Genomic DNA, 144,179 nt, shown 5'->3' with positions numbered 1-144,179 from the left:
CTCACAACTGTGCACTGAGGTAAGTTAAACTGAGAGACGGTGACTGGCCCAAGGTCACCCAGCAACCTGGGGAACTAAACTTTGGTCTCCCGGATCTGAGTCTGTCACTTGAAGGGCCACAGGTTCCCCACCTCTGATCTAACCAATTAATTAACCTTTGTAGTGCTCATTTAAAATACAACAAGGTCCATTCCAAGCAGCTGAACCTTAGCAACCTAATCCCAGTCCCTGTCCCCACCCCCCAAAAACAGCTGACTAGAACAGCATCATCTGAGGTCTTATTGCACCAGATGTGATTCTCAAAAGGAAGCATAAATTGTGATAGCGGAGGATGACATCGTAGATGCCAATTCATCAGAAACTTCATTCCAGGTTGTGGACAAACTTTGCTGGCAGCACACAGCCTGGAGAGCAGAAAAGGGAGGAGATAGAGTTACGTCTCCCCACATGGTGGTCTCATGGAATTTCACAGTATGGAGATCATCCCATGAGATCTCACTAGAGGCCTCGCCCACAAGAATGTGGGGCCATTTTGCCCTGTGAGCTTCCCACGCACCTGCCCTGGGTGTTATAGCCTCACTGGGCTTTTTGGTCACTGACTGACAGGGCCAGAATGGATTCCCCCCCTCCCAATTTAATTGGCTCCATGGCTGTGTCCTTTCCTGCTGCCTTACCTTCAGAGAAGTGACTCTTATCTATGCCAGACATCTGGCAGAACTTTGTACATGGCATTGGGCGGAAATGGCATTGGGCAGGATCAGTCTAGCAGGCCCACCCTACGCTTGGGTTAAGGCCTTGGCCTGACTGCAATCTCTCCTTGGTCAAGCAGTGAGACCTTGGATGCTTGGCTTGCAGCACAACAGGGTTCAATATTGGGTGATTGCCATTGAGGGAAGTTGGACACTTTCCACACCCTATGGCTGAGTGGAATGAGGAAAGGATCCTTGCCCTACTGCCATGCCAACCCGACTTCCCATTGTAATCAATAAAGATTTCACCCAACACTTGTGGTGTATCTGTTATTTCATTGCTCTCACAGGGCTGAAGAAGGAGCCTGCCTGGGCAACCAAACCCTCCAGTTTAGAGATCCCATTGATAGACTACAGTGACTCCTTTAGCTATACTAGCCAGTTTATGATTTTTGTGTGTGTGCATTTGAAAATTTAGGAAACATTTCATATGCCCCCAGAGGTTTCCTTTAATTAAAACTCAATGTTCTGTAGAATTGCTTCCTTTAAAAAAACTAAAGCAGCAGCAATCCTATTTTGTCTTGCTTGTGCTAGGTACTACTCTTTCATTTTTGTTTTTGATTAAAAAAACATTTCTAAACACCAGAAAATGCTGATGACTTCATTATTTGCATTCTGTTGAAAGTCAGTTAAAGAAGTGAATTGGTTTCAGCTATTCTGACAGCATAATTACATCTGTCAACAAAGCATTGGGAGCATAAAAGAAAGGGAAGGGGAGAAAAGGAAGAAAGTTCAACATGTTTGCTTTTTCTTATCTTTATTTAGCATTTTCCAAGACATTTTATACATAACTTACAAAGAAAAGAACAACAACAAACACCCAGCCTTCATACTTCAAGAATCTTGCCTTTTAAAAGGCATTTGTTTCTTATCGCTCAATTTCATATTAAAATTGGCAACAATTAAATTAGAGGGTAAGGTCAGACTGGCAGATACTTAGGTTGTGGAGGCGGAATTCCTACTGATTTCTGTCAATCATATTTCACAGCACATAAGTGATAAGCAACTTGAAACCTGCTAATTAAATTGTAGGCAGATTTTATTATTTATTTTATTATTATTATTATTATTTTAAAAAAACCCTTCCAAACATGCAAAATTTATGAAAGTTTCCCTTAAGTTTGCTGGCAGATATTGATAGAAACAATTCTATATTTTGTTTTGTTTTACTCAGAAGTAAGCCCTATGAATGAATGCTGCCACACTAAACAATCAAGTGATTACAAATGCCGAACAGGCATTACATGGTAGCTGTAGCAGTGCCAATCCACCCATCAAAGCAGCCAAGTGAGCACAAATGAGGTAAGGCGATCTCGTAGGTAAGCTGGCCCCAAGTTGTGAAGGGCTGAATATACTAATATACCTTGATCTGGCAACCAGAGCAGATCTCTGAGTACAGGTCCTCATTCCTGTCAGCAACCACGCTGCAGCATTTACTCCAGAGAAACCTATAACAGCTCTTTGTTCTTGTTGGGGTACAGTAAGTACTGAAAGATGGGCTTCAGACAGGGGCTTTTGGTGCTTTCTTGCTTCTTCGCTGTGGTCCATTTCTCTCTCCCGCCCCCCATGCATACTGTGAGTTTCTATTTCTGTCTCCCACTGTTGACCTCCTCTTCCTCTCCTGCCTTTCCCCTTCTAGGTCTATTGCTTTCCTCCATCTCCATGTCCTCTTTTCTCTCCCTTTTGTCTCTCCTTCCCACTCTTGTGCCCTTGTAGTGCTCAATCGGAGCAAATGGCAATTTAGGTTATCCATGTGTTGCCATTTATTCTGATTTAGAGCTTAAAGAGCTGGCTTTCCCAGGGAAAGGAGTGGGGCAAGGGGGAAACCGCTCAGACCCATGCCTAGAAAGGGCTAGTCAAGTGGAAAGCTGCTCAGAAGTGTGGATGAGCCCTGAGTGAGATGGGCATCTCAGAAGAGAAGATGTGAGACAGTGTCCCCAGCCTGAGGGACCAGAGGAAGCAAGGATTGAACCATGGATCTTCTCATTGCAAAACATCTGCTCTGGCATTAAGCTATGATTACCCACAACTGTTAAATGAGAACTTGAGCATGTCCATTCAGCATCCAACAGACTCTGTTGGATCCAAGCTCATCTGTTATAGGCATGCATTCATGCAGATACTCTTTGCTGTTAACTGGTGCTAGACCAAAGTATCTGCCCCAAATCTTTGTTTGTTTAAGTTTGGTGGATGGGAGTCGCTGCTTGTTGATCTATTTTTTTTTACCTGAGTGTGTTATATTTTATATCCAAGATGGGGAACCTGTGAGCCTCCAGATGCTATTTGACTTCAGCCCCCATATTGGTCATGCTGGCTGGGGCTTATGGGAGTTGGCGTCCCTCAAAACCTGAAGGGCCACAGGTTCACCATACCAGTTTTAGAGGTTTGCTTTACATTGTGTTTCACATTTCATGCTATGAGCTACCTTGGGCACCATTGTGGGGAAAGTCAAGATACCAATTTAAATAATAAATATGAATTAAAAGGCAAGGCAAGGCAATATGCCTCTGAGGAAGCTACTAAGTGTGAAAGGTTTCAGGATGAGTCTTTGGAATTTTCTAAGAAGGCTGATGACAGGTGTGGTTTTTTTTAAGGCTGGGTAACTGAAATTAAATTGAATTACAATTTTTATTAGGTATAAACAGTGTGCTTAATGAGTAAGGTTTTACAATGGAATTTATTAATACCTTACTGAGCAATTAGTGACGCAAAAGTGCTTCCCTCCAACCTGTTTAACTGTGTTGGTTCTCAGGCAGACGGACAGAAACAGAAGGAAAAAGTGGATGTCTAATTCCCTTCAGAAAATAAAAACCCAAAGTAATGGCTTCAGCTATTTGTGTCAGACATAAAAATTGATATAATGTAGGTGGTAAACCTCCTATTGGGTATTATTATAAGTGATTGATTTTGCACTCTCTCTACAGTTTGATGGCACAGTGTTTGCTGTACAAACAGCTCATGAAAAGTCAACATGTTTTAGCAGTAAATAATTTACAACTGCTGTGTGGAACCCGGAACAATATTTTATGTTAAGTGACATTAATTAGGGCGGAAATATTCAAATGGAGACGAGCTTAGAGAGAACTGTGTTGTGACAAATTTATATTTAATCTGATGACTAAATGCAAATGAGAAACTGTGAGAGGCAATGGAACATCATTCTTGTGCCTCTGTGTAAGTTTGTGTAAGGGATGGAGAGCTTCTAAGCCAAGCATTCTAGCAGAGCAGTCCAGCCCCGTGGAACCTTCAATGTGGGGTTCCGCAGGGCTCAATCCTATCCCCTACATTGTTTAACATCTATACGAAACCGCTGGGTGAGGTTATTTGGAGGTTTGGAGTACATTGTTAGCAGTATGCTGATGGCACCCAGCTCTATTTTTCCTTCAGATCTGCAGGTGAGGCAGTGGAAGTGCTGGACCAGTGTCTTGCCTCGGTAATGGACTGGATGAGAGCCAACAAACTGAAACTCAATCACTATAAGTCTGAGGCACTGTTAGTGGGTGGTTCCTTAGACCGGATAGGTAGAAGATCGCCTGCTCTTGATGGGGTTACACTTCCTCTGAAGGAGCAGATACATAGCTTGGGGGTCCTCCTGGTTCCTGTGCTGTCGCTCGAGGCTCAGGTGGCCTCTGTGGCCCAGAGTGCCTTCCATCAGCTTTGGCTGGTGGCCCGCTACGGCTCTATCTGGACAGGGATAGCCTAACTACTGTTGTCTATGCTCTGGTAACCTCAAAGTTAGATTACTGCAATGAGTTATACGTAGGGCTGCCTCTGAAGGAAACTTCAGCTAGTGCAGAATTCAGTGGCCAGGATGCTCACAGTTGCAAGACGGTTTGAGCATATTACACCAATCCTGGTCCGACTGCACTAGCTACCAATTAGTTTCCAGGCCCAATTCAAAGTGCTGGTTTTGACGTATAAAGCCTTAAACGGCTCAGGACTGCAATACCTCAAGGACCACCTCTTTCCATATGAACATACCCGAACCCTGAGAACATCTTCTGAGGCCCTCTTTTGTGTGCCTCCTCCTTGTGAGGTCTGGAGGGTGGCAGAACAAGAACGGGCCTTCTCTGCAGTAGCTCCTGGTCTGTGAAATGCTCTCTCCAGGGAAGTTCTCCTGCCGCTTTCATTATACATCTTTAGGAACCAGGCAAAAATGTTCCTTTTTAACCAGGCCTTCGGTTGAACTGATCGACATCCTATGCCCTTTCAAAATGTGGTTGGTTTTTTTTTAAGGGGGGTGTTATTGGGTTGTTTTTATTTTGATTATATATATTGTGGTTTTATATCTTGATTTTGTTCTTTGAACCGCCCTGAGACCTCCAGGTATAGGGCAGTATATAAATTTAATAAATAAATAAATAAAATAAAATAAATAAGAGGGTGAAGGGAGAAGGGGAGAATCTGTGGCAGTAGAATCACCAAATCCCAGCCTTTGATGGTCTTCTGGATAAAGGAGTGGGTCACTAGCCAAAAGGGCAAGGAGATAACATGTGCTTGTCTACTTCCCCCATCTTGGTAGAACATGATGATTTTGAATACAGAAGATTGAAATCCCCCCCCTGATCTTCTTCTAACATTCCTGCAGAATGAACACCTATTTCCTATTTATTACTTATGTATCATAGAATCATGGAAATGTACAGTTGGAATGGGCCAAAAGGGTAATCTAGTCCAATCCCCATACAATTCTGGAATCGCAGCTAAAAAATCCCCAAGAGGTGGACATCTAACCTCTCCACCTTCCAAGGGAGTCCATTCCATTACCAACAGCTCTTAATATCAGAAAGTTCTCCCTAATGTTTAGTGGGAATCTCCTTGCCTGTAATTTGACACCAATGGTTTGGGTCCTACCCTCTGGAGCAGCAGAAAACAAGCTTGCTCCATCTTCCATGTGAAATATAAGGTTGAGAAGAAAAGAAGGGGAGGGTGGGTTGGTTGGGGTATCAATGCTTCTATTTTTCTACTTAGTGTATGTGTGGGGTTTTGCGTCAGCATCACTTGTGTGGGTTCTCTTTCTATTCACTTGTTATATTTCCTTGGCGGTGAGAGAGGTTGGTGGGAATAGTTTGCCTGCTTCTTCCTTCCATGCTTTAAGCCTGGTCCATGTGAACCTGTTTGATGTTGTGGGGGTTTTCCTTTGTTTGGGAGGAATGGGTATGCTGTGGTGGGGATATTTTCGATTATGTCTCTCTCCAGGTATGCCCATTATTTTGTCTCGTCTTCTAGAATGTATGGGATTATCTGGCACACTTGGTTTGCAATGTAGTATAGTTCTATATTGGGGAGGTGTAGGTATTTGGGGTTTATTCTTGTTTTTTGTGTGTGAGAAGATCAACGGAAATCTCTAAGCAGTTTACAAATCCAAATGAAAAGGATATTAGAAATACAACATCAATTCCACATTAAAAATCAAACAATACTAATATTACCAAGAATAAAAAGAACTCCATTGTTACAGTAAGATTATTAAATAAATATGTCTATGCAATGTAAAAAATAATAATAAAGGAACTGGGTTGTTGTTTTCAGCCGGAACTCACCAGAACTCACGTTTCGGCACCTCTCAAGTGGGTGCCATTGCCATTAAAAGAGAACATGGGATACTTTCATAAGTTCTGGCACCTCTTTTTCTAGAAAAATGGCACTGCATAAGAATGTAACATACCGGTAATTATAATATTAAAATCTCATTACACACACTACTGCAACAACTATATCACCAAAATCATTCACCCATGCTAAAGAAAATCAATTGAAATAGGCAACCATCACATACACAAGCAATCAACACTCTCTTCTTACTCCCACCACATCAGCAATTCAGTTTTAACTCAAGCATTAAGCTAACCAATATGTAACCAAGAATAATAAAAAGCAATAGCAGCACCAGGAGGAGGAAAACACACAAACACCCCTTTCTACCATCAGACAGAGGGCACGTTGCAGAACCCGTAGAAGAGACGATGAAAATGACGGATGAGGAAGTGGGAGAGACGGGGAGGTGGAGATTCACTTGGGACAATGCCATTATCCAAGAGGCTGGGTTCTATGGGCTCTTTCTGTAAAGTTTGAAATAAAAAAGGATTGTAAGAAACGTTTCCTTGTCTTTATACCTTCCTGGGCAACCAGTCTGGAGATGCTGACAGCATCCTGACAGGAGAGGGCTTCTGAGGGCAGACGTCCCTACCTGCCCTATGAGGGTCTTCCAGGGACCATTGGATTGTGTCCTTAGGCTGCCTTTTAAACTGAAATAACATCCACTAATATGAATGAGATATACTTCCAAGTAAGTAATGTATTAGGGACGCGGGTGGCGCTGTGGGTTAAACCACAGAGCCTGGGGCTTGCTGATCGGAAGGTTGGTGGTTCGAATCCCCGCGATGTGGTGAGCTCCCATTGCTCAGTCCCTGCTCCTGCCCACCTAGCAGTTCGAAAGCATGTCAAACTGCAAGTAGATAAATAGGTACTGCTCCAGCGGGAAGGTAAACGGTGTTTCCGTGTGCTGCTCTGGTTCGCCAGAAGCTGCTTTGTCATGCTGGCCACATGACCCGGAAGCTGTATGCTGGCTCCCTCAGCCAGTAACGCGAGATGAGCGCCACAACCCCAGAGTCGGACACAACTGGACCTAATGGTCAGGGGTCCCTTTACCTTTACCTTAATTAATGTATTAATCTGCTTAGCATTGCAGTTCCAAATAAAGCCCTCAAGGCAGGGCATAAATATAATGAAGTTGCTGGAGAAAGCAAAGTCTATTAATTTTCTTTGAAGGTAGTGGAATATCCTTCCATGGTGTTAAGGATGGAAGGAAGAACCTGGATCCTACTAGCTCAAAGGGGGAAGGAAGACAAGATACCAACAATCAAAGAATGGAAACTGAAAAAGATGGACTATGCAGAAATGGCAAAACTTACCAAAAAGCTCAGAGACAATGACACTGAGAAATTTAAAAAAGAATGGGAAGCATTTATTGTATATGTACAAAAATATTGTAAACAAGTAGAAACAGTAGCAGGCTTTGACTAAACATTTGCAAGTACAGTAGTGAAATTGAGATAAAATTTATGGAAGGAAATTTGATTTGAAATAGCAAAATTTGATGGCATGTAATTAGGATAAAACAATAAGGGTAAGAAAAAGAGGTTTTAGTAAATATGCAGAAAAGGTATATATTCAATGAACCAGGAAAGGAAATGGAGGGAAGTCAGAAAGTTAAAGAGAACCTCCTAAAATATATTTTCTTTTCTTTTCTTTTCTTTTCTTTCTCTTTCTCCTCTTCTTTCTCTTTCTGTGCTTCTCTTTACTGTTATTTCACTTTTTTATTTTTTATGTTGGATATTTTGTATCTTTAATTTTACTAGATGGAAAATAATTGTTGAAGTTGAAATTGTAAAACCAATAAAATTTATTTACAGGAAGGAAGAGTTTGAACTGTACCTAGCAGTAGCCTTCATTGAAGACTAGAGCAGGGGTGGCAGGTGTATCTCTCCTGATGTTGGACTTCAGCTCTCATAATCCTTTGAAACTCACCATCCTAGCTGATGGGACTTGGAGTCCAATGACATCTCTAGACCCAAACTATGCTCACATTCCTTGGAGTACGGGGGATGCGAAGGTGGGGAAAGGAACATAAGTTTAGTTAACAGATCAAAATATGGAAATTATAGTATTGCAGAACTAGATGTTTCAGTAGATGTCCTTGGATAAATAGAAGACAAATAATTGGTATATTTCTGGTGGAAAATGATTAGTTCATTATTAGAACTAGAAGAAAGATAGGTTAGAACTAAGGCAGATTTTTGATTACAATCAAGATATGTAATCAAACATGAAAAGACTTAAGTACATTTTAATCAGATTCTGTGACAATGGATTCTGGAGATTAATTTAACAAGCTTTATGGCAAAACCCCTTGCTTTCTATTAATCAGGCAGGGTGAAGTCCTAGGAGACCTTACACTAGAATTTTTTTAAATAGTAAAATATATGTTCAGTTTTATCAGAAAGCAAAGTAAGTTATCAGTGGGGTTTCAGATTTAAATTAATTATTTACCAAGTTTATCAGACAACATTTAACAATTTCCAGAAGAAAATAGCATCTTTTCAAAACAGCTTAATAAATTTGGGCCTGGTGAAAGCCACACTGAGACCTGCATACATTAATATAATTAGATATATTGCCAATGAGGAAAACTGATGCAATTTTAAAAATAACAATACTGCTCAATGTACTGTACAAAATACATTTAACCTGACAGTGACATATTCAAAATTAATTTTATTTTTCATTTCTTAACTGTCTGGGTTTTTTGGGGTGTGTGTGTGTGTGTTTTGTTCCAACATGTCTCATATGTTATATTTGATCTCCCTTTCCTTTTTTTGTTGGACTTCTTAAAAAAAAAGATTGCATATTTAATTTTCATTCTAAAAAAAGGGATGAATTGTGGCTATTTTTCTCCAGATAGAAACAGTCACAGGCAATAACTATGCAGAAGCTGCATATTGTGTGCACGTTATTATTTTCTCTGAAAGATGGATAAGAAGTTTGAAATCGCCTTTGTTTAGCACTGATTTTCAACTGCATGCTTGGATATACACCAGAATGTACATTGGCATCTATGTTGTTGTTGTTCAGTCATTCAGTCGTGTCCGACTCTTCGTGACCCCATGGACCAGAGTATGCCAGGCACGCCTATCCTTCACTGCCTCCCGCAGTTTAGCCAAACTCATGCTAGTCGGTTCGAGAACACTGTCCAAGCATCTCATCCTCTGTTGTCCCCTTCTCTTTGTGCCCTCCATCTTTCCCAACATCAGGGGCTTTTCCAGGGAGTCTTCTCTTCTCATGAGGTGGCTGAAGTACTGGAGCCTCAACTTCAGGGATCTGTCCTTCCAGTGAGCATCCAGGGCTGATTTCTTTAAGGATGGATAAGCTTGATCTTTTTGCAGTCCATGGGACTCTCAAGAGTCTCCTCCAGCACCATAATTCAAAAGCATCAATTCTTTGGCGATCAGTCTTCTTTATGGTCCAGCTCTCACTTCCATACATTACTACTGGGAAAACCATAGCTTGAACTATACGGACCTTTGTCGGCAAGGTGATGTCTCTGCTTTTTTAGATGCTGTCTAGGTTTGTCATTGCTTTCCTCCCAAAAAGCAGGTGTCTTTTAATTTCGTGTCTGCTGTCACCATCTGCAGTGATCATGGAGCCCAAGAAAGTAAAAACTCTCACTGCCTCCATTTCTTCCACTTCTATTTGCCAGGAGGTGATTGGACCATATCTCAAAATCTATTAGATTGATCGATCGATCACAGGGTGGATTACAGTTTTAAAACAAAATACATAACCTAGTAAAAACAAAACAAAATACACCCAACACCTTTCAAAGGCTAGAGATTGTTTAATCAAAGGCCTGAGTGAAGAGGAATGTTTTTGCCTGGCACCTAAAGGTTTATAATGAAGGAGCCAGGTGAGCCTCTCTGGGGAGAACATTCCATCAATGTGGAGCCACTGCAGAAAAAGGCTCATTCTCATGTTGCCACCCTCTGGACCTGTTGAAGAGGAGGCACACAGAGATGATGATCGCAGGGCCCAGGTCAGTTCATATGGGGAGAGACAGTTATTGAAGTATTGCAGTCCTGAGCCTTCTAAGACTTTATAGCTCAAAACCAGCATTTTGGATTTAGCCCAGAAATTCATTTGCAGCCAGTGCAGTCAGACCAGAATCGGTGTAATATGTCTTGCCCTGGTGAGCAACCTGGTCGCCGAATTCTGCCCCAGCTGAAGTTTCCATACCACCTTCAGAGGCAGACCCGTGTATAGAACGTTGTAATAATATAACCTAGAAGTTACCAGAGCATAGATGACAAGTTACGCTATCCCTGAAAATTAGTGCCATGCCAAACCTTTTTTCAGAATGTGACGATAGCCTGAGCCTGTGGCAAAGTGGCCTGTGAAGAGGGTGGCAGGCAAGGGGGGGGGGGGGAGATTTTGGTAATTTTAGAAAATCAGACATTTCTTTCAAAACACTCAAATCACCGGAGTGCCTCCTTGATAGTGTACTTAACAAAAATCAATGAAGGCAATGAAGCATTAATGATCCCAAATCTCTGGCTGATCAACAGACATAGTGATAATCCACCTAGCAAAGAAGTCAATTGACCTTGGCTCTGGGATTAGTCTGTATCACCCACATTTTAACAAGATGTGGGAGAGGAAGAGAGCAGGTAGGTATTTAAACGCCTCTATCTCCTTTTGGATTTGCTTTTTTACCAATGCCCCAAACTGAATTCTGGTTATGGGACTCAATAGCCTGGTGTGGATGAGCAGATGGGATTCTTAAACCTTCCAAGAATAAAAACCAAAAGTCCTTATCTGGATAACAAAAATAGAATAGAATAGAATAGAATAGAATAGAGTAATAATTTATTGGCCAAGTACATTTTTCAATATACTCGGAATTTGCTTTGGCTACATTACAATGTAAAATACATTATACAAACAATAGTAATTTACAGAGCAAGAGCCGAGGCTGCCCTTCTCGGCGCCTCTTAAGCTGTGTTGGTGAGTGTAGGCCTGCCTCCTAGGCCCGATGGAGTTGGCCAGAGGAGGGAGCGGTCTTCCCAGACACTCACAGCAGCAGCAACAGCAGCAGCGATTGATTCCAACCTAAAAAGCGACCTAAGCTAATGGAGCTGTGTCATATTACTTGAGTTTGCAACACTTTTTTTTTTTGGAGTGTGGTCATCCCTTGGTTTAAATTGGCTGCTTTGGAAGCAGGGAGCAATGAGGTGGGGGCCCCCTGCCCCACAAATGGCATACTTATGGAGACATCTCCTCCAATGAACTAGGTGAAGATGAATCCAACGCATGCTCTGACAAATTTGGTCCCCCACCCCCAGAGCAGATGTCACTTGGGAAGGGCCACAGCTCACATGCAGAGCACCTGCTTTGCATGGAAATAGGTCCAAGATGCAATCCCTGGCCTTTACAGCTGCCAGTGTCCCCTGTCTGAAACCCCGAGGAGCCGTTGCCTGTCAGTGTAGACAGTACTGAACTAGATGGACCAGTGCTCTGACTTGGTAGGAGGCACCTCTTTATGTTTCTATGTGCAAAGGAGATTGGTCCATTAGGAAAATTGGGGCATTATGCCCTAGGCAACCTCAATATGTCTCTGGGCAGTCCGCACCTACCTATTTTCTTATTTACAACCAGCCCAGGGTTGGCATGGCTTTTCTGCTTCCTGCTGCTTACTATGAGTTGCCCTTGCAGAATTCAGCAGGGAAGAGAATGGGGACAAAACTAGAATTAGTTGGCTCTGCCTAAACCGACAGTTTGGGCTCCCTGGCTTCTTTCCTACCATTCCCAAAGGGTACCAGCCACCACTGCATATGTGTTATTCCTGCATCACTGGGGGTTGGACTAGATGACCCTCAGGGTCTCTTCCAATGCTACAGTTCTATGATTCTTTGTCACCTTACATAGGCCTGGAAGGCATTATTCATTGAAACCACAGACCTTGATGTCATACCCTCCAACATTTTGAGAGAGCAAATTTAAACATACAAAATCCAAGCTGCTTTAGAGGGGGTTATCAGTTTAAACATTTGGTGACAGCCACGCCAGGGGTGAGCTTTGGCAGGTTGAGATAAGAATCAATTTTTGGGTTGCTGTTCCTACCTCTACAAAGTGGCATGCCTGGCTTTGTTCGCACGTACAGATTTTCCTGTGATAAACAGGTTTTGTGGCATTCGTATGAGTTGCCATCTGTCTCTTTCCAGATCCATCTTCAACACATTTTCCGCATCCCCCGTTTGCCACTCCTGGTGTACATATATCATCCACTTCTCTGCACGGCAACCGAGCAAAGTGTCTAACAAGCTGAGCTCTTGAAATAGCACCTGGAATTGTGGAAACGAAAGCAAACATTGCCAATTAATGGCAAAAGCACTCCTGCTAATTCATCTTCTTCTAACTCCCCATTCCATGTTTTTTTATTATTATTCAATAACAACGGCAACCCAAAAGATGAAATGTACAGGATCTTGTTTACATAGCCAATACCATTTAAAAGAAAGTGGAAACCGCACAATTTGCAGCGAGCCTATACATCTCATTTCCCTGAGATTTATTGAAATGCTCCTGCCCATTTTCACTCCTAGGTGCCAGGTTAGCCAATTTATTTTCACACCGTCTGTAACATCTCCACTCTTGCAAAGGCTGGAGTCAATTTACCCTGTTATTGAAATGTACCATGTGCTTCACTGTTTGTTTGTTAAAATTCATTTGCTTTACCCACTTCCTCACTCTGTTTTTAATCTTTCTATTATATTGGGCACTATCCACTAGAAATATCTCCCACATAAACAGCAGAGTAATAAGCGAGATTCACATCTTAAAATAAATATGCTTTGGCACAAGCTTAAGGCTGCATATACACCATATATTTAAAGCATGTGACTGGAGACAATGAGCCAGTATGGCTTATGCAGCTGTTTGCCCTGCCCCTACTACCCTTGGCACAAGCAATGGTGGGTGGTGCTCATTGGTACTCATAGGGCAGAAGGGAGGGAGGCCCACAGGAAGTGAAGCCAGACGAATGATAGCCAGAGGAATTCTTATTCTTGCTTCTGCCCTCCTCCTCCCTGTTGAGATCTACAAGGGCAACCCGTAGACTTAAGGAAGAAGCAGACAGCCAATGTCATCTCTGCACTAATTTCAAATAAGAAGGCAGGGAGGTGGGGGCTGGCTGAGGTTGGCAGCACCCCATTTGCCCTAATGGACCAACCTCCACCAAACATTGGACAAGCGCATTCACAGTCAGAGGGCATGCTGTGGCCACAGGCCATGGAGACCCTACAAGTGTCCCTATTTTTCAGGGACAGTCCCAGATTTACAGAAGCTTTCCCAGTTTCTGATTTGATCCTGGAATGTCCCGCTTTTCCTTAGGATGTCTCTATTTTCATCGGAGAAACATTGGAGGGTATGAAGTTTTGCGACTCACAAGGCAAGGAGATAAATAAGTATACAACCTTTAGAAGACATCTGAAGGCAGCCCTGTATAGGAAAGTTTTTTAATGTTTGATGTTTTATTATGTTTTTATATATATTGGAAGCTGCCCAGAGTGGTTGGAGCAACCCAGTAAGGGTTATTATTATTATTATTATTATTATTATTATTATTATTATTATTATTATTATTAAATAGGATGTGGTTCCCCCGTGTGAAGGCAGTAAGATCTCTGGCCCACTATCTGAGTGACCTGATGAATCCTATGCAAAGAAGAGCCTTCACACTTGCCCGCTTCCACTCCATTCCTACAGCATTCCTACAGGGTATATTTTCCAACACTCCTCCTGATCTTCGCCTTTGCCCGTGCTGGAAACAAGACACTGGACTTGATGGACCAGAATTCCGAACCAACAGGACTCTATGTTTTTATTAAGCTCTTCCTGGACCTATTTTGGCAGCTGGTGGATTTGTGGGTTCCATTTTGAAAAGGCACGTTGGGGTTAGAATACTGGTCATCCCATTTACCTCTGAAAAGAGGCAGTGAGATTCTATTGTATTTGGGGTACTTTTAAGTATCCATTGGATGCAGAACTGACATGACTTCTATTTTTAATGCAACCTGGCTTTTTTGTAGTTGCTGAGAATCTAGATTGCATATTGGAGGTATGTTATCGTTCCATGCTGGTATGTGCCTGGGATGCTTATTGGATAACGCTTATTGCATATCGGCTAATTCTTATTGGGCATTTATTTATTACTGTTAATTTTGCTTCTGCTTCTGTATATTCTTATTTCATGATAATATTGAATGAGACTTGTTGAATTTGCCTCATTTGGATTTGTGATGTTTTGTAATGCATTGTCTTTACACCGGCACACACACACACACACACACACACACACACACTTTCTGTCTCTTTCCTCTCTCTTTCGAATGTCTTTTGGGAAAACAGATAATGGATAGATTCAGTTCAGTTTGCATTTTAATACAAACTCTTATTTACACTTCCCAAAACAATACACAACCTAAAACACAGCAAAAATCCAAACCCTGATTTTTCCAAACTTTGCAGTGCAGTTTTACAGCCAAGTAATATGTGCAAAAATGTAGAGTTTGAAGGGACCCTGAGGATCATCTAGTCCAACCCCCTGCAATGCAGGAATATGCTGTGGGACTCATGGCGCAAACTGAATTTAAGACTGCAAAAACGAGAGACACTGACAGGTTTTTCTGTCCTTGTGAGTTGTTTTGAGCATCATCCACTGTGGAAAAGTTGCATATAAATTAAGCTACACCCCTCCCACAGCTCCCTGTTAGAAAACCAGCTTCAGGTTGCTAATCAGAATAGCATATTTTCTCAGTGTAGAAGCTGAGCCTTCCACCTTCGCAAGCCCCCATGCGACAACTGCAGCATTAGCAGAGGAATCATTTCAAGCAATCTGCTGCTCCTAATTTATTTGTTTTCACATGAATTCATTTGGCATTTAATCAGGGACTTTGTTTGCAGTGATGATGTTTACAAGCTCCAAATAGCAAGAAGGAAGGGTGGGGAACAATAATGGGAAAGTGGGTTTTAACCTTTTAGTACATGGTAAATTTTGATTTCAAGTAGATAATTGTGCCCACACCTGGAAGAAAGAGACAAAACACTGGTAATTGGATAAACAGTGGTATAACCTTTATTTAAAGTGGGTTGGGGGATCTTTGTGCACCCACAGGTCATATGCCCTTACAGGGAACCTTCCAGAGACCCACATGCCAGAAGTGGGCAGGGCCAGAAGCAAACGTAGGTGGTGTAAAGAATGCTAATTTTTACCTTTCTGCAGTAGGCTAGTTTCTACACACTTGCACACCCTTCTCTGTTCTCCATTCGGGTAAGCAAGATGCATGATCATAGTTCAAGGACACATTCCAGCTAGGCTTAAAACACTTCAGGCCAGTGAGGACTATAGTTCTAGGCGGCGGAGGAGAAGAGTTTGGATTTGATATCCTGCTTTATCACTATCCAAAGGAGTCTCAAAGCGGCTAACATTCTCCTTTCCCTTCCTCCCCCACAACAAACACTCTGTGAGGTGAGTGGGGCTGAGAGACTTCAAAGAAGTGTGACTAGCCCAGGGTCACCCAGCAGCTGCATGTGGAGGAGCGGGGATGCAAACCTGGTTCACCAGATTATGAGTCCACTGCTCTTAACCACTACACCACACTGGCTCTCAGTGCCGAGACCTACAGTGTGAGTACTGAAGGGCCACATTCAGCTCCCCATCCCTGATTTAAACATAAAGGGGGGTCTGTAGTGGTCTGAATGTGCAGAAATGGCTAACAGAGGCGGGATCAATATCTACCATTTCTGTTAATGCAGGGGTGGGGAACCTCAGGAATGGACTCCTCTAGGCTTCATTATTTGGGCCCTTGGATTGTCTCCAGGCTACATCCTTTCTCTCCCGTCAAACACCCCTCACATTCTCTGTTTTGCACCTTCCTTGGGTGCTTTTGCCTGGCAGGAATGTCCTTGAATTAAGACAGTGACACATCCTGTGTGGATGGAGAACAAACGTGTGTGTGTGTGTGGGGGGGGAATTGTCATGTGACTGTTATGTACTGAGTTGAATAGGATCCAAAATACAGCAGTCTGACTGGTCCCAGAACAATAGGATTGAGATTGCAGCAGTCTGATTGGTCCCAGAACAATAGGATTGAGATTGCAGCAGTCTGATTGGTCCGCAGGAGCCACCCAATCCAGCTCCAGGTGGAAGTGAATCCGCACTCCGATTGGCATACAGGATATCCCGGAATTAGCCAATCACGTGGGGCCCATTGTGTAAATAGTGTATATAAAGCAAATGTTTTGGGGGAACTGCATTCCTCACTACTATGAGCTGAATAAAGAGCATGAAAATCACACTTGACTCCGAGTATATTTCAGTGACAAAGACACATGAGACCAGAAGCAGTAAAGCAGGCTGGGAAGTGCTGGGACTGCACAATCTTTCGGGCCTACTAATGTTATTCAGGCCTAACTACTAACTGCTGAGTCACTCTGACATGCGACTCATTCTCCTTATAAGTAGCAGCCATTTTCTCTCTGTGTTCTCAGTAAGATTTCAGGCAGAGTTACTCAGTCTGCCTCAGTTGCGTGTCAAGGTCCCCAAACCACCCCTCAAGTAAAACACACATCACACCAGATATAAGTTTTAGGTTTTTGGCATTAATTTTGGCCACAACTTTATTGAATACAAAATAAGTGAGTGGTTGCTTAGACATTGGTTAAGACTATCTGTCCCGCTGGGGACAGAACTGACATCCACCCGCCTGTGGAGTCAGTATAGGGGAAAACGCTTTGGGGAGAGAATGTGCGCCCGTTCTCCCCAAATGCTCCCAGGGGCTCTTACGTGGGCCCTGTCCCCCGACCGGAGGAAACGGACAAGCATGGTGAGCCCCTGGATTCCTGTAACGGAATTCCCCTCGCAGCAGCAGCTTTGAAGGGGCAACCACAGCCAACTCTGCCCCTCCTAAACCAATTAATAACCAGTGCCTAACCGCCAACCTTACAAGTTGTGACTAATTGCTACGCAGTAGGCGAAAACCAGATGGCACCAGCCAATCAGCTAAATGGAAAAATTCCTACCAGGCCCCTGCAGACGACCATATGACAGGCATAGCAAGGTCAATGCAGAGGCCTAATAACAGGGCGGGAGGGCGGGCGATCCGATGCACGAAGCCAGGAGGGCTCTGACGCTGAGTGCAGGGTCATTTATAGGCTCTGGGATGTCCATCAACAAATTGCAACATATGAATCTCCCCAACTACAGCCAGAGCCCAATCACAGTAGTGGCCATCCAAACAAACCCACCCAGTGACTTGCTAGACCCCACCACAACACGTGCTCTCCATGAAGGAGAACACGCTTTGTGAGCAGAGTCAGTATGTAATCTCAGTCAAACTCTTTGGAACCATGTTATTTATGAAGTTTACTTTAACTCAATAAAGCTTTTATCTTAAGGCTTTTATCTTAAGACATCTTAAGGCAGCCCTGTTTAGCGAAGCTTTTAATATCTGATGAATTACTGTATTTTAATATTGTGTTGGAAGCCGCCCAGAGTGGCTGGGGAGGCCCAGCCAGATGGGTGGGGTATAAATAATATATTATTATTATTATTATTATTATTATTATTATTATTATTATTACCACTGAAAAACTCTGCATTATTAATTTACACTGCGTGACAGGGATATCTAACCTACAGTACAAAGCTAACATTTTGGGCTCAAAGCTCAGTGGAACAGTATCTGTTTTGCACAAAGAAGGTCTCTGGATCAACCCCTGGGGTTTCCAGGTTTGCCTGGAAGAGACCACTGCCTTAAATCATGGAGATCTTTTGTACTGACTGAAACAGAGCGGAAAGGACTGACTCAGTATAAAGCCTCTTCCCATGTTCCTATTGATTGCTTCACCCACTTCAATGTGACAGCACCCGTACAATGGAACTCCCTGCCTCTTGACATTAGGAAAGGGCCATAATTGTACTATTTTAAATGCTTGTTGACAAAAAGGCAGCAGCTACCGTGACCCAGTGCAGCCATGGATGAGCTGGGGTGTGTGTGTGTGAATGCTTTAATTCTGTGCGGTCAACTGACATCATTAGCATGCCAGGCAACCATGGGGGAGGCTACATGGGAATTACCCTTCAAATCATTGTTAGCCCAATTAACAGGGTAGTGTGGAGGCAGGAACTGCAGAGGCGGATCTCCTTGCCTGGCCACCTGGCTTCAACCAGGTCCACCCCAATCTCATTTAAGCCTTCATCACAGTCAACATTAGGTGTCCCACCCTCCCACCCAGGGTGAGTGAGCAGGATGTACCTAAGACCTTGCTATGGAACATTTCAGTCGCTGTATTCGGGGCAAGGGGGGAATTCACATGCATACAAAATTAGGCCTGTTTTTTTTTAATGAAGAATTTATTGGTATTTTTCATAACAAAGAATAATCCCACACCCACACCTACATCTACCCAAACAATCACCCACCCACAATTATACAAAACAAATACAAACATAACCAAGATTCTTCTTCTTGTTTACATACACACACAAAAAAATTCTTGTTTCGAATCTTTACAATTGACTTCCCCTGCCTTCTCTCCTTCGGTTTCAAATCCAGATTCTACTTTAATAACTTCACCTCTCTAAAAATTTAATTCATTTAAACAAAAAAATTCAAATCTAAACAAACCTCTTAAAATCTTATTTTCAATTTACAATTATATCTCACTTCTATCTTGGATAAAATCAAATCATATTGTAACTTCATGACAATTAATAACAAAACTTTCTATCTTAACATATTATTCTTGTATCACATCATAACAAACTTCTTCTTTCCCTTAAACTGCTGCTAATAACAAAAAAAAATTCAAAATATCCCCTTTCTTATTTAAAAAGACTTATATCTTGACACACCGATTTCAGGTTACCATAACAGACCATTTATATTTACGCTTAATACAGTTCACCCTATCCCCCCTCTAACCATTGTCCTTTTCCACCTTACACCGGAACCACTCCTCGAATTGTCCTCTTTTCTTATAAGTCCACAGATCCAGACATAGTCCATAACAGTCCTTGCCTCGAGCATCAGGGTACACAATTGATCTTCTTCCAGCTTCTCCGGTTCAGTGCTGCATTCTTCTTCTATTTGTAGACATCTCAATTTTTTGCCCATCGCTCCCGAGCTCTCACCTCGAGGGCTGGATATAACAATCTTCACCGTCCCGGGCCTGCCACCCCCAAAGGACGTTTCTTTTCCCCGGAGTCGCCAAGCCATCTCTCTCTGTTCTTCTATCATCCCCTTCAGCTCTTTGCCAAGGCTCTCTTCCATAGAATCAATCACCTGAAAGGTCTCCTCTGTGGGAAGCACATTTTTCTTCATGCCCCAGTTCAAGACCATCAGTTTCTGATTAAGCAGTTCCAGTTCCAGAAAAGTAATCCTTTGTTCATCGGTTAATCCAGAGTTCAAAACAAGTTCGAAAACAAAGCCCAACATGGTAGAAGCGGGCATAGGTGTCAAATTTCAGTTTCTATTTCAATGTTTCTCCATCTTAGTGCCAGTAATTTTCCACTCCAACTCAAGCTTTCGCAGCCATTTTTCCCGAAACCGGGGCGTAAAGACCACAACTTTAAAAAGGGATATTTTCCATCATCTTTCTCCCCAAAGGGAAATCTCAATAGTCTCACTTATCAAAAAGGCAAAACAATGTAACCATCATTGTAGCAGCAGTCTATCAAAGACCGTTATTTTCTTGCCACCGAAGGGAGGGAGGCAGGCTTCCTTTCCCTGAAACCTCCCGGATCGTTAAGTCCACAAATTAATCCAATCAAGTACTCACAACCACCGGGCTTCATTTCCTTTCATCTTCTGCAGGGAGAACGTTATCGCTCGTCACGGCCAGCGCTCGCCGCTTTTCCGCCCGGTTGGGGCATGTCCCCTAATGGCCCAGCTCCGCGCTCCCTTCACCCCCACTCCCCCTTTACAGGGGGAACGAGGGAAGGGTACGGAGCTTAGCGGGCCCGCCGGGGAGCCCGAGGCACGGGACGCTCTTCCCGCGCCTCACCGGAGCCCCGCTTAGCGGTAGCGGGGCTCCAACCCCCGGGCTGGACTGGGTCGCCTCGCTGCCGAGGCAACCCACGACCGCCCGTGATGGCGACCTCGCTGGAAGTCCCAAAATTGGCCCTGTTTGGAGGTTTCACCTACCTCGTAGAGACCGTCAAAACTTGTTGGTGGAAAAGGCATTGGGTTGGATCCTTAGTCCAGTAAAAGGGGGCAGGTAGGAGACTAGCCCCCCCTCACCACTCTGGTCAGGATACCCCAGTACAGGTGCCAGGGGGACGTTTCTGTACGAATACCCAGAAAGGGGCTAAAAGGCCATAGACCTTCCCCAGTGGTGTCCTGGAGGGAACCTACTGACACCTGTAATCAATAAAGTTGTGGCCATTTTTACCCCAAGATGCTGTCTTGTCTTCATTTTGACCTATCAAACCCCTGCCCAGAAACCTCAGTTTCTGTTTCCATGGACCTATTCAGACACCTGATGGGTTGCATGTGTTTCATTGTCTTTGTTTAGCTTTGAATGGTTTTTTTAATTTTTATTTAATCTTTACAAAATAAAAAATTCTTTCCAGTAGCACCTTAGAGACCAACTAAGTTTGTTCTTGGTATGAGCTTTCGTGTGCATGCACACTTCTTCAGATACCAAATCTTTGTTACAGATATGTTTGCTACTCTGAGCTCCTTTGGGAAGACGGGCAGGATATAAATTTGATTTCAGAAAAAAAAGTTCCTATGCAAATTTGAGACACCGCATTAATGCACATGAATATTGCATTATTTGATGGAAGCAGTGTTTGTTCTTGCCCATTTCCTGCTATGCTGCATTCTCCAGATAGACTACCCATCACATCTTTCTAACAGCTGCACTATATCTAATAACTCATAAGATGCAACAGTGTTATTTGGGTTTTTTATTATCCCATATGTGCAGTGAATACCAAGAGACACTTCTGTTTCCAACCAGGCTTTCCCCTTCTTTGGGTGCTGTAGTCATGCATTCCAGAAGTTCCACATCCATCACCTTGTGTCAGTCCTGCACACTCTTCCTTGCCTTGCTGTTTCCATGAACATATGGCCAAAGCTGTGAGTCTGCTTGCTGGTAGGATAATTTATACCAGCACCTGGTAGGAATGGAGCTTGCAACAGCTTGCTAATCTTTTGTTACAACAGCAAGTTATAGATGATGTTGGGTACCCTGATGAGGAATGAAGAAGCAATTGATTGCCAAATGGTGTGTCGGGGCACACTTATCTTCTGTGAATGGGAACTTGAAAAATTAAGTGTCTTCCATTCATTGAGGATGAAGCCTCAAGCACAATTGATGCCCCTTCTCCTCACCTGTATATTATGGGCAGGGATATTCTCCCCACAGAGGGAATCTGGGTGCACTGGAAATCCTTCATGGAGCATGTGTTAGATGTCGGGGTTTGGGTGCTGGAGCTCCTCGTGCACGGCCTTGGATTGGTTATGCACGAGGTACCAGTTGCGGGGAAAGTGGCCAGCGTTCCGCGTGCTTTTGAGCACGGTCGCCGGCCAAGCCTCACAGTCTGAAGGATGATGAGTAAGCCAATTGACGACTCCGAAAGTTTGTGAGTTCCTAGTTGCCTTCTTAGTGAAAAGTTGCCTCGTGAAATAAAATATATACCCTGACTCTGAATAGACGGACCAGTTTAAAGAAATAAAAATTTTTTACTTTACTCCCCCCTTTTAACCCCAAAGGAAGACAGACACCGGTTGTATCTTTAGTGGCTTCGGCAGAACCCGCGTAGGCTCGTCCCCTAAGCTAAGTTCTCCTAAGCTTAAAGACCCTGCGCGCCCAATCTTCCGCGAGGCTAACTAAATAAACTAAAACCGAAATATCTTCCGCAATTCTAGCCCTAAGCTAAACCTAAAGAAAACCTAACTAAGGCTGAACCGAATGATCTTCCGCGATCTAACTCTAACTAAAGAAAAACCCATCCAACCCATCCAGCCCGCTCCTAGTCCCTTAAACTAAACTTGACTTCAACTAAAACCCAACTAAAAGAACATAAACGAACTTCTCCTAAAAGAACGTGCGGTCTCGTGCCTAAGCGGGGTGCCTCTGCCTTTTATTAGGGAACAAACGTGACATCATCATTAGTACTTTAACCAATAAAATCACTGTTGCTGCCCTCCAAAAGGGCGGGAAGCAAGTTTAACGCTCATTAACAACTTTGAACATGACCGGATCTACAAAATAAAGGCGGATTAATCTTGTAAGTGAATCGCTTTCACTTTCACTTTTGCGCGCAATTATACCAAAAGTAGACCTTGAAAAACCCATAAAATAACCAATTAATTATGAATCCATGGCGGATCCGTGAAACGTATTCCGACATATCATCTTTCTTTTTTTGTTTTAAATTAAATTATTTTTGATTTAGTTATATAAAAAAAGAAGGTTAGAGATATCATAAGCATTTATCTAACACAAACATTACCATTTGTTTTGATATAAGCCTTGACATGAAAAAGCAAACGCTGACAATGCCGACAGTGTCCACGCCAAAGTCTACATCAAGACTGCGATATAAACACTAGCGATACCATCAACATACATCCTTCTCATAAGAGGAAATACTTGTACAATAATGTAGCAATAAAGTCATGAAAATAACAAACCACTAGCCGAACATAAAAAGTGATCGATCCGATACACTGTAAACCTTTAAGGCATATATAAATACTTCAATATGTAGTGTAATACAACAAATTACCTTATAAGCATGTATACTTTCGCGTGCAGCGTAAAACAACAAATTACTCCCCAAACACAAGAGAGGACCTGATACAGGTCCAAAATTAAAAATAACGGATAATGACTGCCCAAACATAAGAGAGGTCCCGATCCGGGACCCAAAATTAAAGTATAACTAGAGCTGGGGCTACATGGCCTACCCAGACCCCTCCCCCATTTTTTTTAATTTTTATTTGTAAAACCAAGGAAAATGGATAAGGAAACATAAAAGGTGTGTGGCTCTGAGGCTACAGAATCGAGGGAACTTTAGATTCTGGACTTACCACAGCGACCACAGGTAACGGGGAACTAGGGTCCGATTCCAGAGAGGGGATTTAAGCCACCTATGTACAAGTGGTTTTTCGCCACAAGAGGGGATTTAAGCTACCTACATAAAGGTGTCCCAGCCAGGATGAGGATTTAAACCATCTACGCAAGGGTTTCCAGCGAAACGAGATGGGAATTAAACCAACTACATAAAGGTCTCCCATGAACAGCAGGAAACAAGGTGAAGGGAAAAGCTGGGAACCTGGTTTACTGCCAAAGGTAGCATATAGAGGGGTATTCTTCAAAGAAAATAGGGATACCAAAAGGGTAGGACGCCACCAGACTTGACATATATATCTTGAACAAATCCGAGAATGACCAATTCTTTGACCAAAGGAAATATTTCAAATAAAGCATATAAGTGTTACCACATTATAAACTACAACTTTTGCAAGCACAACGAGGAGATTTAGGATTACTGAAATAAAACATATATGCATGAATATGTCTATGACTAGAACTGCACAAAGACGATGCTTTGACCTTACATCATCAAAATTGTGACACTCTAAATGGAAACCATTTCAGAAAAGTTTCATATATATAAACACCCATATCATTAATTACCAAGCTATATGGAAAACACATGTAATATGCGAGGCGGATATTTCAAGAAGCATACAAAGGTAAATATGCAATTTTTACAAGTACAATATAAAGTACAAGACAGGTTTAGAACTGCAAAATGGTGTTGGAGAGGAGGATGAAGACGATGAATGAGTTGCCGGTCGTCTTCTTCTCCGACTACACACGACCATGTAGAAGAAATAGTCCTGGAACTCAGGAAAAATTCATGGAGCTCAGGAAAGTACTGAAACATCGAGCTCTGAAGAAACAACGATACCTGTAGAAGAAAGGAGGTTAAGCAAGCAAATCAAGGTGATCTGCTAGTGAATGCAAGTATGGGAGTAACTGGAACAAATCTAGGCAGCCAGGAACCAAGGGGCTGCCCAGAGGCAAACAAAAGGCCTAGGCAGTAGGAGGGTAAGGCAAACTGCCCAGAACTCAACTGGTGCTATTTGTTGAGCACTTTTGAAGAATTGCTGCATTTGACAGGAAGTTGAGAAGTTAGCGAATAGCTAACAACCAGAGTTAGACATCACGGCTTGTGATGAAAAGGGAGTATCGAATTTCACGCAAAGTTTGTCCAGCGTGTTTCTTGAGTGAAGAATGGAGTTGAGCACACAAACAGGTGTGGGAAATAGGGGTTCTTTCCGCAGAAGTAGGGACAGTCCTTCGCTGAGAGGATTAAGCAACAAGGGGTTGTCGTTGAAGATGCAGGCTGGCAAGTACCACGCAGGGTTACATGACTTGATCTTCAGGTGAAGAGTTCCTTGCGGAAGACAGTACTTCTGAGCACAAGGAGGAACCGCCTGAAGAGCCTGTAGTAGAGTTTTTGGTTGATGCAGGAAAAGATGCTCCAAAAGAATACCTGGGGAGATGCGGAGCATATTTGCAATCAGGTAGAGAGCAACAGAAAGCAGGTGAAAAGGGTTTGCGGTTTTGGTTGGAAACAGGTATGCTGCAAGAAGTGATGGCAGCAATCTGTAGGCACGGTAAGTACCATTCAAAATCAGCCAACAGAATGCCCATGCAAAAGACAGCACGGAACATAGCAAGGAGCGTCCCATGGTTGGCGACTGGATCACTGAGACAAAGGAAAGTTTCAACGGCGTGAGAGCGCTTGAAGATGCTGCTGAACAGAACTTGTAGACAGGAGAATTCACCTTACCAAGCAGTGAAACTTTCCAGGGGGACTTTGCAATAGGCTTTCTGCAAAGGACAGTTTTAAGACTATCAAGGGAACGCTCTAAGATCAATGACTGTGGAGCTTTATCCATGAGGTACTGACGGAGAGTAAAGGGTTGCATGCGATCCTGGTGTAGTAGCTCTTTGATTAGGGCCTCTGCTGCAGCGAGCTTTTCTGACGTCAGCGCCCATTGGTCGACCCATACAGGGGGTCCTTCCTTCCATGTGAGTGGAAGAGCATGTACTGGCGCTGATGCAAAGGCCCACATCAAAAATGTGTATGGACAACAGTTCTTGCTTTAGACAATAAGTCTCTACCCCAAAGGGTGATAGGTACATCCATAACAAGTGGACGGAGCTGCACCATGGAGCCTGAGTCTGACTGGAAGGTAATCGGATGCACGCTCTGGTGGGCGGGTTCGAAACCTCCGACTCCGAAGACTTCCTGGGTGACAGTCGTTGCCCACTGGTCAGGCCAATCTTTTCTGGCGATCACTGTAACATCTGCGCCTGTATCAAGAAGACCCTTGATCTTTCGTCCACCCATTTCTAAGACGAGATGAGGGCGTTCTTCTGTAATCTTGATTAGCGCCATTGCTGTCTGAGGAGGCAAAGAGTCTACAGGAGCTGTAGGCGTAGAAGTAAGCAAATAGAGTCTGGCAATTTCCAAACCTTTTGTTAGGACACAAGGAACAGTTGAAAATCCTGGAATCAGCAACTGCGATGAATCTGTGATTCGAACTAGGCCTGCAGTCAATGTGACTGTGGCAGGGAGGCGATCCATCCTAGGCAGGATAAGGCAAATTGAAGTGTCTGGGAATGGACCACGAATGGATGTTGGCAATTGCTGAGCAAACCATGGATTTGAAAAGTAACAGTCCTCTGTTAAGAAGAGTGGTATACCTGGGACAGAAGATTCTTCTTGTTCTTCGTTGGCAGTGTTTGAAGATATCTTTTTGGCTTCGGGTTTTTTGCACTGCTGAAGTTGGCAACTCTGGAGCTGCTTGGCGTTGAGTTGGCAAACTTGAGGTTCTTCCGTTGGTAAGAGTTGCTGATGCTGTTGAACCTGCTGGCATTCAGTCAGTTGTGCATCAAACTGACAGGATGGAGCTTCTTCTTTGACACGAGGCAGTTGAAGTTGTTGTTCCTGATAATTGCTTGATTGTGGCGGGCTGAGCTTAAAAGCTGGAGGTGACACAAAGGTGTGGACATTGTTAACTGGAGTGATGTTGAAGCTTCCACAAGAGGGAGCTGGCTCACTCACTTGCATTCTTTGGCCACATGGAAAGTGATCATCAGCTAGGCTGCTACCTGGATATTGCTGTTTCACCAAGGGCAAATGTCCTTCAATGACAGATTGACCTTGACTCAAAGGTGAGTAAAGCTCAGGTGCTGCGAGGTTGACCTCAGTAGGATGTTTTCTCAACGTTGAAGGCAATTCTGCGATCAGAGACTTGACTGTGATTGCTTGCTGTGAAGCAGGATCAACATCAGCAGGAACTGAAGGGCGGTCAGCAGAAGGTGAACTGGATGCTGTGTTCTCTACTGGAACCCTTTGAATAGGTAAGGCAGATGATGAAACCTCTGGAACCTGAATGCTTGATGAGGTCACATCTTTTCTCTGGACATCTGGAGAGTAGATATCTCTTTGGATCACTCTTTTTTCCTGATGACCTGGATAAGGAGTAGCGTTGTTCACCTTTCTGGGACGATTGACCTTCATGATGTTCTTGAACTTGCACCCTATTGTTTTACCGGGGCCGGGGCGCGGCCCGCAGAACCGTTTCCCTGAACTGGAGATGAGGTAGGTGATGTATTTTGTGGATTCAAACGACAATCGTTCGCCCAATGAAATCCTTTCTGACAGATGGGACATCTCTCTGGCGGCTTGGCAGAAGGCCTTGGCGTTGTTGTGCACTGCGACCGGAAATGCCCATCGCCTCCACACCCATAGCACTTCTTGACTGGCGTAGAGCTGTCTTGACGTGGCATCTGTACCGCAGCTGCCAAGAGCTGTGCTTTGTAGGAGTGGGTACCGACATTCTGGCAGACGCGTAGCATCTCAGTCAATGTGGCATCTGGACGAGCTGCAACTGCTGTTAGGGCATTCTTGCAGTCATCATTGGCATTTTCAAAGGCAAGTTGTTTTGTCAGCATGTTTCTGGCATGACGATCTTCTATCTGGCGTTCCACTGCAACAATCAGGCGATCCACGAAGTCCCCATAAGGTTCTTTTGGACCTTGCCTAACTGCAGCGAATCCTGATACTGAGCTAGCATCTGTGCGATTGGGTAGTCTGCGCCAAGCTTTGACCACAATGTCTGCTATGGTGACAAGTGCAGCATCAGGTATGGCTAGCTGTTGATTGAGATTGGAGTAATGTCCTGATCCTGTGAGCATATCTTCTGTGGCAAGTGGCGTTGCACGTCTGGCTGCTACTTCTTTCCACTCTTGCAGGCACAGAAGAGCATCTGTAGGCGACAGAAAGGTGCGAAGTATCAACTTCCAATCAGATGGCAGAAGTCTACTAGTGGACAGTCCTTCAAGTAAACTTCTAGTATAAGGAGCTTGAAGTCCATTTTCGCGTATGGCTTTTCGCAGTTCACGTAGTGTTTCAAAAGGAATGGCTTGATATCTTGCAGGTTGTCCTCCATTAGCACGAATCACTGGAAAGATGTGCATTGGATCAGCACTAAAGTCTATTTGTCCCAAAGCTGCTTCCAAAGCTTGGGTTCTGCAAATGGGCTGCATTGCTGTTGGATCTGTAGGTGGCATCAGTGAGTTTAAATCTTCTTGATGCTTTCCAAATGATGAGCCACTAGATGGTGCTAAAGAGTCTTTGACATCTGGATGCCTTGAAGATGGCTGACTATGAAGACAAGATGGCTGACTTGAAGTTGGATGAAGACAAGATGGCTGACTTGAAGTTGGAGCATAAGGTTGTTGGCTCTGTACTGCAAGTCCTGGCATCTGGATCATCATTGTTTGGCTTTGCTCTTGTCTTGGAATCTGCATTGGCATTGGAGGTGCTAAAGGGTTGGTAAATTGCTGTTGTGCTGCTTGCATTGAAGCTTGGATTGCTGTTGATTGGAAATCAGCTTGCTGCAAAACTGGAGCTGCTGGCTTGAGCGCGGCCTGCAGGGCAGCAGGGTTTGCTGGCAAAAAGGCTGCTTGCTGCTGCTGCTGCTGGATCGCTGGCAAAAGCGCGGCTTGCGATGGAGGAAGCGGGACCGTTGCTTGGAGCGAGGTCCGCGGCTGCTGCTGACTTGAAATCGCTGGCTGGTAAAAGGCCTGCGATGACTGCTGAGCGACTGGCGGTGGGGCAGTCCGCGGCGGGGCTTGAAAGGCCGACGGCGTCTGCTGCACCGGCACAGGCGGCAATGAATCTGGCAACGACAAATTGGACAAGGGCGAGTGCGTGTACGACAACGGGGCCTGAACTGGCTGCTGCGAGGGGGCCGAAAATGGCACAACCGCAAGCGGCAGCACAGGGGCACTATCAAAAGCAGTATTTCCTAAATTCACTGTTCCATTAAGCAAAACATTTCTTGGAGCGATTTGTTGAAAGCAGTTTCTTACTTTGCTCCATACTAATTGTACAGGAATTCCGATTTTCGGGTTGGCCATAAATTCTAACCCGATCCTTTCCCATGAGGCTAAATCTTTCGTTCCTTCCTTAGGGACCCAGGGACAAATTTCCCCAATGGTTTTAACTAAAAGCTCTACTTCTGATTCAGAGACAGGGTGACCATTTCTTTTCAAAAGGTACAATAAATCTTCACAAAATTTTACTTGAGCAGTTGAGAGTGAGGAGCCCATTTTTTAAACACTTTTCCAAAACTTTTCCTCCCCCACCCGTAGGCTTCTACTAGGGGACACCGGTTCTACCCGTAGGCTTTAACCGAAAAACCTGGCACCCGTAGGCTTTAGCCAGAAAACCTCCGCCCCCACCCGTGGGCTTCTACTAGGGGCTACCGGCCCTACCCGTAGGCTTTGACCGAAAAACCTGGCACCCGTAGGCTTTTGCCAGAAAACCTTTCCCTCCCACCCGTAGGCTTTTTCGGGAGACACCGGCCCTACCCGTAGGCTTTGACCGAAAACCCTGGCACCCGTAGGCTTTAGCCAGACCCTGGCACCCGTAGGCTTTTGCCAGAACCCTTCCCACCCGTAGGCTTTAGGGAAGACCTTACTCTGCCCGTAGGCTTACACTAAACTCCTTGCCGCTCTACCCGGGGACCCCTTGGGGCAAAATACACGCGCGCGACTTCTATTTACACTACTTTGGGCAAGCGGTGGATTCGCGCTACTGCAACGAAATCCTGGATAAACCGGGCCGTTATACCTCACCTCTCAATGTCTGTTTCCGAGCCACTTCCGATATGTTGCCTTCAACCGGAGTCTTCGTGGAAGCGATTTTTGACTACGCTTTGCCTCAGAGAGGGCACCACTTGTCGGGGTTTGGGTGCTGGAGCTCCTCGTGCACGGCCTTGGATTGGTTATGCACGAGGTACCAGTTGCGGGGAAAGTGGCCAGCGTTCCGCGTGCTTTTGAGCACGGTCGCCGGCCAAGCCTCACAGTCTGAAGGATGATGAGTAAGCCAATTGACGACTCCGAAAGTTTGTGAGTTCCTAGTTGCCTTCTTAGTGAAAAGTTGCCTCGTGAAATAAAATATATACCCTGACTCTGAATAGACGGACCAGTTTAAAGAAATAAAAATTTTTTACTTTACTCCCCCCTTTTAACCCCAAAGGAAGACAGACACCGGTTGTATCTTTAGTGGCTTCGGCAGAACCCGCGTAGGCTCGTCCCCTAAGCTAAGTTCTCCTAAGCTTAAAGACCCTGCGCGCCCAATCTTCCGCGAGGCTAACTAAATAAACTAAAACCGAAATATCTTCCGCAATTCTAGCCCTAAGCTAAACCTAAAGAAAACCTAACTAAGGCTGAACCGAATGATCTTCCGCGATCTAACTCTAACTAAAGAAAAACCCATCCAACCCATCCAGCCCGCTCCTAGTCCCTTAAACTAAACTTGACTTCAACTAAAACCCAACTAAAAGAACATAAACGAACTTCTCCTAAAAGAACGTGCGGTCTCGTGCCTAAGCGGGGTGCCTCTGCCTTTTATTAGGGAACAAACGTGACATCATCATTAGTACTTTAACCAATAAAATCACTGTTGCTGCCCTCCAAAAGGGCGGGAAGCAAGTTTAACGCTCATTAACAACTTTGAACATGACCGGATCTACAAAATAAAGGCGGATTAATCTTGTAAGTGAATCGCTTTCACTTTCACTTTTGCGCGCAATTATACCAAAAGTAGACCTTGAAAAACCCATAAAATAACCAATTAATTATGAATCCATGGCGGATCCGTGAAACGTATTCCGACAGTTAGACATGATGGACATGGAGGAATCTCTGAAGTACTATCATTACCGAGAAACCATGGTCTCATTTCATTGACCCCTGACTGGCTAAACAAAGGAGAAGGCAAAATGTTCACTACTGATGAACCAAAACAAAGAGGGAGGTTTGCAAACACATTTCTCTCTTGAAAAACACATCTTTTTGAAAAGAACAAAATTTGACAATTTGCTGTTGATAGGTAAAAGGTAAGGTAAAGGACCCCTGGACGGTTAAGTCCAGTCAAAGGCGACTATGGGATTGCAGCACTCATCTCGCTTTGAGGCCGAGGGAGCCGGCGTTTGTCCACAGACAGCTTTCCAGGTCATGTGGCCAACAGGACTAAACCGCTTCTGGAGCAATGGAACACTGTGACGTAAGCTAGAGTGCACGGAAAAGCCGTTTACTGTGGGAATACACTCCGTGGGTTCCTTTGAACCCGCGATTATTTGTTTAAGTTAAATGTTATTTATGCACTATTTTATGTATTCTTCCATGCAAAAGCGAAAGCAGGGCTCAGTAGGCATCTTGCCACTGAGATCCCTCCGCCTAGACTTTTAGTTCCAGAGGTTTTTGAAGTTATCAATGGTCGTTTATTCTGCTTCCCGCCTTTTTTGGGGGCAGCAACAGCGTTCCTATTGGTAAATATATCGATCATGACATTGCACTTGGTTGTCAATAAAAGGCTGCGGCTCCCCGTTCTGGGCATTCAGAATGTAGATAGTCAGGATTCATCAGTTGTACAGGTAGTCGGGGTTTTTGGGGAACGGGTTGGTTGGGTTGGAAGCGCGTGCAGGAGGTAGATAGGTCTAGCTTGTGGAAGATTTGGCGGTAAAGGTTTAGCTAGCTTTAGTGTTAGTCTAGGTTTAGCTTGCGGAAGATTTGGCGGTAAAGACTTAGTTAGCCTTAGCATTGTGGAAGATTTGGCGGTGCAGGGTTTGTTAGCTTAGGAAAGCTTAGAATAGTGAAAGGTATAGGGAAATCTAGAAGCCTATGCGGGTCAGCCAAAGCCATTCAAAGAACTGTTTAGCCTTTATGCTTGGTCGTAACTTTGGCCATCATTTGCTTGGGTATGTAACTTAAAGAAACAGCTTAGGAGGTCGCAAGTGCTTGTAGGTACTTTCACGAGGCATTTTTCATCCGAACCACTCGCACACCTTCAGATTTAGCCTGGCGGACAACGGCACGGTGTGAGTTTATGCTCCGGAATTATCGGCCGTTCCGTTTGCAGGCTTGGCCGGCGCCCGTGCGGATACGCATGTGAGGTGCAGGCCGCAGATCCCCGGCAACTGGAATCCCATGTGCAGGTGGCCTAGACCTGCACGTGGGAAGCTCCAGCGAAGAATCCCCGCAGTTTACCTTCCCTCCATAGCAGTACCTATTTATCTACTCACGCTGATATGCTTTCAAACTGCTAGGTAGGCAGGAGCTGGGACAGAGCAACAGGAGCTCACCCCGTTGCGGGGATTCAAACCGCCAACCTTCTGATCAGCAAGCCCAAGAGGCTCAGTGGTTTAGATCACAGCGCCACCTGGGCCCCTATTTGCTGTTGATATATGCAGTTCATCATCCCCACCACCCAGTGGCGGAGGAAGGGGGGGTGCGGTCCGCCCCGGGTGTCATCACTGAGGGTGTGTGTGACAAAATGAGATTTTTAAATAGGAAAAAAAAATGGGCTCATGAAACTTTTTAGGATTAACGTGGTAGCTTAGGCGGCTGCAGGTTCTGCACTGCCTGAAACGGACGTGTGGGACTTGCATCTGCCTGCTGCCTCTCCCTCAGCTGCCCTACACCTGAGGGGGGGGGCAGCAGAGAGGCTCCAAGCATCGGAGAGGCTTGCCCAGCCTCCGGCTGCAGGACATGCCCCTGTACAAGGCACCAGAGCGGCTAGCTACGCCGCTGCTGCCGCCACCACCACCATCATTTGAATTTATCTCCCACCCTTCTTCCCAATGGAGTTCAGGATAGCAAACAAGAAATGCAACAGCTGGTTCTGACCTTTAAAGCCCTATGCGGCCTAGGACCCTCATACTTATGGAACCGCCTCTCCTGGTATGCCCCACAGAGGACCTTAAGGTCCACAAATAACAATAGTTTAAGGGTCCCGGGGCCAAAAGAAGCCAGATTATCCTCCACAAGGGCCAGGGCTTTTTCAGTGTTGGCTCCGACCTGGTGGAATACTCTGTCCCACAAGACTAGGGCCCTGCGGGACCTGACCTCCTTCTGCAGGGCCTGTAAGACAGAGTTATTCCACCTGGCCTTTAATCTAGCCTGATCCCCTATTCCTTTCCCCCTTCCCTTTTTTCTGAAGAAACCCTTCTGGGTCCCTACATTAAAATTCCTCCCTGGTCCCCCTACTGGCCTAGCATGACTAACCTGGCCAGTTAGCCCTGGGGATCCCACTGATGTTTGTTTTTATGCTGTTTTTAAAGTTGTTTTAATCATTGTCTTATATTTGTTGTTAGCCGCCCTGAGCCCGGTCTTTGGATTGGGAAGGGCAGGGTAGAAATAAATAAATAAATTGTTATTATTATTATAAAACATCTTTAAAAATTTAATATAAAATATAGATTGGAAATAAATTCCTGCTCCTTGCACAGAAGCCTCAGCACTCTTTGCAGTTCCCAGAATTCACAGAGGGAAAAATCATGACAGGTAAAATGGCTTTCTTTTTTCACACAAGACGTGGCCAATCTGCGACTTCCTGGGGTTACTCTATTGTTTATATACTGTACGATTTAATTTTAGTCATTTAATTTTTATGCTATGTTTTCTTTTTGCCTAATCCGCTTTGAGCGATGCTGAAAAGCAGCATTTTTGTATTTTAAATAAGGGAATGAAATAGATAAACACATTCAAAACAGTTTAAATTGTGGGTGTGGGTGTGCCAGATGTTTCGACAGAGATTTTATGCCAAGCAACAAATGAGGAATATATGCAACATTTACTATGATTAAAAATCAGGGGTTTGTAATATTTATTTTCATAAGCAGGAGGACTGACAAAAATACATCTGTGAACATGAGTGGCAGTAAAAAGAAAGCTCTCTTCATGTATCCATAGGAATGCATAAGGGTGCAAAGTGTATAGAGGGAGAGCCTGAGAGACGGCCCCCTCCCTAGTGACTTGTATCCAATTATAGATAGAAGTAGTTCACATTAGAAGTGCTTGACTTCTAGCAACCACCCCCCCCCCGAGCTTCCCTTTCACAGCTGAAGATGTAAAGAGGCAGCAATTTCCATCCCATCCTATAGTCACTGCAATGAATGCCAGCTCAATTCCACTAAAATTCAGCCTCGTCTACGATCATTCATCTCACAATCCTCTATGGGCAAAAGCAACGTGTTTATTTATGTAAATAATTTCAGTGCATTTGAAGTGGAAAGGAAGCATCAAGAACAATGCAGAAAACAATGCAATTGTTTAGGTAACTATTGTGGACTTAATAATAATAAATCTTTATTGCGGTCCGGAGACCCATAGAACAATTTCAGAACAAAATACTGTTAAGACAGCTAACCACAAAAGAGAGAGAAACAGAGGTGGTCGTTTTGTTTTGTCTCGAGCTTGATTATCTTTGTTTCTTTTGACTTGTGGACTTAAATTTCCCCCCATCCCATCAAAATGAATGCCACTAGTATTCCCAGTGTGGTGTAGTGGTTAAGAGTGGTGAACCGGGTTCGTGTCTCCGCTCCTCCACATGCAGCTGGTGGGTGACCTTGGGCTAGTCACACTTCTTTGAAGTCTCTCAGCCCCACTCACCTCACAGAGTGTTTGTTGTGGGGGAGGAAGGGAAAGGAGAATGTTAGCCGCTTTGAGACTCCTTCGGGTAGTGATAAAGTGGGATATCAAATCCAAACTCCTCCTCTTCTTCTTCTTCTTCTTCTTCTTCTTCTTCTTCTTCTTCTTCTTCTTCTTCTCTTGCAGGATTTCCTTTCCTGACTTTGGGCAAACATGCAAATTCTGGCAATTGCTCCTCCTGCCTCTGTCTCCATTGGAATTCTCCAACATCCCTACATCCAACGAAATCATTGCACAAGCAGAACAACTTTCTCCCTTGCAATAGAACTTACCCCCTCCCTCCCCCTCACAAATCCCCTAAATCTGCTTTGGAGATGCAGGGATGGCTGGGAGAAGAGAGGGAAATGAATTTCCATTGCACAAGTTGTGGTTCACCCTGGGCTGCCCACATGCACTGGGTGTACTTGCTTCACCTCATGCATTGGACGGGGAGGTTTGTAGGGGGCTTCTAACCCCATTCAGTGGGACATGTTTCGAAGCCACCACCTGACTGGGAACCTCGAGAACATAAAGTTTGTGATTACGAAGCTTCTAAGTTCATGCATCCAAAAGAATTTAGAAGTCTCCACATCCTCAATGTGGAAAAACCGTGGGTGGATTTGGCAGGGATGAAGATTCTGCTGGCAGAGTGGCACATGCATTCCTCCCTCTGCACATATTTAGGCTTGCTCATGTTCAAAAAGCGCATGAATGGGGCTAGTGTCAGCTTCCACTCATATGATACATGACACTTTTGCACCATGATTCTGCCTTTTTAAGTCGATAGCGCTTGGTAAGCAGATGGCATAGAATTGTTTACATGAGTTTTCCCAGTTCTATTTAAAGTTGAAATGTATTAAAGTTGTGCAGATGATCTGAGAAATGACAATGTTTCCCTTGAGGTTGGAGAGGAATGAAAGACCAGGAAATGATCCAAGGCGACTGCAACCTCCAAGGAAAAGCATTAACACCCAACACAGCATTGTAGTCAACCCTTAATTCTCTTTATGCACAAAATTGCTAAGAGGAAGCATGTGCTCATTTGATAACACAATTAAGGAAATAATAGTGATTATAGGTGGAAACCTACTAGCATTTCTTGAACGATTTTGATCTTTGCTATGAGGGAATAAGGGTTTTAAAGCCACTCTAATTGAGGTTTTAAAAAAGCACTTGGCTTTGAAGAATGTAGAATTTCAATTGTAGTATGAATAGATTTTTCTGCAGAAGATTAACTGTAAATGTGAAAGAAAATAGAGAGGAAGGGAACTGCTACCTCAGAAAATTGGAAAACTTATTATGTTTTTTAAAATCTTCTATGTTCTGATGAAGCAATACAAATCTTGATTAAATCTTCAAAACAGGCAAACTCATAGGTGTGCTTATGGGACATGGGTGGGATTTCCCCCCCACCTGACAGCTGCATTGCTTTATGGGTAATCTTTCAGGGGCCACATGCCAGGGGTTAACAGGGCCAGAGGCACAAGTGGCAAATCATTGAATATAACACTTGCCTTGGTATGGTAGGCTACTTTCTAGCCATGCAAAAGACAGAGGTTTGCACACATCTAGTCAAGCAAGAGTCACTATCATATTCAAGGCCGTGCAAAAGCACTCAAGAAGAATATAGAGAAGGACGGGTGATGGATGGGGCATGGGATCAAGGGGTGTTGCCAGGGGAGCGGGCTTTGCTTGGGGAGGGTACTGAGGGCCACATAAAGATGAGTGGAGGGCCATCTTTGGTCTTCATGGCTAAAGCTCTCCACCACCTCTGAGCAAGGAAAATCTTGCCTCCACCAGGGAATGAGATCTAACTGCTCTCCTTCACTTCCTTGTCTCAGGTTACCTTGGCAGGAGCTGCTGCCTCATAAGACCCCAGGGCAAGAAATACCCTTGTGCAAGGAGTGCAAGGAGCAAGGTTACTGCTGGCCTCCACACTGTGCCATGGCCTGCCTAAAAATGAGCATAGGGACTAGGGATGGGCACATCTGTCACTTGTGGTTTCTCATTTTCTTAGTCTTAAAGTTTCGTTCTCCACATTTCCATTCATGAAAATTGTGTTCCTACTCAACTACAACAAACTTTATTTATTTGCATAGCCTACAGGCCATTGCATCAAAAAGACACATATTACAGATACTGATACTGATACAAACCATATATACCGGTAACCAATAAAATGAGCTGAATTGGGATTCGGCACAATTAAAACAAGAATAAATGAGATCTTAATTATGAGGGGGCGCTGTTATCATTCAGCTGGCAGCCCTCAATTTCATGGCCCTCTCAGGGGCGAACAAAGGCTAACTGACACCCAGGGCGGGGCAAACCGCCGGCTGTGCATGCGTGGCACCACTATGTACGACACATTGCACCGTATGTAGTGACGCCGCATACACGCCATACATAGCGGTTTGCCGCCAGCGCTGCTCGAGAGCCGTACGGCTGTGGTGGGATCCTCTTCTTGTGGCTGCAGCAGCGGTGGAGGGATCCTCCTCTTGCGGCGGGATCCCACCGCCATCCGTACAGCGCTTGAGCGGTGCCGGCGGTTATATACAGCGCATGTGCGGTGTCGCTACGTACAGTGCATGTGTGCGACACTATGCATGTGTTGCACGTAGCGGTTTGCTGCCCGCACTGCTGGAGCGCCATACGTACGGTGGTGGGATCCTCTGCTCACTGCTGCAGCTGCGAACGGAGGATCCTCCACATGCGGCTGCGGTGATGCGATGGCTGCTTGTGCCGCTGTGCTCGGGGGTGGCGAGGCAAGCTTCCCGCGGGGTGCCTTCTTGTCACTCCCCTCAGACATGGCACCCAGGGCGCCCCCCACCCACCCACTCTTCACAGGTGGGTTCCCCCTCCAGGGGAAAAGGTGGTCACTTCTTCTGGGTGGGGGCATGAAACCATGTAGGTCTGAGTTTCCAAAGGGCAGAGCTAAGAGCTAGCTTGGTATCTAAGGCTGCTCTGCCTCCTCTTCTGCCCTTTGCAGTGCCTTCTCCCTCTATCACATGGACTTTAGCAAGTTGCCTTTTATGAGGCTGAGTAAGAATTTGGGGGAAGCCCCTCATTGACATGCGGGACTCCATGTTTTCACCTGCTTTGCACTGTAGAGCATTTGGTGCCAATTTGGAAAGGCAGGACTTTCACTCGCTGCCACCCTGGCGGCTTGGAGGTAAAAAGAGCTTGGCCTGCATACCATGGTGAACACTGAGCAGTGAGGTCCAAATGTGCAGGTCAGGCTTCAATTACCCAAGACTCACTTTTCCAGTCCTTGGCTGGGGAGCAAATAATGTAGTGGCTTACATTCTAAAGGGGGTGCAGGATGCTTACTAGTTATGTAACCATTGATTCTTCCTGCCCACACTTCACTATTTAGCTCAGTGTTTTTCAACCTTTTTTGGGCAAAGGCACACTTGTTTCATGAAAAAAATCACGAGGCACACCACCATTAGAAAATGTTAAAAAATTAAACTCTGTACCTATATTGACTATATATAAAGTAATTTTTCAATTTTTCCCACGGCACACCAGGCAACATCTCGCGGCACACTAGTGTGCCGCGTAACAGTGGTTGAAAAACACTGATTTAGCTAATTGGCAGACGTTCTAATTCATCATTTTTAAATAAATATAACATTATATTTTCTAAATCTTCTTTGTGGGTGTGAGGGGAATTCTTCATCACTTTAGTATGGATTTCACGTAACATACATTCTTTTTCAATGCCATGTTGCCTAGTAAAGGTAAAGGTAAAGGGACCCCTGACCATTAGGTCCTCTCTGGGGTTGCGGCACTCATCTCGCGTTACTGGCTGAGGGAGCCAGCATACAACTTCTGGGTCATGTGGCCAGCATGACTAAGCCACTTCTGGTGAACCAGAGCAGCGCACGGAAACACAGTTTCCCTTCCCGCCAGAGCGGTACCTATTTATCTACTTGCACTTTTGAAGTGCTTTCAAACTGCTAGGTTGGCAGGAGCAGGGACCGAGCAACGGGAGCTCACCCCGTCGCGGGGATTCGAACCGCCAACCTTCTGATCGGCAAGCCCTAGGCTCTGTGGTTTAACCCACAGCGCCACCCGCGTCCCTATGTTGCCTAGTAGACACATGTTTACCGAGAATTTCCCCCAAATAGCAATTTTTGTACTTTACTTTCACAAATATATGCCTTTTAGGCACACTTTAGTACATGCATTTTTGTACCCATTACTTGGCTGGATAACTGCATTGCAAAGTCAGAGCAGTGTGCATTTCAGAATGTCTCTGCCATTTAAGCGTGAACTGAATCACATTTCTCTCCCATCCCTACCTGTAGTACATGTGACTTGCAAGTGACCTATGGATTTGCAATACCGCAAGGGCTCTTCTCATTCTTTTTGCTTCTTTAGCTTTTTCCATTAAGTATATTTTACTTTTACCCTACTTGACAGATTTCTAACATGCGACCACAACATTTACTCCCCTTTTTCTCCATAATGTACTTACAGCTGAAGAGTTTTCTTCCCAGTAACATCCAACAGGGGCAGCCAACTCTGTAGATATAAACAATCCCCAATACTTTCTCAAGAAATGTTTCCTGCCTGAATAAATCGCTCTGAAATTTGCTGGTTTCCCTTTATATCGAAGGCTGAAGTTGATGTTGAGGCAAGAGGAACTTTCCCAGAGACATTTGCAACAATGCCGAAGAGTAATCTATTTATCCTTGTGCTCGTAAAAGTTCGTTCCCGGCTCTTCCTTGTTTTCTAGGCAAAGCATGTATCCTTGGCTACTGTCAACATTAAATTCAGTAGTCTCACATCCCCACTTGCTGACTAATAAATAATGTATTGTACTTTGGCTAGACACATTCCCAGTTGAGATTCAAGGAGATGAAAAGATTGAGAGAGAGAAACTTCACACTTTAGGGGCACAAATGGAAGAGAAATATATCCTGCATGTAACCAGTAGAAGCCTATGTACAACAAAGTGTCCTTGCAAGAAGGGAAGCTGAAGCCTTTGTAGATGGGTAGGGAAAAGAGCATTTGGGTTAAAAATGGGGCAGAAGGGTCCTTGTATCTTCAGTTAGAGAACAGCAGACTTCTCTTCAAGCACAGGCTTTGCACATATTCTGGAACCCTGCATGATCAGTTTTCCAAAACAGGAGTAAAACTTACATACAGTTATAGCTGTATAGATTTTCCCTAGCACAGTGTTTTTCAACCTTGGGTCCACAGATGGTGCTGGACTTCAACTCCCATAATCCCCAGACAGCTTAGCCAATGGTCAGAAATTATGGGAGTTGTAGTTCACTGGATTTGGCTGAAGACTGAGTCCCTATTGAGATTATTAATATTGTGCATATAGAAGTAATTGGAAAAAGAAAAACTGATTCTTGTATTTAAATAAGAATTACCCAGTCCAAAAATATGGTTCAGAATCTTTACTTACAGAACTTAACTTCACAACAACTTAAAACAATAAAAGTTACATTCACTTAGTTGAATAATTTCTTATACTGATCTGAGCATGCCATAAGGCATGATAATTTAAGATTACAGATGTCTTGCATTCTGAGCTAAAAAAAATGAAAGCTCTGTCTCTTATCCCTTGCAGCTTCCATTAGCCTGAGGCTGTTTGCTGGAGACAGAGATTCACACATCCATTCTCTTCAGTAGCTTGGAACAAAAAGCAAAACACCCCACCCAAGATAGATGCCTACAGATTAGCATATTCATAGACATGTAATACAATCCTTTTCATGTGACTCTGAGCTAAGCACCTTGTAACTGAGGCACAGTAATACAGCCTCACTTAGTGATTAACTTGATAGGCTCTTATGCAGCTTCGTGGAAATTTCCAACCATGCCTCACAGTACAATACAGGCACATTATATATTTCCATTTCAATGTACATTAAACAGTTATACTTTGCAGTCCCAAGCCAAACTAGGCATATTTGAACTCTGGCTTTGGACAAGTCACGGCCAGCCAGTCACAGATCACTACTGGTTGGGTGGGTGACATGGTCCAGAGTGATCCAAGGCTGTTGGGGGGTGGGGGAGAGGGACACCAGACAAGGTGTCAGGCTTGGAAACCTCACAAAAAGGCCAAGACCTACAGGTACCTTGGCTGCCAGCTGCATCTTTCCAGGAGAAGGTAGAGATTTAACACCTGACTCTCTTTCCTCCCTGAAGCAGCGTGATGCAAAATTGATGGCTCCATCAGTGGAGGCACTGGTCCTGCATGGTGCAGGGTAGTCCTTTACAAGTATATTCTATGCAGAGAAGCTGCTTGCAAAGAAGCACATTGCAGGATCAATGCCTCCATGCAACAGAGGTGCTGAACATACATGGTGCAGGATTCTCCTTTGCAGGTTTCCTTGCAGCAATTGACCCCCCCCCCCATTTTTGCCTGGGAGTGGGTGAGAAGGAAATGCAACATTTCCTTTCCCTACCCAGCCACAAGTTTAATTGGGTTTTAATGAATAAACAAACAAACAAAGAAAGAAACAATAAACATTAGCCTCACCTTCAAACTAACTTGGAACAGGATCCAGAATGGGGCAGATGGTTCCTATGTTGGCCGAGGGTGGATAAACCTGATTGGGGACCCCCGGATTGGGGGCCATAGGGCTAATAAGGTAGCTGTTCACAGACTTATCACACACACACACACACACACACAGCAGAGGCCTACCAATTTGTTTTCAGCTAGCAGTGTAGAAATACAACCAAGCCCATGCAACCAGGTTTAAAGCTTTACAAAATTGAATTATTATATATATAAACTGCACCCCTGCCAGTTGCTCAGAAACTACACAGAAATCAAAAGCCCAGACAAAATAAGAATGGAATGGATAGGAAAGCATGGGACTCTAATGGGCTGGAGGGATGCAGCAGCTTGAGAAACTTCAGGGGTTTAGGATTATCTGCATCTCTAAGTACTTGTTGGTGTTTGTTGTTGTTGTTGTTGTTCAGTCGTTCAGTCGTGTCCGACTCTTCGTGACCCCATGGACCAGAGCACACCAGGCAGGCCTATCCTTCACTGCCTCTCGCAGTTTGGCCAAACTCATGTTTGTTGGTGTTAGAACACAGAATTATGTTGATGTCCTTGAGATGTCCCTGTGAGTGCAGCAGTTCCCTGATATGGATGTCAGCATATGGGGTTTCTGAATGTGGGTCTTCTTTGGAATATACCATTTGAAGCCCTAGCACAGGCACCCCCCAGATGTTTTTGCCTACAACTCCCACGATCCCTAGCTAACAGGACCAGTGGTCAGAGATGATGGGAATTGTAGTCCAAAACATCTGGAGGGCTGAAGGTTGGGGATGTCTGCCCTAGCAGCTCCACTTCCCCTGCCATTAGAAAATGTAACAAGAATATTATCATCTGCCTTCGTTAAATTGTCATCCGGCCGGTGTACCAATTCACTCAGCACCTCGCACTTTCTTCTCTCAAATGCACGGCCTTTCTTCCATTACCAGCTTCAAGATCCTGACAGCTCACCCTGAATCAGAAGATGCTTTGCATGATCAGAGTGCTAATTTTCAAGTCACTTTCTCTTCATCTAACAGTAAGTTGGGGAGCATTATTTATTCAAATTGCTAACATGAAGGACCACCTAGGAGACTTGGAAAATTATTTCCTGGGGGGGGGGGGAATGATCGATTGGGAGGAGCTGCAATTGTAGGAAGCAGCTGGCTCCCAAAAGCATGCTATTTGCTAAAGAGCAATCACAAATAACACCCAGCTTTAAAGTGGCATCATTATGTACATTGCGAGTGCAGTTTCCAGTACCCTTAAAATTCAATCTTTAAAAGTGATGTTTTTCTTCCCAGTGTTTTATTATCTGGGAATTTATTATTATGTAGTCCTATCCTGCCACAACCCAGTTAAGTACCATTTCAACAACCACCACTGCAAGGAATGAAATCGTTTGCTCATATGGCCTGGAAGGACCAGAAAGAAAGATTATATCATGAATTGGGATCAAACTATCAAAGATCTTTACACCCACTCCTCACCCTGTGAGCCAACTTTGACACGTGGCTGAGGTCCTGGGCCACTTTGGGCTTCTTTGCAACAAAGGGCAGGGTATTAATCCAAACAAAAGAACAAATAAATAAATGACCACCTGATATCACAATGATACCAGGTGACCCATTGTTCTTTGCCCTCAGGATCTGAAATCCCCCATGATAGACAAACCTGTCCATTTCAGTCTCTCTCTTTTTTCCAAGATGAAGTTCAGTTCTTCCCATTCCCATATTATTTTGTGATTTATTTATTTGTTGTTGTTGTTTTAAAGTGAATATTCACCAGCAATTTAGAGCAAATTCCTCATAACAAACACAATTTTGCTAAGCAAATTCTCCTAATAGAATGCATTTTGGTCTGTTATTGGTAAGTTGCTAGCTACATTCCTTTTTTTCACTGGTCACCTATTTTAAAAGAATCTATGAGACAATTAACCTCAATTGAACACTTTTTATTGGTTCCTCAGGTTCCATGAAAAGGTTGAGACAATCTAATGGTATGTGGTAGGAGTGTGGATTCCAGAGCAGACAACACTATAATCTGCACATTACTTTTGAAGCTGTAGATCAGGTGAGCTTGCTCCAGAATGCCAATGCAGGTTGTATTACCCACCAACCAACCCACCCCATTTTGTCTTCTAACCTTGCTTCTGTCTCTGGACAGCTCTTCCCCTCTCTCTTCAGCCGTCATCCTCAACACTCTACCCCTGTCATTTATTCTAACTCTATGCAACATTCCACCACCCTCCCCTACTGACAATCTTCCATCTGACAGCTTTTGGTTTGCAGTTATTACAATCTGTAGAACAATCATTATCTCTCAGGTTATAGTTTAAGCATTGGGAATATGCGCATTGGGAATATGAGGGAAGACCTTTGGCTGCAAATGAAAATCGCAATAGTCTGAACCCCCAAATACCTCCTGAAACTCACCTGAACCCCCAAATATTTACTTATATACAGTATATATTTCACATTTTTCATAACATCAATTTTTCACATCATTTTTACTGCTTCAATTTGACCCTCTGGCTTCCTTCCGCCCCTCCATGGGTTTCTACTGTGATACAGATTGACTGCATATTGTACTTATAAACCAATACTTAATTAAATCTAAAAGAGAAACCTTTGATTAACATTTCCCATTGCAAGCTCTTTACATTCCTGCCAGTAATTTTAAGTGTTTACAATGGTCATTTAAATAATTCAAATATTTGCTCCAGTCTTTTTCGAATACTTGATCTTCTTGGTTTCTGATCTTCCCTGCCATTTTCACCATCTCCACATAGTCCATCCGTTTCACCTGCCCCAAACATGTACATGCCCACAATGCTACAGTGTAACTTTTCTACTGGTGTCAGATGATTAATTTTCTGATGAAATGTATAAAAAGTGACTCAATCTATATAAATACTTGTAACCAATTACTCACACTATATTCCCCCAATGTTAACACTAAGTTAAAGACTCAGTAAACAGATGACTAAATATTTTGATGGATTAGGTGGCCAGGATGATTTTTTTTCCATTCTGTTTTTAATTAGCCTTGGGAAACATTTCAGATGTGATCTTTTCCAAACTTTGATTAAGTAGTTTTTGTGGCATACATCTCTGGTAGATTGTCATTCAACATTGGTCAAATTTTGTATGATGGAAATAAATTATTACGTTTGGCCCAAATATGGTCCTTTTATCTTACCACGGGTGATGTTATCCCACCCATTCAAGGTACAATGTCCAACATCCATTCATGAGTTAGTGTTGTCAGCATCATAGGATAGTGACTTCTTCAGAAATTCTTCCCAATATGACCATGCAAGAGGTGATGTGATGACCTGGCTTCCAATCAAGGACTAAAATTTAGGCAATACCTTATGTTGTAGTGACCACAACTGAAAGTCAAATGTTAGGCTGATTTCCCCCCTTTCTCCTTTCTTGTTGTCTCTTTTGTATCAGCCCTAGGTGGAAGATTTCTATACAGGGGCAGCTGATTGTTTGCGTTTCTTTGGCAGCTTCTGTTTTGAGGTAGCCTTCTGTTCAGAGGGGCTAGGCATCCTTTTGGCGACTTCCACAGAAGCCTCTTCCTTCTCTTTGGTCTTCCTGATACCTGGGGTCATGGAGCCCTGTGACAAGGACTGCTCCAAGGCAGCTACCAGAACTTCACGGCTAATGGTGGATTCACTTTTTTCCTTCCTCAAGCGATCCGCCTCAGCAGTTACTACTTTGCAAAGTCCTTCTACATAGGAAATCAGGTCCTGTCTAGCCTTTTTTGTTAATTGGCATTCCTTGTCTCTGCCGGGCCCCTTCTTTTGAGAGAGTTTCTTCACATGTTTTGTGACTTCCTTAGTTCTTGTCTTTCTCGCTTGTTTGGCCTGTGGCTTACCCTGTCTGGTCTGGTTTCTTTGGGTCTTTCTTTGGCAGAAGCCTTGGTTCCTCCTGCTCTGTTTGATGATAGCACCCATGGCGCTTATGTTGTACTCAGCGCTTATGTTGTACTCAGCTCAGCCACCCAGCTGCAAGTGTAAATAGCCTCCCTCGAGCATTGCTCTTATATGGCCCTAGGCATTTAAATGAAGGGCCCTCTCCAAGAACCTGATTGGCTGGCTGGGACAATGCTCTAATTGTTGCTTCATGGAGCACTATTGTGAGAAGGAATTGGGGGTGGGGAGTCCAGGAAAGATTTTGATTAGCATCCTATACTTGTGTCCATAGCATGTTCCTATTTATTTATTTAAAAAAAACAAACATCCTGCAACATTTTTAGCAGACAACAACACCCTAAGCCAGTGTGGTGTAGTGGTTAAGAGTGGTAGACTCGTAATCTGGTGAACTGGGTTCGCGTCTCCGCTCCTCCACATGCAGCTGCTGGGTGACCTTGGGCTAGTCACACGTCTCTGAAGTCTCTCAGCTCCACTCACCTCACAGAGTGTTTGTTGTGGGGGAGGAAGGGAAAGGAGAAAGTTAGCCGCTTTGAGACTCCTTCGGGTAGTGATAAAGCGGGATATCAAATCCAAACTCTTCTTCTTCTTCTTCTTCTTCTTCTTCTTCTTCTTCTTCTTCTTCTTCTTCTTCTTCCTAAGTGGGCAATGACAACAACAATGACAACAATTTTATTATTTGTTCCCACCCATCTGTCTGGGTTGCCCCAACCACTCAGGGTGGTTTCCAACATATATAAAAACATAATAAAACATTAAACATAAAAAAGTCCCTGTACAGGGCTGACTTCAGATGTCTTGTAAACGTTATATAGTTACTTGTGTCCTTGACATCTGATATGAGGGCATCCCATAAGGACGGGTGCCCTCTGCCTGGTTCCCTGTTATTTCACTTCTCTCAATGAGGGAAGTGCCAGAAAGCCCTCAGAGCTGGATCTCAGTGTCCGCGCTGAATGTCAGAATTTGAGATGCCCCTTCAGTCTCACACAGGACAGAAACACTTGGCATATAAGAAAGCATTTCAAGATCAGGATTAAAAGGTCTGATTAAAAAGGACTCCTAAAATTTAGGTAGCATTTTGTTGGATGGTGGATATCACCCACATCTAATTTTCAGGAGAATTTCAGAGAAATAATAGCTTGGATAATAGTGAAACAAATAACAATAACTAATGATAAGAATAATGTTGATTGATGTCAAACCCATTGAATCATTCTCTAATATACAAGCATTACAGTGGTACCTTGGGTTAAGTACTTAATTCGTTCCAGAGGTCCGTTCTTAACCTGAAGCGTACTTAACCTGAAGCACCACTTTAGCTAATGGGACCTCCTGCTGCTGCTGCACTGCTAGAGCACGATTTCTGTCCTTAGCGGAGTTCTTAACCTGAAGCGTACTTAACCTGAAGCATACTTAACCCGAGGTACCACTGTAATTGGGTTAGATCAGGCTTCCTCAACCTTGGCCCTCCAGATGTTTTGAGAGTACAATTCCCATCATACCTGACCACTGGTCCTGCTAGCTAGGGTTCATGGAAGTTGTAGGCCAAAAACATCTGGAAGGCCGAGGTTGAGGAAGCCTGGGTTAGATCCACTGCTGCACCCAAAATCCTGCCTTCGCTGCTTGTTACCCCATCCCCAAGGGTAAAAAAAATCATCTGGGAGGTAGGGTGGGGTAGCAGGTGTGCAAAATGCAGAGCACACGGCCATAATATGAGACCAGCACTCCCACCTCTGTTTGAGATCAAGGTAGTTGTAAGAAAATAAATGGGAATAGCTTTAAGGAGAAATGAAAGACGTGCATATGATTGCAAACCTATGGGAAAATATCTGTTGACTTCAGTGTCCATATTCAGCTTTCAAAGTTTATAGATTAAACTCAGTTGAAGGGGGAAATAATGTATTTTTTAAAATAAGTGGCAGAAGCTCACATGCAGTTGCAAAAGCATAAAAATGTTTTCTCATAACACAAAGAAAAGGTGTGAGCATTAATCAAAAGCATAGATAAGGGAGGGAAAGGAAGGTTCAATTGAAGTCAAATTCACTAACAGTCCAAAATATAAAGACTCAAAGGTGAGTGAAAATAAAGAAGTCTCAGAAGAAAATCATGAATGTTTCAAACATTGACCAAAGAAATGTTTGAAACTAAACTGTCAAAGTGACAAAGAGAGAGAGAGTGCAATCCAAAAAGTTGTTAACAGTAAAATGAAGGACGGCTGAAGGAAAACTATAGATAATGAATAAGATGGGGAAGATTCACAAGCATCTGGAAAATTCTTAAAGCATTAAAGGATGGGGGAGCCTTTCAGCCTGAGGGCCCCTTTGCCTTCTAGGCAACCTCTCCGGGGGCACATTCAAGTGGTGGGCAGGGCCAGAGGCAAATGTGGCAAAATTTGTACAGTGGGCAACTTTTTACACACCCTTCTCTGTCCTCCCACTGGGCAAAAAGACTCAAGGAAGGTGGGAGCAGGGCATATATTCAGGGGCAGAGGAAGGGGGTGTGGTGGGTGTGGTCAGCCCCATGTGTCACCACTGAGGGGGGTGACAGAATGCCGGGCAGCGCTCACCGCGGGGCCTGCACTGCGCCCGAGCCACGCGTCTCTCCTGGGAGTGATGCGGTGGCTTGGGTGCCTGCAGGCTCCGCCCGCCCAAATGGTCTGCCCATTGCCTCCCCTCCCCAGCTGTAGGGTGGCTGAGTGGGAGGAGGCAGGCAGACTTCAGAGGCCCCGTGATGCACCCCGCCCCTATGGGCTGCTCGCCCTACCCCTGGGCGCACCGCCCTAGCTGCCGGAGCGGCTTCCTCCACCGCTTCATGTATTGTGTTTGGCTTGGGGAGGGGCTATGGCCTGGATGGAGTCTTGAGGCTCAGGTAGAGAGGCTTGGACAGCCCCATTTGGCCCATGAGCACGAGTTTCCCAACCCCTGTATTAAAAAAAAAATGGTTTCCACATACAAAAAATAATAATCAAATCTATATATATATATATAAATGTTCCCATTGCTTGAGCGCCTTGCTCCGTAACCACAGGACCAAATCTCATCAAATTAGGACAAAGCGTAACTTGACCATCAAGGAAGGATCTGGCGTAATAAAAATTAAAACAAACCACACATGTAATGCCTAAAATAAAGGATAAAGGGGGAAAAGTGGCGCGCCTATTATACCTCACCAGAAAAAGGAATGAAGACTCCAACAGCATCCAATAGAAAGGCGGATCGCCCGTCAACATCATCAGACCTGGCCAGAGCAACAATGCCTGTGCCCTCACCTAAAATGGCTGCCGCAGCTTCGCATGCGCCGAGAAAAACAAAACAAAACATGGAGCAGGAGGCATGCCTGAGAGGTCGCACTGAGTAAGACCGGCTCTGAGGGGATTGTGTTGCTGGGGTGCATGATTTTGGGACTGGGTAATGTTGGGACTGGGGTGGGGGAGAATGTTCTTTAAGGTCGCCAGTGCCCTCACCTAAAATGGCCACCGCAGCTTCGCATGTAAAATGCATCTCTGGGTTATTTGTGGGGCATAGGAATTAGTTCATCTCCCCCCCCCAAAAAAAAAAATAGTCCGGCCTACCACATGGTCTGAGGGAAAGTGGACCGGCCCACGGCTGAAAAAGGTTGCTGACCCTTGCTCTAAAGGGACAGGGAAGAATGAAAACAGGAGCTTCCAGAATACTCTCGGGGTCAGGAGAATTTTAAAAAGCAAAAAAATAAAAAATAAAAAATAAAAACTACAGCAATGCGTGGCCGGGCCAGCTAGTCAATAAAAAAAAGGCTAAGTGGGAATATTAAGGACAGCGGGAGAGGGAGGGTGTTCAGTTCAACTCACATTACTTGCCATGTATCAAACTTTTTGGGGGAATGACCACTCCCCACATCAAATGGGGGGGTGACTTTTGCAGGGTCGCGCGCAGCCCCTTGGATCCCAGTGCGGCTCCTGGTAGTTTGGGCTGACTTCACCCTCTCCAGACTGGATACCTGGGGTCTCTGCCGACATCAGTCAACTGCCCAATCCTGCCTGGGGAGGCATTGCCAGGGGATTGGCCAGGTAAGGGGAGGGGCTACCTAGCCCACACAATAGAAGGTGTGACTTACCTGTGAAGCGGCAGTCGGTTCTAGAGCTTCTCCCACCCTCCACTCCCTCAATTAAGTCTTATTTTGCAGGTTAACCTCTTCTCCACAGGTACGCAGGCGCTTCTACATCAAGGCCGCTGTTGAATGGTCAGAAAGGAATTTTCCTGCATTGTCAGGTTTCACCTTTCCCGTAGCAAAACGTCACAACTTTGGTAGTTTCAGGCCTTGGGCGGAATTCTTTAGTATATCTTCCTAAATGGGTGTGTGTGTGTGTGAGAGAGAGGTGGTGACCCTCACCCCCTTTGCGGCGGCGATACGAGGGTTCCCCATTAAAGAGGTCTTGGGGGGAGGCATTGGCCATATGCCGAGAGGTTGTCATTGCTCTCCCCCTCCAGCGGTGGCAAATGGGGGGCGGGCGCTCTGCTTGAACATATGTTCTCCAGAGTCAGCCCAATCCCCACACATTCTGGATAACCCTGAAGTTTCCCAGATCCCTGGCTGGGGACTGGGAAGGATAAACACCCAATGCCTGAGCCAAGGTCTCCTTACATCTGAATCTTAATAAAGTTGTGGCCAATTTTAACCCCATAACACTTTGTCTTGGGTCATTATTCAACTCAGGGGTCGCCTGGGGTTTGGGGGACTCCACCTGTCCACGCAAATAAAAATCTGAGGAAGAAAAGGCACAAATGCAGACAATTCCAAAAAGAAAGAAAAGTGGGGGGCATTAAAAGAAACCAGTGTGGCTGCATAAGGAGCTTACAGACGTAAGAAGGGGATGTATAAGAAATGGAAGAAAAGAGAAATCACAAAGAAAGAGTACACACAAGGAGTCAACAGTTGCAGGGAGCATTAACTATCGACCATTTTTCCTCCTACTGTTCGATGCATCCCCCCCCCCCCGTAAAATCAGCTTCCATCAGATTTGAACATCTAAGCAATAGTTAAGCTGCAGTGTGTAATGTTCAGGGTGGCCTTTGCGCATGTGCCGATTACAGATTCCTTGGGAGGTGCAGATGCAAGGAAACAAATCAAGTACCTTGGTTCTCGAATGCCTTGGCTCCCGAACGCCGCAAACCCGGAAGCAAGTGTTCCGGGTTGCAAATGTTCTTTGGAAGCCGAACGTCTGACGCGGCTTCCATGGCTTACGATTGAGTGTAGGAAGCTCCTGCAGCCAATTGGAAACCACGCCTTAGTTTTTGAACGTTTTCGGAACTCAAACAGACTTCTGGAACGGATTCTGTTTGAGAACCAAAGGTATGACTGTAATGTGTATCTGGACATCCCCAGCCCCTCTCTGGTCTGTACAGCAGTGTAAAAATGGTGCCATGAAATGCAGTGGAAGAAAGCAACCTTAAGCTGCTAATGTGCTCCAAGCCTCAATATGGATGTTTATAGCTGGGAAGTGAACAACTGTAGAGAGTTATGACAGCTGGGAGCCTCTAAAAAGGCTGGATTAAATGAAATATTTTTGTGGCATCAAAACTTCTCTACAGTAAGTATGACAATATCAAACTTGTTCCCACAATTTATCCATTTGTCATTTTTCATAATTATAGCCTTAATACATTTTTGTTTGTTTTTAATTTAAAAAAAGACCACTGTTTAGGAAAGCTGAGATGAAAGTCAAATGTGGTAACATTTTTCTTTCACTTTGTTCACAAGGCCTCTGGAAAATAATGAGATTTATTCTGAGAATTAGTTTATAATTGTGCTTTAACTGCACTGTGACATTTAATAATGTCAGAAGGATTTTGCTTTAGGCCAAATGATTTCAGTCACTCTAGAAAATTAATTACTGCTTTCTGAATAAACCATGGGTGTGTTCCCCACCCCCACCCCAGTGAGCTAAGCAATATCTTCAAGGTTAAGCTGAAACACTGAGGAAATGTTTAAATGACGCATAAATTTAGAGATTGAGAAATGGAATATTCGTTTAACCACACTGTTAGAAAACAAACAGATTGTGTTAGGCAATGACCGCATGGCAACATTTATCATCAATGATTACTTGTGTTTGTGTAATAAGTTATTTTCCCCTCATTTTTTTCATGTAAAAAAACTTTTAGCAACTTGAACGATAAGACTGGAATCTGAATGGGCTTTTAAAAGGCTTCAATAAAAATGCAGAAGGAGGTACAATCTATGTAATAATTCACCACCTGCAAAATTTGCCTCCCACATCAGTGAAAATACAGGGAAGGGTCCTGCAAAAATGTTCTCCCATTCAGAGTGAGGGCTGAAAACACCATTCTGCCTCTGAGCTGGCTTTGTGATGTCACCGTGCAGCCAAATTCGATTGGTCACAGCATGCCGTGATGCCTTTATGCTGGCTGCATTTTCCTTGAATGGCTTTGATCATGTACCTGTGAAAACATCTATTCAGGTCTACTTCAATTTATTACCATAACTTCAATTTATTACCACTCATTACTGTGTTATGGTTATAATTAACAAGTACTACCAGCTTTGGTAAAAGGTAAAGGTACCCCTGACCGTTAGGTCCAGTTGCGGACGACTCTGGGGTTGCGCACTCATCTCGCTCTATAGGCCGAGGGAGCCAGCGTTTGTCCGCAGACAGCTTCCGGGTCACGTGGCCAGCATGACTAAGCCACTTCTGGCGAACCAGAGCAGTGCACGGAAACGCCGTTTACCTTCCCGCCAGAGCGGTACCTATTTATCTACTTGCACTTTGATGTGCTTTCGAACTGCTAGGTGGGCAGGAGCAGGGAACGAACAGAGATGGAGGAAGCCGCTTGGCCGCCAGGGGTGGCCAACACGGAGGCACCCCCCGGGGGCAGGGCATTGCTCTGCAGCATGCATGCGTCCTGATGTCACGACGCATGACGCACGTGTCAGGACAAATGTGCCGCGGAGGCAAGGGGCGGGCCAGCGAGGCGCCATCACACTTGTGACGCCGCCTCACTGGCCTGCCCCTCCCCTCTGCGGCTCCGCCCAGGGCCCAGCAGCAGGAAGGGAGAGCACACGCTGGCTTGCTCGAGCCCCGTTTGCCGGGCAGCGGGGCTTGAGCAAGCCGGCACGCGCTCTCCCTTCGTGCTGAAAAAAACCAAAATAATAAAATAAAGGGAAATGTGAGCCGGCAGAGCGAGAGACCACCCCCATTGCCCCGCCCTCGCTACGCCACTGGGAACGAACAACGGAAGCTCACCCCATTGCGGGGATTCGAACCGCCAACCTTCTGATTGGCAAGCCCTATGCTCTGTGATTTATACCACAGCGCCACCCGTGTCCTGCTACCAGCTTTGGAGTGGTCCAAATTTCTAGGTTCTGAATTGCCCAGTTCAAGCTTCAATTGAATAGTTTGTGGTGATGGCAACTTCTTTTTCCCTTCCACATAGTCAAGGCCAGTCCAGTATGATTTCTATCTTATAACCGGATACTGATTCAATTTCTGTGTTCTAATTATATCCCCAAAGCCTTCTCTTGCATCAAGCAACACTTATGCATAGTAGAAGTGAGGAACTGTTCTCCCCTTCTCCTCATGGCCCAAGCTTGATAGGTGGGCAAGGACACAGCAGTGAGGAAGTTAGACAAGAACTTTACTGTCCTTTTTAAGAAGAGAACAGAAACATGATGCTCTTGTTACAATTAATGTCAGTGCCAGCTAGTGACTAATCTGTATAATGGCACTATCCCTACACAAATGATTGGCGGATCATCAGAAGGATCCTTCCATTCCCCTGTGTTAAATTCTATCACCAAGCACCAACAGACTCCCAACCCATCAAGGGCAACATTTTAAAAACAACCAGGTAACACTGGCTGTATATTTCCCCTCTAACCCTCTATCTTTCCTGGGTTGCGTTGGAATTGAGTTAATAAGCTGTTGCAGTGAAGTTGCTGCTCTAATGAAGAACGAACAAAACATAGTCCTTTCCAGTGGCAATTACTTCATGACATGCCAGTGTTAATAATTTTTGAACAGCTGGCACCCAAACACTGCAGAATAATCAGCTTAGTTGTTGCCTAAGTAATTCATTCAATCCTGACTGATTCATATTTTGTTTCAGGATGTAAATGCTGAATAAACAGCTCTTATGCTAATGCATCGCCTGCTCTGATAACATGACATCCTACATCAGTTTTCAAGGACCACCTGAAGTCATGCAAATAAATTATTTGGCCTTAATGAAGACAACAGCTTGCTCATTTGACTAGGAATAATTTGGGGATTTACAAATTGCTAAGAAAAAAAAGAAAGAAAAAGAAGAGTGAAAACAAAGCATGATTTTTTCAGTAAATAAATGTTATTTTAATCTATTTCTGAAACATCAAAAGCATGCTTGATACTATACAAATACAGTGCTAAAGATCAGTTTTGTTCCCTGAGGGCCAAATAAGATGAGACGCTGGAAGCTGGTGATTGGGTCTCTCAATTTCTCCCCCTTAAAGCTTCTTTTTAAAGTGTGGAAAGTGGGGCTCCTACTATGATAAGAGCACCACATGTGAGGAATTGGGTGTTTTCTTCTTCTTCTTCTTCTTCTTCTTCTTCTTCTTCTTCTTCTTCTTCTTCTTCTTCTTCTTCTTCTTCTTCTTCTCCTCCTCCTCCTCCTCCTCCTCCTCCTCCTCCTCCTCCTCCTCCTTGCTGTTTGCCTATAGAAATAAAGCTGCTATTAGCACAGGAAGTAGTTTGGGAAAACATGATATAGATACCTGTACAGCCCTATGCAGGTTGAACCTTGGGTGTCTTACCATTTGCCTCTAAGCAACTAGTACATGTTGACGTTAAGACTCTACTGGCTGATGAAGAATCTCCGAAACAGGGCCTTGTCCTGGCATATTAACTCCATCTGGCATATAAACTTCAAGAAACAAATCTATCCATAAGAGACTTGAAAAGCTTGAATCATTTAAATCACTAGTTCTACATGATATGGATGACTGATGTCTGCTTTCGTTATTTGTAATACATAATAAAAGTTCTGGTTCAAGCGCCTTATTGTGACCTTGTTTCAATGTACCATTGCTTTCACTTTGTTGTTTTTAGCAAACATTTAAATACAGAAATTATATAGCCTAATAACTAGATCAATGACAACTTTGTATTATTTTCCCTGACGTTTGGTAACAACAATTAAAAAACATAGGATATACACAATCAAGTTTAGAAAACTAATCAAAATACAATAAAATAGATACAGCAGGTCTGCCATTTTGAAATCATGATTTCTCTGTGTTCCTGTCATTTAATTGTCTAATTTTTTATATTGCTATTCTACACCCAATTCTCAGAAAAATGCCATTAATAGCATTTATGTTGCAATTTTGAGGCAGAGGATAAAATGTACACCTTCTCAGGATTTTTTAAAGATGACTACAGTGGAACCCCGGGATACTCACACCCCGGGTTGTGGACGTTCGAGTTAAGAACGCCTGCAACCTGGAAGCATTTCCGGAGCGCATGCGACCTGCACGCAACTCCCAGATACGCAGAACTCTTCTGCGCACTTTGCGCATGCGCAGAAGCGCTCAAATGTGCTACTTCCAGTTTTTCGGTTTTTCATGCATCCGGGATACGTACGCACACCTTACACACGGCGACCCGGAACGGATCGCGTGCGTAACCCGGGGTTCCACTGTACATTGGTGGTGGGGCAGGAGACCTCAGGCCCAGGGTCTAAGTGAGCACTCTCTGGCCATCCCCCAGGACTCTCCACACACCACAACTTTTCCCAAGGCCACATCCTCACAGACCCTGATCTGCAAGCCTCCTCAAGGGCATTCCTTGAACTGTGACAATGCCTCTTGCTTTTCTGATGGAGAGAAGTTGTGTGGGTGTGGGTGATTTCTGTGTAGCTGGAATATAGCCTCCTATAGAAAGACAAGAGTCACATTCATTCCTCCACCCATTTTTGCCTGTTGCCCCACCTACCATTGGCATGCAGCCCCTGGAAAGTTGCACATGAGGGAGGCTGCGCGTGAAGTAATGTGGCTTGTGGAATGAAAAGGTTTGCCAAACCCAGACCTACACAATACATGTGAAGTTAGCTGAATGTTTAGAAAACTGCAGAAACATTAACTCTTTGCTAGATGCACTCAAAGTGGCTTGCAATGCCTTTTATGGACTTGGGCATGACCTCTTCACTGACTTTCAGCAGCACATGTGTGCCAGAAGAACTTAGTTGCTTCTGCCACTTCCACACTTCTGGATTGGTTCCAATTAGTTTTTGTCCCCCCACATCTAACAGCTGTCAATGAACAGAGAATAGAATCTTTCATCCATATGCCTAAACTTTACAAAACAGTCATTTAGATCCATAGAGCTTCAAATCATGACACAGGAAGAGTACCATCCATCCTAAAAAGCTCTTTCAACTTTAATCAAATTGAACAAAGTAATGTTTTGGAGCTTGGGGGAAATATATTCTGAGTCTAATAAATATCTGCACCCATTCCGCCCAGAAGCAGAAGCACAACTGTAAGCCGCAATGTATTATCCCATTAATTACTTACAAAATCTCATCATAGTAGCTTGGGCACATTTCAGAAATATTAATAGATGTGCTATTCCATTTCCAACACCTGTTAGCTAGGAAGTATGAGCCACACTTGACAGAGCAGACATTGAGATGCAGCGATGTCATTCCGAAGGCAACAAATATTATGTATTTATTACGCAGCACCATGAGTGTGTGCATGGCACTTTATTGAGCAGATGAGGACAGGTCTCTGCCCTGGGGAGCTTACAAGCTAAAGTTCAGCTCAGGGACATCAGAGAAATGAAAGCGGGGGAAGGAGAAGTAAAGCAGTAAACAGGGAAAAGATATGCATTGAATTATGGATTTAGGCATGGAGACAGATAGGCATGCCAGAGAATTTCCACAAAAGTGGAAACAGGAACAGCAATTGCCAATGTTTGCTTCTTTGTTCTATGTCCAGAACAGAAATAAATCCAGCAGATATGATGGCTATTCTCTATCGCTGCTGCTTTCAGTCCAAAAATGTTATGATTTCCCACTCCCCCAGTTTTCATTGTGTTTCCTTTGCACTGGAATGAATTGAGTGGAATGATGTAATGACAACGTAATTACATAATCTGCATAGTTAATTACATAGGTTATGCAGTTTTGCCACAGCAGGTGAGAGGAATTGGAACAGTGTTGCATGCAATAATCACAGGGAGGCACAGAAAATGATGCCTTCTTACATCCTGAGCGACAGGTAGGAATGGATGGGTCTGTCCCTGTGTGCTGGCCCCAAGGGTTTGTCTGTGAAGCAAGTTCCAAGTCCAGTCCTGGGTCTAGGGGTCCAAAGGAGGTCAGTCCGGCGGGGAGCAAGGCAGGGAGCAGGTCAAGGTCCAAGGCAGGTTCAGGCACAAGGTTGCAGGTTGAGCACACGCTTGCAACTAAGTTGCTCACGCAACTTGGGCTGGGTCTGGCTGGCTTTTATCTGGCCCTATGCTTAGGGTGGCCCCGATCCTCCAGAGACTCGCCTCTCCTCCGGGCCTGGAGGCGAGCACTCCTCCTGTAGGCACTTAACTCCCTTCGCCTCTCTGCCCTGAGCCTCTGTAGCTCAGGAGAGGCTGGTGGGTTACTGGACCCAGGGGCTGCCTCAGCTTCCCCTGAAGAGGCTGGGAGTGGAGCACCTGCAGGCAATGGGTCCTCCCTCCCATCAGGAGCCAGAGCAGACTCTGCTGATGCCTGCACCTGGGGATCCAGCACAGGTGGGGATCCTTCAGGCTCAAGCCCTGGCCCCGGCTCAGCTGGTTCTGGAGGCGGGGAATCCTGTGCAGGCTGGGATCCCTCAGGTTCAGCATCAGAGTCTGACTCCCAGGCCATCACACCCTGCCTGTTCCATCCTGTTTCCACGTGTTGCTGCCTTAAAACATGTCTGACCCCATCTCTGCAGATTTTTAAAGAATAAATCTGTAGAAATCCCAGAAGAAGAAAAAATGGCACATACACAAAATTTAAGAGTATTCATGAGGTGCACAGAGCCCTGTTCTGCATCTCCCTGCCCCTGCTTTGAACAATGAAAAACTGCTTGGTGCAGCTTCAAAGGGTGGCACCTCTGCTGAGCTGGGTTAATTTTTTTAAAAATGTTTTTCAAGACAATCCCCACACCATGAAATGAGAAGTGCACGATCCCAAAAAGGATAATGACATTTTAATTTGTCTAGGAGGTGCAAGTTAGGTCAGTTTGGTCAAAAATGCTGACTGAACATACTGTATATTCTGGCGTATAAGACTACTTTTTAATCCAGGAAAATCTTCTCAAAAGTTGGGGGTCGTCTTATACGCCGGGTGGAGAATCTGTGGTCGAGTATATCTCAAACTCTATATTTTAACTAGAAAAGTTGGGGGTCGTCTTATACGCCGAAAAATACGGTAATTCTCTTCCTTCTCTGGTTTTTATGTATACTAAGGTGAAAGGAGATACTTTCCCCTCCTCCCTAGTTTTCCACTCCCTTCAGCTATTTGGCCTTATAAAAAATGGAACTGTTCTCTCTGGATTACATACATGTGGTTAAACATATCAGAACTTTAGACTAGGGGTTACCAACCTTTTCGAGCTAATGGGCAGCACATTTTGGATTTTGAGAATGTGCCATGTGTAGCATAACACAAAATGGCTGCCTTGAGGGTTTGGCATAACACAACATGGCTGCCATCGGAGCATGGCATAATGGCTTCAGTGTAGGAGGGCCTGAGCCAGTGCTTACAAAAAGTGAGCAGGAAGAGCAAACAACCTCTCATGCCTTGTGGGTTTCTGAGGGAATATTCAGTGAGGCCTTTCATTGACATCATAGGAGGTACTGGCAGGTACATTGGTGCTCAGTGACTGAGGTGTTTTGCCTGATATTTTTGTCGAGGCAAAGCTATCAGCAAAAACACCTCAGTGACTGGACAGCTGGAGTATTTTGCTAGAAGCTCTGTTACAAACAAAAGACCCTTGCTTTCAGCACGCAATAAGATGCCGCTATAAATATAATAGCATTAAGGGGTCAATTGTCTTAATTTGAGCCTCCTTCATAGCATGGCAGGAACACCATATTCTTTTTAAGTAGTCCTACTGGCCTCATTTTTGTAGTACCTTATTGCCTCTAACTTTACAATACTGGTCATTCCTGGATAATAAGGCAATAACCCAAAAAGCCTTTCTTTCCTCCCCCTGACATTGCCATGTTCAGAACAAAGTCAGTCAGTCATCACACATCTTAAGCACCATCTGTCCACATTGAGTATCCGTTCCTAAAATTTGCTGAGTGTTATGATGTATGTCCCTTGCTAAAAGTTAAAAAAAAAAAAGCTGCAAAGAAGATGATAAATTGGACAATATGCCGGCTTTAAAGCTCCAAACTGCCTTTGGAGTGTATAGTAGTGCCAAGCAATTATTGTACACCTCTGTAATTCTTACCCAATGATATTTCTCATTTTTCTTTCTTCTCTTTGGAAAGGAGAGAATCTCTTTCCCACCCCATGTTCTACTCAAAGAGCTTTTCACAATTCAATACACTATGGAGAAAGAGAGAAGTGAGCATCATTTTTCTTCCTTCCCAGGCACTTTGTTTGTATCTCCCTCTTGAATCAGCTTGCAAAACGACCAAATCAATGTACAAATTTGATTCTTAGGCCACATCTGCACCACACATTTAAAGCACTCTGATACCACTTTAGCAGTCATGGCCTCCACCAATGAATCCTGAAAACTGTGATTTGTTTAAAGTGCTGAGAGATATTAGGACACCCTTAGTCCCTTCTTAGAGCTACAATAGAAGGGGAAGAAATGGAGGCAGTGAGAGATTTCACTTTCTTGGGTTCCATGATCACTGCAGATGGTGACATCAGTCACGAAATTAGAAGACGCCTGCTTCTCGGGAGAAAGGCAATGACAAACCTAGACAGTATCTTAAAAAGCAAAGACATCACCTTGCCGACAAAGGTCCATATAGTTAAAGCTATGGTTTTCCCAGTAGTAATGTACGGAAGTGAGAGCTGGACCATCAAGAAGGCTGATCGCCGAAGAATTGATGCTTTTGAATTATGATGCTGGAGGAGACTCTTGAGAGTCCCATGGACTGCAAGAAGATCAAACCTATCCATTCTCAAAGAAATCAGCCCCGAGTGCTCACTAGAAGGACAGATCCTGAAGTTGAGGCTCCAGTACTTTGGCCACCTCATGAGAAGAGAAGACTCCCTAGAAAAGACCCTGATGTTGGGAAAGATGGAGGGCACAAGGAGAAGGGGACGACAGAGGATGAGATGGTTGGACAGTGTTCTCGAAGCTACTAACATGAGTTTGGCCAAACTACGAGAGGCAGTGAAGGATAGGCGTGCCTGGCGTGCTCTGGTCCATGGGGTCACGAAGAGTCGGACACGGCTGAACGACTGAACAACAACAACAGAGCTACAATCCTCGGAGTTCCCTGGGATTATGGATTGATTGTTAAGTCACTCTGAAAGTGTGGTTAATTCCACCCAATTTCCTCTCACACTGTAGCTTCCACCCCACATCCCAGACCTTTTTTGAGGGGGATTTTATAATTTCACCTGATAGTGTATTTTTTAATTTAAGTATTTGTTTGCATATGTGTATACACACAAACAACCATATGTATAGAGTATTTGTTATCTTTTTTAATAAACAGTTTAGAGGCTAGTCTGGTATTAAGCTGTATATAAGTATATTAAATAATTGTTTCATTAAAAAGTAAAAAAAAAAAAACCCTGAAAATATGCCACAGTTGAAAAATCTCTTGCCATGTGCTCGGTCCAGGTGCAATTCCATGAAGGTTAGACAAAGTCATTGTTTCCATGGCAACCACAGATTCTGTGACACACAAAAAATGTTAGCTTGGAACAAAAGGTGCTTATGTTCATTGAAACTTGAAGTATGCATAAACTGTGCTTGCAGGGCCTGCTGCATTGGGGCTGGCAGGATGCTATGTGTGGTCATAGTTTCGGTGGCCATCAGTGAAAGGCAGCATTTTAAGCACTTGCAACAAGAGCAAGAACCATAAGGTTGCAGAAGATAGAAAGCTCATTGAATAGCCTTGGTGTGCACAACCAAGCATTTATACTGATGCTGCTTGCAAAACTCTCCCCACCCCATCAATATGCTAGATCCATTTCAACCTAGTAAAAAGGCAGGGGGAGTGCAACCCTGCTGAATCTCTGGAACTTTATTGATTACAGCAAGTGATTGGTTGCATAGGCTCTGGTTCGAATAGCTCCCTGCTCCGCAGGAAGCGCTGACCCAGGGTTCCAGCATAGGTCAGCCAAGGGTGAACACCTGGATAAGTGGAAAGCCTGGAACAGACTATCTCCGCCACCCAAATGTCCCCCTGGACTCAGGCACGGGCACAACCCCCTCTCAGGGGTTGACCAAAACCTGGAATCCTTTAACAGAATACCCTTCACATAGGGATGGCGAGAGCGTTCTTCCATCCCCATCCCCATCACCTGAACCAGAACCTATCCGCAACCTTACAAGTTGTGACGATTTGCTACGTGCCAGGCGAAACCCAAATGGCAACGGCCAATCAGCCAAGTGGGGAAAATTTCTGCCATGCCCCTGTCCCAATGACAGACAACACATGACCGCATAGCAAGGTCAAGCACAAAAGCCCTAAAAGTAGGGAGAGGTGGGCGGGTGTTCCGATGCACGCACCGAAAGAGGAGTCTCTGGGTCACGTGCATGGGTATTTGTAGGTCCCTCAATCCGTTTAGCTTGTGTCCTATTGGCCAGATTGATTCCTGCATTGAGGGACTTACCAATTGGGTGTTGTGGCTGTCAATCAAACCCACCCACAACACAGGGTTTGGTTGCCAGGTCTCACCGCAATATGTGCCCTCTTTAAGGGAGGACCCGATTTGTATGCCACTTTTCCACAAGGGGAATCATGCTGGCAGCAGCTTACAGCAAAGGAAACAGGAATGCATTTCAAACAAACACTACAAAAGCAATTGCATAGAATCATAGGATTGTAGAGTTGGACGGGACCTCAAGGGTCATCCATAGGAATCTCAACATGCAGTCCTACTTCCAATATGAAACCATACTGGACCCTGCTTATTTAATAATAACTTAGGAAAACAATAGGAAATATAATAATATACAAAATACCACATTTCAATACTGTAACTACAGCAAAATTACTTAAACCACATCCAGCATCCAATAGCAAAAATAACAAGGGAGCTTAACAGTTTAACCTGAGTGCTATGTTGCTCACAGTCCTTCCTGCGGCAGCTTCTTATGTCTTTTTTTGGATATAGGCTTTTATCCATCAGTGTTTGAACATTTCCTCTGAAAATAGATTTTATCATTTGCTGGAGAAAAATTAAGAAATAAAAACTTGGGGGCAGAGAGGCAGAACTGCAGGCTCAGGCATGGGTTGCGTAAGTCAGGTGTTTACTCTCAAGTAAGGATGGGAGAGAAATTCAGTTCATTTCCCATTTTAACTTCCAAACAGAAGTACAGCACATGAAAACAGTACATGAAACAAAACACAGCTATCATCTGAAATTCACGAATCCCTGAAGCCATTGTCCAGCCAAGTAACGTGTGCAGAAATGTGTATATTAGGTGTGCATACAATGCATATATTACTGAAAAAACATGCATTTTATTGAGGAAAGTTGCTTGCAAAATTGCTAAAAGAATGTGTAGATGTACACTAAATGCTTACAAAATTTCACGAGGACTTAAAAAAAACAAATTGCAGAGTGATGCAGAGGTGTGGCAAACTGAACTAAAGACTTGGAAAGCCACATAACTTTGTGTTGTATTCCATATGATCTGGACAGGTATGATTTAGGACTCTAAAATCAGGTGAGAAATTTGGATGAGGACAAAAGAAATGTTACACGCTGAATAGACCACCAGTCCAAAATTTGCTCCTAGCGCCACTAAGCAGGATGGGGGACACTTCTCACATGTTTTATGCCTTGTTCAGTTGGAGTTCTTTTGTCATTTTCCCAGACTTCCACAGAAGCCAATTTTTCCTTGTTTTCTGGTACCTCGGTCAGCTCTGGGCAAGAGATGACAAATTATCATGCCAGATCAACATGTCGAAGGCTTTGACTTCAAATGCTTTTTTTCCTGCACGTTGGTGATTGTGCTGACACGGAGACAGATGAGAAGTGGTGCTTATGACCTTCCGGTCTTTGCATTCAGGAACTGTTCACTTCGCTAAAATAATAATAATAAAACCCTATCACCTCACCCTAACTTTTAAAGAATTAGACATATCTGGCCTTGGTTGTCTTTATCTGGACCTCTAGGAAAAGAAGAAGAAATGTCTAGAGGAATCAATATTATAGTTCATACATTTGATGGCGATGGTGATGGTAGTAATAAGAAGATATCCTTTGGAATATACATTTATACATTTATACATTTATAGCTCTGCCTGCTTATAGGCTTCAGATTATTTTTATATAAACCTGGGAAAAATGAAAAAAACCCAATAACAACAAACCTGATAGGTTTTTATTTTATTTGTTGAATTTATACCCCACCCTTCCTCACCAAGGAGCCTAGAGAGGCAGGGGTTGTATTCAGCGAAGCAATAGGTTAAACACACTTAGCGGTATACCAGCTCCACAGGGGAAATGCTTTGCACCATTGAAATGTTTTGCATCAACAGAACATTGTTGCACAAGAAAATGTATAAGCAGATTGCTGAAAAATTTGCTGCACAAGAAGTTGCGTTCTGTTGTGCAGCAGGTTTCTGCTAGCACATCTGGATACGTTGGATTCCTCTGCTGCAGAACATCAAAACTCACCTGTCCTTTAGTGCTAGAACAAGCATTTCAGCAGGCTTCTTAAATAACCCCCATTTTATGGTTAATTATAGTTGATTGTCTCTTTCGTCTCTCTTTTGTAACCTCACTGCACACTGTGCAGAAATGACAGGATTAAGTGGTATAAAAGGGGTTGGTGTTAAAGCTATGGTTTTCCCAGTAGTAATGTATGGAAGTGAGAGCTGGACCATAAAGAAGACTGTCAGCAGTCCTCACAGAGTGCTCACTGGAAGGACAGATCCTGAAGTTGAGGCTCCAGTACTTTGGCCACCTCATGAGAAGAGAAGACTCCCTGAAAAAGACCCTGGTGTTGGGAAAGATGGAGGGCACAAGGAGAAGGGGACGGCAGAGGATGAGATGGTTGGACAGTGTTCTCGAAGCTACTAACATGAGTTTGGCCAAACTGCGTGAGGCAGTGGAGGATAGGGGTGCCTGGCGTGCTCTGGTCCATGGAGTCACGAAGAGTCGGACACGACTGAACGACTAAACAACAACAAAAGGGGTTGGTGAGAATAAATAATGTTGAATTATTGTGCAAAGGCCCAATGCATGGATGATATCAGAAAATGCACACTTGGTTACAGGAAAAGAGAAGGCACATTCTCACATTTTTCCATGCATGGATTTGATTGGGTAATGGTTTCATCTAAATCAGCTAATGGAGAAACAACCAACAATCATTATATATGACCTGGCACTTTTGGTACCTACCCAGGTTTTCAGAGACAATTGAAGTATTCTTGGTTCTCCATCTGGAAAATACTCCTGTTCAGGGAATTATCAGATTCCATTACCTTGGTTGTTACCTGTTATTTCCCCACTGTGCTTTTACTAGAAGAAAACAAGCTTTCTATTTCACCTTATCACTGGCAGGTTCAGAGTTCACATGTTGAATGAAATCGCAAGGAGACGTAAACGTGGCAGAATGAAATGCTGTCGCTATGCCGACCCACCATGTGGCGAAGTTGATGGAACCGGATGGAAAAGTCAAATTTGTTATCAGCAGCTTAATCACCTCTAATTGAAGTGACCTATAATTTTTATCATCTGCTGGAGAACATAAACCATGCTAGATTATCCCCACCACCACCAATGGCACTTAACATTTTGCTGTTGCAGTGGGTGGCGGAAAACAGGTGAGAAAAACAAGTTGCTTGTCATGGTTTGCAAAGGAACCTGAATTCTATTCACTAAGGATTGGTGTTAGTGATGGAGGTGGGTCCATTTCTATTAGTCTTCCCCACCCTTCCCCAACATGGTGCTCTCCAGATCTTTTGAGCTACACCAGGATCCCTAAATTCATATTTAAAGGTGGATCTACATAACCCACTCTTTTTAATTTAATTTTAATCTGCAAAGTTACATAACTGACTGTGCTATTTTTTTTTATGAAGAGAGGACATCTCTAGGTGTTCCTGTCACCTCCCAGACTATTCCTAATGGTGGGACCGGCCATGCTATTTCTTCCTCTTCCATTATTTCTCCTGAAGTCATCATCCGATGTAACTGTTTCTTGATATGCCACCCTCCAGCGAATGTCTGGAACCGAATAACCTTCCCAGGGTTGCTAGTGGCCCCTCAACTTACTGCTGTAGATGAGGAAAAAGGAACACCTGTAAAATTATCCCAAGTGTTGTGCTTACATTCATTACCGAATTCTGCAGTCCCTTTGATTGAGCAAAACACAAAAGAACAAAACAGTTCTTGTCTCTCCTGTCTGTCTACATTATCTCTGTCAAGTGACTCTGCAGGAGCCGATTTGACACCTGTGCCTTTCCATTCATAATGCAAGTTGGAATATAAAACCAAATTAGCTTTCTGGGGATACTGTACACAAAATGGGTCTGTTTTAATTGTAATCTGCTTAACCTCCATTATTCATGCCATGTAAATTCCTTGCATGTTCCATCCAGCGATATTACTGCATCTCAGAATGTTTCACCGGCCCCCATTGAGCTATTGAGCTTCATCTTAGATAGGAAGCTAAGGAGCGACGATTGCCTATTACACCGATGTTAACAGAAATCTACATGTAGATTGATAGTTCCAGTGTCCTAGCTTAGTCCTGGTATAGAACATTCACTGCATAGATTTTGGGGATATCTGAAATCTCAGTGGCTCATTCTTTTCATCTGTCTTCAGTGTGTATGATTAGACATTTACATGAGAGGAGGTGAAAATAGATGACACATTTCCCCCCCAAGTGTACAGAATTTTACTGCTCCGAGATCTATTGGAATGTGGACAGCTTGGCAGTCAAAATACCACATAATGTTTTATTATGGAGCATCCCCACAAGGTGAATTAAAATAAGGATTAAAAGGGCCCTATAAATCAATTATTATTGCTGCCTAAACCACCTGCAAACTGTTGGCACTTGCTTTGAAAGCTCACCATCATTCTGCTGTCAAATTGAACTAGGTTTCATTAGCAGAGCTTGGCATCCCTGACTGCTGGCATTTTCCATCAGCGGCATAAATTACAGGGAGTGCAATTGTAAGCAATGTCTTAATTTTGTCACGATCGTCCCAAAGTCTCAAAGATACACTATGTGCTCTAAAAAAAGTCTGTGTTGGTGGACCACCATCAATATCCCTGCTTTCTTTAGTAAGACCTAAATTCTGATGCATATGCTGAAGGTATCTCTGAGCTACACCACTTTAGGCAGCGGCTGATGTCTCATATGACTCTACCATACCTAAAAGGATTCAGAAGGCTGGAAGATTTCTCTCTGACATGCCATATTTCCATGTGGAAGGATTTATTATTTCCTCTGAGGGCCATTCCAGCATACAATCCTCCACCATCATTCATGGGAGATACAGGCAAGACAGATTTAACACTTTACATAGGAACACTTGGGGGTGATCTCTGAGCATTCAAAGGGCTTCAGGAATTAGCAAGGTGAGTCCTAGAAAGTTAGCTTTGCTCGTTCCGTTCTGTGAGTGAATGTGAAAGTCCAGCCCACTGTATTTTTAGCCTTCCAGGGACATTGTGAGGACCCCCCCCCCAGAAGAGCCCCCTAGAGAATGACACTGTGTCATGATTTATCATTGTTAAGGATGGATAAGTCTTCAGTTCATCCAATTTCTGCATCATTTTGGCCCCCCCCCAAATATAATGTCCATGTAAATATTCACATACTCTCCAACTTTTTTATCCCCAAAATCGGGACGTCAGGAGGGGCACACCTTCCAGTCTGGTGCTCTGGAGCAAGAACTTGTGCCAGAGTGCTGGAACAAAAAGTGGGACACTCTGGAATCCAAACAGAAGCTGGGATTCATGTCTGTGATCTGGGATGTCCCACTTAAAATGGGACACTTAGCAGGTATGCATTCATTTCTCCCAATGTACACATTTTCTCAGGCAATTTTGCTTAATGTAATGCATTTGTGCACCTTGTCTCCTCTTATACATTCAGTTTTTGAAGAATAGCTGCATTTCAATTTGCATATTTCAGAGATGGGCACCCTTTGGCCCCTGATATGTTGTTAGACTACAACTCCCACCATCCCTGATCATTGGTCATGATAACTGGGGCTGATGGCAACTGAGGCCCAACAATATCTGGAGGGCCACAGGTTCCCCATCTTTCAACCAAACTTGTGTCAAGCAGGCCTTCAAAGGGAGGATACTTTCAACTGGAGGACCCTCTGTAAATTTCAGAAACAGTAATTTGGGGCAAAGATTCCCAGGTCCTTCAAACTGATACATAAGGATTATAGGACACCCCACAACACATTCCTGCAATGTATGTATGCCTCTTCTTTCTCCATCCCTCCCTCAACCATGTCTAGGAAAAAAATGCCTTTAAGGCATAGAGAATTGCTCATCCAATTACAGCTGCCTCCCTAACTAATAGTTTTTACTTATTCAGTTTTAATAGCTTTATGCCTTTTGAAAATGCCAGCAATATTGCTCATAAATCATTGTCCTTTTCTTTAGCTCTTCTGGATTAATATAAATTTGCTTTAATTATATTTCTGGTTGGAGCAATTATATTTAATCCACACACACCCCCTCCCATGTGTGTAAGTAGGTATTAGATAGACCACGGCAGCCCATTAAATAGAAGTGGTTTGGGTTAATGATTAGATATAGATTTTGTTTAGACATACTGAGAAATGCAGTGCTTGCTGAATTTTAAAGATGGATGAGTCCTTTTGTACACTTCTCTTATGCAGCAGATGTAAAAAATAATAATAAAAAAATTAACCCCAAAAAATTATTTAGATTCAAAACAACTAATTCATATCCCAGTCCTACAAGAGGATTCTCATGGATGAGTAGGCTTACTGAGAATTAGAGGCTTACAGACACCTGTAATGCTTTGGATCATCTAACTAATGAAATAAGAGGGCATGACCAACCGACTGAAGAGGAGGTATAGAAGAAGGTACCTCTTTAAATCCCATGGAATCATCTCCCCTCCTCTTCCCTAGGACTGTGGTTTGTTTCTGCAGAAAACCTGTGCACGAGACTTTCTACATGCTCTGCTCCTCTCCACACAGCTGTTCAAGACTGTTCTTGAAGTCAGTGTAAAGTTTTTATCCCTGCTCAACTGACCTCTCACTTTTCCTGTTCTCTTCCAGACTCTCTGGGAACATTTCTTGACACTCATTTAATTCTGCTACCACTTAATAACATCATGAACATTCTGTGACCACTTCCAAACAGTCTTCAAATGCAGTCCCATGTGGCGTTCAATACAGTACAGTGGTACCTCGGGTTACATACGCTTCAGGTAACAACAACAACAACAACAACAACAACAACAACAACAACAACAACACATTTTTATTTCTACCCTGCCCTTCCCAATCCAAAGACCGGGCTCAGGGTGGCTAACAACAAATATAAGACAATGATTAAAACAACTTAAAAAAAACAGCATAAAAACAAACACCAGTGGGATCCCCAGGGCTAACTGGCCAGGTTAGTCATGCTAGGCCAGTAGGGAGACCAGGGAGGAATTTTAATGTAGGGACCCAGAAGGGTTTCTTCAAGAAAAAGGGAAGGGGAAAAGGAATAGGGGATCAGGCTAGATTAAAGGCCAGGCGGAATAACTCTGTCTTACAGGCCCTGCGGAAGGAGGTTACATACGCTTCAGGTTACAAACTCCGCTAACCCAGAAATAACGCTTCAGGTTAAGAACTTGGCTTCAGGGTAAGAACAGAAATCATGCTCTGGCGGCACAACAGCAGCGGAAGGTCCCATTAGCTAAAGTGGTGCTTCAGGTTAAGAACAGTTTCAGGTTAAGAACGGACCTCCGGAACGAATTAAGTACTTAACCAGAGGTACCAATGTAATTCAATCATGAGGTTACCAAAGTATATAAGAAGCTGACATATCAAGTCAGTTTGGTTTTTCTAGCTTATTACCATCTGCACTGACAGGTAGTGGTTGTCCAGGGTTTGTATGGGGTCTTTCCTAGACCTATCTGGGGATGCAAAAAAAAATGAAACTAGGATCTTCTGTTTGCAAAACATGTGCTCTACCGCTGAGCTGCAGACATGCCCTTGTGGTTGTCATCACAACCGGACTGCCAGGTCACCATTGGACAGAATTCTGAAGACAGGGATAGCCAGCAAAGGTCATCTGAAAAAGATCTTAACTAGTAATGTTTGATTCATGAATGAGAAGACCATCCTTTAGATTGTTGTAAGGATACACATAGATGGGCACTTTGTGAAAGGGATGTGTCTGTGCCTGTGGTCCATTTCCTGAGTCAAACTTCTCATTTAAGAGCCAGGTAATGGCATAGCTTCTTGGATTTTCTGGAACTTCTGTTATTAAGAGTTCCTGAAGGGTGTGTGGGAGAGTTTGTATGTGCACACAAACGTGCAAGTTTACAGTGAATGGCACTGTATCATCTGAGGTGACAGGTAGATGGTTGGTGCTCATGGCTATATCCTTCCTGAATTATTTTCATGGCTCTGCCTTGAGACAAATTCTTATCGACAGACCATTGCCTTCTCTCAGCCTCCATGGAAGCAACAGGCAGACAGTAAGCAGATGGGGTGAAATCAAGTGAATCTTAAAAACATAAAAACCCTCAGCCCTAGGAATGACAGCAGAAGGCCGAAGGGAAAATATGAATCTAAAAGAGGAAGTCAAGTAAGTTGCCTACACATTAGTTTATGGAGAAGAATCAGTGAGAAGTATATTATGTGAGCACAACTGTTTTCTTTTCCATGGAGAAATGGTGTTTAGAGGCCACAGATCAATCAATCTGACTCAATATAAGTAACAGGATGATGAGGGTGATTTTATTTTATACCCCACCTTTTTCCTGATAGGGAAAAAAACACTGATAAAATTAAAACTGTGTGTGTGCTATTTTTATTGTAATTATTATGCGTACAGTACTGTATTGTTTTACCGTGCTGTTTCTATTGTAATTATTTGTATGGTACACACACATGCACTCATTTCTGAAAAGCCTGTTGGAACAAGAAAGTATTCAACTGTTGGCAGAAGGACAACAAGGAGGAAGTCAATCTAACTTCTCTAAGGGAGGAGTTCCAAAGTCTGGGAGCAGCCACCAAGAAGGCCCTCTCCCGCATCCCTACCAAAAGTGCCTATGCAGGTGGTTGGACCAAGAGAAGGGCCTCTGCTGAAGATCTCAAAACCAAGGCAGGTTCAGGTGAAGGAATACAGTCTTTCAGATAGCTTGCACTTCAGCCATATAGGTCATAACCAGCTCTTTGAATTGTGCCCAGAAACTATTTGGTACCCAGTGGAGCTGTTATAATAAGGGAGTCATATGCTCCCTATAACTACCCCCCGTCAACAATCTGGCTGTAGCTCTTTGAACCAGTTGAAATTTCTGAGCACTTTTCAAAGGCAGCCCCTTTAAGCAGGCAATATTGGGAACTGGAAGGATGTGTAGGGATTTGGTAGAAAGTATCCAAAATATAGCTAGACAGTGTCCCTTTGTAATTAGACAGTGGGGTAAAACTATAAGAGTGACTAATACTCTTAACAACTATTCCCCTCCTAGAGCTACAATCATCAGAGTTCCCTGGCTGTTGAAGCACTCTAGGAATTGTAGCTCTGGGAGGGGAATAGGGGTCTCCTAACAACGCAGGTGGCACTGTGTGTTAAACCTTGCTGATCAGAAGGTCGGCGGTTCGAATCCCCGTGACGGGGTGAGCTCCCGTTGCTTGGTCCCAGCTCCTGCCCACCTAGCAGTTCGAAAGCACATCAAAGTGCAAGTAGACAAATAGGTACCTCTCCGGCAGGAAGGTAAACGGCGTTTCCGTGCCCTGCTCTGGTTTGCCAGAAGCGGCTTTGTCATGCTGGTCACATGACCCGGAAGCTGTACGCTGGCTCCTTCGGCCATTAACGCGAGATGAGCACCGCAACCTCAGAGTCAGACACGACTTGACCTAATGGTCAGGGGTCCCTTTAACTTTTTTTTTTTTAACAACTTTTAGCATTGAGGGTAAACTGCAGGTCATATCCAAACAAGGTATGATACTGCCTTCAATATATAGTGCAGATGGGGACAAATTCATGGAAGATAAGACTATCAATTGCTACTAGTAAAGTTAGCTATGTTCCACCTCCAATGTTGGAGGCAGCATGCCTCAGAATACCAGCTTCTGGGCTTCACAAGTGGGGAGAGAGCCATGACCTGTGTGTGGGCTCCTCATAGGCATTTGGTTGGCCATTTTAAGAACAGGATCAGGGGTCTTCCAAATTTCAGTGACTCCCTGTATGAGGCCAAAAATGGGTGCCTCCTGCTCTTAGCTTCCGTTCTGCTCAGTTCTCTATGTCACAGTTGCAATGCCCTGAGCACCCTCTAGGTTCAGAGCCCAGTGCAGCAGAAGTGGTTGTGCTGCCCTAAATCCGATTCTGACAGGATGCTGGACTAGATGGGCCTTTGGTTTGATCCTGCAGGTGTTTTCTCATTCTCTTGTGTTCCTAAACATACATATTGGATTGTATCCAAGGTTATATGAGAAAAGCTGAAACAATTGCATAGCAGGGACCAGTTGTAGGTTTGGGGAAATTCAGATTTGACTTGGCTATAAGTGGAGTGACTTTCCAGTTTATGCTCAGCTTATTTCCAAGCTTGCCCATCTCTAGTCTAAACCATTTGAGTTTGGTCATTTGGACACACAAACCGACATTCAGATCTCAGGGATTCATTCCTGTGCAACTGTCTCCATCCAAATTACACTTTCCTCACTTCTCTCACTATCATCTTGTGTTCAATACCATATTACCGTATGTGCCTTCTTCTGCCATCTTGTTGATTGTATAGGACATAAACTTAGGGGTGCCCAGAGTGTGTTGCAGCCATAGTATTGTACAGGCACAGAGTAACTTCAGAAGAGCCCTACTGTATTTGACCAAAGGCCATCTAGTCCATCATCCTGTTTTCACAGAGGCCAACAAGATGTTACATGCAGTAAAGGTAAAGGGACCCCTGACAGTTAGGTCCAGTCGTGGACGACTCTGGGGTTGCAGCACTCATCTCATTTACTGGCCGAGGGAGCCGGCGTACAGCTTCCGGGTCATGTGGCCAGCATGACTAAGCTGTTTCCTGGTGAACCATGCAGTACATTCCCCCAAACCTGCCATATTGGTTACCACAACAATTAACATGGATAACAGTGGGTGTAAGCAGGAGGGAGCAGGGGCCAAATGTGAATTTGAGAACTGTGATGATAACTGACACAGGGAGCAGTCACTGGGTGTAGCAGAGTGGAGAGCAAGGGTCCAGGCTCCAACCTCTTTAAATTGTTTTAAGGCAGATGGTGTTTTTTAGCTCTGAACCCAGATTGCACTCCTAGCAGAGCCCTCCATTCTTATGTACTCAGTCCCAAGATAGCTCTGTGTGAGTGAGTTATTAACAAAGCTCATGCTAGCATTTTTGCAAAAAAGAAAAGGGGGAAAAATGAGTTCTTTTGCCCTCCATTCATCTCTGCAGGTAGGCGACACGTTTAACTGGGAAAGACAAATTATACCAGAAGTGGCATTTTGCCATCAATGTCACACAAAAGGAGAGCAAAAGCTGGCATTTTTTTACCTCTTGCTGGGATGCAAAAGCTCTTCCATTTAAAAAACAAAAAAACAAACGGATTTCACATTAGTCAAGTACAACATACTTTAATGACTGGAAATGTCAAAGTGATTAGAGTAAGCTGGCATTTCTAAAATGCTGGTTCTTCTCCTGCTTCATGATCTGGCAAGGATTCTCAAATTATAAGTAAGCTGCTAAAGCAGACTTTTGTATTCCAAGAATGTGTCACGCTAATTTCTCTTTATGTGCCAGAGATTATTGCAGGTATATATATATATAAAGGTTCTGCAATACCTCCACTAACGAAGCTCCTGTATATGAATGGGAAAGTTTGAGAGAATTATTTGTGTCAGTTTATATGCTATGGAGCAGGGGGTTCCTGTGCACAGATGGAGCTCCACATCTTTCTAGTCACTTCTGTGTCGGATTGTGCATTTCAAATTAGCAGGTACAACACTTTCAGAACCCCTATGACCCAGAACACCTATGTACAGAGGATCAGGATTCTGAAAACCACGTTTCTATGACCAGGATAATGGTCTGAACTGCAAAATTCAACTTCTATGATAAATTTGTTGGAGCAAGTTGGAGAATGATATTTGCCCCTGTTGCCTGAAAAATTGAACCCCCCCCCCAGTTATTCCTTAACAGAATATTGTGCACAAAGGAGTCTTGTCCAAAAAGTCAAATCAGAACAGGCACATTGAATATATAAGTTTACAACAGGCATAGGGATTGTTAGGCCCTCCAGATGCTGCCGCTACAACTCCCACTATCCCTGGCCATAGGTTATGCTTGCATGTTGAGGTCCCCAAACCACCCCTCAAATGAAACACACTTCACACAGAAATTTAAGTTTAAGGTTTTTGGCATAATTTTGGCCACAACTTTATTAAAATACAAAATATGTGAGTGGTTGCATAGGCATTGGTTCAGACTATCTGTCCCGCTGGGGACAGAACTGACATCCACCCGCCTGTGGAGTCAGTAAAGGGGAAAACACTTTGGGGAGAGAATGTGCGCCCGTTCTTCCCTAATGCTCCCAGGGGCTCTTGCGTGGGCCCTGGCCCCCAACCAGGGGATACGGACAAGCATGGCGAGCCCCTGGATTCCTTTAATGGAATTCCCCGTGCAGCAGGAGCATAGGAGGGGCATCCACAGCCAATTCTGCTCTTCGACCAACCAATTAATAACCAATGCCTAACTGCCAACCTTACAAGTTGTGACTAATTGCTACGCAGTAGGCAAAAACCAAATGGCAACAGCCAATCAGCCAAATGGAAAAATTCCTACCAGGCCCCTGCCCCAAAAGCAGACGACCCCATACGCAGAGGCCTAATAATAGGGAGGGGGCGGGTGATCCGATGCACGCAGTAAAGAGGTATATCACGCTGCGAGCCAAGCAATATATAGTCACTGGGCTGTCCATCAACAATTGCAACATAGAAATCTCCCCAACAACATCAAGAGCCCAATCACAGCTGTGGCCATCTATACAATCCCGCCCAGCAACAGAGGGGTGACTTGCTGGCCCCCACCGCAACACGTGCTCTCCGTGAAGGAGAACCCGCTTTGCTGGGGCCAATGGAAGTTGCACTGTATTTCAACAACTTTGGGAGGGCTACACTTTGGAGGTGCATGTAAAACATGCACTTTTTGTCCACAATGCAGCCGTTTCAGAGCAGTCACTAGTAAAATAATCATTTTGTATGCAACCTTTCTATAAATATGCATAAAATACATTCCAATCTGCAACTGAGTTTGGGAGTATTAGATTGAGTGAGTCCTCTGTATCTGACCTATATATCTTTTCCCCATCCTTATCCATAGCTAGTGGGAAGTGAGAGGTGATGGCAGCAGTAAATTGCCATGCTGTGGCCAGCTTTGCCTTGAAGGCAGCTGGACACCTATTTACACCTGGGACCTCCTGCACGTCACATGTGCTCTCTTTAGCACTTAGTCCCCCCCCCCCCAATTCCTTTGCTCAAAGATTCCATGGGAAGAAGAGGGCTGTTACTCCTGTTCGAATCACCCATCACTGACATTTGTAAGTGACCTTTTACAAATGTAAATGATGTCTGTCAGGGATTCTCAGGCTTTGTCATAACATATCTGCTTAATATTTAAAAGCTGAAATGGTACTGGCTCTTTCTGAAAACTTCCAAAGCAATGCTAATCTTCTACCATTACTTTCTCTGATTACTACTGGTAGGAGCAGAAAGCCATATAGCAGAGTTGGACAACAGGTTTTCTTGAACTCTGCTCTCCAGGGGCCCCACCCCAAATAATCAATTGCATAATGCGGTGCACGCAGACCATTTGAATGGCAATGCCCATCAACTTGGGGGGAGTCCTGGCCCCTCAAATATTTTACTGGGGGGCAAAGCCCCCTCAACCCCTAGGAGTTGGCTCCTATGCTGCCATTCCACCATCTCCCATCTCCATGGATTAATGTAATGGCAATGTAGTTTACCTAACTGATTATAGGCGAGAGGGAAATGTATTTTTGGCAGAAGACGAACTGCAGCATAATGGAAACGGCTCCGCATGCAATACAGGACAGAACAGAAAACAATGCCTTCTTACATCCCTGCTTATGGCCCAGTTCTAAGGTCAGAAACATAAGCAACACAGAGAAAGCACAGGGAAATTGAAATGGAAACATACAGGTATTACTGTTGATTGATTAAATGAAACCCTCTGGTATGATTGATTACATTTAAAACGGCTTTCATATACGCACAAGCAGTAACTCAAAAAAGAGAGATGTGTAAAATCTTTCAAACATATTCTCTTTACCAAGGTTTGGAGTACAAACGTGAGCAGGGGGCGGTAGAGTGTGTTGTATGTTTTTGAGTGTTGCACTGCTTGACTGAGTTATTGCTAGGGATGGACGAATCTGGCAATTTAGCTGTATCTCAGTTTGTCATTTCCCCAGCCTTAAGTTCTCCACATTTCCACATCAGTTTGCAGCTGTTTTGTCTTAAAAAGAGTCCCTGTGAATATTTGTCAGCATTTTAGTACAAATATATCTGAACATGTGCATGCAATGTTGCGTGATAGACACATTGTTCACAAGCACTTAAATACAATGCATTTTTGTATGCTATTTTCACTCCTGTGTGTTTTATTGCACACTTTCCCATAATATATGCATTTTAAAAACACATTATTTGGTTGTAGAAGTGCATCAAAACATTCAGAGAAGTGCAAATTTTGAAGGTTAGCTGTGCCTCTATTCATATAATGTTTCAGGAAGTGTGAATTAAGCATATTTTCATTAAAATGTGAACTGAAACAATTTTCTTCCCCATCCCTAATTCCTGCAGTTTTATTTTAGTACTTGTACTTAGAAATTTGCATATTAGACAGCTTTTTCCTTTTTATAAAAGCATCTCCATAATTCATAATTAATTGAGAAGGGCATAGCTTTACCATTTTTTGGAGAGTCATCATTTGTTTTCTGTTTTGGATGGACACATTTCCAGCCTATTTTCTGTGCACATCAGCTCAGTCAGTAGAGCATGAGACTCTTAATTTCAGGGTTGTGCGTTTGAGCCCCATGTTGGGCAAAAGATTCCTGCACTGCAGGGGGTTGGACTAGATGCCCCTTGGGGTCCCTTTGAACTCTACAATTCTATGATTCTAGTTTCAAATGCCCTCCTTCGTAAGTCTGTCCTGTGGTTCTTTTTTTAAGTACTGGCATTCGCATAATACTTGTTTTTATTTCAACATGCATTTTACCTCAATGTATGCATTTCTAAATGTATTTCATAATAAAACACATATTTTTGAAAGAAATTTTGGTGTGTATTTTGAGTCAAGAACTGTATTGCAAAATTCAGATAATCTGTGAAATCCAAAGGACGTTTTGAGCTCTGTATTAGCCTGGGAGCTGGGGTTTAGCTTTGTTAATTTAAAGGAGTGGATTAATGGGGAGGGGTTGTAGCTCAGTGGTAGAGTATCTGCTTTTCATACAGAAATTCCCAGGTTCAATCCTTGGCATCTCTAAGTAGGGCTGAGAAAGCAGTCGTGTCTGACACACTAGAGAGCTTCTGCTTGTTCCTGTGGTAAGTACTGAGTTCCTACATAATGAAATAATTCCCTATCCCTAGTTCTCTGGTCAACGCAATTGGCCAACAGTCTTGATTAAAAATGTTAACTCCTTCCTGTCACTTATGCCTTGATCTGTCGAAACAAAATAGGAAATTCTTTCCAGTAGCACCTTAGAGACCAACTGAGTTTGTTCTTGGTATGAGCTTTCGTGCACACGAAAGCTCATACCAAGAACAAACTCAGTTGGTCTCTAAGGTGCTACTGGAAAGAATTTCCTATTTTGTTTCGACTATGGCAGACCAACACGGCTACCCACCAGCCTTGATCTGTGTTCACCAGGAAGCGTATCTAGTCTCATGGCTTTGGGGTTTCATATATGTACAATATAAACAGAGACATTCCAAACTAGTCCCTGAAGTTTTTTTCCACCTTGCCAAATTTTGCTGCCTTGAATGTTCCAGTGGGCTATTGCAGCTGTGTGTGCATCTGCTATTGACATGCTCTCTAGCAGAAGGGTCGTCCCAGGAGAATATTTATAAAACAGCAATCTGTCAGTGCAACTATTGATGAGCACCACCTCTCCTCCTCAATTTCCTCCCTTTTATTATTTGTGCTTTCTTCCCCCCCCCCCTCTCAATCCCCGGATCCGTTCCAGAAAAGAATACTGGAAATGGATTAATGCATGCTAATTTCACAGGAAGAAATGGCTACAAAGCTGGATGAATTCCAGTTATTTTGTGAGATAAGCCAGCATGTAAAGTGAAACAAGTTATGGCTGGATCACACCTGGATGCATTTTTGCCTGAATTCTCAGCATTTGCTTGGTGACTGCAGACTTAAATGTATGAACAGACACTGAGATGCATCATGTAGTAGATTAAGTTCTATATTTTGGGGTTATATCTGCAATAGGTCACAAAGGCCAGTGATTTTGCTTGAATCTTGATTCCCCTCCCTACCTGGCTTGAGATGTAAATTTATTGAGCTTAGATTCCAATTCAGACACCACTTTCCCAGGAGCTCTCCTCTGCTTGAGCTTTAAATGCCCAACAGAAGCACGTCCCTTGTTCCTTCTCTGAAATCTCAAGTAGTACAGTGGCAACATACCAGGTGGAAGCGACTCTGGAAAATTCATTTTTCCAGGATGCCTGACTCCTTAGTATGGATATCAGATGCATTGGGAAATACATGCCCCGGGGTTCCTTGCATTTGGGATACGTCTGCTACAGTATTCAGGTTGCTAGGAAGTCCTTTCAGGGAGCTTTCCAGTGAGATTCCCCTGCCATTTGTGTCACTACTGGCAAATAAGTGGAAAGGAATGGGTGTAGCATGCTGGGGATCATGGAAGCAAGTTGTGGAGGTGACTGGATCCCGTCACTAATTCAGAGAATACTACAGTTATTAAGGAATTCCTGTGTGTGTGTGAACCCAAGTATGGTTGGATATCCATATATGTGTGGATCAGAATTGCCCATTTAGTGTGGGGGACACACGGGTGGTGCTGTGGTCTAAACCACTGAGCCTCTTCGGCTTGCCGATCAGAAGGCTGGCAGTTCGAATCTCCGCAACGGAGTGAGCTCCCGTTGCTCTGTCCCAGCTCCTACCAACCTAACTGTTCGAAAGCGTGCCAGTGCAAGTAGATAAATAGGTACCGCTGCGGCAGGAAGGTGAACGGCATTTCTGTGCGCTCTGGTTTCCGTCACGGTGTTCCATTGTGCCAGAAGCGGTTTAGTCATGCTGGCCACATGACCCGGAAAGCTGTCTGTGGAAAAACGCCAGCTCCCTCAGCCAGAAAGCGAGATGAGTGCCGCAACCCCATAGTCGCCTTTGACTGGACTTAACTGTCCAAGAGTCCTTTTCCTTTTTACCTATTTATAATGTGTGTGGACATATTTAAGAAGAGCTGTGCTGGATCACGTCAAGTGACCATGTGCTTCAGCATTCTGTTCTCACACTTGCTCACTCAGATTCCTACGAGAAGCCCAGGAGCAAGACCTCTGTGCAACACCACTTTCCCCAGCAGTTGGTATACAATGATATGCTGCCTCCTACTATTAAATCATACTGATTCCATTGTATATATGGCACATTCAGAAATAGTGGGCAAGGAAGGTGAGAGGGGCATAGAATGAATACAGTAATTAGGTAACTTATTTAATGGTCTTACCCCCTGCCCCCACACCTTTAGTTGGTAATATGTGTTACACTTGGTGGTCCTCTGAACAACAACTAGCCATGCATCCCACCCAACAGCCTCCCCCAAACTGGTGCCCTCCAGATATTTTGGATGAATTCACCATGCCCAGACCGGCCAAGAATCTTTGCAGTGGTCTTATTCCAGGGTGCATGAGTGTCTCAGCAAAACACCCCAAGCAAAGAATGTGAATGTGATCACAGCATGAATCCTTCCTCCCTTCTTCCCTTCCCAGTGGTTTCATCAGTGCACACACGAATGTCAGTAGCATAATGGAGCAAAAGATGCAAATATAGTGAAGGGGGAAACACACACCAGTAAAACCTCATATGGAACAGTGTTTGCACTTGCATCAAGGCTGTTGCTCTAATCTGCAAATCAGTGATATGAGGAAAGGAAGGTGTAAGTGATTTTGGGGGGGGGGTTGCCTGGGGGGATGGAAGTCTTACAATAAACTGTGCATGGCCCAGTTCCAGAATTCATTGTACAAACTAATTCAGAATTCAGGAGGTGCAAAGGAAGCTACCTTATACCAATTCAGTCCATTGTCCAGCTTAGTATTTTCAACACTTACTGGCAGAGACTCTCCAGGGTTTCAGGCAGAATACATTCACTGCCTTACCTGGTAATGCCAGGGATTGGACCTGGGACCTCTTGCATGCCAAGCATGTGCTTCTCTACCAGTGAGCTGCAATGCTTTCTAGTACAGAGAGCAGAGGAAACTAAAGGAAGGAAAATGGAATGGAAAGTGGGGAAATTCTCATGCCAATAATTTTTAAGCTCTGGCTCAAATAAGAGTTTGAATTCATCACACTTCTTATGGCATTTCATCACAATGTGATTAATGCTCCTCAGCAGGAATCTTGGGTAGTATCCATTGTGGAATATTGTTGCATAACAGCACACAGAAGCAGGTTGCTGGTAACTTTCTTTGCACAACAGATTGTGTAATCTATTGTGGAATGGGTTTCTGCTAGTGCAGCCTTTGCAGGCACCCCCAAACTCGGCCCTCCAGGTGTTTTGGGACTACAACTTCCATCATCCCTAGCTAACAGGACCAGTGGTCATTGAGGATGGGAATTGTAGTCCCAAAACATCTGGAGGGCTGGGTTTGGGAGTGCCAGCTCTACTGTGTGGAATTAAAACTCACCTTCCATTAGTGCAAGAGCACTTTTGCTAGCAGGCAGAGAACATACACACAGCTCCTCTATGTTAAAACAGAAAAGCTTTAACATTTTTAAGACACTGGTTGTGGCAGCAATTTTCCAAAGGAAAGAGGTGATGAAAGGGATAACCTTGTTGTTTGTTGTCAATTCCCAGTGTTTCCCATGGCACTCTTAAAACAAGTGTTGCTTGGAGCCATGAGGCAAATAGCAGTGTTAAATTGTACCCCACTGTGAACTCTTGCTCAAGGAAGCCAGACTGACTGAGCTGCCTCTGCAAAGGAAAGATATTTCAAATGCTTCTTCCACCCTCAGTTTAGGAAATTACATTTCACAATGTAGTTTTTTAATCTGTCGGCATAGGCCCTATGAAACGACAAGTGAGAATGATTTAATTTTACGATAGCGCAGCACTAGATGACCATTTTATGTTGCTGTAAAAAAAAAGGAGAGGAATTTGAAGTACTGGTATGCTTCGCTCTTCATCCTGGGTTTGCGGTCCTTATTTCTTTTGGAGGAATGTGACAATAAACTTGTAAGAAAGTGTCTCTCTTTATGGTAAAATGCCCTTTAAGTAACTCTGGCCAGTATAAAGAGATCAAGAGGTGCAGATTGCATCTGCACTTAGTTTAAGTTGTAACAACAGACTATAAAGCCATCTCTTCCCATTCCAGTTCATCAATAGTAAATTTGCTTGGACTTTAACTGTGCGTCTGAGATTATTAAAGGGAGAAACAAAGACAGATGAGGAAAAGGTGATTCTCTTCTTGAAAACTACCACTAGGGAAGCCAGTGAGCATGAGGCTGTCTCCATAGCCTAAGCACTTACCGGTACTGCATTTTCTGGAATGCCCTGGAAGTGTTGCAACGTCAGGTCATAGAGCAGCTCTCCTAGGGCATTCCAGGAAGTGAGAAACTGTCTTAAACCAATTACATGCCCTCCTTAAACAACCTAACAGTAAAATCAGCAGCAACTAGACCCCTGACAACCTTCGAAAACCTCATCTTAATGACAAAGGGTCACGGCAGAGGGATAGTATCCGCAATATACAAAATACTACTCAAAAATCCCACGAGCTCCCTAGGCACAATCAAAAAACAATGGGAGGATGACATAAGATGTGAAATCAACCCCACCCAATGGACCAAAATGTGGTCTAACCCCCCCTTAAATTCATATCAACTTAAAGAAGAGAACTCACCCTAAAACTAACCTACAGGTGGTATCTAATGCCAAGAAAATTAGCGCTAATACGCCCAGGAACCTCACCAAAATGCTGGAGAGGGTGCACCTCCACATACTTCCATATGTGGTGGGAGTGCCCCAAAATCCAAACATTCTGGACAACAACCATACAAAAAATATGTAAAATAACCAAACAAGTGCTAGAAACCACCCCAGAATTGGTCTTTTTAAACATCTTCCAAGACAATAATGCCCACTTACAACACAAAGAACTCATAACCCTGCTTAGGGAAGGTTTTAATGTGTGATATTTTAATGTATTTGATTTTTGTTGGAAGCCGCCCAGAGTGGCTGGGGAAATCCAGCCAGATGGGCGGGTACAAATAATAATAATAATAATAATAATAATAATAATAATAATAATAATAATAATAATAATAATTACTCTCAGCAGCCAGAAACATCATAAGCAGACACTGGAAATACCTGTCAGGAGTAAACATGGACCAATGGTACCAAGTAGTATGGGAAACAGCCCTACTAGAAAAACTAACCAACAACCTAAAACTAACACGGGGACAAACAGATGAAGACACCTTCACCCCCATATAGTTCCCCTTCATCACACACACAGCCCAACAAGACAATGACAAAAATCTACCAACAGCATACAAATCAATATGGCTAACCTGTTCAAAAACACCCACCCACCCCACTCACACAAGAAACCAAAGATCACCACAGCCAACCACAAATGAACAATCACACCCTACGCCAACCCCTACCTCTCTCACCGCCAAAGAAACACAAGCGAACAACAGAGAACCTATACAATCAACGCTGACACCAAACCCTACATATATTAAGGAAAATAGAAACATTGTCTCCCCACCTCACCCATCCCTCTATCCCACCCACCTCTTTCCCCCCCTCTCTCCCTAATGTCTCAACAACCAAAACTGATTTGTAAAAATGTTACATGGAAAAATACGAGAGAGACATTGCACACACTTTTGTAAATCAAGAAAATCTTTCATTAAAAACAAAACACTGAGTCAGATCATTGGTTCATCTATCTTAATATTGTTCACATTAACCGGCAGCAGCTCTCCAGGGTTTTGTATAGGAAGAATACCCACCCCTACCTGGAGAAAGGGATGTTGGAGGAATCTTTTGAAAATGGACCATCAAATGAATTTCCTTCTCTCTGCTTAATTTGCACCCCATTGCAGCACAGGAACTTACTGTTAATGCTATTTGCCTTAGTTCTCTACAAAAGAGTTTTCTTTTTTAAAAAAATGAAAACTTTCTATGCAAATAGATATTAAATTCCTTTATAATACACACAATTTACATATCCATTGATGCATACAGGTGCCTCTTTGCTTTTCTTGTTTCTGATGTGTTGTTTATTGCCAAAGGCAATCTTTGCACACTGAGAGTGAAATCCCTACCTGGAGATGCTGGGATTCAACCTGGGGCCTCCATCATGCTCTACCCCAAATACTACTTTTGTTGGGTATAAGCAACCTTGTGTGACTCCAGTCAGTGGAAGGCACAGTTGAGATAGCCAGGGGGAAATGCACTTTGTGGTTTCCCAATATACCCCTAAATTCACTTCTCCTGCATGAGGTAGCCATGAAACTGTCTCATGCAGGCTTGGAATCTGAAACCATCCTTGTAAATATGAAGGAAGTACAGTGGACCCTCGGGTTATGGACGTAATCCATGACGGAGGCACGTCCGCAACCTGCAGCGTTCATATCCCGCAGCGCCGCGTCTACGCACACGCGTTACACAATTTGGCGCTTCTGTGCATGCGCCAGAGCCAAAACCCAAAAGTAACCTGTTCCGGTACTTCCGGGTTCGGCACGGAGGGCATCCCGAAAAAACGTAACCCGCAGCGGCCGTAACATGAGGTATGACTGTATAAGTACATAGCCTGTACTCCTGTCCTTTACCAACGGGACCTCTGTGTGCTTTATGTGCTCTTTTTAAGCAATGCTAGGATGTGTGAATGAGACAGAACAGATGATGGAGGGACTGGGTAGATCTAAGATCTCCCATTTAGAGTGGTGGGACATGGGTATGGGTTTGGCTGCCTCATCCACCCAGAGTTGTGAGGGGTGGGCAGCCACTCAGGAATAATTCTCTCAACATCTGATGTGGTCTGTGCAGAGGGGGTAGTAAGCACATGCCTGGCCAGATATGGCTTACACTGATTCAAGGCAGGAGTGGCTTTGAGGTAGTATCTGCCTTAGTAGCATCTTGCACAGTGTCATAGTTTTTGCAGATCCTGCTATGTTCAAAGTCCCATTCAAATATCCATATTCTAGGTAAAATCTACATGCTGGCTCAAGTGAGGACAAGCAAGCTTGATAGCTGTGAACACCCATCACAACCGCCTTCCATGAATCTGAGGGCAACTATCTGTTCTACCTGCTTACCTGCTCTATACCAATTTTCCAAGTTTGCATAACATGGAGGGACTACAAGAGAAGTGCAGGTTTCCCAATGCAGACAGTACCCCACCAAATCATGGAGGGCAAGAAGGATGTTGATGGAAGGTGGAGCTAGCCCACTCATACCCAATCTCCCTCACATGTTGCTATAGCCTGGAAGACAAATGCCTAAATAGGGCTAGAGTTGAGTATGCTTGTGGTCCTCATTAATGCAATGAAAATGGGCTGGAGTTCAGTGACAGAACATCTGCTTTGCATGCAAGTTTAATCCCCATCATCTTCAGCAAGACTGGGGAAGGCCCATGTCCAAACTCCTGGAGAGCCACTGCCAGTTGGTGTGAACAGTACTGAGCTTGATAGGCCAGTGGTCTGGCTCAGTAGGAAGTAGCTTTCTAAATTCTGATGAGATGTCTCGTATCATTATTGCAGTTATGGTCACAACTCCTACTTTCAAAGATTATCCCCAGCTAGTTTACTGAGTCACTGTAGGATTTAGTTTCATGAGAATAGAAAGTCGAAGAAACAAGCAACCCCCCTTTTTGCAGCAGCATCCTCCCATTCTTCCTTGCCTGCTTTCCAGTTCTGAGTGCTGCACAGGAACTCGAAGAAATTTGAGGTTTGATTATTTATAAACATGTGTCATCTACAGCCTTGCACTGTGGTCAGCAAGTCAAATCTAAGGTGAGCCTCATCTCCAGAGTTCCTTAAGGAGTTCATGAAAATCTGCCAAGTTTTATTTAGCTCCAGATGCTTTAAAGTTCAGATTGAGGAAATCCCCCCCCCCTCTGCCAAAATGGATTAGAGTTGGTGATTAGCAGGGCCCTGAGAACAATTGCTTAGACTGAGCTCGTTTCTTCATTCGCCATAATTGCAGAAGTCAACAAGGCTAATCTGATTTGTGGGAATAATTGAGGTCACCATGTAGAGGGGAGAAAGAGAGAGCTGGGACATTAAATGCAAATGAAATTATAATCGTCATTTTGACTGATAAGCAGAGAGCAACCAAAAGGAAAAGAAAAGAAAAAACAACAACAACAACCAGAGCAAGTTTATCTCCAACTGTTTTGAAGTTTTGAATTTTGTTTAAGTGTTTAAATACCAAGTTTTATTATAGCACAAAATAGTTATGGTATATGCCTGAGTTTTGTCACTGTCAAAAGCTTCTGGGATCTGTGTGTGTCTGCCCCATGTGGTAAACCACTGAAATGAAGACATTTGCCTTCTTAGTGAACCCTCCTTTAGTATCTCAATCCATCCAGGTTGACCATTAGATCTTTCCAACCTGGAGGGCATATACAGGGCTTCTTTTTCCAGCTGAGCCTTTGTCCATAACACCTGGTAATGATGTTTCATTCTCTGGGACAGGAACATGAAGAAACCTTAATCTCTTTTGGTCAATTTGGGGAAGTTCGTTATTTGGTTAAATATAAAGGTCATGGAAATTGACTGTATGAACAAAGGTTCATACTTGTTTATTACTAAAGTAAAAATATGGTATTTTGTGTCTCATTTTTTAAGTTTGTATTTTAAAGTAAAACATAGAATTGTAGAGTTTAGCTGTTAATTTAAACAAAATAAGTTTATTTAAGTTCATAAAAATGTCCTTTATAATTGATTGAGAATGAGTATATATTCAACAAATGTTCACCTTTTAATAAATTCCTGAGTGTATACCCTAATGAAATGTTCTGTGCACACCCATGGTTATAGAGATTTTAAAAATGCAGGCCTGAGAGAGATTACAAGACAGGTTTTCCCCTCCAGATATTTAAAATAAGTAATAATTAACAAATAAATAATAAAGTAACTGAACTGCAATTGATTTTCCCCTCCAAAATTTTCACAGGCAGAGAAGAAACATAAAAAATATATTGACCTTTGTGGTCCCTGTTCTTTCTGTTACATGTCAAGAGCCCTTCATCCTCATTTGACTGTGGAGCTACAGCAGAGCAGATGGCATTTCAAGGACTCTCCACAGCAGTGCTCTTCTCAGTTGCTTCTCAGATTTGCTTCCCATCTTCTGCTCTATAATATGGTCCATTTTCCATCAAGCAGAAATGTCAAGATATATTTATGTAGAAGGACATGACAAGCTAAACTTGTAGTTTGTATGCAGCCTTATAAATCTCTGTAGGCTGAAGCTAGTTATTACTGTCTTAGGTCGTCTCTGAACTGCAGGTTAATCTGCTTCTAGTAGGTGTTGTGTTGCTTCACATTCATCAGAGTGCATTTATCTCTTGTCCCCTGCTTTTTCAATTGTTCCTCTTTTAGAAGTGAGACCTGGGTCTACTAGAGATGAATGAGGAATCTCATCTTTGAAAATTCTGGTCCAAACTGACTTGCTCTCTTGGGACAAATGTGTTGGTTGTCTACTAGATTTCACCCTGTGCAAATGCTCTGATGTGCTTTTAAAATACATTATTAATATTTTTGAGAGAAAATACATATTTAAAAGATAAAATACATTTAAATTGCATTAAAATGTAAATTTTCATGCATTTTTTAAAAATGAGATTATATGTGGAAACAGGTTGAACAGATTTATGGGTAAAGTTATGAATGTGACAAGGATCAGAAAGTCCCTAGTGTTTGCACCCACTGGATTATTCTAGGAAAATAGGCTATTCCCAGAGATTCACTGTCAAAGTTTGTCAACATGACCAAGATTCAAATGCTTAGACTGACAGCGAAAGGGGCTGTGTTAGCCCAGTGAGAATTCTTTTCTTCAAACAGCTGGCTTCCATGTCATATTTTGAGAATCATGTGTTTGGATGAAGGGTGAGCCATAGAGGTCACTCATGCTCTCACAGGATTTCTATCCACTCAGCATTGATGAAAGGGAAAAGTATTTGTCCACACTGAGGCTGAGCTATGCTACACCATAGTCCCAAATCTGGGAAACATCGCCAATAGCAGTTAACTTCTGGGCAGCATTGTACAAAAGAACATATCTGCCTCACTGTGCAGAAAGGCCCTGATTTGCAAAATGGATTTGTGCTCTGGTTAGATAAGGTTTGTTCTTACATTTTTACGCTGGCTATGTTCTTGGATCCAGCACAATCTCTTTGTTCTACCCATGGATTTGCCTTCCCTATTGCCTAATATGATGGACTACCCTAAATCTCTTTCAAGAGAGATATTTCTACTGCTGATATACCACTGCAAACAGGACTCCAAGACTTGAGTAACTTAGCCTGTTGAAATGATGGGACATGAAATGGGACCTTCTCTTGCAGATCTTGAAGGATGGTGACATTCCACGAAAGCAAAAGAAGCATGGGAGTAAGAATGAACATGCAGTTATTCCCATGAGGGACAACAATGACTGATGTCAGGCAGGAGCTTTCTTTGTGGGGAAAGAAAGAACACAGTTAAGGCTCGATGGAGTTTGTGTGACTGGAGAACTGATGCACAAAGCACATTTTCTCAGCATTGGAGAAGCAACAGGTCAGTGATACCCAGAAGAAGTAAATATCTCAAAGGGCCTCCAGGCAGTGAGATGTGATCAATGTTTTAACTCAAGCACATCTGTGCTTATGTCGACAAAACTGTTTTGCCTTTTATAAATAAAATCCTCCTTTACTCTGGGCCAAATGCCTAAGGGATCTACTTAAGAGAAAAGAATGAAGTTAGACCTCACAAGAGACCTGTCTAAAAGAATGCATTGCTGAGTTCACCAGGAGGCATCTCACTTCCAAAACTTCTACATCCAAACAAGCAACATCAGAAAGTGAGCATGCTAAAAATAAGCAAACTGATGTTTGTGGTTTTACGAATAAAGTGTTTACTTGTTTCCTTTGTTTCTTTAGTAAAGCTCAAGTTATGTGATGGAATTGGGTGGCTGCTAGAGTAGGTGGAGTCCACAGGTATCCGACCTGGGAAGGCGATGCCAGGAGCTGCACCGTGATCCAATGGGGCTACTCACGACCACGCAAAAGGTGTACCCCATTTGATGTGGGGGAACGCTCATTATGAAAAAGCTTCAATTAAAAATTATGGAAAAAATAACTAAAAACAAGACAGTGATGCTAGTGAAATGGACTTTTGTTGACAGTTTTGAAGTCACACAGAACTAAAGAGATATTGACAAAGCGGGTTCTCCATTCAGGGAGAGCACGAGTTGCGGAAGGGTTAACAAGACAACTCCCTTGTTGCTGGGCAGGTTAGTTTGGATGGGCAAGAGCTCCTGGGAGCATTTGGGGAGAGGTGAGGGCCTGGCACCCAGCTCTATCCTCTCCCACGAAGTGTTTACCCTTTATGACTTCGCTGGCTAGCGGATGTCAGTTCTGTCCCAGGGCGGGGGACAGATAGTCGGAACCAATGCCTAAGCAACCACTCACATTGGTTGTATTTAAATAAAGTTGTGGCCAAAAATAATGCCAAAAACCTTAAACTGCTGTGTGAAGTGTGAATTTATTGGTGGGTGTCTTGGGACCTCGACACGCAATACAGAAATGGCGGAACTGACAGGAAGAATTCGGAACCAGCGAGAGCAAGCATTTCAAAAAGACAGGAATAAATTTATATTATTTCTGAAAGACAACTGTTAGCAATTAACACCACTAGCAGGGTTATCTGAAGATTTGTAAGATGAAATTGTTGCCTACTCGGGATGAGAAATGTAATATCTTAGATAATGATATAACAAGAATTGGGAAAAAAAATGCAAGGTTCAAAGTTGGAGTTTGTAAACTATTAGACGGGATGGAGGGAAGTCGTTAGGCTCGGCTGAGCCAATGAGATTAAGTAAGAAGATATGGTGTTACGCAAAGGGATTATATGTAAAACTAATAAAAATTATTACAAAAAGATATATTGACAAGGATACACAACAGCTTTCTTAAAGTTACAATCATGAAAGAATACCAAGCTAAACATTTATAAAGTCAAATAAGACTGGCTAGGTATAGAAGAACATAATAAGAGCACACTGGATAAGGAACCAGATTACTTTTGGGAGCTCTCTGGGAAGATGTGAGCACAAAAACATTTCCCCCACTTATGATTCCCAGCAAGTGGCATTCAGAGCATGCTGCTTCTGGCAGTGGAGGAAGAGAAATGTGCTTTTAGATCCCTATTAAATCCCTCTGACTTTTCTTGAAATGAGAGAGAAATAAGTCAAAATGTCATCTGATTTTCCATAATGAATAGGATATTCTGTATAACCCTCTCACCAAGCTGAAGAGGATTTTTTTTTTTAGTGTATAGGAATGGTTAGTATCAGAAACCTGTGACTTGAATAAGAAAGACTAGTTATTTTTAAATATGGAGGTGTTAGCTTTGCACCTTCTTGAATTAAATTCCCTTAAAGTTAATATCTACTCCTTTAAATGTAACCCCTCCATACCCACAGTCTTATATTAACCGAAGGGGATTGTTTACACAATGGGGACATAGAAGAAAATCAGATATAGATAGTCTTACTGCTGATTTGTCCAGTATCTATGCGTAAACATCCATATAAGCAGGTCAAACGACTGGAGCAATGTCAACCCAGGGCTGCCTGTGGGACCTTTACCTGGGAACTTTTGAGTGGTGGCTGCTGGGAACTGGATGGTGGTCCAGATGGATGTTTGGTCTGATCTATCAGAGTTCTTTTTGCAAAGGGCTCTCATTACAATGAAACAGGATGCAAATTTTGCTAATTAATGTTTGTATCTGGTGTTGATGGAGATGCACAAGGAGAAGGAGAAGATGGAGGGCACAAGGAGAAGGGGACGACAGAGGATGAGATGGTTGGACAGTGTTCTCGAAGCTACTAACATGAGTTTGGCCAAACTGCGAGAGGCAGTGAAGGATAGGCGTGCCTGGCGTGCTCTGGTCCATGGGGTCACAAAGAGTCGGACACGACTGAACGACTGAACAACAACAACATCTGGTGTTGGACTGCTTTGAAGTTACTGTGGGGATTTTTAGGGAGGCAGGAGATGATATATTATTTTATGATAGCCTTCCTAACTTGCGTCAGCAAGTTCTATAACTTAGCAGGGTTGTTAAACAATCCCCCTTTTAAATTACACAGCGGTTAGCTAGTTGCTGGCTCATCTGATCTGAAGAAGTTTGCATGCACACGAAAGCTCATACCAAGAACAAACTTAGTTGGTCTCTAAGGTGCTACTGGATGGATTTTTAATTTTTTAATTTTGTTTTGACTGTGGCAGACCAACACAGCTACAGTACCTACCTGCAACTGAGCCTCACTAGTTAGGATTCCTGGTATGATCTCTTTTTATAGCCCTCCTAAAAGAATAGACACGACCATCTGATTAACATAAAACTAGTTTACTTACAATCATTCAGTTCACAATAAGATCCCTGAAGGCACACTTAATTTACAGAACATACAACTATATGAACTATCCCAGAAGGGAAATAGTCTCAAGTGACTGCCACTCAGCAGTCACTTCTCCTAACTCTTAGGAACACAAAAATGGAGAACACACAGAGCAGAACATGAAGGCCATGTGCTCCTCTGTCCAAGAACAGGTCATACCCACATTGAGTCACATGCAGTGGAAGTTTGTCCTAGCTCAGGAGGAAACAGGAAGTTTTCTCCCGAGTGGTACAAAACAACCCCTAACATATCCACTGTAGGAATGTTGTACTTGACTGATATAAGTTTCACATCCCACAGTTACTGCGCACAAAAACAATGTTTTAAGACTCGGAATGGGTCAGTGTATTTCCGATATGCATCAATTTCATGTGCACTCATTTGCACATCTGTTCCGTACTGTTTTTGCAGAAATCTCTTTTTTAACAGTATGCAAAAAAATCCCATATTTATATAAATATCTATTTCTCAATATATGCACTTCAAATTATTATTGTTGTTGTTGTTATTATTAAACGTATTTTGGTATGTTATTTGAGAAAATAACTGCATCAGATTATTTAGAGAAGTGAGAAATCTGAAGGACAATTGCATTACAAAGTATGTATTTGTCCAGAAAGGGCAAATTAGGTCAGTAAACTTAATAACATGGACCAAATGAAATTCCCCTCCATACCTACCAGAGATCTCAAGGGCATAAGGAGCATGGAATTAAATGAACTCTCTGGAGAGGCCAGACTGAAACTGGGTAACAGTGATCACTGAAGAGTCTTGAAGGTGGATTCATTGGAGGATGCTTCAGATGGATGACACATAAATTAAACAACTGAAAGACCTTTTGAATGTGCTGCTGGTGTAACTTTCGCCTTTGAAATCAAACTGATTGGAAACATCCTGCTCTGATATTATCTTAAATAACTTCAGACTGTTCGGCTGCAGGATTAATTGTTGAATCAACTTTTCTGTCTAACAAATGGCCAAATCTTTGCTCCAAGGTTGAAAGCTGCAGTGGGGTAGCTCTGGCTTCATTTCCCCCAAGTGACACTAGACATTCTTTTTCCAAAGAGAGGACAAAACAATTTTAGTTTTATGAAAGCTTATGGGTTTCTCAGAGCTTCACGACTGAAATTAGATGGCAGTTCAATATGGCACTAGGTATCTGATGTATGCATATTTGTGTGCCTGCTCCTATTGAGATGGGGTTGATAATAAAGGAGCTGAGTACAAATGAGGATGCATTGATACAGTCAAGTTTTCCATAGTGCATTCAAAGGATAGGCTTCCTTAAAATAATTTGTAGAATGACATATTTGTTGAGCTGCCATGAAGTCTAGATCCCTAAGTCAAGGCAGTATGATCACACACTGTCCCCAGACAGATCAACCAAAAAACCCCCGAATTGTTGTGTTAAAAACAGACAACAGTGCACCTGCAAAGCTGATTCAGATGATGCAACAAGATAATGTAACAACAAATGAACATTTTATTACACACACACACACACACACACACACACACATTGCTTTCTTTTAGGGGGGTATGTAAAGTGTGTAAAGATTTGTGTTGAAATATGAAGTGGTACAGTGCTTTTTTCTGGGGGGACGCAGGGGTACACATACCCCTAAACAGTTTGTGAATCTAAGTTTGCAAAATGAGAGTACCCCTAAACATTTTTTTTTATATAAAAAAGCACTGGAGTGGTATATAAATACAATACAATAAATAAAAATAAGCAATGTTGTGACCACTCATCTGAAGTATTTTGTTCCTCCCCTGACACCTTGCGAAATGCCACTCTATGGCCCAATGCCAGAATGTGGCTATTGCCAACCATTTATTGATAGTCTCCCCCTCACCCTAATGAAAAGCAGAGGGCACCATTTGCGAACAGATGGCTCAAGAGAGCCTGTTTATTTTTTAAAGAAAAGCTCACATCTCCTTTTTCACAAGTGATCTCAAAATGCCTTACAGTATAAAACATCATACAACAGATAAAAGTCTGTGCACTATGAAATTGTAACAAACCAAATATCACAAACCATAAATCATGGAGGAACAGCAATAAAAGGGAAAAAAGCCATGTGGCCATGCAACAAAAGGTATTCTTGAACAGCCCATGCCCTCCAACGTTTCTCTGATGAAAATAGGGACGTCCTATTCCATAATGATAATTTTACTATTTATACCCCACCCATCTTACTGGGTTGCCCCAGACACTCTGGGAAGCTTCCAACATATATGAAAACATAATAAGACATTAAACATTTTTTTAAAAAAAACCTTCCCTATACAGGATTGCCTTCAGATGGCTCGGGGGTTGGATAACTCCATACCCTCCAACATTTCTCCAATGGAAATAGGAACATCCTAAGGAAAAGTGGGACATTCCAGGATCAAATCAGAAACTAGGATGGCTTCTCTAAATCAGGGATGTCCTGGGAAAATAGGGGCACTTGGGGGGTCTGACATCCAGATGCCTAGAAGGATAAAGTATCAGGGCCTGACAAACCTCCCTTGGGGAAGGCATTCCACAAAGTGAGGGTCACTCAGAGGTGGTTTGCTGGATGAGGCGAAGCCAACAACACTGGCCTCCTGGCAGGTGGTTTGCTATAGCTTAACAGGTAGGAGCAGGGGAGTGTCACTGGCAAGAGCATTGGATTGGCTACACTGCTGTGTTTGAGCTGTGCTGACCTCCACACCACCTCAGTGAGCCTCTTGTGGGGACACTACTGAAAAGACCCTGCTCCTCATGGCAGCCCACTGTGTCTAATTCAGCCATGGAACCTAGAGGAAGGCCTCAGGTGTTTAATGGAGCATGAGGGAAAGGAACAGATGGAAGAAGCTGGTACTTCAGGTATCCATAGCTCAAGCTGCCAAGAGCTTGAATTAAAACTGGTGTATAAGAAAGACAGATCTGTGATGCCCCTTATCTATTCCTATGTCTTCCTGAGCTCCTTTGCATTTGCTCTTATTCAGAGCAGACCTGTACCATCACAAAGCATCAAAACAGCTGGCTTTATTTTTCTTCTTTTTCTTTTTACTTTCACACTTCTTTCTAGCAATTCAGAATTAAAAGTATTTTACTAAGTTATCAGGGCAGGGGAGTCCAATGTGGGGGTTATTAATGAGCCACAATTTATTTAACACTGGTCTGGAACATTCAAATAAAGAATGATGTACAGGTGATACTCGAAAAATTAGAATATCGTTGAAAAGTCCATTTATGTAAGCAATTGTTTTCATTAGCTACTGGAGTTTAATATATGAGATAGACTCATGACCTGCAAAGCGAGATATGTCAAGCCTTTGCTTGTTATAATTGTGATATTATGGCGTACAGCAGATGAAAACCCAAAAGTTTAAATTGTTAATTTGGGGTTCTCATCAGCTGTAAGCCATAATCATCACAATTATAACAAGCAAAGGCTTGACATATCTCACTTTGCAGGTCATGAGTCTATCTCATATATTAGTTTCACCTTTTAAGTTGAATTACTGAAAGAAACGAACATTTCCACAATATTATAATTTTTCGAGTTTCACCTGTATATAATTCGATAGAGTCAAGGTCCAGCCATCTCAAAACTTGGAAGCAGGGGCATCCACAGCAGATGAGCAGAGGGATTTAAACCCAAGCAGGTTCTTCACACTCCCAACTCAAGCACATTCCTACACTGCCAATAACCCTGAGGAGACTTTGGACAGTTCAGCTATAGGTCACTATAGCCTGGGCTCCTGACTCACTCTTGGACCTTTCCTGCCCAGCTGTCAACTCTAGGGCCATAGCAACCTGATGAGCTGGTATGTCAACAGAGCTACTAGCACAGTGCCAGGCTAGCCACACCTGAGTGAATTCAGAAGGAAGGGGGAACTCATACAAGCACCTGTCCAGATTAGGGCTGAGAAGCAGGAAAGTATGGAGTTTCTGCCTCCTATATTGGGGTGGAGAACCTCAGGCCCAGGGGCCAAATGTGGCCCTACTGAACCCTTTTCTGGTCCTGGAGACTTTTCCCAAACCACAGACTGTTCTCAGCAGCACTCGTTTTCACCAGGCCACACTCCTTACTGGATTTGCTTTTCAAGTTCCTTGAATATTTTTGCCTCATTGGAATGTGCCCTTGAATTCTGGTTATGACCCTTGCTAATCGGGGTACAGGGGACACGCGTGGTGCTGTGGTCTAAACCACTGAGCCTCTTGGGCTTGCCGATCAGAAGGTCGGTGCTTCGAATCCATGCAATGGGGTGAGCTCCCATTGCTCAGTCCCAGCTCCTGCCAACCTAGCAGTTCGAAAGCACGCCAAAAAGTGCCAGTAGATAAATACGGTGGAAAGGTAAATGGTGTTTCCGTGCGCTGCTCTGGTTTCGGTGTTCCGTTGCGCCAGAAGCGGTTTAGTCATGACCCGGAAAAACTGTCTGCGGACAAACGCTGGCCCCCTCAGCCTGTAAAGCAAGATGAGTACCGCAACCCCAGAGTTGTCTGCCACTGGACTTAACCATCAGGGGTCCCTTACCTTTACCTTTTTAATTGGGGTACAGTGGTACCCATGCAAGAAGATCAAACCTATCCATTCTCAAAGAAATCAGCCCTGAGTGCTCACTAGAAGGACAGATCCTGAAGTTGAGGCTCCAGTACTTTGGCCACCTCATGAGAAGAGAAGACTCCCTAGAAAAGACCCTGATGTTGGGAAAGATGGAGGGCACAAGGAGAAGGGGACGACAGAGGATGAGATGGTTGGACAGTGTTCTCGAAGCTACTAACATGAGTTTGGCCAAACTGCGAGAGGCAGTGAAGGATAGGCGTGGCTGGCGTGCTCTGGTTCATGGGGTCACGAAGAGTCGGACACGACTGAACGACTGAACAACAACAACAACAGTGGTGTGTTAGCCTGTGCAGAAGCGGTTTAGTGGACAAATGTAAAATTAAACAGCTCTGTGGCTTTCCGCCAATGTTTGGCCCCTGGAAGGTTACCCAGAAGGGAATGTGGCCATTGGGCTGAAAATGGTTCCCTAGCTTTTTACTAGATAAAGATGCAGTCTGAACTGGGTCCTCACTGAAACAACAACTTCCTTGGGGCTGCATTTGCTGGTGTGTAGCCTTCCCTGACCCAAGAAGTAGACATCAGTCAAACAGGCAAGTGAGACAGGAAAATAGAAAAAATGGGGACAGTTGGAATATATATGCTAAATAAATGAGGACATTGCTAAAACTTGGGTCAAAAAAAGAAAGTGTCGCATGCATATGTTATAGCGGTCCTTTCAATTGTTGGCTCAAATGCACACTAACATGCCCAGGTCACAGATCACGTCTCTCCATGCTGCCTGTCTGATCAGAAGGAAAGTGTGTGCTGTGATATCTAGGTACCACAGGATGGAGTTACAGCCTTAACTTTGAGTTGTCTTTCCCCCCTAGCTACAGTATTAATGCTATTGTAATAGAGATTTTTCATAGTGTGATCCATACTTTTTGACTGCTATTTAAAAACACTCTTGCTGGATGAATCTTGGCTCTTTCCTCAGACACCACGCCACTCTATTTTTTTAATGCATGTGCTTTGGGTAGATCCTCTTCATATGAATTATGAAGAGGGATTCAGAAAACCATTGCAGGGGGAAATCAGGATGGAGAGTCATACTTCAAATGCAAGATACAACTTGTTATATCGGCTTGTGCTGAAGTGTCTGTATATTTCCTGCACTCCACAGGGAGTTATTTAAAGAAATAATTGTCTGTCTGAAGACTCTCCAGATTGTTCCATACAAAGGAACAATATTCACCCCTGACCAAAATCCGTGCTGGAATCTCTCTTGGTGGTGTCACGTGGCCACCCCAAACCATTCTTGGGGCTTCCATTCCCTCTTTCACCTTCGATAACAATGAGCTTCCTTTTTATTCTCCATTGATTTTTCACTCCAGTTTTCCAATTAAGTAAAAGTATGCCCCCCACCCCCAACTTGTCTGCAAACACTTGTAAATAGAAAAAAAGCAAAGCAGAGAGCTTGAAGGGACAAAAAGAAATGGCCCCCTGACCCATGTAAATGATGAGCCAGATGACAGCAGCTGGGATAGAAAGGGGTAACAATTTATTCCATTACCATTGGGATCCGTGAAGGGTAAAAGAGCATTAAGTAATTAATTTTGAACAGTGCAGGCTCCTATAAATCTATCAAAATGAAACCCATGGTTCAGTTTTTTGAGTGAGCTACTATAGCCCAGGGACCCAGAATAAACTGCCTACTCCTAGCCCTTTCTTGCTCACATTAACTGAGCTGAGGAACTTGTGTTCACCTCACTCTCTGCTCCAGCCTTGAGGCACTCAGCCTGGCGGTTCTTAAGGTGGGCACCTGGGACCTTTTGCATGCAGAGCAAATGTTCTGCCACCAAGTCACAGTTCCTCCCGTTAAACAAAGGACTGAGGAGACCCGGGTACATGTATTCTCTCAGATGTACTACTTATTGGATGATCCTGGGCCAGTCACTATCGCTCAGGGTAACCTACAGCATAGGGATGTTTTTAGGACAAAGGTCAGGTGGAAGAACTTCATATGCCACCTTAAGCTCCGTGGGACAATATATCATAACCTTTTATAATGGCACTGCAGCTGACAGGCAGAACAGACTTTTTCTATTCACCAGACAAAGGGTGATTCTGTGAGCTATATCAGTGCCAGGGAATCTGTGAATCATTGCAGCTCTGAGAATCTGTGCCATGCCTCCTATTTAAAACCATTGACACTTATTTTTGTGAATGGGGAAGATATTAAAAATGCAGCATTTACCAATATATTAATCAAATGGCTGAAACCTTTTGCAGAAGAATTAGTAACTAGGGCATTTTGGCTTCAAACAGGAGTGCTCTGAGTTCTTTCGCATTCTATTCATTAATCAGCCGGTAAATGTCTAATTTCATACTGATTTCTAAATGCCACACCAATGCAAAATATCAAAGATAATTTTCCATGTTGTCTCTAAATAGAATGGCTGCTGCTACTAGTCAGCCCTGAGAATTGGGAATGCTCCATACATCTTTAGAAAATAACCTCTTCTGCTAATGCCTCCCACCTAATTTGCAGGAAATCTGTTATGCTATTTGTGTTCATTTTAAAATTGAGAAATGTGTTAATAAAGGTTATTGTTTCAATCTGGTGCCTAGTAGGTGGTGGTGGGGGAAACTATTCATGGGTGTGGGGTGACAGGATGCATTTTTCCTCTTTTAAAACCCCCACACATTTGTGATGTCCCTCTTCTTCGGAAGCATCAGTTGAAGACAGGTGCCCAAACTCAGCAGGATGAGGCATGCAAGAAAAAAATAGTTTGCATTGAGTAAAACCCATTGAGTAAAACCGGAGGAGACTCTTGAGAGTCCCGTGGACTGCAAGAAGATCAAACCTATCCATCCTTAAAGAAATCAGCCCTGAGTGCTCACTAGAAGGACAGATCCTGAAGTTGAGGCTCCAGTACTTTGGCCACCTCATGAGAAGAGAAGACTCCCTAGAAAAGACCTTGATGTTGGGAAAGATGGAGGGCACAAGGAGAAGGGGACGACAGAGGATGAGATGGTTGGACAGCGTTCTCGAAGCTACTAACATGAGTTTGGCCAAACTGCGAGAGGCAGTGAAGGATAGGCGTGCCTGGCGTACTCTGGTCCATGGGGTCACGAAGAGTCGGACACGACTGAACGACTGAACAACAACAACAAAACCCATGGACCTTGTATTCAGCACCCTGAGATGCACACTTCTTATAATCTTTACTGGTTCAGTTCTAGAGCATACATGTTCAATGCAGGACTCAGAAGGCCAGGAGACATTGAATAACAAGCACAAAAAATGCAATGTTTTCACAATTTGCTTCCAATTACTCAAACTTAACTGATTGCCGGTGATATTTTGTGATCCCCATACCTCAACATCCTCAAATATTGCACCACCCAACTCAGCAAAATAATAATAATGCTTTACTGTAGGACAGAAAGTTGTGTGGATGTCATCCACTCCATTTGACTTGAACTTGGTCTGGACCCAAAACTGGGTTACCCTGCAACCTAAGGTGTTTCACACCAACAGAATCACTTCATGTCTTGGGAGGGAGGTTGTGGGGAAAGGGAGATTATGGAAGAGAAGGGGGGCAATGGGAGAAAAATAAGGGGAGAGAAAGAGACAAAGATGGGGGACATTTAAATGTAGATCCCATGTCCTAAGTTGTGGGTAAATAGTGACAGACCCTGAACTTCTAAGAGCTGAAAACTACTCTTCTAGTCAACCTCACCAGTTGCACCCAATAAGGTAAGACAAGGCTCTCAGCATTCCCAGCCCTTTCCATCCTGTTTTCCTCCAAAGCTTACTTTTTCAATGGCAGGCTCAATAAAACTGCTCAATTGTTTTTCAGGGAGGCAAAAACAAGCAATCTTAACACATAGCTTTTGAACCTGTGTTCAGTGGATGTGGCCATGTGCTCTTCATAGAGTCATAAGGTAAAGGTAAAGGTACCCCTGACCGTTAGGCAGATGACTCTGGGGTTGTGGCGCTCATCTTGGTTTACTGGCCGAGGGAGCCGACGTTTGACCACAGACAGTTTTTCCGGGTCATGTGGCCAGCATGACAAAGCTGCTTCTGGCGAACCAGAGCAACACACAGAAACGCTGTACCTTCTCGCCGGAGCGGTACCTATTTATCTACTTGCACTTTGACGTGCTTTCGAACTGGTAGGTGGGCAGGAGTTGGGACCGAACAACGGGAGCTCATCCCGTCGTGGGGATTCAAACCTCCAACTTTCTGATCGGCAAGCCCATGAGGTTCTGTGGTTTAGACCACAGCGCCACCCGCGTCCCTCATAGAGTCATAGAATCATATAACTGTAGAGTTGGAAGGGACACCAAATTCTATCTTCACTGTAGAATTCCTAGGAAGGCTGAAGGGGACCAAATCTGTGAGAAACTTGAAAAGAGGGAACAGAAAAGCTTTGGCATAATCTATGTTAAGGTGGTTCTTTTAAAATTTACTTTTCCCTCCCACGTCTAAAATAATGTTTTACAGTGCAATCTTGTTCATGTTTATTTTTATTTTTATTGCATTTTACATACGTTTTTAGCTGTTTCTATATTAGTTGTAATCCACCTTGACCCCCATCGGGGGGAAATGCAGTATATATATAAATAAATATGATTGTTGCGTGTAGAGGTCCCCAAGACTACCCCCCAAATAACTCACACAGCACACAGGAAATTTGTTTAAGGTTATTGGCATAATTTTGGCAACAACTTTTTTTTATTAAATTACAACATGTGAGTGGTTGCTTAGGCATTGGTTCGACTATCAGTCCCATCCAGGGGACAGGCTGGAAAACACTTTGGGGAGAGAATGGGGGTCAGGGGTCCGGGCCCTTGCCTCTCTCCTAATGTTCCCAGGGGCTCTTGCGTGGCCCTAGCCCCTGACCAGGGGAACGGACAAAAGCATGGTGAGCCCCTGGATTCCTTTAACGGAATTCCCCGTGCAGCAGCAGCATTGGAGGGGCAGGCACAGCCAACCACTTCCCCTCCACCAACCAATTTAATAACCAATGCCTAACCGCCAACCTTACAAGTTGTGACTAATTGCTACGCAGTAGGCGAAAACCCAATGGCCACAGCCAATCAGTCAGATAGAAAAATTCCTACCAGGCCCCTGCCTCAAAGCAGCCGACCCCATGACAGGCATAGCAAGGTCAACGCACAAGCCTAATTAACGGGGGGCGGGGGCGGGTGATCCGGTGCACGCAGCAAAGAGGGGCTGACGCTGCGAGCACCAAGAACATACAAATCTCCCCAACGACCCAAAAGCCCCTATTGGCTGCCCTGGCTATCTAACTGAGTCCCACCCCAAATACAGAGGGGTGTCTTGCTAGGCCCCAACCACAACACGTGTTCTCTATGAGGGAGAACTCGCTTTATAATTATTTTATTCAGAATCATACTTCCTTTGTAGTATGGAGGAAAGTAGGACACAGTCATCGGGGTTAGTAGTTAAATTAGAAGATTAAATTATTGCAGGGGGCCATTAGTCAGGGCTGATGAGATCTGGAGTATAACGTCATCTTCCCTGTTCTAAGACAAGCATTTCAACAACAACAACAAAATAATAATTAAGGATTAAAGCAGGAAACCATTGCTTTAGAATTTTCTAAAAAGCCTGCTTTTGGTCTCTTGGGGCGATAACCAATGAGTCAGCTCTTAATCTTGGCTATGCTGCAGCTATAGGCACATTTCCCTGTAACACAGCTTCTTTTGCACAGATTGTGTGTGGATGGTGCTATCTCTTTATAAATGCCAGATCATTGTGCTTGTGCATTATATATTGAAATGTACGTGTTGCATTTTGTGGAGGTTGAAAATACCAAGTTTCTTAAATTTCCCGGCATGAATCTCATATGAACTACTGGAGCAGGAGCGTTAAGGCAGAGTAATGGCTAACATGATTGCTGTGCTACTGAAACATCTGAGCCTTGCCTGGTTAGTTTATGCTCCATTGCATCTGACTGCAGTTGCGCTTCTAGCAAAAAAGGACGGTGGGAATCTATTACTCGAGCCAGATGCTCAACTGGTGGCATCCAATGCTCTCGACTCAGCTTTACAAATGAAGTTTCACCCAATTACAGCAGTCAAACATCAAAGGCAGGGGTGATAGCTGCACCTGCTATAAACCTTTTCCCCATCACTATAGTGATGGTTTTTCTAAAAAAAAAAGAAAAGAAAAGAAAAAAAGAATGGTAGAGAATTGATAAATACAGCATAAAATAATCATATTGCTTTATTATCAGTGGGCCATTTCCCCCTATCATTTCAATTATGTTCCCATGTAATGAGTTCCATATACTTTTGTTATGTTACCATAAAGCTGCCTGTGGTAAGACAAGAATATATGCTGCAACGTTACAGTCACTCTATAATACTGCAAAGTAATTAGAACATAAAATTGAACTGGAACTCCAGAATACATTTCAAATCCCTTCGCCATATAGTGCTCCCCGGCACCAAAGACAGTAAATTAATATTGACTTTTTACTATAAGATTACCATATAATCTAAATGCTAATGACAATTAGAACACCGTATGGTGACTAAAGCATCTTTTAGTATGTAGAATACAGCAGCAATAAATGCATGCAGAGAAGGAGGGAGGCATGATCTCAAATCTTAGGAAGAAAGCTGTAAAGTCATGACTAAAATGTAAGGAAAGTTAGGAATGCAAGGATGATTCAACCATCCCAGAGCTACACCCCACATGTGATCTCAAACTGCAACATGGGACTTCTTATCTGTCGACATGCATGTCCATTTTCTCCTTCTCTCTTTAGGGCAGTGATGGGAAAACCTATGGACCTACAGCTTGCTTCACCCCTGATCATTATCATTGTGGCTAGGGCTCATGGGAGTTGGAGTCTGACAGAATCTGGAGTGGCAAGGATTTCTCATTCCTGCTCTAGGGTGACCTTCTCCAAAGGACTGTAGAATTGGTAAGAGATGTATAAAAGAGGGGATTTTTGCAGCTCCTGTTTGTCATGCAGTGTTGAAAAGGTTGCACCTCCCAATGTATCTTCTGCTATGCAACTGCTAAATCTTAAAGAACTCCACCTTCCTCTATCACTAAAGAAAATACCAGAAAAATGAGGGAGGGCATGGCATCAGCACAGGATTTAGGGTGGTACGGGTGGTTCCACCGCATAAGGTGCTGAGCCAAGTGGGTGCAAAACTGAGAAGATCCGTAATTGAGAAGATCCATTTGGGGGCACCAAAGTTTGGGTTCACACAAGATGCCATGTTATGAAAGATTACCAAAGTCTGCCCCTCATGGCACCATTGGCAGGCAGAAGAAGAAGAAAAACTCCAGGCGCTAGAAAGATTTGTTCCAGGCGTATCACATTTCAGTGCAAACAAACAACAACAATGCTTGCACAGGTCCTGCTTGCATGCTTCTCATAGGCACCAGGTTGGCCACTGTGAGAACATGATGCTGCAAAGAACTGAACAATGAGAGAAAGAACTGAACTCTTTCAACACACCAGGCTTGGAATAAAAATGTAGATGAAGAACTACACACAGGAAATGGATTGTATATCCCTCGTACCTACGGGACTGCCTCTTCTGGTATGCTAACAACAACACCTTGAAGATCCCGGGCCCCAGGGAAATTAGACTGGCCTCGACTAGAGCCAGGGCATTTTCGGCCGTGGCCCCAGCCTGGTGGAACGCTCTCCCACAAGAGACCAGGGCCCTGCGGGATTTGACATCTTTCCACAGCGCCTGCAAGACAGAGCTGTTCCACCTGGCCTTTGGGCAGGATGCGGTTTGACTTTCTTTCCTTTGTATAAAACAAGCCCAAAGGAGCCCCCCAACCCGCTCACAGGTCCTTGCATGATCAGTGGAAACAGTTGGACCTGGCAAATATTAACCACTCTCAATTCCAACCTGATAATTGCCACCTGCCCAGATTTTAACTTGTCTGAATTAATTTTAAGTTGTATTTTAATTAATTGATGTCTGTTTTTATGCATATTGTGTTGTTTTTATGATGTTAGCTGCTCTGAGCCTGGCCTCAGCCGGGGAGGGCAGGATACAATTTATTATTATTATTATTATTATTATTATTATTATTATTATTATTATTATTATTATTATTAAAGATGAAACAAAGGTTGCTGTTTGTAAGGTGAAAAATTGGACAGCTGGAAGAATGGCTTAACGGCAAGTGAACGATATCAACTGGAGACTAAGGCTGGATCTAGACACCATTTCAATTAAACACATTGTAAATTTAAAGAGAGAAAACAGGTAGAGAAAAACGGGACTCCACAGCGCCAATTGAGCTGAGTCCTAAATTAAAAAATGAAGCAGCTATGGGGGAATATCTTGGATATATGATTGCAATGGGAGTGGGAAACCTGATTTTAAGAAATTGTATTAAAGTAATTCAGTTTGATTTGTAACAATTTGGAAAATTAATAAAAATAATTTATTTATTTATTTTTTAAAAAAAAAAACTAGGAAGGAAGTAGCTCAGTCTTGGAGCATCTGGTTTGAACACACAAGGTCTCAGTTTCAATCCCGAGCATTTTCAGGTAGGATTAAGAGAGAATCCTGTCTGAAATCCCGGATTTCTACACTACACTTCAGTTAAAATGAGATTCTCAGGGTGTTTTATAGCACAAATCAACAAATAACCATTAAGCATTTAAAACAGTGGTGAAACTCATCACAGCAACAGTCCAGCAGATTTTCCTAAAAGGGGGTCTTTGTTTGGCACCTCAGTTACAGCAATGTTGGTGCCAGATGGGCCTCTCTGGAAAGCATATCCAAAAGGGAGCATCTCAGCCAAAAATAACCTTCTTTCCTTTCCCTCTGATGACTATCTAACTAGTCCCAGATGCTACAGGGGCCAAAATGAAGACATTTTGCTTGCCAACATGGATGGGTTATGTGTGTGTGTGTGTAGAAAGTGAAATATCTAATGTTTGCATGATTGGATTATATCCTACAGACCGTACAAAAGGAGGAGCCCCCTGACTTTTGACTCTAGATAATTCATGAAAATTCATCAGCTCACACAACTGTATGAAATTTTCATATTCTACACATTTTTTGCAAAGCAGATTTCCCTAATGTGTTTGCACTTTTGTATGCCCTTCTCAAGACTGTATGCATTCTTATGCACGCTTTATCTTAGACTATGCCTCTCCTTCCCCACACACATTACTTGGTTGGAAAACTGCTTTGCGGAATTCAGAGAAATGCAAATACCTGTCTCTTGTGTTGTGTATAATTGTGGAAAGTTTGCATTTAAATGCAAACTGAGTTGAATGTCTCCTCCATCTCTACACATAAATACCTCTTCCCCTCCAACTCCAAAGTAAGGTAAATGCAACAAAAACCATGTACCCCACTCATGGGAATTTCACCAAATTTTTATCCCCTCTTTGAGAGGAACACAATTTATTTTCTCATTAATTGACAGAGAAAGCTTAAAAAAATGCAGCAGATTTTTTTTTTTTTAGCACAGCGCTATTTTTTTTAAAAAAAGGAATTTGACACAGTTCTCAAATGGTGACTCTGAAGGCAAAATCTCATTTGCCATGTCCCAGCGATTTATCTTGAGGTGAAATATAAAGCATTCTTCACCTGCTTTAGAAAAAGAAAATTGACATAACCTCTTAAGTATAGTAAGTGTAGAGGCAGCTAGCATGCAGCTATAATTACTTGTCAAATAATATGCCACTCAATATAAGAAAGGGTCTTGGTATATGCCCTTACAGGAACATTCTTGTAAGGTCCAATTGTGAGGCCTTTCCATAAGAACTATAGTATAAAAAGTTAACAGAGCCATGCTGAGTGTAATTAATTAAACCTTTCCGAAAGTGCAACTTAGTAAACTAAAATACCCTGAAACAGCAATGGAATGACTATACAAAATTGTATCATGCCAGGTCACCCTATTTGTACATTTGCATCCTTTACAATGACCAAAGGTGCCGGCACTGGGAATAGCAGCTATCCACACAAAATGGCTGAGAATATTTGGAGAAAATTATGTAAAGTGGCATTCTTTCACTAGGCCGAATCCCAGATGTTTTTGCCTGAGGCAAAGGGCAATATGTGCCTATATATATATCCATGTGCAGAACTGATTGGCCTGGTTATTAAATCTTATTTCAACCTGTGTGATGACATAATGTTCTCTATGGCACTTGAGGCAGCAGTCAATGCCACAGGACAGGCTTCAGAGCAAACAAAAAAAACTGTCTTCTGATAGAGGGAAGCAGCTGTGGGGGCTATGAGGGGCCAGGGATGGGAGAATAAATTGTTGCCTGAAGAGCACTGAAATGCTCTTCTCTAGTTTGCATTTTTCAAAGCAATATGAGAATAGAAACACAGCAATCAATCAAAATTCACACTTCTCCAAATTTTGCATTACAGTTCTCCAGCTGAGTACTGTGTACAAAAACGCCTACAGTAGGATAAAGTGTGCAAATAAATGCATATCTTAGTGAAAGCATTACTTTGCGAGAAAAATGTGTATGTCAGGGGGAAATGCATACAAAAAATGTGCATGTTAGGGGGGAAATGCACGAAAATACTAATGATTTTTCTTGAGGATTTTTTTTTTAATTGCAAGCTGATGTAGAGAACCAATTTTCAGAAAAATGAGAAACAGAGAAAATGCAATTGACAAATCCTCCTCCCCATCTTTATGGGAGGATACTGCCACTAGGGTACTGCCACCTGAGGTGGCCTCCACGATTTGCCTAATGATAGGGCTGGCTCTGCTTTTGAGAGCTTCTGGCTCAGCTCTGTGTTAAACCATCCTTTTCTAAGATCTCTCTCTGTTTTCCCCTCAGGCGCTGACAATAAGGGTGACACGGTTGTTTCTATTCCTCTCCCTCCCGCCCCCAAACTTCTCCATCTGTTTCTACAGATGCTGAGTGACTTAGTGCTGAATTAAACAATGCTGCAAAGCCCAAAGGAAGAGGCTGCCCCGAGATGCTGTCAATCCCAGCCAGTGTTGCTCCCATCCTCCCCTCCCCGCGCAGTTTAATTTTCTACATCACAAAACCTGCAGAGGTGGCAAATTTCATCCCTCTATTTCCCTTTTTTTTTTAAAAAGAGGAGGGAACAGGATAGATTGTTAAAGTCCCCAAAATATAGCAACATCTAAATCTTTCAGAAGCCCATTGTGTGAGATTCCCTTCAGCAATCCTTTTTTTCTCCTAGCTTGGTGCTGTACCTTCTGTGCCAAGGACACCTAAGGTTTCAGGGATTGCATGTACTGTATTTTCCAATATACCTGCTCATGCAGTTAGCCTGTGAGTAATGGGGCCCTTAGTAGTTTATCAATCTTCAAAAACAGGGCGCTGGCATTGCTAGTGTTCCTGCTATAAAGCAAACAGCTTTTCTGGCACAATGTTTTATATATATTAAAAAACAGAGGGTGGGGTGCCTGCGAGCAGCACGATTGGGAGGTGATACGTTTCCACAGTAAAATAGGTAACAAAACAACTTAACTTTACCTTATCCTTTGCGCTTGGGAAAAATCAGCAGCAGGATAGATGCGATGGGTTGCCCTTTATTTATTTATTTCCACACCCATCAGTCACGGAAACTCGGCTGACCTTTCGCAGAGAAACTTAATGTGTGGCACAGTTGTGAAGGTTGCTTTAGCGATCTTTGCCCCCTCCTTACCTTCCCACCTCCTGCTTGCTCCTATACTGTAGGAATAAGAAATTAAGGATGTGTTGACACAAGCTAAAATTGGGTTTTGTGCTAGCATTAAATATGGAAGTGGTAAAACTCTTCCTGGAATGGAAGGCTTCAGGTGTGTGCATGCATGCTTAGGATGTGAAATTCAATTCAATTCATTTGAATTTGCTGTTTCCAGAATAATATGTGAACCAAAGCAAAGCCACCCTTTCAAACCCTGCACTGCCATTGCTCAGAATATTATGGCCATTGGGTACTATTTTCCTTCGAATGTTGCTGCCTTGTTGGAGCTAGACATGTGTCGACCTGGATAGCACACCACCAGACAAGGAGAGAGCCAGGGTGGTGTTAGACTTTGACAAGAGACACTTGGCTTCAAAACCCTTCTCAGCTACCAAGTGACCATGGGCCAGTTGCTGTTTCTCAGCCTACATCCCAGGGCTGTTGTGAAGATAAAAGTGGGAGCAGTGTACTGGAGTCCTGAGCTCACTGGAGGTAGCTTTTGTTGGTATCTGTCGGTCTCAAGAGACAATGGAGTGTGCCTCTAGGGGTGAAGTCAAACCACTGGAGAATCACAGCACCTGCGGTAATGACCGTTCCCCACATCAAATGGGGGGCGAAGTTTGCGTGGTCGCACACAGCCCCCTGGACTCCAGTGCGACTCCTGGTACTTCAGGCTGGTGTCGCCTTCCCCCAGGCAGGGATACCTGGGGTCTCTGCCTACCTCAGTTAACCGCCCAATCCCGCCTGGGGAGGCGCTGCCAGGGGATTGGCCAGGTAAAGGGGAGGGACCACCCAGCCCACACAATAGAAGGTGTAGCCTACCTGGGAAGCAGCAGTCGGCTCCAGAGCTTCTCCCACCCTCCACTCCCTCAATTAACGCTTATTTTGCAGGTTAACCTCTTCTCCACAGGTACGCAGGCACTGCTATGTCAAGGCCACTGTTGAAGGGCCGGAAAGGAATTTCCCTGCATTGGCAGGTTTCGCCTTTCCTGTAGCAAAACGTCACAACTTTGGTGGTTTCAGGCCTTGGGCAGAATCCTTTAGTCATTTCCCTAAATGGGGGGGGGGCTGGGGCAGTGACTCCACGCCCCCAGTGTGACGGCGATACCAGGGTTCCCCGTTAAAGGGGTCTTGGGGGGAGGCATTGGCCATACGCCAAGAGGTTGTCATTGCTCTCCTCCACCAGTGGTGGTGAATGGGGGGCAGGCTCTCTGCTTGAACATATGTTCTCCAGAGCCAACCCAATCCCCACACATTCTGGATAACCCTGAAGTTTACCAGATCCCCAGCTGGGGACTGGGAAGGATAAGCCCAATGCCTGAGCCAAGGTCTCCCTACATCTGAATCTTAATAAAGTTGTAGCCAATTTTAATCCCGTAGCACGTTGTCTTGAGTCATTATTCCGCTCAGGGGTCGCCTGGGGTTTGGGGGACTCCGCCTGTCCACGCAATGTTGTTTTTGCTGCATTAGCAGCACCAGAGTGACCTCTCCAGGGTGTGAGCCTGGGCATTGTGTATGGAGGTCCTGGGCTGCCCAGACTACAAGACCTCCCCTCTCCGCCTTGCTGAAGGAAAGTAAAGCAGTGGGTTTGGCACCAGCTTGTCTAGAGGAGTTTGCCGGAAAGAGGTGTACAAGGTGCCATCCAACCTGGGACTCCACTCTGGCTTTGTGTACAGCTTACTCATTAGCCTTAGCCAAAAGTAGGGCAGTGTGGGGATAGCCAGCAGATGGGACAACCAGTAATGCCGGAGTTCCTGCTCCCACTGCATCGTGAAAGGGTCCGCTGGCTATGATCTGAAGGTAATTTGCCATGAGTTCTGGAGGTTGCTGAAGGTTTTCTGCAGGTATCTGGAAGTTCCGAAGATTCCGGAGGTCTCCAGAGAAGAAGATAGGCTAAGCTAGGTAGCGGTCAAAACTTAGAAGACCAAATAAAAGTTTTAAAATAAAATGAAATAAATGCTAAGAGACTGCAGTCTCTATGCTAGTTTCAGGGCGGGAAACCATCTATTGACCATTACATTGACTAAATTGGCGCGCTTTACCCAAACGCAGAGGGATCCATGCAGCAAACTCCCTGCTGGATCTTTTGCCCTTCCTTCCTAAAGCGGAAGGGAAACTCGCTTTGGTTAAATGTTTTTCGTAAAGGGGGCTTTGCTCAGTGTTGGACTATCTGCAATGCATGCAGAAGATCCCAGGTTCAATTTCCAGCTTTTCCAAGAAAGAAATGCTTGAGAGCCACTGCCAGTCAGTGCAAGCAACATTGAGCTAGAAGGACCAATGGTTTGACTCAATATAAGGCAAATTGTTTTGTATGAGATATATTCTATGAGACATGTTTGTTCTAATGTGCGTAGCTCTGAACATTGTGTTTCATGCAAATATTCTTGAAAGAGAAAGGGTGGCAGTGACAGAAATACAAATATGTGTATCAGCACAATACAAACAAATTTGGAAAATACTTTTAGGTTTTTTTGCTTCAAGGGGGAGGGGAATAGACATAGATTATCCATGATGAAAATGCCAGGATGCTTCCCCTTCAGCTTAAGTGCTCTTCCTCATCATAATGTGTTTTATGATAGGAATATGCAGGCAAAGATGTCTAAGAAGTGGCTGAAAGTTGTTATTTATTTGGGGTCACCCACCGAAGAATTAATGCAAGTGTGTTTTATTATAATGCTTGGTATTATTTCCCCAGTGCTGTGAGTGCATCATAAGTGACAGAAGCTATGCATAATGCTAATGGGAGGTTTTAATGGATCACCCAAAACTTGGAGTGCACCTTAAGTACTTCGGGGGGGGGGGGAGCAACATGAGGAATAAAATGAACTCACCAATGAGTAGGCTATTAGAACATTTCTGCATATCGTACAAGATGCTGTGTGTTCATGATGCCATTGCTTTGTAGCTACCTGGAGCAGGAATGAATATCTAATGCTAAGAAAGAAAGAAAGAAAGAAAGAAAGAAAGAAAGAAAGAAAGAAAGAAAGAAAGATTCCTTTAGAACAAGGGTGAGGAACCTTTGGCCAGGCCTGATAGTAGGTACAATTCAGCAACATCTGGAGTGCCAAAGATCCCCCACACTTTGTGTAGCTCATTATTCTCCATATTGACTAGTACTTTGGCCATCCAGATATTGCTTAACTGCAGCTCTCATCATCCCTGGTCAAAGGGTTCCCTCCCCCATTTTAAAGGAACCATCTATCACTGGGGGGGGGGGGGGGTGGTAGTGTTGGATACCTATTCCTGCTCCATGGGTAGAATGTATGGTCACTACAGTCTAATCCCTTTGAATAGGTACAGCCAGAGTTGGAGTCTGAGGCTTTCATCTTGTTCATTCCCCCTCATTGTCCACAATCAGAGAGGTCACCTATGCCAAGTTCAGGACTGGTGTAGTTTTGGGCCCTGTTTGTAGGTGTGACAAGGGAACAAGTGGGTTTAGGAAACGGGTGGGGAATCCTTTTGAGGCCTGAGGGTTCCATTCTCTTCTGGTCAGAGGCGCCAGCTTGCAAGGGCAATTGTGGAGGCCAACATTGTGCACATGATGTCCCAATGTCTGCTTCAAGAGCCAGTGGCTCCTCCTCTGCCTCCTCTCGGCACCACCAGCAGTAGAAGGCTGCTTCTGCCCACCTTCCTCTCCACTGCAGGAGGAAGATGGGACGAAGATGACCACTGGAGCTGGGCTGTGTTCGGCTCCACGCTTTGCCTCTGCACTTTTTGAACACGGGGGGCGGCCCCTACCTCAAAAATGTAGGGCCCCCCAAAAGGGCTCAGCCCTCAAGAGCTGGCATGCCCACTTCTGGTCAAGATTTTGGGGATCAGACTCCAGTGGTGGTCAGGGCTAAAGAACTAAGCAGGTGGAACAATGCATGGAAATACAATCTTTGTACTGTATAGTCAACTATTTTCTACATATACACATACACTTCTCCATCTAGGCATGCGTGAGGCATTATCACCGTTCAAGGGCGAATTCAAGCTAGGCAAAAACACAAGGAGGGCAAATGAGGGGTTTCACCTGGGAAGGGTTGTGTGGCTGGAAAGAGTCCTGTTGACCAAATAGGCCTAGAGGGCTGCATTCAGCCCCCGAGCATGAGGTACCCAACCCCTTGCTTAGTATTCTGCAGATCTAGGTTCTTCCTGACACGGTCCTAGAGGGTCCCATGACGGCCCTCACTGCTGGCAGGAAATGTTGGGTGAGCAAAGTGCCATTTCTGCCAGCAAGCCTCCTCCTTCACTGGCAGCACTTATGGCGCCACCTACATCAGACTGAGTCCTGGCCAAATATCAACTGTAGGGCTGCAGACTAAGGTGAAGGACACAGGATCATTAAAAGGTGGCACAAAATGGTATGCTGCTGTGATGGAAATGTGTCAGGCCGCTCACTCTTTTTGTCATCACAGTAGCTCACATCTTTAGGTTTGGACTCCCAATATTTGAAATGACTGGCAGTTCCCATTTTAGTCACTTCACCGCGACATTATAAGGCCTCATTTATAGATGAGAAGCTGGAGCTACGAAAGAGTGAATATTGGCTTAAGGTCACTTTAGTGAATTGAGGATCAGACTTTTCCATTGTTCAGAGTTGAGGAGGCCCAAGTTCCTGCTGCTATTTAATATTTTCAAAGTATTACTATGTCTGGAGTGGGAGTTGGAAAACATGACATTTCTTTGCTGAACTGATTTCTTTCTCTCTCTTTTCACCCGGAGAGTTTAGTTTTGTACTTGCAAAGCCCTCCACATGTATGTGCAGCTCAAGGTCTTCTTTGGATGAACAATTTCTATCAGGTGAGCTGAACCTTCTGTTGTCGACCCTATTAAATATAAGGATCAACTTTCTTTTCTCCAATACCTTGAAAGCAGGGCAGGGGAAAGTATTTCATTATCCTGTGGTCTGCTTCTTGCTATGCTAGAGAAATCTGCCCTGAGTTATTAGCTATTAGTTTCCTATCATGACCTTGCATAGAACAGGCGATCTGAAATTGAAGCTGTGCGTGAGAATGTAGTAGAGGATAAGATTAGAGTCAAGACTCTAGGATTTGCATTCAAGGGTTCAGTTTGGGTAAAGGCCATTTGCCTAGCGACCATCTGAAAGCAATCCCCAGAAACTACAACCCTTAGGTCAATCACATCCAGGGCTTTTGTGTTTGACAATACTTGCTAGTGCAGAGTACTGTTAACTCTTATTATGCTGTCTGTGGCAGCCATTTTGTGCTGGCACCCAGTGTGTATGCATGCACGCGCACACATATATACTGTATTTTCCTTATCATAATGAACTTTTGTATCTTATTTTCACTAATACATACAGGTACATGCATTTTAATACATACTTCCTCATAATAGATGTATTTTTGTACAGTGGTACCTCAGGTTACAGAAGCTTCAGGTTACAGACTCCGCTAACCCAGAAATAGTACCTCAGGTTAAGAACTTTGCTTCATGATGAGAACAGAAATTGTGTGGCGGCAGCGGGAGTCCCCGTTAGCTAAAGTGGTACCTCAGGTTAAGAACAGTTTCAGGTTAAGAACAGACCTCCAGAACAAATTAAGTTCTTTACCCAAGGTACCACTGTACATATTTGGTTGGAGAACCAATCACAAAGTTTGAAGAAGAGCAAATGTCAAGAGATAGCTGTGGTTTGTTTCCGTAAGAGTGTGTTTGTGTGTTACCAGTATCCTGACATTATGTAAATGATGTAAATGTAGTGTCCAAGCATTTTTCCAGTATTGGAATAATTGCTTTTAATAAATGTAGAAATAACCAAATACTCAGTATGTGATGCTCCCAATACACAAAATTGTTGAACTGTAACATTTCCATTATAATATTTGATGCCAAACAGAATATAAACCTATTACTAATAAAAAGGCGGGGAGGTCATGGCTGTTTTATTAGGCTTTTTGGAGCTTGTTGTTGGGTTTGTTGGGGTTATACTTGCTGCAGCAGAAAAGCTGTCACAACTCTAATAGCAACCATGTTTCTCCTACCTAACAAGCATTCAAGAATCTGTGCCACAGGCTAAAGCAGTTTCCAGGGAAGAAAAGGTTTAATCAACTTGCTTTGAGAGTCTAAGGCTGCATTCAGATGCCACTTTATTCCATCTTCACAACACTGCCTTACCTGTTCCATTTTCACATTTTATGTGACCTTCTCCACAATGTAAAAGTCACTTCTGGAAGTCTAGTGGAATCTAGCAGAAATTTAGAACAATTTTCCATGTTCGTTGTTTACGGGGTGTGTGTGTGTGTGTCAATTTGTAACCTCGTTTGTAACAGACCTACTGTACCTGGAACTGGGTGTAGACACAGCTGTGGGTAGCCTGATGAAGTACCACCTACCTTGGGCCTGTGCATGAAAAAGCAAGGCTGGAGTGAGAGTCTAGAGTGATATTTGCTGTTTCTAGGAACTCTTCTCATTTTGAAAGTTTTGTGGGTGAGCTGAGAGTTTGTTTGGACCCTGGGTGAGAATCCAGAGACTGAGAGGGAAGGTGTGTTAGAAGGCAAATGAACTGATATTGATGTACATATATTAGTAAATTTGTATTAATGTAACATTTTTAACATTAATGTAACTGTCTTTTTGTAATTAGGGATGCAGGTGGCGCTGTGGGTTAAACCACAGAGCCTAGGGCTTGCTGATCAGAAGGTTGCCTGTTCGAATCCCTGCAACGGGGTGAGGTCCCATTGCTCGGTCCCAGCTCCTGCCCACCTAGCAGTTCGAAAGCATGAAGTGCAAGTAGATAAATAGGTACCGCTCCGGCGGGAAGGTAAATAGTGTTTCCGTGCGCTGCTCTGGTTCGCCAGAAGCGGCTTAGTCATGCTGGCCACATGACCCGGAAGTTGTACGCCGGCTCCCTCGGCCAATAAAGCAAGATGAGTGCCGCAACCCCAGAGCTGTCTGCGACTGGACCTAACGGCCAGGGGTCCCTTTACCTATTTTTGTAATATTTTAAGTTGTCTGTTGCTGTTTCAGTTTCTTGAACACTGCTTAGAGATATTTTGAATATTAAATAGTATAGAAATTAAATCACCATCACCACCATCATTAACTTGGCAAATCATGAAAGTTTTGCCTTAATAAAATTTCAGGTAATATACCAGTATGCAATTGTTTTTTCTGCTATTTAAAATGTAGCATGACATGTCAGCATATCGATTTTTCTTTTTTTAAAACAAAACAAAACACTGTTCCATCAGTGATTCTGAAATGCAAAATGTATAACAACAACAACAACAACAACAACAACAACAATAATTTTATTTGTATCCTGCCCTCCCTGGTCAAGGCTTAGACAGAAATGTTAGCAGTATAACCACTAAAACGAATGAAATAAATCCAATTTCTGAATGCAGCCTGAGTAAAAATCGGAACTCCATACTCCACCAATGAGAATTTAACTTAAATTTTCTCTTGCCTTCCCTAAAGCTTATTCTTCTCTGTAACCTGCCAGAACACATGTGGAGAGTTAAAGCTATTCACTTGCAAATTTGGAGTGCATGTCTGTTAAACCACCACTGAGTTTCTGCATAAAAATTCAAACAAATCAATAATAAGTAAGTAGGAAGAGATTTGGGTAGGATTGAAGAGGAGTTTGTCCCAGGAGATCATCCTTTTGCGTTTGGATTAAGCGCTACATGCTCACACAGATTGCAAAAAAGGGTGACATTTACTGTTGTAAGAGGGTTTTGTTTTCTTAAGATATTTCTGGAGTTAGAATGACTATCCCTAAAATAGATCCGATTTATTTATACGGTCATAGACCCATGGTAAAATACAAATAGAGTAACAGATCCCAGACCACATGGAATGTTACATATAGCATGAAATGCAACGCATACAACCCAAGCTCTTACCTTGATTACCAGACTTTACAGATAAAGGCTTCCTGTAATATACTCACACTTCATACTAAATTCTAAAAATAAGATCCAGTGGTTTACCAGGAAAAGACTTCAAAAGCACCTACAATTTGGAACTCCTTCCTATTCCTGGTTCATGTCATTTTCACATGTCCTCGGTTAAAAATTGGTAGGCAATATTAGGCAAGCTTTGGGATAGCACCATCGGGGAGGAAATGATTATGTGACCAATAATTTTAAAATGAAATAAAACAGTTTGGACAAGTGAGAAACTTTTCATATGGAATGTTAGTTTATGTAAAACATCAATAAATGCAGGAACCAAAAATATCCTGTTATAAAATATGTCCTTTAGCCTTAGCACAGTTGTCCCATTCGCAGTTAGCAGCAGATGGTTCCTAGGACCTCCAATTCTTCAGCTAACTAATACACAATGAGAACCTGGTTAGCAAATGGTGCTCAGAGAAGGTGGGCAGTTGCTAAGTTGCAGGTGTGCACTCCTTTTAACGTTCAGCAGTGGAAATGCACTCTGGAGTAATACTGTGCCTGTCCTAGATAGGATGATGGATTGTTCAACATCCAGGACCTGAGGCAAAATGATACCTACTGGCATTTATTAATCTATGTTGTGGGATATCTGCAATCCCAAAGCAGTGGCCCAAGGGCAAATATAATTGCTCTTGCGTAGCTCAGAAAAGGAACCCCAGTGTACAAATCTGCTCTGCCCCATATCACCATTGACACGAAAGCATTAATTGTTGGTCCCCAGATATTTCAAGTCCAGTAGATTAAGCTCTGGCTCTTAGATTCTGTGGTCTGTTGTTTCAGGAGTTCAGTTTGTTCCAGTGATTTGATTTCTATTAAATAGCAGGATGGGAGGCTTTCTGCATGTCCTCTGACAAATAACATGCCTGGCCAAAGTGGAAAGAAACCAGCCCCAAACTAAGAGATTGGGGAGGGTAAAAGTGGGTCAGGCTGCCTGCTATTTTATTTATTTATTTTGCAGGAAAATGAGATCAGGGTGAAGACTGATGCAATGCTGATAAGGCCCTCATGGCAGGTTATCAGCTGCTGCATGAGCCTGGCTTCTCAAGTGACAGACGGCTATAACAGCAAATCAAACGCTGATTCAGACATCAGTCTTGTGCCCCCTCTTTCATACTTCAGAGTTTTGCTTTTTACATGGCAGATGAGCGCTCCCCCCCCCCCCTCATACGCATGTCTTTCACCTTTATAATAGCAGCAACACCCCACAAACCTTTCATAGCCACAATGACTTAGGGAATATGGGGTGATAAGTTCTGGGCACCACATTTTGTAAAGACAAGAAGCTCTGTGGACCAGATATGGGCAACATTAGGCCTGGAGCCCAAACACTTCCCTCTTGGTCTGGCCCTCAGAACTGTTCCAAAATCACACTCTGTTTCTGGGCAACAGGAGTCACTAGCCTTGCCCCCATCTTCTCCTTGCTTGGTTGGAAGGTGCTCTTAATGCCTCTTGTTTGACTGAATAGATAAAGGAGAGATGTATTTGTGTTAGAGTTGCCACTTTGGTCGGGCAAAATATGGGACAGATTGGGGTGTGGAGCACAGCTGTCAACTTTTCCCCTTTTTAAGGGAAATTCCCTTATTCCGAATAGGATTCCTCGCAAGAAAAGGGAAAAGTTGACAGCTATGGTGTGGAGGTTGGGCACACACTCTCTCATGACACCAAATGCTGCCCCTTTCTGGAGGGAGGTTCCACACATTCCACCTTTTGTGTCCCTTACCACCCTAGCTCTGCTTTTCCCCTTGACTCACATAAACAAGCGGTGGCCAGGAGCAGAAGGCTGGTTCCAATGGGTGACTTGAGCCGCAGCTCCAGCTTCTCTCTCAGGCTAGTGGAGGAAGAGACTTGAGCATAGAGGAGGCAAAGGGGGAAGGGAGGAGTGGTCAGCGGACGCATGCCATGCTTGACCAGTGGTGGTGGTAGCTGAGGAGGAGTACCAGTAAGAGGGAGGGAGGGAGAGGAGGTTGTTTCTTCCCCCTTCTCTCAATTGTTGCTTGTGCCAGACTGGTTTTCTCGTCAACAATGATGCAGCCACCATTTTGGGCCAGCTGCCCACCCACCCCCAAGCCTGACGGTGTCAAGAAAGGGAGGTGTTGCTCCTGGGGTTGGGGAGGACAATACAGTAGTGTTGAGGACAGTGACAGGCAGTGAGGGGAAGGGAGGTGGGCGGGGTGATGCGACCCAATGAACTGGACCTGTGCTCTCTCTCTCTCTCACTCTCCACTGCCCGCACAGTTTTGAGGAGGATGAGCTCTAATAAATGAAAAAAGGTGCCCTGTTTGAAGTCCAAACAGGGTAGGGGACACTTTTGTCCAAAAAAAGGGACGACTCCATTTTTCTAGGGATGGATGGCAACCCTAATTTGTGTTGAACCTTCAGACTGGAATTTAAGAATACACTGCAAAGGTACTGACCCATCTGCAGTATGCATTTAAAGCAAGACCATACCACTTTAGAGGGACGCGGGTGGCGCCGTGGGTTAAACCACAGAGCCTAGGGCTTGCTGATCAGAAGGTCGGCGGTTCGAATCCCCGCGACGGGGTGAGCTCCCATTGCTCGGACCCAGCTCCTGCCCACCTAGCAGTTCGAAAGCACGAAGTGCAAGTAGATAAATAGGTACTGCTCCAGCGGGAAGTTAAATGGCGTTTCCATGCACTGCTCTGGTTCACCAGAAGTGGCTTAGCCATGCTGGCCACATGATCTGGAAGCTGTACGCCAGCTCCCTCGGCCAGTAATGCGAGATGAGCACCGCAACCCCAGAGTCGGACACGACTGGACCTAATGGTCAGGGGTCCCTTTACCTTTATACCACTTTAGACAGTCATGCCTTCCCCCAAATAATCCTGGGAAATGTAGTTTGTTAAGGGTGCTATTCCCCCCCCCCCCGAGAATAAAATACCTATAGTGGTTTAATATTTTAAACAAGCAATTCCTCTTCCCAGGGAACTCTGGGTATTGTAGCTCTGTGAGGGGAATATTTAGTCAATGTATATACTGCCCTTTCCACAAGCCATGGGGCAGTTTATAACAGACCAAAAGAGAAAAATCTCAATTCTTTAAAGAGATAACAAGACACCCCCCCCCAAAAAAAAAATACTAAGAGAAACAATCAGGTCTCTCCTCCTCCAAATGTTATCAAATGGGTAACAGATAATCTCCCCCACCAAAAATAAAATAAAATAAAAATTACTCCTAGTCCCTAGGATTTAGAAAGGGGTTTTGTTTTGTTTTGTTTTTCCAGCTGGAGCTCAGCTCTGGCACCTCTCAGGTGGGTGCCATTGCCATTCTAAGAGAACAAGGGAGAAGTTCCTGGCACCTCTTTTTCAAGAAAAAATAACACTGATTTGGTATATGTGGAAAGATCATCATCTCTAATATGAAATGAATGTTTGTCTCCTCCCTGCCACCCTGAAATGCAGATCAACTGCCCTGACCCATCTTTCTCCTATTCTCTGAAACAATCCAATGTAATTATATCCCATCTCAGAGAAATCATATAATATATGAGTTGATCGTCCTTTGGGCTGTAGGAAGTCAATTGCAATGCCCCTAAATTTATCTTATTAACAAAGCTTGTCTCCAAATCAAGTAATTTAAAAGGGGGTGAATCGTTCACCTTGTTTGTCACATGCCATTGCCCTTTATTGCTGTAATCTTTTGTTGTTGCCGCACACTGTGCTTGCTAATTGAATAATAAAATTTGCTTAATTTAAGGTTAACCAATTTGAATTTCTTTAAGTGAACTTCAAGTAGGTGCTAATTTGGACTCACTAAATTGGATTTGACAATTGCATCAATTTACCTTATTATGCCTATTAATTTGTCTGGTGCGAACATTTTCTAGGATGAACGTAACTGCTGAAAGTTTGGCGATAGGTGCCGTTTTAAAAAGGAGGTAATACTGGATTTTTCTAGCATCCCATTTCCTAATAATGGAACAATCATATAAAGGATGGCACAAGACACGGGGCATTCATGAAGAAAGATAACCTTTACTGTTCATATGCCTTCCCCAGCCACTGTTGATATTCACATTAAGGGAAGGACCAGAGGTCAGTGGTAAAGCACATGCTTTGCAGGCAAAAGATCGTGGATTCAAAACCACAGATGGGGAATTTGTTATACTCCGTACATTGCTGGACCACACTGAAAGGAGAAATTTAGAAGGTAGTGATCGTTTAGATGGGTGTGGGGAAAGGCGATGTTGCGCTGGCAAAAGAACGACGCGATGGACAGGATGGTTTCAACGGGAAGGCGACCACGAGCAGCGCCCGCGGGCTCCCTTTTATTGACACTTTTGCATACAGGTTTATGATTAACTCTTTAGGAACCAAATGGCCCAATGGCGATGCATCCATACCATACAGGGAAATGCTCCTGCCCTGGGTTCCTTTGGTGACACCCCTAGACTCCTCCCATGACATCTCCATTGCGTACGTGCTCTTCCTCATGCCTCTCTCACATGCGCCCCTCCCGCTGCTCATCTTATGACCCTCCAGTACTTTTCCAGCCACTCCAGCACTATTCCAAACATCCCCTTTGTTCTCCTGTGCATGCCAACGCGTGCATCCCCATCCTGGCGCTCCTGTCAGCGTGGCTTGCCAGCGCTGTTATTCCAACCTTTGCAGAATTGATGTGGCTTGCCAGCGCCAATCTGACCACAATCCCCACAAGGCATGAGAGAGTAGGGGCCACCATAGGACTAATAAAGGACTGCTGCCCATATGGAGATAGCCAGATGTTGGAACACTGGTGTTGGTCTGAACATTGATTCTTGGTACAGGGTGAGTCTTTTAGAAGAGGCCCCATGGAACACGTGTACTCTGTTTACTTCTGGGTTCCGCCACGCGCAGAAGCACTCCATGCCATCTGCGCATGTGCAGAAGTGCGAAAAGTCCGCATCCCAAGCGGCGATATAGCGCATACGCAAAAGCGCAATATAACACTTATGCGCATGCACAGTATGCGCAATATCGCCACTTGGGATGCGGACTTTTCGGGGTGTGAATGGCACCCCGGAACGGATCGTGTCCACAACCCAAGGTACCACTATATTAGAGAAAATGTACACTAAAATGCTGATTGTTTCCATGAAGGTTAAACAAAAAATACAAACTGATGTAGAAATGTGACAGATTGACTCATATCTATTCAAGACACAGTAAAAGCATGGGTAAATCAGATAGTTTTGACACACAACTTGTAACATTTTAATTTCATATATATATATATATATATATATATATATATATATATATATATATGTATGTATGTATATGTTTAGGTTTTATTATTTGCACCACTTACGTAAAGATGCTTAACCCTGTAACTTTACAGAAGTGTCTCTCTTCCCCCTAACATTTTGATTTCTGAAGTTTTCCTACTCCACTGGAGTCCCAAATTTATTGCATGGCAGATACAAAAGTTAGGCAAGTGGACTTCCTACCTTCTTCTCCAGGTATGAAGGAACCCTTCCATCAAAACCAGTCAGCTCCATTTCATCACATCCCCATAAACGGTCCCCAGCTTTTATCAAATTATGTCTATCTCCTCAGCTCTTCATCAGCAAATACTGCATGTGATATGAAAGAATCTTCTACCTTTGGCTACTAATTAGAGCTGACAGATGTTCCTTTTGCCCACAAATTGTCAAATTACTCAAACTCAACCACCATAGTTAAGCTCCTGAGCCTCCTTCCCTTACAATGGATCAACTCTTACTAGAAGTAGTAATTGAAATTCTGTGAGATGACAGAAATATGAGACAAGGTATTGGGATACACATGTTATACAGAGAATGCCGTTTTAAAATGAATGATCAGTAAATTGAATAAGAATGCCTAATGAGCTGCAGTCTATATTGCTACATCATAATTGAAATTCATGTTTTCCTTTTGCTTGAAACCTGGGCTGCGCTAAGTGACCCAAGCCGTGTAATCCTGAACTTGCCAGTTGGATTTTACACATTTGTACAACAAAAGCATACTATTTTCCTTCTTAACCATCTGCTTATGAAGAAAAAGAAGAAGAGTTTGGATTTGATATCCTGCTTTATCACTACCCGAAGGAGTCCCAAAGCGGCTAACATTCTCCTTTCCATTCCTCCCCCACAACAAACACTCTGTGAGGTGAGTGGGGCTGAGAGACTTCAAAGAAGTGTCACTAGCCCAAGGTCACCCAACAGCTGCATGTGGAGGAACAGAGACGCGAATCCGGTTCACCAGATTACAAGTCTACCACTCTTAACCACTACACCACACTGGAGAAAGAGGCTGATTTCTTTCTCCATGAGCAAATAGAGTGCTTGCTTTTGTGCTCCTTTTTGACACAGTACAACCCAGAAATTATTATTTTTTTGCCTCCTAGCTGTTAAACTCAGTGTTCTTCCCAGTCCCTAAGCCTCACTCTTCATCCCCATCCCTGAATTTCACTATTTCTTGCACCTTCCAGCCCACAGCCTTACACTTCCTGTCTCTTTCTCTCTTGAGTTCGTCTGCGTCTTTCTACGCAGTGTGATTGTGTCTACTTTAGGTTCCAGCCCTACCAACTACTAATGTGACGCTTGACCCAAAAGAGCTTTCCTTGTAGAGAGCGGAATGTGTGAATGACTGTAGAAACCAGCCTACTAGACAAAGGCAAAACTTAATGTGTTGCTTCAGCCATTTCTGCTTCTGGCCCCACATACCACTGATATGTGGCCATTGACAGACTTGAGTACTTTGGTGCCCTGTGTGAGCCCAAAATTTGGTGCCCCCTTCCCCAGTCTTTGTGCTGCCTTCTCAAAGGCAGATAAGGAGTTGCAAAGGCTCTGGCAGAGCCCTAGAGCCCTTGTGCTTCCTTCCCAAAGCTAGGAAATCACTAACTAGGCTTTGGGAAGGAGATAGGAGAACTCTAGGTCCCTGTCAGAGCCTCATCCGGCTCACACAACCCTAAATCTGCCCCTGTATTGGTCCCTGGAACGTTATCCTTCAAATTAAAAGTGTTGGTGCTGACCTTTAAAGCCCTAGATGGCCTTGGACCTGAATGCCTGAAGGAGTGCCTCCACTCCTATCGTTCAGCCCAGACCCTGAGGTCTAGCTCCAAGGGCCTTCTGGCCATTCCCTCATTGAGAGAAGTGAGGTTACAGGGAACCAGGCAGAGGGCATTTTCGGCAGTGGCACCTGCCATTATGTGTCGGAATACGTTTCACGGATCCGCCATGGATTCATATTTATTTGGTTATTTTATAGTTTTTCGAGGTCTACTTTTAGTATAACTGCGCGTAAAAGCGAAAGTGAAAGCATGAATGAATAGTGTGGTTCACTTACGAGATTAATCCGCCTTTATTTTATAGTTCCGGTCATGTTCAAAGTTGTTAATGAGCGTTAAACTTGCTTCCCGCCTTTTTGGAGGGCAGCAACAGTGATTTTATTGGTTAAGGCATTATTGATGATGTCACGTTTGTTCCCTAATAAAAGGCAGAGGCACCCCGTTTAGGCACGTTCGTTCTTCTTATGTTCTTTGAGTTGGGTTTTAGTTGAAGTCAAGTTTAGTTTAAGGGATTAGGAGCGGGCTGGATGGGTTGGATGGGTTTTCTTTAGTTAGAGTTAGGTCGCGGAAGATCATTCGGTTTTAGTTTTAGATAGGTTCTTTTAGTTAGCCTAGGGTTAGGCCCGCGGAAGATATTTCGGTTTTAGTTTATTTAGCTAGCCTCGCGGAAGATTGGGCGCGCAGGGACTTTAAGCTTAGGAGAACTTAGCTTAGGGGACGAGCCTATGCGGGTTCTGCCGAAGCCATTAAAGATACAACCGGTGTCTGTCTTCCTTTGGGGTTAAAGGGGGGAGTAAAGTAAAAATTTTAATTTCTTTAAGCTGGTCCGCCTATTCAGAGTCAGGGTATATATTTTATTTCACGAGGCAACTTTTCATTAAAGAAGGCAATTAGGAACTCACACATCATCGGAGTCGTCAATTGGCTTACTCAACATCCTTCAGACTGTGAGGCTTGGCCGGCGACCGTGCTCAAAAGCACGCGGAACGCTGGCTGCTTTCCCCGCAACTGGTACCTCGTGCATAACCAATCCAAGGCCGTGCACGAGGAGCTCCAGCACCCAAACCCCGACAATTATGTAATGCTCTCACATCAGATGTCAAGGAGATAAGTAACTATACAACTTTTAGAAGACATCTGGAGATAGCGCTGTATAGGGAAGATTTTTTAATGTTTGATGTTTTACTGTGCTTTATGGCTGGGTGGCATAGAAATAGATAGATAGATAGATAGATAGATAGATAGATAGATAGATAAAATGATGATGATTATTATCATCATCATCATCAGTCAGATAGGCACTCAACCTTCTGTATGAATGTGGTCCTGAGCTAGATGAACCAACAGAGTGACTTGGGCTGGATCTAGACACATCAAAGAAGTGTTTCAATTTAAAGCGTTGTAAATTTAAACAGGGAAAACAGGTAGAGAGAAAAAAGGAACTCCACATCGCCATCTGGAGGCACAATGTTATATTGCCCATACAACGCATATAAATCATTTTCTTTACCAGCCTAGCTGACCCCTTAGTGTAGGATAACAGCCTATATTCCTATGTCTATCCAAATAAACTGTTGCAGTTCTGTATTCTAATATTGTATCTTTATTTAAATGTGTGGGTATATATATGGGATTGTGAATTGCTGAAGGGCAGGCTAGAAATTGAAAGTATACATATTTAATGCTAAATAATATGTTTGAATTACAGCTATACTTTCATAACTGCAATAAAACCCCTTGTGTCATTAATGTCAGAATCCTATACCCACTAAGGTTCTGCAGAGTGAATAGGCATTTCCTAACAAGTCTTAGAGCCTTTAATAAACTACATTGCCCAAGATTCTCTGGGGGGAAGCATAACCATTCAAAGTGGTAGGATACTACATCAAATGTATAGTGCAAATTCAAAAAGATAAATACTGTGATTAGTTTAATCACATGGCACATCAGTAAATTGTATTTGTATGGTCAGGCGGAGTCCCCCCAAACCCCAGGCAGCCCCTGAGCGGAATAACGACACAAGACAACATGCTATGGGATTAAAATTAGGCCACAACTTTATTAAGATTACGATGTAGGGAGACCTTGGCTCAGGCATTGGGCATTTTCCTTCCCAGCTCTCCAGCCGGAGACCTGGGTAACTTCAGGGTTATCCAGCATGTGAGGGGAGTGGGCTAGCTCTGGAGAACATATGTTCAAGCAGATAGCCCGCACCCCTGTTGGCCACCGCTGGAGGGGGAGGGCAATGACAACCTCTGGGTGTATGGCCAATGCCTCCCCCCAAGACCCCTTTAATGTGAACCCTGATATCAAGACGCCATGGGGGAAAGGCAAAACCTGCCAATGCAGGGAAATTCCTTTCCGGCCCTTCAACAGCGGCCTTGACATAGCAGCGCCTGCGTGCCTGAGGAAAAGAGGTTAACCTGCAACATGAAAAAGTTAATTGAGGGAGTGGAGGGTGGGAGAAGCTCTGGAGCCCGACTGGTGCTCCCAGCTATGTAAAACCTTCTATTGTGTGGGTCTGTGTTCCCTCCCCCTACCTGGCCAATCCCCCTGGCGACACCTTCCCCAGGCAGGATTGGGCGGCTGACTGGGTAGGCGGAGACCACAGATATCCAGCCCGGGAAGGTGAAGCCAGCCCGAACTACCATGAGCTGCTCTGGGATGTAGGCAGCTGCGCGCGATCACGCAAAATGTGCACCCCATTTGATGTGGGGAATGGTCATTGAAGGCCTTTTCACACTAGTTACATGTAAAATGGGGGGGGGAACACCTGACCCCAACCTCCATGCAGACCTCTGAACTTTGAAATGGAATCATTTCAAAATGAAAACATCTTTTTTATGTTTACTGAAATGGACCAAACATACCCAAAATCTGAATACAATACTTTGATGCATTTTCTGTTCTCCTGTTGCTCTATTTCTTAACCCCACCATATTTAATTGGTATCCTTAATGGGGAACCCCCTATATAGCCAACATAGTGTTCTCCTGATATTGTTGGACTCTGACTCCCATCATGCCCATCTGGCATGGCCAAGGGTTAGGGATCATGAGAGTTGGAGTCCAGTAATATCTGGTGGTACCCCTATCACAGATTTTCAGTTGAATCCCTCTATGTGTCTCAGATTCCCCCTCCCCGCAGCGGGTGCATCATTCTTTAAAACTAGGGAACCTAAAATTAAACAGAATAAAGTAGTCTACCCTTAATGCACCTCCTTACACAGAAATAAGATCCTTACAGTCCCTGGTATTTCTTATCCTGAGTTAAGGGTAAGTGTGAAAAACTGTGCTCTTTTTCTTCTTTAAAGGTCAGGGCTCTGCAATTAATTTATGGCACCTGATGTTTCATCAGCACCTTCTTGGATCCTATCGTGGGTATCAATTGGCAAAGTCAATCCCAGGTACAAGTTGGCATTTATACCTCTGCCATTCATCACAATTCAAGTGTTCATTTAAATTGCAAAGTCACGTCAAAAAGCATGCAGGCAGCCGTGGGTTCAGCCTCTTTCTGTTTCATATATTGAACTTTTTCCGTATGTGAAGATAAATAGTTCCAGCGTTCCCTGATATTTTATGTGCAGACATTTTAATCTGGGGGACTCTGGAGAATTACTTCAGGAAGCCTTATCAAACTTCTCTCTGATATGTGATTCACTTCCAGAGAAGTTGATTCATTTCAGAGGAGACGGTTACTGCTTAGGTGAGAGGCAATTGTGTGCATATCATGATGCTCTTTGATTCGAGCGTTAGCTACATGTCGCGAGTTTTTTAAACTTCACAATATGGCTAATCCTCAGGATTTGCGACATAATTCATCAAGACTTTGAAAGCCACGGCCACATGTTTAAAATAATGACTGGGCCTGGGCCTCTCTTGGAGCCCGCTGTAGCCACGGATGCACCCCAGAAGCACGTCCTCAAGGCTGTAGGGGCCCCCCAACAGAGGCCTCGCGGAGGAGGTACAGGTCCCGGCCCAGTTGGCACCATGGCGCTGGAGCACCAAAGGTAAGGTGGTGGCTGATGGCGGCCAGCACACAGCAGGAGCAGTAGTAGTGAGGGGCAGAGACTGGGCACTCATAACAAACATTTTGTGAGTGCCCAGGCGCTCATGGCCCCCTGGAGTTGGTGCCCCTGGTTCCTCTGCCTATTTGCTCCTGTCCCAGTGTGGCAATTATGAGAATGGTTTGAAACTAGCTACAGTGGTACCTTGGTTCTCAAATGCCTTGGTACTCAAACGACTTGGAATCCAAACACCGCAAACCTGGAAGTACCGTATTTTCCAGCATATAAGACGACTGGGCGTATAAGACGACCCCCAACTTTTCCAGTTAAAATATAGAGTTTGAGATATACTCGACCACAGATTCTCCACCCAGCGTATAAGACGACCCCCAACTTTTGAGAAGATTTTCCTGGATGAAAAAGTAGTCTTATACGCTGGAATATACAGTAAGTGTTCCGGTTTGTGAACTTTTTCCGGAAGCCGAATGTGCTCCGTTTTGAGTGTTACGCTTCCGATTTGAGTGCCACACTTCCATTTTGAGTGCCATACTTCCATTTTGAGTGTTACGCTGAGGTCTGTCTGTTTTTGCTATTTATTTTGCGTTTTTGTGGCTCTTTATTGTTTGTTTTTGTGACTGTGTAGAACCCAGTTCAGCTACTGATTGATTGATTGTGTGACTGTAGTATATCATTTATTGCTTTCCTTTTATGGATCAATGGTCTCGTTAGATAGTAAAATCTATGCTAAATTGCTCTTTTAGGGGTTGTTTTTAAAAGTCTGGAACGGATTAATTTGTTTTGCATTACTTTCTATGGGAAAGCGCGCCTTGGTTTTGGAACGCTTTGTTTTCGGAATGGACTTCCAGAACGGAATAAGTTTGAGAACCAAGGTACCACTGTATTCCATTCCCGTCATATCTTTCTGGCAGGATGTGTTTTTGAAATTGCCAATAACCATAATTTACAATGTAGCCCACAATTAATGTGGTTAAATTTCATATCTTGTTTTGCTGTCTTTTTTAAAAAAATAATAATGCTGAAATAATAATTAAAAAAAAACCACTGCTGAACAAAGCCACCCACTTGATCCTACTCCTTCCATTTTCTCTCTCTTAGGAAAACAGCTGTTGCTGCTTTCATCCATCAGTTGTGATCTAACAATATTTAACTGAGCTGAAATTTATCAGAAGACAATTTTCTGGGGGTTTATCCTCTGGCCAAACATCGAAGAATTCTCCCTTTTGGAATTTGACAAAATGCTTCCCCCCACATTTCACTGCTGGCAAAAAGGGGTGTGTGTGTGTGTGTGTGTGTGTGTGTGTGTGTGTTTTGGGAGACCATTTTCACGTGGCCTTATCTGGATCACAGTTTGAGCTGATCATCTGGAGGAGCCTTTCTAATGGTAAAAGATTAAAAACTTTATTTTGAAGAAGTTTAGAGAGATTGATGTCTCCCCGCAGTGCTGTAAGCCAGGGATGATTTTATGACAACGCTGCACTTTCCCCCCATTTAAATTTGAATAGATAAATCATTTAATCTCAATGATCATAATGACCTGGTTGAAATATTTAATGCATCATTAGCCTTGCTAGCATTTGACATAATAAATCGAATCACTCTATTTAAACAGCACATATTGGAGTTTATGGGTTTGCTTGGTGTTTTGCTTTTTGTTTGTGTTTGTTTGTAAATACACAAGATCGCTGTTTGAGATGGTTCCTGTGATTCCATTAGTGGAAATTGTTACAAGATATGGACCTCCGCTGTTTGTCAGAGAGAAAGAGTTTTCCTGCGAAATCACAGAGATTAGGCAATTAATTTAGAAACTCCAATGCACACACAAAAATACACTTGCACCTCCTAAATTTGAAGTTATTATACTTGCTTGTTTGAGCTTGCTTACGCACTGATTGCATCCATGGCAATTGCATCTATTTCAATTGTCTTGCAGTCTTCAGCATAATTATCTCAATTGGCAGGGACAGGAAATAGATTGGTGCCTTTGGAGTTTAATTATTGTTTGGAGAGTCTAAAGGTGATGGCTGACATTGCATGCTGAGAGAAGGGTTACATCCAGTTTCTAGTCCTACTCAGAGTAGACCTATCAAAGTGAATTTGCTGTGCTACCAGACAATGTCACTTTGCCTCAGCAAAAGTTACAGGTGACTTGCAAACAGCTGAGTTTCTCTATTGCTCTTGTCTCTTTGAGTTCTTCTGCTATTGACTGAATTCACCAGTTCCTTGGGCCTCCTAGGGCTGGTTTAACATTTGATTAGGAGGCAAAGAATTTATAGCAGTGGATCTCAATTGGTAACTTACCATTTTATGGAAATACTGTAAATCCTTTCAAACCGCACTGGTTTTGAGGGTGTGTGTGTGTGCACACATTTAACCAGCAGAAGATGTGGATACATGACATACTTTTAACACTTTCCAAAGGGTTGAGTACCTCATGTGAAAGTTTGTATGTGGGTAGAAAGAAAAAGGAACAATGAAAATATTGTGTTTGATCTGTAAGAAGGAGAGCTTAGATTTGGTAAGATTTCTTTTCTAATTTGATACACTCATATCAATAATAATAATAATCATAATAGTACCTATATGAAGTGACTCAGTCTATTTATTAGTACCATTCGTTATAATTATTCCCCTTTATATGAAACCCAATAAAATGTTATTGAAAACAATAATGATAATAATAATATCTGTCTGTACCATACACCATTTTCCATGACACATTGATCAAAATATGGTATTTGTGTTGGCTTTTCAAAAATGGCTTTTATACTGAGTAGCCCAATGTCAGATGAACACTTTGTAAATATAATCCAATTTGTATGAGCTCTGCTGAAAAAGTATTTAGTTAAATGAACTGAAGAGTAAATGTACATTGTGCTATACAAGGAATACAGTTATGATCAAACATAAAGGTGCTCTGTGTTATTTTAAACAAACGCAGCACGGCTTTTCATTGCCCCTAGAGCGTCATAACTTTATGGCATATATAACTTTAATCTGTAGTCTTCTTCTTCCTCCTCCTCCTCCAACACCACCACCTCAATATAGCAAACCAGATAGTTCCCATCCATAGATACTTTCTATTAGGATTGAATTGGCCTTGTAACAGCAAGGGAAGTGATTAACTTGGCTATGAGGAATGCACAAGTACTCATTTGTGTATTAATTGAGGCTGCCCTTACATCACCCCTGTTGAAACACTACCATTTTGGCCACAAACAGAATCATTTCACATTGAAAATGTTGCCATAGTAATGCTGAACGTTCTGCACTCTCATCAGGAAAATAATCAGAGAATGTCAAAGTTCACACTTCCCCATGCAAAATATTTAGGCACACCGTTTTATACTATTAGCTGATCCTTTCAAAGCACATTTCTTTTAATTTCTTTTTAACATGGACCTTTAAACACACACACACACACACATGCGCGAACACCTGAGAATCCAAACAAAAATAATACAAGTTTCATCCACTTGTTATACCATATTGCCACACCCACACTGAGGGGGGGTGTATTTGCCACACCCCAACTCCCCCACATTCCACTCCTCTTGTCATGCCTGTGACTCCAATCGCTTACCACTTAGGGGGTGGTGTGGGTTCTACGGGTTGTTTTGGGGTCAGATAGGAATCTCTCCCCCAGCATTTTTATTATTTTATTTTATTTTATTATTTTATTCCACTTGTGAAATTGCTTGCCATAAAATATCTCAAAGTGATTTCACAGTAAAAAACATCAACAAGAAAAACAATTAAAAACAAGACCATGTACTGTATAGAAAGCATTCAACAGCAACTCCACACACACACACACACACATACACACACACACACATATAAAACAATTAAAAACAATGTTGTATGTAAAAGCAGCTTCAAATTCAGTGCAGACAGGACTGGTGCTAGGGCTTCTTACGCCCTAGGCGAACTACCTTCTGCCCCCCCACCAAAGCCTGCTTTAGCGGGAGGTGGGGGGTGGTGGAGAGGCAAGCAGCAGTTTCTCTGCTGTAGCGGAAAAGCTGCTGCTCGCCTGTCCCGCCCCCCCGCCCCCCGCCAAAGCCTTCTTTAGCGGGAGCCGGGAGTGGTGGTGTAGGGGGCAAGCAGCACCTCTCTGCTACAGCGGAGAAGCTGCTGCTAGCCCTTCCCGCCCCCCTGCCCAAGCCTGGCCAGCGCCCCCTCCATTTTGGTGCCCTAGGCAATTGCCTAGTTCACCTAAATGGACGCGCCGGCCCTGAGTGCAGATACAGGCTGGGATAAATAATTCCAGGTGTGGGCAAAGAAAAAGAAACTACAAAATAGTTTCTGGCCTCTCAACCTGTGAATTTACTCCTTCAGCTTTGATCTTTACAAGATTCAAATCCTAAAGTCTAGCAATCTTACTGTGTTGAATCACAACAGAGGGAAGTTTGAAGGCTAATTTTCTCTTTGTTTTACTTTCCATGTATATTTCAGGGTCCAGAGCTTTTATCCCCTGAATTTGATCAGCATTAAATTAACATAAAGATGACTTTTGTATAGCTTTCCGCAAAGGAACAATAACCAAAAGGGGTCCTAAGCGGAGATGGGTATTATATTCCTCCTCCTTCCCAGAACTACAACAGAGCTGCAAACGGAGAGGCTGGTTCTGAATATAAATCACCTCATGTTCCTGTATTATTTAATGCCCCTGTTTTAACACACACTTTATGGATTAGAATGGCTGGTGGCTGGACATCAAATCTTCCAGGAAATGTTACACAGCTTCTGAATCCCACAGCCTAAATACTTGGCACATGTAAAAATTGTGAAGTCAGATCAAAATTTGAAAAATAAAAGACGCCATGCAAGTTGTACTATCTGAAGCATTTGGCATCCCTGAAGGAGCTGCAGGTTTGCTTTCTTCTTGACAGCAATGAATGGGGCTATCATTATGGTTTCACCTGGTGAAGACCTTAGGAAAGGTAGTAAAGCCAGGGAAGGGGAATAAATTCAATTCTGTTTGCCTTGAAAGACGAACATACCCAATTCACACTTTCCAAAACAATATGCAAACCAGAAACACAACCATTCTTCAGAATTAGCACTTCTCCAGATTTTACAGTGCAGCTCTCCAACCAAATAATGTATACAAAATTGCATGTATTTCTGTGTATGTATAGTAAGATGTGCACAAAAATACACATATTAGTAAAAATAACACAAAAATGCATTTTATTAGGGAAAATTGCTTTGCAAAAAATTGTATAAGCAACAGTGAACAAAAAAATATGCTTATTAGGAAACATTCGCACTTCACATGATGGCTGGAGAGCCAGTGTGGTGTAGTGGTTAAGAGCGGTAGACTCGTAATCTGGGGAACTGGGTTCGCGTCTCCGCTCCTCCACATGCAGCTGCTGGGTGACCTTGGGCTAGTCACACTTCTTTGAAGTCTCTCAGCCCCACTCACCTCACAGAGTGTTTGTTGTGGGGGAGGAAGGGAAAGGAGAATGTTAGCCGCTTTCAGACTCCTTCGGGTAGTGAAAAGCGGGATATCAAATCCAAACTCCTCCTCCTCCTCCTCCTCCTCCTCCTCCTCCTCCTCCTCCTCCTCCTCCTCCTCTTCTTCTTCTTCTTCTTCTTCTTCTTCTTCGTGTCTGTCCCTGGGCTGCCTTCCTGTACAACCATGTACCAGAATGTCCCATGGGAACTACGCTATCCAAGGATGTAAGCATTGCTTCCATGGGACATCCTGGCATATAGGTGGATCATAGGAAACTATGGATTATATCCAAAGCTAGTTGTACTCAGGGCAGGCCCATTCAACTTAATGAATCTGATCTGAGTTGAACTTGGTTGGACAGAACCCTATGCACAGCTGTTGCTTGCAATTCTGACAGCTTTTCTTTTAAGTGGAAAAGGAAATATTTTATAAACAATTGCATCTCATAAAAGTGTAATTAAAGAAAACAACAACACAATCTGAGCTTTCACCCCACCACCTTAATCACACATTCATTAAGGAATGGCTACCCTTCAAAACCATCAACATTTCTTGACCTTGAACAACTGCTGCAAGACTAGCTGGTGCCATCACATTTCTGACTACAGAGTCACTGGGCTGCATCAAACATCAATCATACTCAGAGTAGACCCACTGAAATTAATTGATATTTCTACATTATGAGTAAAACATAGTTGGATGTGACTCATTATTTTGTATTTCATTACCTGCAATAGCACCTCCAGGTATACTTTAAAAGGTTTCCTAGTCGCATCGCTGTGATAGAGAATTGCCCAGGTTAAGATATGCAGGGAATGAAACCATTGACTCTAATTCCATTTCTTTTTTAGAAGAAAAAAAGAGAGATATAAACTTTGCCAAGCCAATTATACAAAGGCAATAAGGAAACAAACATTTTTGTCTTCATAATTAATACAAAAACCCTGTCTTCAAAATTTCTGTCCTTGAGCAGATTTTGTGTGTGTGACTTTAATCAAATGCCATTTAAACTTGAGTCCCTTTCCTCAAATCTCTAGTGAATTTATATTAATTTTCAATTAAACTTCAAGTAAACCAATTAGCATTTTCATTTTTAAAGAGCAACAAAAGCAGAATCTTTAATGAACCTCCTCAGTTGGTCACACAGGAATAAACTGACTCGGGCGCCTGTTCTTGTTGCTTTCCAAACAACTCATTCCCAAACCCTCAAATATGTAATCTTTATCTTCCTTCCCAGTTTGTCTACTACTAAAATTTGATGCAGCATGTGAAATCTAATGAGTCTTCCTTCATTTTATTTCCAGACCTTCCCATACCCATTCAGAGAAGGAATACTTGCGATGAAGCATTAAAGTCTTTGAAGGCCTGCACACCTGATAATGCCTCAAAGTTGCTCCAGAATTACTTAGGTAACCAAAACACTGATCACAGAGTTGGATCCCAGCACTGGATTTTCAAGTCCTTCTCTTCTTGTTGCTGTTTTGAATTGTCTGGGGGGAGTTGCTAAAATCTGGCAGAATCCGACTTCCGGCGAGGACGCCATGCTGGACGGTCGTGGGTCGTTTCGGTAGCGAGACGACCCAGGCCAGCCCGGGGGTAGGAGCCCCGCTACCGCACAGCGGGGCTCCGATAAGCCGCGGGAAGAGCGTCCCGCGGCTTGGGCTCTCCAGCAAGCCCGCTATAGCGCTGGGCTCTTCTCCCGATCCCCTTGTAAAAGGGGAAAGGGAGTGAAGGGTACCCAGCGCTGGGCTGTGGAGGCAATGCCCCAACCGGGCGGCGATGCGGCGGCTGCCGCCTGCATGAGCGCGTCGTTCTTCTGAAAAAATGAAAAGGAAAAAAAAAAACCCATCTGCTGTAAGTACGGACTATGTGGATTACAATTTAACAATTGGCAACCGGGAGGGATGTTAAAAGGAAGCCCGTCCCTCTCCTTTGTTGACAGAGAAGATAACTAAGTTTCCAGTAGCTGCAGCTGCACCGTTGGATACAATGTTGTTTTGAAGTTTTTTGACAGATGAGAAGGATTGAATCCCTGTTAGGGGATTGAAGGTATTGGAAATATCTCTTCTTTGGAGCTTTGGATTGTAATCTTTTCACTCTGCCTTAGGGAAAAATGGCGCTGGGAAACTAGCAGTTAAAGATGGAAAAGTACTGAAATTTGATACCCTTTGTCTTCTTCAACCATGCTCGCTTTCGTTTTCAAACTGGTTTTAGATCCGGGTATTACCCATGAACAAAGGATAATCCTTTTAAAATTAGAATTGTTGAATCAGAAATTGGATTTGATAAGACTGAATTTTGAAGAAATGTTTTATGGAACAGGAAAAACTAGTGAGATTTTGGAGAACTCTGCCAAACTGGAAGTAAACCTTGCCAGGGAACTGGAGGGAATATTGGAGAAATATAACAAAGCGACTATGCAACTCCAAGGAGCTGAAAAACCCTGCTGGAGTGAGAGACACAGGGTTGGTGCCCTAAAACCCTGGGGGGGGTGAGAGACCCAGGGTTGGAAGATTTATACCCTGTCTCTGGGGTGAGAGTCCAGAGATGAAGGTCAGAAGATTTTTGAAGATACAAGTTGAAGATGATTTGAACTTTGAAATGGTGTTGCTGGAAGATGAGAGTTGGCGTTCCCCGAAGCTCCCTGCGAGGAAGTCTATGGACTGTGTTGTGATTTTTGGCATTAAAGAAAAAGAGGTGACACTGAACAATGATGGTGGAGGGAGGTGGAGAGATGATTGGTGGGTGAGCCTGAGATGGCCAAGGAAAATGGTTAGAAGAGGGATTGGGTGAAAATGATAGAATTATAATTAGGACGGCTCTATTGTACCCTAAGGATAGATTTTATGATTTTGAACTAGTGAAGAGATATGTGATTGATTATCAGCAGCAGTTTAAGTAAAATAAGATTTAAGATTTGATCTAAGAAGTATTATGTTTGTATTATAAGATGTTAAGTTTTTAGGATTTTCGAACTAGAGAAGAGATATCTGAATGATTGTCAGCAGAAGTTTAGGTAAATAAGATTTAAGAATTGATTTAAGAAGTAATATGTTATATTATAAGGTTAATCAAATGTAAAGAAGTATATTTGGCTATGTTAATGATAATGGATAATGATAATGGATTTTAAATTTAAAGATGGATGTTATTAAAGTAAATTAGCATTGAAAGCAAAGGAGAGAAAACGGGGGAAGTCACCCCAAGAAGATTCGAAACAAGAATTATTATTTTTTTGTAACAAGTAAAGGGATGTTGGTGTTCCAGCTTAGATTTATTTATGTTTAGGTTTGTTTGTAATTGTTGTATGTTATATTTGTGTTTTGTATTGTCTCTGTGTTTTTGTTTTTGTGGAAAACCAATAAAATTTTTGTAAATAAATAAATAAAATCTGGCAGAATCCTTGAAGCTACTGAAGGTGTCCAGAATGGAACAGAAAACCCCCAACCCCTTTCTAAATCTTCACAACTCCTGCTCCAGACTTTAGCCCATTCTTTTATAGCCCTAAACAGAGGCTCAAAGTGCCTATTTTGGATGCAATGCAGGTCCTTTTGATAAATGAAAGGTAAATATAACCCCAAAAAAGTATCTGGATTGTTCTCTAATTTCCTGATAGAAGCAACTTGCCAAGTAACAAGCTATGCATTGTACAGTGCTTTCGGTTAAGACAGAAACAGTCTTCTACCTGGGGAGTTTGTCATGGCCAAATATAGGAACTCTGAAAAATTGGCCTAGGAGAGTCTTCCTTCCTGCAGCTGGAGAGAATGACCACCACTGTTCCAAAGAATGCAAATAAAACAAAACAAAACCAGCAGGGGTGGGGATCCTCAGACCCAGGGACCAAATGACTCTCTCCCCAGGTCTGGCTGGAATGTATAAAAAGGTAAAGGGACCCCTGACCGTTAGGTCCAGTCGCGGATGACTCGGGTTGCAGCGCTCATCTCACTTTAATGGCCGAGGGAGCCAGCGTACAGCTTCTGGGTCATGTGGCCAGCATGACTAAGCCGCTTCTGGTGAACCAGAGTAGCGCATGGAAACAGCGTTTACCTTCCCGCCTGGAGCGGTACCTATTTATCTACTTGCACTTTGTGCTTTCCAACTGCTAGTTTGGCAGGAGCAGGGACTGAGCAACGGGAGCTCACCCCGTCGCTGGAATTCAAGCCACTGATCTTCCAATCGGCAAACCCTAGGCTCTGTGGTTTAGACCAGAGCGCCACCTGCATGTTTGTACTCTAATCATGCTTTTTGCTTGTTTGGATGGAGGATTGAGAGGTTTGTATGAGTGGCACTTTGTATGAGTATTGAGAGGTTTGTATTAGCCTATTGTGCAAAGGTAAAATTTACACTTGTCCACCAACTTTTTCCTCTGGTCCTGCCCACCACTGACATGATGTCCTTGGAAGTCTGTACAGAAAGAAACGTGGCCCCATGGACTGGAAAAAGTCCCCCTTCTTTACAGTGAAGACACAGCAGTATCAGAGTACTAGGAACAAGACATATCACCAGAACTTGGTGCTTGGAGTCTCAAAAATATGAGTCTCAAGACCTTCATCATGCTTACCTCAAATACTCCTCCCAGATTCTTCTGCAGCTCAGATTTTCTTTCAAACTGGATAAGAGCTGCACCATGTTCTACTCCCCAGCAAGACAGCTTTCCACCCATAATCCTCCCAAGTCCTCTTTCTGCTTCCCAGTCACCCACTTACCTGTTGGATACCTTTGCTCTGGTGGTAACAAGAAAGATGGAAGAAAAGGAAATAAACACCACAATATAAAATAAAAGTCCTGTTCAGTCAGAACTATTCTCAAAGTGGCCAAACAGATGCATATGGGAAGCATGACATTCATGTAGTAGTACCCTTGCCACAAGCGCTTCTCAGTGACTGGCATTCAGAGGTTTACTGCGTCTGAACCTGGAGGCAATGTAGTCATCATGACTAGTAGTTATTGCTAGACTTAACACTCACTGTTGCTGAAGCATTGACAGACATGCAGATGGGTGGGAGGAAAGGGGGAAGGTGTTCAGGTGGTCTTGGGTGAATGGAGTTTGAGAGCTGAAGGGATATACAGTCGTACCTTGGAAGTCAAATAGAATCCATTCTGGAAGTCCATTCGACTTCCAAAACATTTGGAAACCAAAGTGTGGCTTCTGATTGCAGGAAGCTCCTGCAGCCAATCAGAAGCTGCGGAAGCCCCTTCGAATGTTTGGCTTCCAAAAATAGTTTTCAAACCGGAACATTCACTTCTGGGTTTGCGGTGTCTGGGAGCCAAAACGTTCGGGAACCAAGTTGTTTGAAAACCAAGGTATGACTGTACATAGATCATGTGCCTGATAAGGGACATGGTTTTAGATTAACCCAATATATTCCCCAGATTTGATGGGGGGGGGCAATCCAATTTGAACATAGTGGAGCAAGCAACATGGATCAGCCTTTGCTTTCATGCCCTGCTTATCAGTTTCCAGATGCATTTGTTTGACCATTGCTGGGGAAGAAATACTGGATTCACTGGACCTTTGCCTGATCTAGCAAATAACTCTTTGTAGTTGAAAGCCCTTCAAGGCTAGGACTCCAAGGAGGTAGGAACAGGCAGGACCTCACTCTGCCCTGTATCATTACAGTTGCAACTCACAGGGGAGGGGGGAGCCAGGCAAATCTTAATCTTAAAATTCATAACTGACTGGAATCTCAGAGGCAGAAACAATGGCATTTTACTTCTCGAGTAAATATTTGAGGAGCTTGCAGATTAGCATGCAGCCTCCAACTCTTGCTACCACGACCCACAAGAACAGAAACAAAATCAAACCATTGAACCAAAATCAAGTTGAAACTTTTTACTTGTACTGTGTATCAGATGAATTTCATGCTGCAAGACAGATGGGCTGGTTGGAAGATTCTGAATGGGAGACATATGAAAAATCACCTGACAAAAAGTTCAAATAGACTCTACACTATATATTTGTTGATGAGGCTGAGAGAAAGGCACCCTTCTACTAAGGAGGTGGGTCCCTCTCCTGCCCCCCCCCCCGGCCGCCCATAGTGAGAAGACCAAAAAAAGCAAAACTCAAGAAAGGAGTTGCAATTAGATTTTGAGCTGCCTGAGACTCTAACATTCATAGCCTTTTGTTGCAAAGACAAAATGAATTACTAATGAGTTGACAGTTATATTTTTCCAAGGGTCATTAATGACACATAATTTTGCCCAGCTTCTATGCTCCAGTGCCCTCATCCAGATGACACATGCATGGGCTCAACATCAATTAGTGACATCCTCCATGCAGATCACACATGGCTGGTATGATGAATTAGGATCAAATAGAATTATTTGGGGACTTTTTGACTATTCCAACACAAGGTGGACACCTATTCATTGCCTCAAGGAAAGAAATACATCACCAAAAAAGAGGGCGGAGGAGGTTGCATACTTGCACAAAATTTGCATATGCTAATTTATATACAAATCTGGAAAAAGTACTATAATTTTAATAGAAACTGGGTGATCTGTGTGCTTGCTCAGTCTGCTGTCCAAACACTAGAGGTGTGTGGTTAACTTCCAGACCCATTTTCTCTTATTATGGGTATATAGAATCATAGAGTTGTAAGGTACCCACAAGGGTCATCCAGTCTTGGTATGCAGGAATGTCAGCTAAAGCATCCATGGCAGATGGCCATCCAACTTCTGCTTAAAAAGCTCCAGTGAATGAGAGTCCACCCCCTTCTGAGTGTCAGGGACTGGGCAGAGGAGGAGGAATGGTGGAGACCACCTCCCCATCCTGACCCTTCCAGGGAGGAGGAAGAGGAAGACAGTACAGTAGTACCCTGTGTTACGCATACGATCTGTTACGGATCGCGCTATGTAACATGGGCATGCTTAACAGGAACGCCCCTCCTCCCAAAAACAAAAAACCCGGAAGTTCACGCGTTTTTGCACTTCTGCACATGCGTTTGACCTTGCTATGCCGTCGTGTGTCGTCTGTTGTTGGGACAGGGGCATGGCAGGAATTTTCCCCACTTGACTGATTGGCTGTTGCCATTTGGGTTTCGCCTGCTGCATAGCAAATCGTCACAACTTGTAAGGTTGCGGATAGAGGAATCCAGGGACTTGATGGTTACATACATACATATCCTTTATTCGACTGATGTGTGTGTGTGGGGGGGGACATTTCTCAGTACGAAATTAATACAGCTAAGAACATCAAAGAAATACACAAATAAAATATGAACAGCACTAGTAAACCTTCTACAGATAACCTACATCAAGGCATTCAATTTTACACTTCTGACACTTGAGTGCCAGGAAGAGAAATGTAGCCACAGATAAGGCTGTTTTCCCAGTGGGCTTATTCAGGGACTGAGAGAGGGTTGTGCCCGTGCCTGAGTCCAGGGGGACATTTGGGTGGCAGATAGAGCATGTCCCCAGCTTTCCGCTTATCCAGGTGTTCACCCTTGGTTGACTTACACTGGAACCCTTGGTCAGTGCTACTTGCGGAACAGGGAGCTAGTCGAACCAGAGCCTATGCAACCAATCACTTGCTGTTATCAATAAAGTTGTGGCCTAAATTCTGCCAAAAACCAAAATTTTAGTCATGTCTGAATTTATTTGGGATGAGGTTAAAAGGTCTGAACATGCAAACATGGACTTCAAAGGATGGATATGTTTTGGTTTCCATACTACTGTATTTTGAGAAATGCAAGTTGGGTAGGTTATCATTAAAATACAAACCAAACTAAATTTCTCCCCCAGAATCCCTTGAATAAACTCACCACATATCTCATGCACATTCCCGACTCTCTAAATCAATCCAATTTAGATAATTGAGTGAGCAGATCAGTCAAAACAACCAAGTAACAAACAATTGTAATTATACAAAAATCAACTAACCAACTAATTGAAGCGAACAATCTATCAACAAGATTTATAGGTTTAAACGTTACACTGCACGTAAAAACTGCAGATGGCTTTTCTGGCCAACACCAACATTGCTTGCTGTGAATAATGACATGAAAATGAACCTCCAAATGTGCATTTATTTCAAGATTTATTTTTAATGCACTGAAAAAGATAAATCCACATTCAAGTGGATATATAACGATCCATAGATTTGGTTGTGCAATGCATGACATGCACAGTCCTCGAATATGTCCATGAACATTGCAGCTTTCATATAGGACTGTAAATTTTCAATTTTAATAGATTTTTGTAGCACAGCATGTTGTCACACATATAGTCCTCATGATTATTGTGAAAATATTAAAGCTAGTGCTGTTGTGTAGCATTCAACTTGGCCTCTGGTTGTTGTTGATGATGATGCGGAGGAAGGGCCATAGCTCAGTGGTACAGCAGCTGCCTTGCATGAGGAAGGTCCCAAGGACTGCAATCCCCAACTTCACAAGGTTGAGGACTGGGGGATAACCCTGTCTGGAATCCTGTAGAGTGGCTGCCAGTCAGTGTGGAAATTACTTTGCTATATGGACCAATGGTCTGACTCAGTATAAGGCAGCTCCCTGATGCATGTTCCTATGCATTACTACTACAGTTTTAGGAGTCTGTTGTATATCACATCAAATGCTGTACTTCTGTAGTCGGGAAATATAGTGTAATTTAGGGAAGTGGCCCAGAAGGGACTGGAATGCAAAGGAATCAGAATGTAGAAATCAATCATACGAAACTCACCCTATAGCCTTTGTAGCTTTGCCAACACCTGGGAGGCCTGGCCAATCAGGTGGATGGGATGTGAGCCTTCATAAGGTGCCTTCTTCCTCCGGGCTCTTCAGATCCAGCTTATCAACCCACACAGCCACCCCAATGCAACCCTGCTGGATTTGACCTCCTCAGTGCTCATTATGACCATGTGCTAATTACGTGATCCCCATAGTTAGCACATGGGAGAACATTTCTTCACATGTTCTGCACTGTTAAAACAGGCTGGGGTGTGATTTGTTTGTTTGTTTAATTGGGTGCTAATTTACCACATATGGGCACTGCCATTCAAATGATGTGTGTGTGTAGCACCATGTGATTGATTATGCATAATGGGGCTTACCTGCTCTCCCCCCCCCCCATATTTTATTCAAGTTGGCACTCCTGGGTGACTTAGTTTTTTCCAATGCTGCCTAGCAGTTAAGCAGTCAGTTGCCACTCTCAGTTCACTTTTAAGGTAAGCAAGAGATAAAGGACACACTCTCTCTGCCAGTGTGGTGTAGTGGTTAAGAGCGGTAGACTCGTTATCTGGGGAACCGGGTTCGTGTCTCCACTCCTCCACATGCAGCTGCTGGGTGGCCTTGGGCTAGTCACACTTCTTTGAAGTCTCTCAGCCCCACTCACCTCACAGAGTGTTTGTTGTGGGGGAGGAAGGGAAAGGAGAATGTTAGCCGCTTTGAGACTCCTTCGGGTAGTGAAAAGCGGGATATCAAATCCAAACTCTTCTTCTTCTTCTTCTCTTGAAAAGGAGACCATTCAAATTGGTGTCCCCACTCATAGAATGGACTGTACAGTGGTACCTTGGTTTACAAACTTAATCCATTCCGGAAATCCGTTCTTAAACCAAAGCATTCTTAAACCAAGGCGCGCTTTCCCATAGCAGCGGGGGACTCAATTTACAAATGCAACACACTCAACAGAAAGCGAAACATGTTCTTCTTCCAAGGCAAAATTCACAAACCAAAACACCTACTTCCGGGTTTGCAGCGTTCTTAATCCAAGTTGTTCATAAACTAAGCTGTTCTTAAACCAAGGTACCACTGTACCGCTTTAGACTAATACATAACCATTTACCGTCTTATTACCATCTGGGATTTGAGGTGAGGCAACTAAGTGCGGTCACCCATCCACCACTATCTTCTTTGGTGGTCTTATCAATGATGGACAACAATGGCTTGGTGTAATATTGCTTCGTGGCATTGCACAATATTTTAAAAGAAGGCAAGTTCACAGTCTCCTGTCACTAAGTAAAAATGAGCTGGGAAGGGGCAGTAAGGTGGACTCAATTCAGAGCATGTGTTAGCCATCTGAGTCTTGCCAAGGTACTGATTCTCACATCCTGCTTTTCCATATATAGATCCAGCTAAATCCATTCACCTCAGATACTGGGAGAATCTACCTCTGTCATTCACTTTACCCTTGAACAGCTTGACTGTTGCGTTTCCATGCAGTGGCGGAGGAACCTTCTCTGGCACCCGGGGCGGGATGCTGAGGGGCGAGGTGAACTGCCATGCGAGCGGCGCCCATACTAACTGCGTACGTGCCCTCGGCCGCTCTAGAGCTGGGTGGGGCCAGCGGGCCATCTTGTCACCCCCCGAGTGGTGCCTGGGGCACCTGGGGCAGACCACCCCCTCCGTCCCCCTTCGTGCACCCGTTTCCATGAGCCTGAAGTTCAATTTTCATTATCCAATGTAGATCTATTTAGGCCATACATAACACCCTGGTTAGCTCATTTGCCCTTTAAATATCAGGTGCCATTTCCGGGGGTGGCAGGAGGGCCGACAGCACAGTCTTTGAATAATGCTCTCTCATTCCCTTTGCTTTACACCTCCCTTTTAAAGATTTCTTTTAGATTCATTATTTTTGTATGTGTGAGAGAGTGAGGGAAAAGAAATTTGCAACCTGACACCACAGAGAACATGCTATATATCTTCTTTCTGAAATAGTTATACAAATGCATTTAGCTCTGAGTTATGCTGTTGACTTCTGCTATAGTACGGAGTCTATTAAGAAGCAGGGATAACAAAGAAAAGTGGGTATTTCTTCAGGGAAAAACCACATTTTCTTCATCCTTTCTTTTCCAGGGAATACAATAATTGCAAAGCCTTTGAATATAGTTTTGGATTTCTAGATGATTCAAAAGTGCTGCAGTTGCAAACTGATGGCTCATGTGCATTTGACTAGAGAAATATGTGGCTAATTTATTCTACTCTGTAGAATAAATTAGAAGAAACAGCTGGCATAGGATTATATTTGCCCATATACTCCAGGTCAGCAGAATAGGATGCACTGAATGCCTTATAATAAGGAAATGCTGTAATACGGCTCTCAGTTTCCTCCACCAGGGACACTTGTTTTTGGGGGTTTTTTTTGCAGGTTTTGGTGGACCATGTAATGTTTTTTCTGCCTATTGTAGCAAATGTAGTAGAATTACAGATTCACAGCATTGTAGAGTGGGAAGGGTTCCCAAGCATCATCAAGTCCTACTCCCTGCAATGCAGGAACCACAGCTAAAGAATCCCAGACAGGTGGCCATTCAACCTCTGATTAAAATCCTCCAATGGAAGAGAGCCCACCACCTTCTGAGGCAGTCCATTATACTGTCACACAACTATTAGAATCAGATAGTTATTCCTAATCTCCGTTCTTGTACTTTGAATCCCTTGATATGAGTCCTGCCCTCTGGAGCAGCAGGAAAGAAGCTTGCTTCCTCTTCCACGTGACAGTCCTTCAGATATTGGAATATGGCTATCATCTCATCTCACAGTTCTCTTCTCCAGGCTAAACATACCCATCTCCTTCAACCATTCCTCATAAGGCTTAGTTTACAGACCCTTTATCATTTTTGTAGCCCTCCTTTACACATGTTCCAGCTTGTCCATATCCTTCTTAAACTGTGGTGCCCAGAACTGGACACAGTTCTCCAGTTGTGGTCTGAACAAGGCAGAATAGAATGAAAGAATTACTTCCTTTGGTCTGGACACTATACTTCTGTTGATGCAGCAAAGAATTGCATTAGCTCACAGACCAATTGTTTAATTATCTGTTCTAAGACCTTTCCTGGTATTGACATATTGACATTAAGCTGTCTTGGCAGTAGTTTCCTGGGTCTTCTTTTGTTCCCTTTTTGAAAATGGGGACATTTGCCCACCTCCAGTATGCAGGGACCTTACCTTATCTCCAAGAATTCACAAAGATTAGACTCAGATGTCAGCAAGCTAGGCTGAAATTAGGATAGAGATAATTTCAGAAGCATCCATATCAATTAGAGCTTCTTTTTGGCATTGCTGTTTACCTTCCATACCTTAAAGATGTGCACAGTGAAGTGGGGAGTGCTGCTGCTGGATTTTCATATATTTACCTATGTACCGTAGCATCTAAAGAGCCTCATGCATCTCGTTTAAACACACACCCTTGTTGCTGTTTGTGAGTGTTCCAAGGCTTCTTATAAATATATACAGTAGGTATTTCAATTTCCAAACTGCCCATTTGATTTCTGAGCTGGAAGCATCTAGCTTCTTGGACTGCTCTTATCTCTTCCCACCACTACTGACATACTGATAAATACCTTTTGGCCTGGGCACTTGACATCAGGCCGAGCCAGTCCTTCTGAGTCTGACTTCTGAGTCTAACTGATCAGGCCAAAGCAAGCTCACCACCCCCTCCAATAGTTTTTGAGAGTGTTTTATGAAACAGCTGTTGGGGAAATCAGATGGTTAGACTGTGACCTCCTGAAAGAACATTTCACCTGCATTCTTAGAACTTCTTTCCTTAACATTTAAACTCAGACACTTGTGTTCTGGGTAATGCGACAAAGATGTTTCATTCAAAGGGAGGCATCGAAAAACAACAACCAACTATACACTATAGTTTGTATTTAGCTGCTGTTTTCCAGAGAACCAGCTTTCCTGGAAAGCCAATAAACGAGCACTGCCTCAATTCCTATAATCACAACCACTACATCAGCACAACAACCTCGTAATCATAGATTAATGTCCTGGAGCTGCAACAGCCCCTCCTCCCTGGAAAAGAGGCATCATAAGGTTTATGCTCAGTGAGATATTTATTTCCTTACTTCCTTTATACACTGGCCTTTTGCTGATGGACTCCAGAAGGTTCACAGTTTAAAATAACAATGTACTGTTGTTGTTCAATCGTGTCTGACTCTTCGTGACCCCATGGACCAGAGCATGCCAGGCACTCCTGTATTCCACTGCCTTCCACAGTTTGGTCAGACTCATGTTGGTAGCTTACTGTCCAACCATCTCATCCTCTGTCGTCCCCTTCTCCTTGTGTCTTCAATCTTTCCCAACATCAGGGTCTTTTCCAGGGAGTCTTCTCTTCTCATGAGGTGGCCAAAGTATTGGAGCCTCAGCTTCAGGATCAGTCCTTCCAGTGAGCACTCAGGGCTGATTTCCTTAAGAATGGATAAATTTGATCTTCTTGCAGTCCATGGGTTTCTCAAGAGTCTCCTCTAGCACCATAATTCAAAAGCATCAGTTCTTTTTTTTTTTTTTTTAAAAACAACAACGGTGAAAGCCAGGGCTGCAGCGCATGGCCCACCCGATGCCTTGGTGGTGCAGTTGGGCGAAAATGATTTGGCGTATCGCAAAGGCGTGGACTTACAATGGAAAATTTTCATGGACTTTGATGAACTGTTGGCTGCTTACCCGACAATGACCATTTTCTGGTCTTCGCTGTTGGCGCGATTGCAGTTGCCCTGTTGCGGTGAACAGAGCCAGAAAGTTGCTGGAGAAAGTTGCTGGAGAAGGCGGTGGCCCGCCGCGTGGTTGCGCTGGTGGGTCAGGTCATCACTCACCCCGCTATAAAATTCAATGAGACGGCTTTCTACAGGAATGATGGCGTACACTTATCAGATGCAGGAAATGATGTGTGGTTAGCAGATATCATACTAGGTATTAGATATTGGTTACGGGTGTGAGGCTATTGGCGGCGAGCCAAATGTTTTGGCTCGATTGGCGGTTAGGCATTGGATAAGGTCAGGAAGGTTAGGAGGTGGGGGGGAGGACGGGCCAACACCTCCCCCCAAGTGCTGAAGGGTACTTCGTAAAGGAGTCCGGGGGCGTGTCCGTGTCCGGAGCCGTGGGTGGTGAGGGCCTAAGGCACGCCCCAGATCGGTGATCACAGGGTGAGTCCTTAGCTGATGTGCAGCAGCAGGGGCTCACCCGACAGTGGTTATCCCTTCCTGGACTGCCAGCACATCATACTGGAGTCGGATATAGTCAGTTAGATCCAATGCCTAAAGCCAATACCGCTCAACATCTGGAACCAATAAAGTTGTGGACTTTTATTGTCCATTTAACCTTAATTTATGGTGTCTTGTGTCTTATTTATTCACGGGAGGGGTCGGGATATCAACATGCTTTAACTATACGGACCTTTGTTGGCAAGGTGATGTCTCTGCTTTCTAAGATGCTGTCTAGGTTTGTCATCACTTTTCTCCTAAGAAGCAGACGTCTTTTAATTTCGTGACTGCTGTCACCATCTGCTGTGATTATGGAACCCACGAAAGTAAAATCTCTCACTGCCTCCATTTCTTCCCCTTCTATTTGCCAGGAGGTGATGGGACCAGTGGCCATGTTCTATTCTGGTGTTATATCAAAGTGGTGTACTACCTTTATAAAACTGGACTTGGGAGATGTAGCACTCCGAAGCATTGCCTCATTTCTAAATCTTGGCTACATCCAATCCCCCAGACTCCTAACCCAC

This window comes from Lacerta agilis, chromosome 15, assembly GCF_009819535.1.
Source record: "Lacerta agilis isolate rLacAgi1 chromosome 15, rLacAgi1.pri, whole genome shotgun sequence".
NCBI classification, from domain to species: domain Eukaryota; kingdom Metazoa; phylum Chordata; class Lepidosauria; order Squamata; family Lacertidae; genus Lacerta; species Lacerta agilis.
Note: the sequence above shows the minus strand (reverse complement) of the source record.